Below are 144,179 nucleotides of genomic sequence, written 5' to 3' on the forward strand. Positions count from 1 at the left end.
ACCATTGGTCAGTGGAACGCACCTTGCAGGTCTCCGGGCGAATAAACCCTGTCTGTTCAGTCGTCTGTAGACTGTGTGTCAACTATTCCAGTGGCTGCGGTAAGGTCCCGAGCAAGGCTACCTGCAGTACTCCGTGGCCGTCTGCGGGCACTGATGGTGTTGTACACTGTGGACGTCCCGTACTGTAGCGTCTGGACACGTTTCCAGCCTGCTGGAATCGTTGCCATAATCTTGGGATCACACTTTGTGGCAGAATGACGGGCACGCACTACGACCTGCTGTGTTTGACCAGCCTCCGGTCGCCCTGGTATTCTACCCCTCATAACGCCATCTTTGAGCCATTTTCAACACACAGTCACCATTAGCACGTCTGAAAACGACTGCACACTTACTCGCTGCACCGTACTCTGAGATGCACCAACACACCTCTGCGTATGTGGACTGCTGCCAGCGCCACCGTGCGACGACCGCAGGTCAAATGCACCTCATAGTCATACCCCGAGATGATTTAAACCCGCAAACTGGCCACCAGAGCGTTGTTTCACCATGTATCAGCATTAATTTATGAGTATGAGTGTATATAGAGAACAACAGTGGTCCTATCACACTTCCCTGGAGCACTCCTGAGGATACCCTTGTTTCTGATGATCACTCGCCGTGGAGGACAATATAATGGTTTCAATTAAGAAGTCTTCGAACCAGTCACACATCTGTGAACCTTTTGCGTATGCTCGTACCTTCTTAATAGTCTGCAATGGGGCACTGGGACAAAGGCACGTCGAAAATCTAGAAATATAGACTCAGCCTGATGCCGTTCTTCTATAGTTCGTGGTATATCACGTGAGAAAGGAGCAAGCTGAGTTAACGCACGAGCGATGCTTTCTAAAGCCGTGCTGATTCGTGGTCATGAGCTTTTCGGTCTCTCGGAAATTTATTATATTCGAACTGAGAATATGCTCAAGGATTCTGCAGGAAACAGATGTAATTTTGCGAGTCCGTTCTTTTGCCGTTCTTATTCACAGGAGTGACGCGCGTTTTTCTTTTTCCAGTCGCTTGGGACTTTGCGCTTGGCGACAGATTCGCGATCAATAAAAGAAAAGTAAGGGGTAAATATTGTAGAGTACTCTTTCTCCTTATATACAATTTTCAACAAAACTGTATACACAAAAATGTGCTCTTTTGTTTTCTTCGTTGCTGTCGGATTTACAGAAAACAGAATAGTTGCCTTTATGGCTTTCGGCCCATGATTAGATTACTACTCCGGAATCTGAAGCGTCGATACTTTGTAATCCCATCCTTTGCAGATTAAGAGTATTCGAAATACTGTCATGGAAGCTACTATCCTCACAGATTCAGCGGTTGGTGACCGCGAATGATTCGCAGGAGAGCTTCTGTAAAGTTTGGAAGGTAGGAGACGAGGTACTGGCAGAAGTAAAGCTGTGAGGACGGGGCGTGAGTCGTGCTTGGGTAGCTCAGTTGGTAGAGCACTTGCCCGCGAAAGGCAAAGGTACCGAGTTCCAGTCTCGGTCCGGCACACAGTTTTAATCTGCCAGGAAGTTTCAATATAAAGACATTTCTATCCATTGGCTCTCATAGAAAGCTGGATATTACATGGTGTAAATCATGCTGCTCACACAACTCACAGGATGATTGAAATAAAAGACAGAGGCAATGTTTCTTATTGACAGAAATGTGGAAGACATCACAACATAAACTGGAATAGTTTGCTGCGTTGTGGAGTGTTTCCAAACTTCTGCCCGAAGGTGAAGGCCTCTACATTTAATCTCATCTTTCACAGTGACAGGATACTGATGTGGAGGTGTTCCATTTTCAAGTTGTCAAGGGCACTGATTTCTTATATTGCAGCCATATACGTGATCACTGTTTCGGTGTTGGCCATCGCCAGAAGGTGTTTCTCCCACCAGGACTCTCTCCATTTCAAAGAAGTGGTGTCAGTTAATTATTATGAGGTAAGCAACAGTGTACCAGTGGATGGATGGGAGGGAAAAAGACACTCTCGATGTACTGTAATAAGCACCACAGTTGACAGTGTGATCAACTGCAGCAATGTTACCAGTTTTTCCATAATTTCAACGCCAACCAATGACATGGCAGCATGCTTCTCAGTTTCTGTATCAATGCTAAACCACCCCTCCACTATTTTGTGTGTACCGTCTACTAGATTGCGATGAAGATAGATGACTACGCAGTATGTCCATTCATGGTTTATTCTCGAACATATACACCAAACAGCATCCATACTGATGTAGTTAGGTTATCTGTATTTTTCTAGCACTTTGATCATTGTGCATAACTTAACAATTACGATTTCCCATGTTTCCCTATGTGGATGGAAATCAGAGTATTCTCCCATTTGTAGTATACAGTTGGAGATTGAAAGATCTTCCCGCACAATGTTTGACCAACCCCCCCCCCCCCCAACACTGTTGCCAGTTTGATTTGCAGCTGACCAAAAATAGGAGGGTACTATGCCCATTACAATCTTACTCAAGGCACCCATCCAAGTGCACAAGATCCCTTCAGATGCGCACTTGTTTGAGCGGGTTAGCACTTCTCATTGGTGTATTGTAGATACGAGAGTTTTGTGATGATATAACGGACAGTTAAGAAGAAAAGTCTGGTTTATGCATGATGGAACTCCAGACAGACAGAGTTTGAAACATGTTATGTAAATCAACTGTGCTATCAGCTCTGAAATATTGTTCCATTGTTTGGTGTCCATACAAAGAAGATATCAGAAAGACAGAAATGATTGTGCAACTTAAACACATTCTAAGGGCTACATGGTTCTGCTCTGCTTGATCTTGCGGCTTCAGACTTATTAGTCATGTGAAATGCAACGCTGTTAATATTCCAATGTAAGAAATATACACAACATACATTCTCCCGACAAGTTTCTCTACGACAAACTATGGTGACAATCTACCTTGCACACCAAAGAAAACATCGATTCCTCGTAACACAACCACTACATAGGTTTCCAGAGTGATATGATGCCTACAGTTTAAGAAGTTCAAGCCTGATTACAGTTTGGAAATTATGGTATCTTCACAACAGTCCTATAAAATGATCGTCGGCAGCCGAAAACGCATATGAAGAAACAGTGACATCATATGAGGAAATGAACACCACGATCAGTAGTCAGAGGAGATGTAACAGTCTTATCGTAGTTTACCACCGCCCCTGGTAACATTCTTCTTGCACGTAGAAGTCATAGTCCAATGTTAGGTTTTACTGCTCGGGTGCGTGATAACATTGCCATTTCGCCTTGACATCATAGCTCTGTAATGCCTCCTCTCTCCATTATTAAGGTGTGTATTTAATTGTATTAATTTCGCTCAATACTTATTTCATGGTATTTTTCTCTAAATTTATGTATTCTGAGTCAATTTCCATATTTTACTAGGTTTTCGCCATTTTACAAATTTCATCGTCTTTCTCTCAAACTTTACCTATTTCACATAAATTTTCGTGATTATAACAGGTTTTCCTCGAATTTTATCGATTTTATGTCGTTTTTCATATTGTCTTCACAGTTTTCCGAATGTATATGGTCATATTGCCGACAGACCCATGCGCTGTTTGGTTTTCTAAGAGAATATTAAAGCGTCTTGTACACCAACCTACTAAAAATTCTAAGACTTGCCCTCTCCCTGATCCACATGTATGCATTTTGAATAGGACAATCATGAAAAGCATAATAACAGTCGCTTCGTACCTATATGAAACCAAAGACTCGAAAATGGTTCAAATGGCTCTAAGCACTATGTGACTTAACATTTGACGTCATGAGTCCCCTAGACTTAGAACTACGTAAGTCTAACTAACCTAAGGACATCACACACGTCCATTCCCCAGGCATGATTCGAACCTGCGACCGTAGCAGCCACGTGGTTCCACACTGAAGCGCCTGAACCGCTCGACCACAGCGGCTGGCTCGTAGACTCGATTTATGTCCAAGATGTGACAGAGAAATGGAGTACTTTGCAAACATCTTCGTTCGTCTAGAGAAGAGTGTTGAAATAGGTTTTTCATCGATGAACATGATTTATCACACATGCGTTGGAAGCCCTCCACTGACTGTGGTACAGAGACGTTTACTGTTAACGATTGCAGGTAGATAGCGCTCTAAGTCACACACTGAAAACGCAATTGTATACAAGTCGATCGTAAGTTATACACGACAACTGATGAATATAAGCGAACAACGGAAAAAATGGTTAAATGTGTGCTGAATGACCTGCAGCAACATCTCCCTCTCTCTAAAATGCAACATCAGTCTGCCATTAAATCATACCTCGTTACAACCCCTCTGGAGCGATCACTCCATCTATTTTCTATCATCCTTTAATGCAGATACACGTCAGTTTAGAGGCAGATGGTTTTATTTTGCAGTCAACTTGCATGTGTCACTATTGCCTCAACAGACATACAATAGAATGTTATTAAAAAACCGTACAGTTACTGTTCCGTAAGGAATTTGTTACCTGATATCACATGGTTGTAACTGGTGGAGAGTACATACAAGCAAATTGTGAATACTGATGGTTAGGGTGTAAAACACCTAAACAATCTTGCACAGTGTCAAGCACGAGATCCATTCTGCATTTGTATGAGGGTTGTCCAGAAAGTAAGTGCCGATCGGTTGCGAAATGGAAACCACTGGGAAAATCCGGTGAAGCTTTGCGCAGACGTGTTGGGCAGTGTCTCTAGTATGACCATCGATCGCATCAAGACGCTCTTTTCGGTTGTGAGCGCACTATGAGCGAGTAAAGGTGCCTAGAACAACGATGTCTCCCGCCAAGTAGGAGGGCCCGCTGAGAGGCTTCGCCTTAATGAACGCAGCCCACCTAACACAACTGTCATGCACTTCCTTCCTCATGGCAATTTTCAGCCGCTCTCTGAAGGGGCAGTGAAGACGCTCCTGCAGCCTTTTCGATGGGGAGTGCTCGATCACCCACAATACAACCCTAATTGGCTCGTCCTGAGTACTATCTTTGTTCACATGAAACGCTGGATACAAAGACAACACTTGGGCGCAGGCTACACGCTATAGACCAGCGTAGAGAATTATCGGAAAACGCAGGTGGCTGCCTTCTATGACGATAGTATTGGAAATTTGGAATAAGGCTCCGACAAATGTCTAAGTCGGAGTGGCTGAGCGGTTCTAGGCGCTTCAGTCTGGAACCGTGCGACCGCTACAGTCGCAGGTTCGAATCATGCCTCAGGCCTGCATGTGTGTGACGTCCTTAAGTTAGTTAGGTTTAAGTAGTTCTGAGTTATAGGGGACTAATGACCTCAGATGTTAAGTACCATAGTGCTCAGAGCCATTTGAACCATTTGGACCATCTAAGTCGGAGCGGTGACTATGTAGGGAAGCATCTAGAAAGTGTAACTAACTCCTGCAAATAAAATGTTTCTGATTTTCACTGTGATTTCCATTTAGCGACCAATCGGAACTTACTTTCTGGACAGCCCTCGAATATTGCAGTCACCTCAACTGGTAATACAATGCTTTTTAGCAAAGGACACTTTATAAAAATCTATAAGGCGGTTGCCGGTAACTTTGGAGTCACACCTGGGCTTGTGATCCGACATATATACATTTATTGCTCTACATTCGGTGGTTGTCCACGTAAAACGTCCAGTTCCAACTATCTTATCGCTCTCGACGAAAAATGACTGTTTTCCTAGTTGCCGGTGCTTCCATGTCAACATTTTCTCGTATTCCTCTCGCTGTCGCGTACTCGTTGCCATGTACAAGAATTTTCCTGCACCAAGCAGAAGACAGGCAAGTACTCCCACATTCCGCTCAATTTCCCCACATTTTGGCGTATTTTCCCTCAATTTATGTGTATTATTCGTCATTTTATGTCACTTCTGCCCATACGATCATGACATCACTTGTCACCACTTATTCTAAAATTGCTTGTAAATGTAGTACAATTGTCAACATCTAGCGCAAATGCATTATTTTTCTGGTCAGACGACGTAGTGTAGCACTGTATTCTATAGCATCCAGATAGCTCCTACGACATATTCTACTGTTGCAGCGCACTTGCTCTATTTTCTGTATATCTGTGTGTGCGTGTGTTTGTGAGTCCTTAGCCGAATCACTTTTTAAAGTAGGTGATACGATGATTTTATTACGAACTTACACCGCTGTCGATGTCCACCCGCACTTTCGGCCTGTTAATACACACCCCTCGATCACCGTCTATATTCAGTGTCATGGTAAATATGTGGAAGACCACTTCTTTCGGAAGCGATACCATACCTCGATTTATAAAGCATGTACAGTTTTTAACATGGATATCGTTAGTGATACTTGTGTTTACCTGTAGAACCAAGACTGCTTTTTTTGCAGGGTGACAGTAACATGGTTGCTGCGATCATGTTTTTAACATCTGGTTGCTCACTAGACGATTACGTCTCTCTTTCTAAGATGCACTGGTGCCACTCGCAAGAAAAGCAAATGAGGCATGTCCATCCATTGTGGATTTGCTCTCAGTATTGTTTGGTGCCATCATTATTCAGTTACTGGCGAAGTAGTATACTTAGCAGGGGATGTGTGACAGATACATTGAGATTAGCAGGCTTGTGTTGGGGTGTAAAGTTACTATAGTCGTTGTTCCAACTCGTGCAAAGAAAATGGCTATGTCTGGTCGTAAGAGAGGTATAGATCTGACGTGGGAGATCGAGATTTCAACATGCCTATAGCCATAAGGGGGATGAAGGACTTAGAAAATTATGTCCAGTCACAAGAGGAATATAGATTTGATATTTCCAGAGCCACAGCCGTCAGAAGGAGGTACTTCATTCATTGCCCATTGTCATCAGACTGGAGCTGCAATCGTAATATTTAATTGTATATATATATATATAAAAGAAAGTCGTGATAGCTGCACTCTTTATAACTCAAGAACGGCTGGATCGATTTGGCTGAAAATTGGTGGAGAGGTAGACGGACATAGGGTACTTTTTATCCTGTTCGACCGCTATAAAACGTGGTATAACAAAAACGCATCTGACATGGAATAACAAAACACAAATGACAGCTAAATGTCTATGACGGCTCATCCAGCATTAAAATTACCGTTAAATCTTGAAGCTATTGAAGAACCAACATGTAATATTACAAAAAACTCAGTAATAGCCAAAGTTTTATCAACATCCAAGATGATCATCTGGGACGAATGCACAATGGCGCATAAACGTGCATTAGAGGCACTTAACCGAATATTGAAAGATCTACGCAATGACTCGAGATGTTTTGGAGGAGCAATGATTTCACTATCTGGCGATTTCCGCCAAACACTGCCAATACTTCCAAGTTCAACGGCTGCAGACGAAATAAATGCTTGCCTCAAATCATCGAATCTACGGTGATATGTGAAGAAACTTCAGCTGACAACAAACATAAGAGATGCATTGCTTAATGATACATCTGCTGAAGATTTCTCTGAGCAGGTGCTGACTATCGGTAATGGTCGAGTACATGTCGAAGAATCGAGCGGATTGATTTCATTTCCTCATAATTTCTCTAACTTTGTGCCATCGAAAGACGAACTTATCAAGAAAGATTCCCAAACATCATTACTAACTACAAAAGTAATGAATGGTTGAGCGAGCGAGCAATTTTAGCGGCTAAGAATAAAGATGTAGATGACCTAAACTACATAATTCAGAATGAGATCATTGGTTAAATGCATTCATTCAAATCTATTGGCTGTGTAACAAATGAAGATGAAGCCACCAACTATCGAATTGAATTTTTAAACTCCTTGGATGTGCCTGACTTACCACCGCACAATTTACGCCTAAAAGTTGGCTCCGTAATAATCATGCTTTGAAACATAAACCAACCAATACTGTGCAACGGTACGTGTTTGGTGGTAAGTAAATTGATGAACAATGTTATTTACGCGACGATACTCAAAGGAAAATTCGAAGGTGAGGAAGTTCTCATTCCGAGGGTCCCGATGATCCCAACCGATATGCCGCTTGAGTTTAAACGACTTCAATTTACGATCCGTCTTGCATTCGCCACGACCATTAACAAATCACAAGGCCAATCCTTGAAAGTTTGTGGTTTAAATCTGGAATATCCATGTTTTTTTACAAGTCAATTGTATGTGGCATGTTCACGGGTCGGAAGACTATGTGACGGTACGTCACATAAATATTGATATTTTTATCGATTGTAAACCGCAGTTAAAGTATTTTATGAATATAATTAGTGTAAAAGATATAGCTAACGTTCTTGAAACAACTGATATGCAGCGATAATTAAAGAGTAGCATGTTTATTTAATGTCTATGAAAATAAAAAAGGATCGAAAGAGACGCGATTGTACGGCCGAGGAGGAAGGACGTATTTTATGGGACACACACTGTTTTGTTTCGCTATACGGAAGGCAGCCATTGAGCGGCTACACATATTTTATGTAAGTTATTCGTATTTCTGCTAAAATAAAATTGTTATTATTATCACAAAATGAATTTCTTTGTAATAGTTGTCACCTCAAATGCTCGCAGTGGCTAATTATTTTTAATAAGCATTTTTTCAGTAATTTGCGCTGCGAGAAGCTCATCTTCCGATGCAGCCTCTGGTCGGCCATTACGCGCCGAAGTATTAATTTATTTTTCAAAGTGTTAACAGTAAATGTAAATGCGAGAGATTTCGTTGCAAGAACCTTTCTAAATTGCAATAGATAATTAATTTACGTTAAAGTTCATTTTTTAAATTATACAGATTCCATGAGTTCAGTAAGTTTAATCTTGGCCGCTCCACGGCAACAATCGAAATTCTCTCAAGCCTTGCTTTGCAATCAATAAATAGAAATTAACAAAATTACATTCAATTCAGTTAACGGCAACTATATTTTAGTCATCACGTTCAAAATCTAAAGTTGGTACATGAATAACTGAGGCCCTTCAAGAACCCGTTTCATATTTACATACGCACGTAAGTAAAAGTGATAAAAAAAAGACAATATCCCTGAGAGAAAGAATCATGCTGATAAATTAAAAATATATGAAATATGTATGTAATTTTTTTTGTATATGACGTAACGAATGCCACCGACGTCACAACCATCTGCGTTGTTTGTTCTTGCGCCTGATAATAAAACAAAAAATGTCGTGTATCACAAGGTACTTAATTGAAGAGTGGAAGCTATGCACCAAAAAACATAAAGAATAAAGAATCATTAAAATACTTAACTTTTTTATTTGTATTTCCTAATAGAAAATTGAACTTAGCATCCAAAATCTGATTATTTATTGGCTTTAAGGCGGAACAGAGTTCGCCGGGTCAGCTAGTTACAGTGATAAATATGTGGATGGTTTCCTAGGACGACAACGTTTGGTGTACGGCGTGCGTGGTGGAGGTAGGCTGTGGCCTGAACGAATGGGCATTTCTGGCCGGCCAGCTAATTGGTTCTCGTCCACAGCTGCAGGGGCAAGTCCTGGCGGTAGCGCTCTCTGGATATCTGAATACCGAATCAATACTCAGTATGCACTGGGCTGTCTCCGCGATCACATGTGCTCTCCGTGGAAAACTGAGCAGTATGAATCACAGCAAAGTGTTGGCACTGGACATATTGATAACATCCGAATTCCTACCACACCAATCATCCCCGGATGCCCTGCATGGCTGCTGCAGTGCACTCTGGCATACACGTGTGTCCACAACTGTGGCAGTTTTCTCCAATCTCTAAGCGTTAGCCCTGGTGGTGTACGTGGCGAGGGGCGCGCTGCGTGTGGCCATCTGGGGGTGAGTGGGCTGTATGTACGCGTGTTTTGGCAATCTCGGGCACCTAGACGTGATAAAAATGTTCAAATGCGTGTGAAATTTTATGGGACTTAACTGCTAAGGTCATCAGTCCCTAAGCTTACACACTACCTAACCTAAATTGTCCTAAGGACAAACACACACACCCATGCCCGAGGGAGGACTCGAACCTCCGCCGGGACCAGCCGCACAGCCTAGATGTGACAGCTACTGCGGTCGTGATTTGGATGTTCTCAATACATTGCCGTGCTGTCTTGTTGTTGTTAGTATCCTGACACGCAGAAAACCCTTCCTCATCCTCCTCCCCTCTTCATGCTCATTCTTCGTCCTGGTGTAGTTGAGACAACCAACTTACGGGTAACATAATGCCTTAAAAAACCACCAGTGCAACCTCTCTGCAGATTGTTTAAGCAAACAGCATGTAACTGGATTGACATTTGAAATTTTCGGCTACCTCCAACGTAATGGACTTTCTACTAAGTGACCTAACTGTGCCAGTATCCACCGGTAGGAGGGAAAGGGGGGGGGGGGGGGAAGTCCAATAGGGTTTGGAAACCGGGCTGTTGCAGGAGCGAATCCCGCCAAATACTCCAATCCTAGTATCCACAGAAAGGATATCGATTTAATTAATTAGTCATTCAGTTTGATAAAGTGCGGAAATATTTCCAAGACATCTACAGCTAGACGTTTACCAGATAAACGCTGCTTTGTTTGCCGTTCGATCTCAATATGCCGATGGAATTTGCAGGTCCAACAGTGGTACGCGACAGGATGTGGCCACTTGAGAGAGAGAGAGAGAGAGAGAGAGAGAGAGAGAGAGAGAGAGAGAGAGAGCATATGTTTCGGCAGGAATATCTGAGGTATCAAATATCAAAGGGTTGCCGCCATCTGTAGCTTTTCTTTGGGGATTACTGCGACATCCGGTATGCCAGTCGCGGGGGCGTAATGCAGCCTGGGCGTGTGGGAAATACGCGGAGCAGCCTCCTCGGTGGACAGCGCGTGCTTCGCGATCGAAAGATTTTTAACAGTGTAATTACATGCAGTGAATTATGTTGAAGGTATTCCTTGTGCGATCGTAATAAAAAAGCGCCATAGTTGCTTAAATATCCCATACTGCCTTGTCATGCTCAAAATGTTTAAATGAACAGAACTCCACACACTGCAGTCAATTTGCCCACAAATTCTTAAAATAAATAAACTATATTGTAGTCACTGCCTTGTATGCCACCTTGTCTACCAGAAAATGTTTAACCAATATTCTGTACATTTCAATCGAGTCCGCATCAAATAGCCAACCAGCTAAGTCTTTTTCCCCATCAAATAGCCAATAATCTAAGACTTTTTCCGCCAATTTCCAGGTGGTGGGGGGAAAGTGTTGGGCTGGAGGGGTTACTAGAGGGGAAGAGGTTAATTAATTGATCGATTTTGTCCGCAGCTAGTGGTCGTGCGGTAGCGTTCTCGCTTCCCACGCCCGGGTTCGATTCTCGGCGGGGTCAGGGATTTTCTCTGCCTCGTGTGCTGTCCTTAGGTTATTTAGGTTTAAGTAGTTCTAAGTTCTAGGGGACTGATGACCATAGCTGTTAAGTCCCATAGTGCTCAGAGCCATTTGAACCATTTGAGCCGATTGATCGATTTAATTAATTAGTCGATTAATTTGGTATCAAATGTGTACTTGTGTCAGCGAGGGGAGTTTCCTGAGTGGAGCCACACTAACAAAATGTGCTGATCGCCGCTGTTGCAGCGGAACAGCAACTGAACTAGAACATTACTCTCCCCTGCTTAGGTTGCCGTCTACACAACACTAAACGGCTGCGTTTGGAGAGTTGTAACCGCGAAGCATGGACACTTGACGAACGGCCTCACATTGTGTTGAGCGATGAATCGCGGCTTTGCACAATCCCAGATGACCATTGTCGGTGAGTATGGCGGCGGACTGTGGAGAGGTACCATTCTTCAGTTGTTTTGATGAAACACAGCGGTGTTACTCCCGGCATGAAGGTGTGGAGAGACAGGCTTCAGGTCATGGCTGATAGTGATTGAGGGAACTCTGATGCCACAGTGGTATGTCACGGACATCTTGGGTCCTCTCATGCCATAGTACCATGTTTCAACAGAACAACGCTCGTTCACACATGGCACATGTCTCTATGAACTGCGTGTGTGATACAAAGGTAGGCCCATGGTCAACAAGACCCTCAGATGTGTCCGCAGTTCGTGATCTAGTGGCTAGCATTGCTGCCTTTGGATCACGAGGTCCTGGGTTCGACTCTCGGGCGGGTTGCGAATTTTTCTCTGCCCAGGGACTGGGTGTTTGTGTTGTCCTCCTCCTTCTTATCAGCATCATTCGTGACGATGGCTAGATTGGATTGTATAAAATCTGGACCGTACAAACATTGGGGCTTTGTACGGAAGCTGAGTCGCCAATAGAATACCTGAGGGACAAACTTAGACATCACATCTGCTCCAGTGCGAGCATCCAGGATATCAAGGAGCATTTACAATAGTTGTGTGCCAGCTTGCTTCTGGAGAGGATAGAGCGGCTTTATCACACCATTCCCAACCGAGTCAGCCTATCGATGTCAGAGGGGGTAAAACGTCATACTTATAAATGGGATCAGCTACCAAGTACTTCGTGTATCTGATTTCGTAATCACTGAAATAACATCTCATGTCCTTTCAACCCGTGAAGTTCCAATACGTTTCCTCCACCGCTTTCGGGGGCTTCATTTTAGTCAGCCTGTGAACTTTATTCCTTAAAACCAGTTGATTAGTTGCGAATAAATAGTGTTAATCATTTAATAAAAAAAATTGTTACTCTGAAGCCATTCTCGTCCTCACAAAACTCGTCGAAGATTAGTTTAATTTGTTTGTCGTCCGACCCCGGTAGCTGAGTGGTCAGCGCGACAGAATGTCACGCCTAAAGGCCCGGTTTCCATTCCCGACTAGGTCGGAGATTTTCTCCGCTCAGGGACTGGGTGTTGTGTTGTCCTAATCATTATCATTTCATCCCCATCAACGCGCAAGTCGCCGAAGTGGCGTCAAATCGAAAGACTTGCACCCGGCGAATGGTCTACCCGATGGGAGGCCCTAGTCACAAGACATTTACATTTTTAATTTGTTTGTTAGGCAAGAAGTCGTATGCAGCTTACAACGTCCATAGTGTCAGACTGCAAGGTCTTGCGTGAAGCATTAATTCTTTCTTGTGGTTAATGTTGAATCTGAAAAGGGTAAGACTATTTTTTAGGATCTATTGCTACACTTCGTTTGTCACATTGTTTACGCTTAAGAATTATGTTGTCAGAACCGTAAGAATGTCAGTGAATCTCTGAGTATACACACGACTTGTTATCTTACAATGAAATGAACACCCTTAGCTGCTTACAGGCGTTGACATACGTCAACGGGGACAGATGAAAATGTGTGCCCCGACCGGGACTCGAACCCGGGATATCCTGCTTGCATGGCAGACGCTCTATCCATCTTCTTCTTCTTCTTCTTCTTTTTTTTTTTTTTTTTTATCTCATTTTGTTCGTTTTCGTTCGTTGTATCTACTCGGGGCGGACGTCGCCAGACACCCGTTTCAGTTCGTCGTTGATCTATTTACTCAGTTTTTTTTATTACAGAGGGCGGCTAACCCCCTGACCGAACACGCTGAGTTACCGTGCTGGCTCCATCTGAGCCACCGAGGGCACACAGGATAGCGCGACTGCAGGGATTTATCTCTGGCACGCCTCCAGCGAAACCCACATTCTCAGCGTATTGCCCCGCACTACATTCGTAGTGCCCCCGCCCATTATACTCATTACTCGCGGCGCGTTGCCGATTCCCGTAAGAGTTCGGGCACTGTTTGTGCATTCGCACAGAAGAAGAAGAAGTCTGTCCGAAAGAACAGATACCATCTTAATATAGACTTGTTATCTGCCAGCCCAACATGGTGGATTTAGTATCTTTAGCGTTACTTCAGAAGAAGTCAAGGAACAAATTGTTAATTGTTCCCACCGTGCCATGTTGTCACAAAAAAAACTGATGTTTCCAGCTCTTTCGAAATACACGGATTTTTCTTGATTAGCCTCTTAGCCCCTACAGCGCCTTTAAGGAGAAAATGTAAATTGTGACTCAATTCTTTTTTTTCTATCACCATTGAATACCGATGATCAGTCACAGCCTTGACCGAAACGCTTCCCAACATCTAGCCCCTATGTATTCAATTAACTGGCGTTCGTATTCTAATAGAACCTGATATTTTACTTGGGTAAATACGGAAGTGATTCTCATATCTTTATGTCAGAATGATTTCCACGACAAACTTTCATCATTTTAACATAGCAAAAAACTTCTCCTGACACAAAGATTTCGCTAAATTTTTCACTCTTTCTTCCCATTTTAATTTCTCCTCATTTTCTGCCTGTTATATCACTAGACAGCTTACTTAATCGTGAGATAGTTATTTTCTGGATATCCTCTCAGAGTAAACAACACATCCCGACGTGCCGCAGCTTTCAATAGTACGGCGCCTTTGCGTAGCATCAGTTCGAGACGAGGTGACACGCGAGCAACAGGAATGTATCCGTCCCCTGTCAGCAAAATCTTACGAAAACAAGGCAGTACAGCAAAAAAGTGGAGCCACGATGGCAGTCAGATGGTAAGCCATCATCAAACAACTGAGCTTCTTCAATACAGACGAACCAAGACACAGGCTTCACGTCAACTGCACATTTCCCCAGACGCATACAGGGGTGTATGCTTGATGAATATGGAGATGATCGACACTGCACTTACATTCACGGTAATTTGGTTTTGCAATCCTGTCATCTACACTATTTATAAAAGACTGTCTGAGATGGCTTGTGTTGGAGGAGCACCAATTTTACAAATCTTGTAACTACAAAAAAGCGGCTTACTACCAATTACATATTCCCCTTTGAATTTTCCGTGCCAAATGATCTCTGTATTCGCTCATATGAGTATTGTTCGGCAAGTCGGATGTGTGTGTCAACGTCGTGTCTTGAAACATACATTTTTCATCCGCATATCATAATAAATAATACATTTTACTAGAATTTATGATTTGAAAAGTGATGGCGTGTTACTGTCAGAAAATTAACAGGCCTTTTAAATCATAGGCCTACGTGTCTCATAAACGGGATGAAAACGATTTGAAATTGTCGTATCTGCTAACGTATAATTAAATAAGACGGGTCAGCTTTCGTCTTTGCGCCAGAGCAGTTCGTATCCTCAATCCCAGTACGGTACACACTTATTTTCTTGTCTCCCCAGTAATGAAACGTTAAAGGTCGCTGGTTCTCGAGCTACTAACGTGTTAATCCTTTTCGCTGCCAGCTTCGGCGATCCAGTGATAGGATTACTGTATGCAACTGGCCTCTCGCCGTGTCAGCGACACTCATCCACGAGTTTAACAAACCTATGCCCTGATGACTGAAGTTCTTCTTGGTGTCGTACCGCGCCATAAATAAATATTTTAACTGTAAAACGAACATTTCGACGGTGTTACAACGGCCTTTCTCGGGGGTTAGGCTAGTTTTGGTGGAGGAAAGGTGGCTCTTATTTATTGCAGACGATCGGTGTCAATAAGTCATATTTGTGTTTTATTGGCCCTAGAATAAATAGGCTAGCCATGACGAAAGAGGACAGAGTGGGAAACAAACAATTGATGGGCTAGTCGGGTTGTCACTGATTAGCGACTGTCTGCCAATCAGCGATTGGCTCCATGGAAGCTTTTGAACAAACGGCCGTAACTTCTGCACCATTACGGCCTCGTTGCTGCCTACGGTATGTAGATGAAAAAAAAATGGTTCAAATGGCTCTAAGCACTATGGGACTTAACGTCTGAGGTCATCAGTCCCCTAGACTTAGAGCTGCTTAAACCTAACTAACCTAAGGACATCACACACATCGATGCCCGAGGCAGGAATCGAACCTGCAACCGTAGCAGCAGTGCGGTTCCGGACTGTAGTGCCTAGAACCGCTCGGCCACAGAAGCCGGCTGTAGATGACACATTCGTTATCTGGCCACATGGGGAGGTGGAGTTGGAAAGCTTACTTCAGCATTTAAACAGCCTGACAGGGGTACACAGTTCACTCACGAAACCGAAAACAGCACGTTGCGTTACAATTTTTAGACGTGGAGTTATATGTAACTGCGGATGGTACACTGGGGCACAAATTGTACCGGAAGCCAATCCACACAAATGTACCTGCGCTCCGAGAGCTACCATCAGCCAGCTCCGATGTATTCAGTTCTGCACACGCAAATTTCCCGTGCCTGCCGGATAAGTGACACTAATATTATCAAAGATGAACTGAGGGAGCTGCGCCACACGATTCGCGCCAACGGTTATGACAACAACGTCATTAGAAAGGCGACCGAAACCAACTGAAATAAAACAAGAGAAGAGTGCAAGGAAGAGAAGTTTCTGCTAGTGCACTTACCGTATATGAAGGGCTTCAGTGAACGGTTAGGCAACGTACTCCGCCAACGAGATGTTAAATACACTCCTGGAAATGGAAAAAAGAACACATTGACACCGGTGTGTCAGACCCACCATACTTGCTCCGGACACTGCGAGAGGGCTGTACAAGCAATGATCACACGCACGGCACAGCGGACACACCAGGAAACGCGGTGTTGGCCGTCGAATGGCGCTAGCTGCGCAGCATTTGTGCACCGCCGCCGTCAGTGTCAGCCAGTTTGCCGTGGCATACGGAGCTCCATCGCAGTCTTTAACACTGGTAGCATGCCGCGACAGCGTGGACGTGAACCGTATGTGCAGTTGACGGACTTTGAGCGAGGGCGTATAGTGGGCATGCGGGAGGCCGGGTGGACGTACCGCCGAATTGCTCAACACGTGGCGCGTGAGGTCTCCACAGTACATCGATGTTGTCGCCAGTGGTCGGCGGAAGGTGCACGTGCCCGTCGACCTGGGACCGGACCGCAGCGACGGACGGATGCACGCCAAGACCGTAGGATCCTACGCAGTGCCGTAGGGGACCGCACCGCCACTTCCCAGCAAATTAGGGACACTGTTGCTCCTGAAGTATCGGCGAGGACCTTTCGCAACCGTCTCCATGAAGCTGGGCTACGGTCCCGCACACCGTTAGGCCGTCTTCCGCTCACGCCCCAACATCGTGCAGCCCGCCTCCAGTGGTGTCGCGACAGGCGTGAATGGAGGGACGAATGGAGACGTGTCGTCTTCAGCGATGAGAGTCGCTTCTGCCTTGGTGCCAATTATGGTCGTATGCGTGTTTGGCGCCGTGCAGGTGAGCGCCACAATCAGGACTGCATACGACCGAGGGACACAGGGCCAACACCCGGTATCATGGTGTGGGGAGCGATTCCTACACTGGCCGTGCACCACTGGTGATCGTCGAGGGGACACTGAATAGTGCACGGTACATCCAAACCGTCATCGAACCCATCGTTCTACCATTCCTAGACCGGCAAGGGAACTTGCTGTTCCAACAGGACAATGCACGTCCGCATGTATCCCGTGCCACCCAACGTGCTCTAGAAGGTGTAAGTCAACTACCCTGGCCAGCAAGATCTCCGGATCTGTCCCCCATTGAGCATGTTTGGGACTGGATGAAGCGTCGTCTCACGCGGTCTGCACGTCCAGCACGAACGCTGGTCCAACTGAGGCGCCAGGTGGAAATAGCATGGCAAGCCGTTCCACAGGACTACATCCAGCATCTCTACGATCGTCTCCATGGGAGAATAGCAGCCTGCATTGCTGCGAAAGGTGGATATACACTGTACTAGTGCCGACATTGTGCATGCTCTGTTGCCTGTGTCGATGTGCCTGTGGTTCTGTCAGTGTGATCATGTGATGTATCTGACCCCAGGAATGTGTCAATAAAGTTTCCCCTTCCTGGGACAATGAATTCACGGTGTTCTTATTTCAATTTCCAGGAGTGTAGATTTTCCGCAGCAGCCATTGGATCCACAGCATGATAAGGTTCCACTAAGCATGCAGTCAACAACTAAATTTTATAGGAGTATATTAACACTATGCCGTCCAGCGACAGCACAGTGATGTGCGCGAAATAGCGGTCAACGGCCGGCGACACCACAGTGGTGTCCTGTGCATAGTATCGCGCTGTGGCCGGCGACAGCTCTTTAGCATCTTTTGCATTCTGTTGGTGTTTTGTTTAGGTAACTGTAAGTTACACACGACAAGAAGTTTTTTTTATGTACTTGTGCCCTTTCATCATGGCGGACGAAAGAGGCAATAGGATGATTTACGATGAATCCGTGGACGTCTTGTCTGACGTTCCGAACGACTTGGGAAGAAGACATTGAATATAAAAAAAATGAAAGTGAAATAGAATCGTAGGAAGATAGTGAAATACGTCCAAGGAGAATTCGGCTAACGCTACGGTTGCCAACTGATTCGGCTGAATCAGACGAAGAAGACAGTGCACAGTGGTCAGACTTTGATTTACCGAGAACCAATAATAAATTTGAAGGATCCCCAGGTCCAAACACATTTCCCAAATATACACAAAGCGTCGTGGATATATTAGAATTATATATTGGGAACGATATAATTGAATATGTTAGCAACGAAACTAACAAGTACTACAGTCAAAATTGCAATAGAAGGAAACAGGATTTTAAAAAATGCCAAATTTGTCGATGTTACGGGACCCGAACAAAGAAAATGGTTTGGGCTTGCTATCCTTATGGGAACTGTAAAAAAAGCATGATCGATGATTTTGGTCAACGAATCCGTTGGTAGACACACCGGTATTTCGCAAAACGATGTTTATTTATTGTTCCGTGGGACCAAATTAAGGAGAAGTCTCCATGGTCAAGGAACGAGTCAATACGTGAAATTATAACACGATATTAGAAACAGATAAAATGAAATATAAAAAACATATTCAGGTGACAAGTCGTAAATTTAAATAAAGAAAATCAACACTGTAACACTGGAATTTGCTTAATTTTTTAGCTCTTCCAGAAGCTCCTCGACAGAATAGAAGGAGTGAGCCATGAGGAAACTCTTCAGTTTAGACTTAAAAGAGTTTGGGCTACTGCTAAGATTTTTGAGTTCTTGTGGTAGCTTATTGAAAATGGATGCAGCAGAATGCTGCACTTCTTTCTGCACAAGAGTCAAGGAAGTGCATTCCACATGCAGATTGGATTTCTGCCTAGTATTAACCGAGTGAAAGCTGCTAACTCTTGGTAATAGGCTAATATTGCTAACAACAAACGACATTAAAGAAAATATATACTGTGAGGGCAACGTCAGAATTCCCAGACTATTGAATAGGGGTCGACAAGAGGTTCTCGAACTTACACCACATATAGCTAGAACAGCCCGTTTTTTGAGCCATAAATACCCTTTTTGAATCAGAAGAATTACCCCAAAAAATAATACCATACGACATAAGAGTATGAAAATATGCGAAGTAGACTACTTTTCGTGTTGAAGTGTCACTTATTTCAGATACTGTTCTAATGGTAAATATAGCAGCATTTAGTTTCTGAACAAGATCCTGAACGTGGGCTTTCCACAACACCTTACTATCTATCCGAACGCCTAGGAACTTGAACAGTTCTGTCTCGCTTATAATATGCCCATTCTGTCTGATCAAAGCCGGCCACAGTGGCCGTGCGGTTCTAGGCGCTACAGTTTGGAGCCGGGCGTCCGCTACGGTCGCAGGTTCGAATCCTGCCTCGGGCATGGATGTGTGTGATGTCCTTAGGTTAGTTAGGTTTAATTAGTTCTAAGTTCTAGGCGACTGATGACCTCAAAAGTTAAGTCGCATAGTGCTCAGAGCCATTTGAACCATTTGTCTGATCAAAATATCGGTTCTCGTTGAATTGTGAGTTAGAAACTGTAAAAACTGAGTCTTACTGTGTTTTAGCATCAAATTATTTTCCACAAGCCACGAACTTATTTCATGAACTACATTATTTGATACTGTTTCAATATTACACACAAGATCCTTCACTATCAAGCTGGTGTCATCAGCAAACAGAAATATTTTTGAATCACCTGTAATACTAGAAGGCATATCATTTATATAAATAAGAAACAGCAGTGGCCCCAGCACCGACCCTTGGGGAACGCCCCACTTAACAGTGCCCCATTGGGACTGAACATCACTACCACTCTCAATATTGCAGAGAATTACCTTCTGCTTTCTGTTCTTAAAGTAAGAGGCGAACCAATTATAAGCTACTCCCCTTACTCCATAATGGTCCAACTTCTGCAGTAATATTTTGTGGTCAACACAGTCAAAAGCCTTCGTTAAATCAAAGAAAACACCTAGCGTTCGCAACCTTTTATTTAATCCGTCCAAAACCTCACAGAAAAAAGAGAATATGGCATTTTCAGTTGTTAAACCATTTCTAAAACCAAACTGAACATTTGACAGCAAATTATGTGAATTTAAATGCTCCAGTAACCTTGTATACACAACCTACTCGATAACTTTAGCAAACACCGATGGCATAGAAATAGGTCTGTAATTGTCAACATTATCCCTGTCTCCCTTTTTATAAAGTGGCTTCACTACTGAGTACTTTAATCGGTCAGGAAACCGACCACTCCTAAAGGAAAAGTTACAGATATGGCTAAGTACTGGGCTAACATACACAGAACAATACTTCAGTATTCTGCTAGATACCCCGTCATATACATGAGAGACCTTGGTCTTTAGTGATTTAATTATTAACTCAATCTCCCTCTTGTCAGTATCACGGAGGAGCATTTCAGGTAACAGTCTCGGAACACTTTTTCCGCTATATGATTCCCTGTTGGGACTAGGTTTCTATTGAGTTCACCTGCTGTATTCAGAAAGTGATTTTTAAATACTGTACATATATGCGACTTATCAGTAACACGGACATTCCCACTACGCACTGATTCTATATCCTCGACCTGTCTCTGCAGACCAGCCACTTCCTTTACGACTGACCATATGATTTTAATTTTATCCTGAGACTTAGCTATTCTATCTGCATACCACATACTTTTTGCCTTCCTAATAACTTTTTTAAGCACCTTACAATACTGTTTGTAATGGGCTGCTGCATTTAGATTTTGACTGTTTCTAACGTTTTGATATAATTGCCACTTTGTTCTACAAGATATTCTTATCCCTCTAGTCAGCCACCCAGGCTGCCTGTTTGTGCTAGTACCCTGTTTTGAACGTTCTAACGGAAAGCAACTTTCAAAGAGCACGAGAAAAACATTATATTTATCGTCTACTGTATCAGCGCGATAAACATCTTGCCACTCTTGTTCCTTGATAAGGTTTACAAAGGTCTCTACAGCAACTGGATCAGCTTTCCTAAACAGCTGATGACTATATTTAACACGTGTTGCAACACAAAAATCTTTTAGAGCTAAAATTTGTGCATCATGATCTGAAAGGCCATTCACCTTTTTGCTAACAGAATGCCCTTCTAGTAATGAGGAATGAACAAAAATGTTGTCTATGGTTGTTCTACTGTTCCCTTGCACTCTCGTTGGAAAGAATACGGTTTGCATAAGATTGTATGAATTAAGGAGGTCTACCAGCATCTTCTTCCTTGCACAATCACTTATACAATTAATATTGAAGTTACCACATACAACTAACTTTTTGTATTTCCTATAAAGTGAACCAAGAACCTCCTCTAGCTTTAGCAAAAATGTTGTGAAATCGGAGTCTGGGGATATCTATAGATAACAACAGTTAGAAGTTTAGCTCCGTTAAATTTAACCACAACTGCACAACATTCAAACACCTTTTCAGTGCAGTACTTTGAAACATCAATTGACTCAAATGGGATGCCGTTTTTCACATACATGGCTACTCCCCCACACCGCAAAGAGCTCCTCGAAAAGCTGCCAGCCAACCTGTATCCTGATAAAGGAAGCCTCTGAATTATCTCCTTATTTAAGAAGTGTTCAGATATTCCAATAAATGCAGAGTCAACATCTATAAGTAGTTCACTAACTTTATCTCTAATACCTTGTATATTTTGATGAAATATACTAATTCCCTCATTACTCGGATACCTAAGCTTTGTCAAAAGTGGTTCCTTTGTTAGAGAGATTTCCCATACGCAGGAATACCTATCAGCTGACTTCAATCTAAAAAAGGTGCAGCTCTAACACCCAATACTGCAGGAATTTTCCCATGAGTGATCCCACCAACCCCACCTAAGCTGTCACCTATAAGCTTTGCCAACCTCCCCTTCCCACACCCTTTGAGGTGCAGGCCATGTCTAGTGAAACCCGTCCTGCTGACAGACTCCACCGCAAATTATTCAGACAAATATCATTTTTACGTTTTTTCAACAGCAACAATAAACTGGCTAATGCCGACGGGGTTGTCAAAGTGCAATTAGTAATTTATTATTTTTCCAGAAAGTTTAAGGGAACGCTTAATCCAAGTAAAAACATCTCAAATTGAAGGAATGATGCCGTGGTGTGGACGGTTAAACTTTAAGTTTACAATCCGTCGAAAATTACGAAATACGGCATACTCATTCGGATACTGTGTGATTCGAGTACGGGATACATTTCCTCATTCAAGATATATTCCGGCGCTGGACAGCCGTTAGCAAAACCAGTGATGGAACTATTGACACCTTGTGATGGAAAGTGGCATCACTTCCGCATGGTTGATTATTATAGCAGTGTAGAACTTGCAGAGAAGTTCCTTGAGAAGAAAATTCGAGTTTGTCGAACGATACGGCAAAATAGGGGATTTCAGGAAAATTAAAGCGCGCAAAAGTTAATGTATTTGAAGCTTGTCATCAACGGAAAGGTGACAAGCGGCCGGCGACGAGCCAAGTAATCCAAACTAGTGCTGCTGGCGCCAAGCGAATAAATTTGTACGAGACATGCGGACGGCAAAGTGTTAACTACGTTGTGAGTGCGGAGCTTTCTATATGGGAGAGACCAGTTAGTACACGAGAAGCAGGACACGAACGCTATATGCGATTAGTACAGCATAACAAATCGGCGACAGCTGAACACCACCTACCTTGTTCCAGGAAGCTCGCGTGCTGGCGAAGAAGTCGTGGATGTGCCAACGTAAAATTCGCGAGGCGACTGAAATTATCAAGCAGCCAGACATCGATAGAGAGGACAGCTATTAACTTCGCCGTCCTGGCTGCCGCCTTCCCAGTACAACGGGCCGCGAGCGGCCGCAGGGTAAATGCCTCACAGAGCATGGACGCGACAAACTAAACAAACAGCTATATGGGAACTGTCAGTGCATTTCCGCGCAGTAAGACGACTTGCCCACCAGAAGCCAAGCGCCGATTTGCCGACTGTCGTCAATCACTGACAAGCCAGTTAGCTCACCCATAGCTCCTGTCCTCCCCTCTCCCCTTTCGTCATGACTAGCCTAATCCGAGGGCCGATAAAATTTCACAAATGTCACGTATTGACGCCTATCATCTGAAATAAACAGAGCCACCCTTGCTCCACCAAAACCAATCCAGCCCTGAGGAAAGCCGTTGTAATACGGTCGAAACGTTGGTTTTACAGTTTGTAATTAAAGTATTTATATAATGATGCAACAAGACCCAAAACAATTTTAATCATCATGTGACCGGCTGCAGAAACCTATGTAGTTAAGCCTGTGACCATTCATTCTGCCCTTCATAGTGTGTGGTCAATATCCCCTGTTGGTCCTGTTTGATATGAGGTCCACACACTTGAGCAATATTCTAGAACCAGTCACACGAGTAATTTGTAAGCCATATGCTTTGTAGACTGATTGCAGTTCCGCAGCACTCTACAAATAAACTCTAAGGCCACCTGCTTTACCACAACTGAGCCTATGTGATCATTCCATTTCACATTCCTATAAAGAGTTCTAGGTATTTCTATTAGTTGGCTGATTCCAATAGTGGCTCATTGACATTATAGCCATAGGATACTAATTTTTTTTGTTAAGTGCACAATTCCACATTTTTCAACATTTAATGCAAGCTTCCAATATTTGCACCATTTTCGAATCTTATCAAGATCTGACAGGATATTTATGTGTCTTCTTTTGGACAGTACTTCATTATAAATAACGGCATCATCTGCAAAATGTATGAAGTTACTATTAATATTGTCTACAAGGTCATTAATATACAGCATGAACAGCAAGAGTCCCAACACACTTACCATTAATATACAACATGAACAGCAAGAGTCCCAACACACTTACCTGGGGCACACCTCTAGTTACTTCTACATCTGACGATGATTCTCCATCCATGGTAACATGCTGTCTCCTCCCTACCAAAAACTCCTCAGTCCAGTCACAAATTTCACTTGATACCCCATATGATCCAACTTTTGATAATAAACATAAGTCTGGTACTGAGTCAGATGCTTTTTGGGAATCAGGAAATACTGCATCTACCCGATTGCCTTGATCCAAAGCATTCAGTAAGTGCAAGTTGGGTTTCACATGATCAGCATTTTGGAATCTGTGCTAGTTGGCATGGAGGAGGCAATTCTGCTCAAGATATCTCAGAATGTGTCTAAGATTCTATAACAAATCGATGTAAAAGATATTAAATAGTAGTTTTGTGGATCACTGTTGTGTACATAGTTCCGCGTAGTCAGCACGTACACAACTATCCCACTAGAGCGCGCCCCGCTAAGCACAACAGCGCAGGCGCAGCGCTCGTCCGTCTCCACACTACGAGATGGCGCTGCCTTAGAGACGGACCAAATTCTGCTTCCGCCGATCCGCGTATTAATATGTAACACAGCCAACGAGATCGCTGCTAATGTAGAACCTTTTATCCTTGCAGATCACACTCGCGCTGTGATACATGAACGCATGAGGTATTATAACGAGTGTACAGACCTCCAATTAGTCAGTCTGCATTTGTCTGTACCAGTCTATAGTCAAGTTTCAGTCTGCACCTAATAAGATTATCATATTCCTGTACATAGCCATGAAGATAAATGAATAGACACTTTGTCAAGTACCAGAGATATGTGAGAATAAGATTAACGTACCAAGACCAAAGGAACTTCAGATTGTCAATCGTAAACAGCATCCAGAATCAAGTTACGTAATGTCTACGCTTTTTATTATTTTAATAAATGTGTGTGAAAATTAATCAAGTTCTGTTTAAAGTTGGTCACCGTCAATCTGCTACTCTAAGCGTGCAAGTGGCATTTCTATCGTCTGACCTAACGGCAGAAGATAAACACGCCACGATAAGACCACAAGACATATTGCTGACACTCGCCTACTTTGTGAGAGCGACAAGTCAAATAATCTGATGGTGTGTGTACCGAAGGTCTTACAGTACGCACACCACAATCACATTACCTACCCTTCTTGTAGATTGGTGTGACCCGTGCTTTTTTCCAATAACCGGGCACAGTTTTTTGTTTGAGGGATCTACAATAGATTATAGACAAGAGATGCTAACTTAGTCCCAAATTCAGTATAGAATCTGATAGGGATTCCATTTGGTCGTGGACCTTTGTTGAATTTAAATAATTTCATGTTTTTCAGCACCACTGACACTAACACTTATTTCACTCATCTTTCAGTAGCACAAGGATTAAACTGGGGCAATTCTCTGAAGATTTTCTTTGTAAAGGAATGTTTGAAAATGGAGTTAAGCATTTCAGTTTTTGCTTTGCTATCCTCAATTTCAGTCGCGATTAACTAGAAACTAACTTCCGTGCCACTAACTGCGTTTACAAAAACTAACATAGAATCAGAGCACCACACAGTGACTTTAATTCCTGTACTAAATGGATGCAAATAGTTCGTGTCCTAGTTTCAGCTTGTTCAAAAAATGTGTACATTGGATACACTGTATTAAGATATCTTCATGGGACTTAGACAAATGCAAGAGTAATTTCTCTGGAGGAAATAACAATGAAGCTACAAAATGATCTGAGAAGCTAAAATGATATTTAGCCTTGCTTCTTTTTCCTACTCAGTATTGTCCAATTTCCTTCTCTTCAACAAGCAGTCAGTACTTCCGTTACTGCTGGTAACAATTTCTTCTCAGATCTTGATTTTCAGCCCTCTAAATGATACAAAGGAGTGGAACAATTTGGGGCAGAATATTAAAAAGGTAACTTTGATTAGTGGCGTAACTTTATGGAAGAATTCCAACCATTAATTAAAACTCCAATTGGAAACAAACTTTTTATGATCAAGCTCCATGTAAATTGTAGTTTCACCCTTTACAGAGTCACCTTAAAGTATCCGGTTCTTCTACTTAATGTATCGTTTTTCTGGTGGTCATAAATGTGTTTACAGATCAAGACTGAAAATTCCACCCAATAGAGCAAGATCAAAGCAAACAAATCCACAACACTTGATCATTGTGTGTTGTTAGTTGATACTGGCTTGTTTATTACAAAACTGACTTGATGAGCATAACAATGCATGTTTTATGTACAGGGATAAAAAAATCTGATATCCCACCAGAGGAACCAGCCATAATGGATGCTTAAACCTAAGTCTGTTTTTGGGGAAATTAAAAATTGGAAAGTCCATGATGGAATACCAACAATATGGAAAAAATAGACTGCTGCTATTCACTACACAGAGGATACTTTGAGTCACAGTCTGTTTTAGGGAGTTTTATTTACTTTATGCTTCTTTCAATCCGTAAACACAAGCAATGTTAGTGTGTCGTGTTTTGAAAGAGACAGAAAACTCAAGAACCCTTGCTATTTGGTTTGTCTCTTATTATGAAACAGAAGACAATGGCCATCTGAAAACATTTTTAAAATGTCACTGGTTTCATTTCCTATAATATTGTTTTGGTATTTCTTCCTGGCATGCCTCAAACTTAATGTGTAAAAATTCACTTTCGATTGTTTTTGTTGTTCCTTTGAAAAAAGTTGCTTTTTCTAAATAAAATTTTAGTACAACATCCAATTGGGTACTAAAAGTAATTAGTCTCCTGAAAACATGTATGTCTGAAGACAGTCCAGTTTCATCATAACCCCTTAAGGTCAGTTCAAAAGAAATGTGGAAACAATATAGTTTATTAAAATATTTAACACTTATCTACAATGCCTAACTTTTTCATTATAACTAGCAATTTTCTTTCCAGTTACGCTATCTAGTTGTGCAGATACACGGGCATTTCCAGAAAGTGACAGCCTTAAACAGTTCTGTATGTGTAAAACTGAAGATTTATATTTCTTTAAACGTCTGTGACACTTACTCTGCTCCCTGCAGGTTCCCCATCAAACAGCAGACACGGGAAACAGAATAACGCCTTTCTTAACTTCTTAGCCACATAATGAATCACTATTTTTATAAATATCCCTTTTAAATGTTCCAAAATTTTTGAGAAAGTAATGTATTCAAGAGTAGCTTCACATATCTGTAAAAATGAAGTACTAACAAAATGTCAGTTTGGTTTCCAGAAAGGTTTTTCAACAGAAAATGCCATATATGCTTTCACCAATCAAATTTTGAATGATCTGAATAACCGAACACCACCCATTGGGATTTTTTGTGATCTCTCAAAGGCTTTCGATTGTGTAAATCATGAAATTCTGCTAGACAAGCTCAAGTATTGTGGCATGAGTGGGACAGTGCACAAATGGTTTAATTCGTACCTAACTGGAAGAGTGCAGAAAGTTGAAATAAGTAGTTCTCATAATATGCAAAGATCAGCACATTCCTCAAACTGGGGAACTATCAAGAATGGGGTTCCACAAGGGTCAGTCTTGGGTCCTTTGTTGTTCTTATTATATATTAATGCCTTGCCATTCTATATTCATGAAGAGGCAAAGTTAGTTCTCTTCGCTGATGACACAAGTATAGTAATCACACCTGAGAAACAAGAATTAACTGATGAAATTGTCAATACTGTCTTTCAGAAAATTACTAAGTGGTTCCTTGTAAACGGACTCTCACTGAATTTTGATAAGACACAGTACATAGAGTTCTGTACAGTGAATGGTATGACGCCATTAATAAATATAGACCTTAATCAGAAGCATATAGCTAAGGTAGAATATTCCCAATTTTTAGGTATGTCCATTGATGAGAGATTAAATTGGAAGAAACACATTGATGATCTGCTGAAACGTTTGAGTTCAGCTACTTATGCAATAAGGGTCATTGCAAATTTTGGTGATAAACATCTTAGTAAATTAGCTTACTACTCCTATTTTCACTCATTGCTTTCATATGGCATCATATTTTGGGGTAATTCATCACTGAGGAATAAAGTATTTATTGCACAAAAGCGTGTAATCAGAATAATAGCTGGAGTCCACCCAAGATCATCCTGCAGACATTTATTTAAGGATCTAGGGATATTCACAGTAGCTTCTCAGTATATATACTCTCTTATGAAATTTGTTATTAACAACCAAACCCAATTCAAAAGTAATAGCAGTGTGCATAACTACAATACTAGGAGAAAGGATGATCTTCACTATTCAAGATTAAATCTAACTCTGGCACTAAAGTCTTTGGTCACTTACCAAATAGTATCAAAAGTCTGACAGATAACCAACAAGTATTTAAGAAGAAATTAAAAGAATTTCTGAATGACATCTCCTTCTACTCCATAGAGGAATTTTTAGATATAAATTAAGAAAGAAAAAAAAATATTAAAAAAAATAAAATAAATAAAATAAAAACACAAAAAAATAAAAAAGTTGTTATATTAAGTTAAGTATGTTGTTAAATTAACTTAATCATGTCATGTACTGGAAAATTTGACTCGTTCCACATCATTACGAAATATCGTATTCATGATCCATGGAACTAGAATTAATCTAATCTAATCTAATCTCTTTAACTGTCTCTTTCTAGTGTTAATATTTTGCACAGTTTTAAAATTTCGTAATGGTCTTCCAAGTGTCATTATAGTGAGTCTCTCTGGATCAGAAAGGCAGGAAAACTAATTTTAAATCATTCACACTATTCATTTCCACTCACACTCTACAATACTGACAGAGTACTCAAATCCAGAATCTTTGATATAACAAATGCTAAAAAAATTATTTGAAACCAAAACAACCACACCAAAGTTTATAGCACGTGCAGAAAGTATACATAACACCCACACTATACTGACATTTCACTTAGTCTAGTCACTTTGCACCATGTGACAATTTTGGCACTAAGCTCGATTTACCTTTGACAAAAATATAAAATTAAGTTATACTGATGAGAAAACATTTCCTCCGAAACTCAATGTTCATAACAAATTTGTTTCTGAACCAAAATATGTATGACTGCTGATGAAATGCCACTGTTGATAATGTTAAGGGTGGACAGTAAGGTGTAACCTAGCAGCATGGAGAGTAGGTGTCATTATGCAAAGTGAGAAAGCAGGAATGAAATAATCTCTGAAGATATTTCCTGTTACAGGGGTTGCAGGCATGATGCTGCAACACCTGCTGACAGACACAAGTGAGGTTTTCACCTGCTGCTACCTACAGCTGCTCGCTCGTCCCTGCTGAAACTACACTGTGGGGGGCAGTCCACTAGGGAGTTGCAATAGGAAAGTAACACCCACATTTCATTCGAAGCCAGCAGTGTTTATCAGTCCATTGGGCATTAATGTGTCAAACGCCCAGAGACAATTAATTTTAACATATTTTACAGGATATGCCATGTACTTTAATGTAAAAGATTAGAAAAAGGTAGAAATGGGTGTAAAATTACTTGGAGTTGTGCAACATTGCAACAGTATCGCGTACCGCCCCTTGGAACTGCTAAAAGAAGCTTCAATGGCTTAAAGGACACAAGGGAAATTGTATTCTGGGAAACACGCATAATCTGCAATAGCCAGGCACATTCTGGGGCTAGAGAAACATGAATTTGATTCTACAATATTGTTTTATTAAAGTCCAATCATTACTATGTTAGAATGGACCACAATGCTACAGAAATTAAAAAAAAAAAAACAAAAAACCAAAACACACATCTACACACAAAATTAACAGATAAGAAGGCAGCCTGAAACTGGACAAGTCACAGGACTTAGGGCGAATACAGACTACTCAGACGTGACATGGAAACACGTGGGCTCACATCATAATGCGCGTGATATAAAAATCCAACACAGGGTTTTCTGCGCTTATGTTTATATTGAGCTGACGTGACGTGGGAGTGCGCTGGATGATGCAATCTGACACTACACACCTTATGACACGTGGGAAGAATATCTACAGTTATAGATTTTTGTCAGTCGTGGGAAGGCGTCAGAAGTGTGAAGTGGTTTCTCCTCTACTGTTTGCAGTTATTATTTGAAGATGGAGGAGATGTTGATTGAATACGTTCGGTCAAATCCGGTGCTGTATGACCCTACAAACTGGGAATACCATAACCAAAATTCAAGGAAAGAGGCTTGGGATGAAATAGGAGAAAAACTCGGATTTACAGGTTAGTGAAAACAGTTACTTTTTCCATATTTTTTATTAGTTTTTCTTTTTTACAATTTATAATAGTTCAATAGGCATTATATTTGATATTGATAGGAAAAAAGTATCAATCCATAACAAGTAAAACCAGATATGAATATAAAAGATATCTATTACATAAACTGGATTATATGAATTGTAATTAAAATAACACCCAATTGAACTTAAAATGGTCGGTTATAACGAATGCGCGTATTAAGTAAATAATACTGGACACGTCGTGGAGCAACTCTACTCTTTCTAATGGAGTGCCATTGCCAAGGACAACTTGCTGAACCATAATCAGAAACGAAGTACTTTTTGAGCTTATCTCTGGTGATGGCCACTTCTCTCACGAAATTTCTACGAATGGGCTCAAGGTTGGCTACACCATGAATGTGTTCACTTTCCATTCTGATTTGTCCCTCGAAAAGGGAAATATTTGTTGATGTATTCCGAAGCATGTTGTGTAGACAGGTGGAAGCTAAAACTATTAGATCGGCAATTTCTGGTTTAGTTTCAATAGGCTTTAGAAATATTCTCCAGCGCCCAGCTAGAATTCTGAACGCATTTTCTACAGTCCGTCGAGCTCTTGAATGACGGCAGTTGTATACCTTCTCTTCGTCACTTGTAATGGCTGCTTTGCTGTATGGATGCATCAAATAGGCTTTAAGAGGGAAGGCTTCATCTGCAATAATTACATAAGGAATCTCCATTGCTGGTAGGAGCTCTTTGTCTTTTGGAACGGCGTATTTGTTGCTTTCAAATCTCTTCCCCATCTCAGATCGCTCAAAAGTTCCTCCATCGCTATTTTTGCCATAAGCTCCAACGTCAACAAGCGTGAATTTGTAATTTGCAGCTACCAAAGCCAATAAAACAATGGCATATATTCCTTTGTAGTTATAGTACAATGAACCAGCACCAGCTGGACATCGGATTTGAACGTGCTTGCTGTCCAAAGCTCCTATGCAGTGTAGATAATTCCACTTCTCATCATAATCCTTGGCTATCTGTTCCCATTCATCTTTGTTTGGTTCTGGCATGTAAATCGGTCGTAGAGTTTTCCAAATTACCTCACAACACTCTAACTATTTCTCCAATAGTTGAAAATCCAATCCGAAAAGAAAAACCCAATGTTCTGTAAGAATTGCCAGTCACCAAGTACCTGTGAACAGTGAAAAAAAGCCCACTTATTGAATTATTAATCTACATGCTGGCCTTTGGCAACTAAGCGACCTTTGTCTTTTGAGTGCCAAAGGAGAATAAATGAATAATTAATAGATAACTACGGTGCATTTAAAATTACTTGCAACTTTTGACAGTTCGGTACGGAGCGAGTGGAGGGGAGTGTTGTTGCCAACGCGTGCCAGCAGGCAGCAATATCTCCACGTCTAAAAGGAGCTGGCCGCCAGGTAAACATTCTTTAGCGGTAGAAACAATGATGAACAGAGAAGATTCTTTGGCGGCCTGGCAACAGGAATGCCTTACAGGCCGACACCAGTGGCGGCTCGGGGGGAAAGCCTGGCTCGCCATTGGTGTTGCCTTGGTAACGGAGTCATGTCACCTCCGGCAAGCCGAACGTCAAAATTCGCAACTAATTTTAAATGCACTATAAAGACTAGCCTAGAATTGTAAACTAATTTCTCTGTTCTAGGTAATGAATGTAAAGACAACTGGAATAAACTGCGGAATGCGAACATCCAGGCTAAACACCGTAGGACCACAAAATCAGGTCGGGCAGCAAAGAGTTTGAGCAAATGGAAATTTGAAGATAAAATGGCTTTTTTGAATCCAACTCTCGTAACAAGAAAAACATGAGGAAATGTGGAAGACAGCCCCAATAATGAAGATAATGATGGGAACACGAGAAGAAACTGGCTTATGTCCGATTGATGAAACAGACTCACAAGTGGCCTCATCAGAAAGTTCCCAATCCAATCCACCAAGAAACGATCTACTGAAAAGTGCAGTCCCTACAATGGTGGAGGCCATCGACAATCCCACTGCTAATGTATCAGATTCTCCAACAACTTTTACTCAACCTTCAGCGAAGCCCGTAAGGCCTTATGTTGGAAAAAAACATTTGACATCATCCATACAAGAAATGGTTAAAATAATGGAAGACAACCAACGCTTGCACTCCCAAGTACTTCTTCAAAGTGCACACGCTGCATCAAGTGACAACGTAGACGATGAATGCAAACTCTTTTTCCTCAGCATGGCGAAAAATGTGAAAAAATTGCGTCCTGATGAGCAAATTAGAGCGAACAACATTGTTTTGGGGGCAGCGTTGCAAGCAGCACGTGGGAGCTCATTTCAGGTGAACCCTCGTTACCACAATACTCTTAATACAAATCCATCATTATTCTATCAATCCACCTCAACACCATCTCCTCAACGATCTGGACACAGCTTGGACTGCTCAACGGACTCAACGTTGTCCTACACTTGGCAAGAGAAACAGCAAGAAAACTTTTGTAATTTGTAATTACCTTTCTGATGTATAATAAAATGCACTTTGTGAAAAGAAAATCAATAAAAATTCCAAAATGTCTCTGTGATAATTTTTTCCCTCCCAGATATTTAACACAATAAAGTATTAGCACTTACCTCAAGCAAACTGCAAGTCGTATCTCTGCCGGAATGCTTTCCCCGAGTTGAGTGGTGTGTTTTTCTATCATCGGACCAACCAAGCTCAGGAGATGGTAGAATTCAGTTTCTGTCACTCTGTAATACCACTTAAACCGCTCTTCGGAACAGCAAATGGATGCAATACACAGAGCAGCCATTTCTTCTTCTTCATCTTCTTCCAGCATGTCAAAAACACACAGTACATTCATGGTTGCAGGTTCAAAACAAACTGTCGGAAAATACAATGCAGACGAAGTAGTTGTTTCATGCTGCTATACGTCAGGCCAATGTGAACACAGCTTCATGTCTGACGTGGTCCCACGCTGTCTGACGTGACGTGGGAACACATCACGTCAGAGTAGTCTGAGTTCACCTTTAGTGCTAAATAAAGCAAACAACACAAATTCTTCTGCATTACAAGCTCCGTAACACACTGGCATGACTCTGTGATCTTTGGCAGAAGTTGGGTGACATCACGAAAAGAGGTGGAAATAACTTTTTGAAACACCTATGCAGTGGAGCAGGTAAGTGTCCCAGTTATCAATGCCCAGCCGTTTACCCTGATGGAGCCTCATTTGTGAATGACTGGCAAAAATGTATTTCTTGTAATCGAATAGAGCCTTGAATATAACAGTGTCTTGAAAATATCATCATAGCCTAGTGATTCAGTTCTTTAGCTGTTCAGATGATGATTGTGGATTCAGGTATTATGGGGTGCCATCAATTTTTTTCATTGTAATGGCTGAGATACATATTTTCTTTTAATTAATTGTTCGGAATATATGTTTTTCCTCATTTCTAGTGCTTTGCCACACCATTTTATTAATTTCTTATTTACTCTAATCTTTTCTTCTGTTTATTCTTTTTTCATATGGAATCTTTGCCCTTGCGATTTTAATCTTTTTACTTATATCATAATATTTATATGTTTAAAAATACTAATTCGTCAACTAAAAAATAAAATATGAAATAATATTTCTATATTGGCTTTGAATTGGTAACAAATATATGTTTTCTAATACACTGTACATTTTTTTGGCTAGTAATCATCACACATATACATAAAACATAAATACTTCCCGCACCATAGTCAGAATATAAACATTATCTTACCTCAACGACATTTTTGCATTATAAATTCAAAGAAAAGCACACTTCATTAACTTTAGAAAATACTGTATTTTCATTACATAATGTTGATCTACACCAGGCACACCGTACCATATTACTAACTGCTTGTGCGTGGTCCGATGCACACAAAGCAAAAACCAGCAACAGTGAGTCACCTTTTCCCTTCCAAACTGTATCACATTTCTCTGAGGATCACTCTATGTATGAAGAGGTGTGTCTGACTCGCCCAGGTCAACTGACCTCAAATGTAGGAAATTAATGAGAAAGATGCATGCACCTGGAGTCACCTCTGACCTATCTCCCTGAATTCTGAGAATTGGATGAGCAACCATAAGTCACACCATAACACTGATGAACACAAGAGCTGTCTGAGTAGAACTCTGGAAATAGTGTGGTGTTGCAACAGACATTTACAAAACTGTGTTACATGACTGGTTGAGATAGGCGTGCGATGCTGCTGCAGTCAGGCCACTGCAAATGTCAGTGATCTTGTTGTTGTTGTTGTGGTCTTCAGTCCTGAGACTGGTTTGATGCAGCTGATCCCTTCATCTAGTCAAGTTGTGCCACAAACTCCTTTTCTCCCCAGTTCTATTCAATACCTCCTTATTAGTTATGTGATCTGCCCATCTAATCTTCAGTATTCTTCTGTAGCACCACATTTTGAAAGCTTCTATTCTCTTCTTGTCTAAACTATTTATCGTCCATGTTTCACGTCCATACATGGCTACACTCCATACAAATACTTTCAGAAACGACTTCCTGGAACTTAAATCAATACTCGATGTTAACAAATTTCTCTTCTTCAGAAACAATTTCCTTGCCATTGCCAGCCTACATTTTATATCCTCTCTACTTCGACCATAATCAGTTATTTAGCTCCCCAAATAGCAATACTATTTTACTACTTTAAGTGTGTCATTTCCTAATCTAATTCCCTCAGCACCGCCCGACTTAATTCGACTACATTCCATTATCCTCGTTTTGCTTTTGTTGATGTTCATCTTATATCTTCCTTTCAAGACACTGTCCATTCCGTTCAACTGCTCTTCCAAGTCCTTTGCTGTCTCTGACAGAATTACAATGTCATCGGCGAACCTCAAAGTTTTTATTTCTTCTCCATGGATTTTAATACCTACTCCGAATTTTTCTTTTGTTTCCTTTACTGCTTGCTCAATATACAGATTGAATAACATCAGGGAGAGGCTACAACCCTGTCTCACTCCCTTCCCAACCACTGCTTCCCTTTCATGTCCCTCGACTCTTACAACTGCCATCTGCTTTCTGTACAAATTGTAAATAGCCCTTCGCTCCCTTTGTTTTACCCCTGCCACATTCAGAATTTGAAAGAGAGTATTCCAGTCAACATTGTCAAAAGCTTTCTCTAAGTATACAAATGCTAGAAATGTAGGTTTGCCTTTCCTGAATCTTTCTTCTAAGGTAAGTCGTAGGGTCAGTATTGCCTCACGTGTTCCAATATTACTACTGAATCCAAACTGATCCTCCCCGAGGTTGGCTTCTACCAGTTTTTCCATTCGTCTGTAAAGAATTTGCGTTAGTATTTTGCAGCTGTGACTTATTAAACTGATAGTTCGGTAATTTTCACATCTGTCAACACCTGCTTTCTTTGGGATTGGAATTACTATATTCTTCTTGAAGTCCGAGAGAATTTCACCTGTCTTATACATCTTGTTCACCAGATGGTAGAGTTTTGTCAGGGCTGGCTCTCCCAAGGCTATCAGTAGTTCTAATGGAATGTTGTCTACTCCCGGGGCCTTGTTTCGAATTAGGTCTTTCAGTGCTCTGTCAAACTCTTCACGCAGTATCATATCTCCCATTTCATCTTCATCTACATCCTCTTCCATTTCCATAATATTGTCCTCAAGTACGTTGCCCTTGTATAGACTCTCTATATACTCCTTCCACCTTTCTGCTTTCCCTTCTTTGCTTAGAACTGGATTTCCATCTGATCTCTTGATATTCATACAAGAGGTTCTCTTTTCTCCAAAGGTCTCTTTAATTTTCCTGTAGGCAGTATCTACCTTACCCCCAGTGAGAAAAGTCTCTACATCCTTACATTTGTCCTCTAGCCATCCCTGCTTAGCCGTTTTGCACTTCCTGTCGATCTCATTTTTGAGACGTTTGTATTCCTTTTTGCCTGCTTCATTTACTGCATTTTTATATTTTCTCCTTTCATCAATTAAGTTCAATATGTCTTCTGTTACCCAAGGATTTCTAGTAGCCCTCGTCTTTTTACCTACTTTATCCTCTGCTACATTCACTATTCCATCTCTCAAAGCTACCCATTCTTCTTCTGCTGTATTTCTTTCCCTCATTCCTGTCAATTGTTGCCTTATGCTCTCCCTGAAACTCTGTACATCATCTGGTTCTTTCAGTTCATCCAGGTCCCATCTCCTTAAATTCACACCTTTTTGCAGTTTCTTCAGTTTTAATCTACAGTTCATAACCAATAGATTGTGGTCAGAGTCCACATCTGCCCCTGGAAATGTTTTACAATTTAAAACCTGGTTCCTGAATCTCTGTCTTACCATTATATAATCTATCTGAAACCTGTCAGTATTTCTGTGCTTCTTCCATGTATACAACCCTCTTTTATTATTCTTGAACCAAGTGTTAGCTATGATTAAGTTGTTCTCTGTGCAAAATTCTACCAGGCGGCTTCCTCTTTCATTTCTTCCCCCAATCCATATTCACCTACTACGTTTCCTTCTCTCCCTTTTCCCACTACTGAATTCCAGTCACCCATGACTATTAAATTTTTGTCTCCCTTCACTACCTGAATAATTTCTTTTATCTCATCATACATTTGTACTACTGTAGTAGGCGTAGGCTTCATATCTATCTTGGCCACAATAATGCATTCACTATGCTGTTTGTAGTAGCTTACCCGCACTCCTATTTTTTTATTCATTATTAAACCTACTCCTGCATTACCCCTATTTGATTTTGTATTTACAACCCCGTATTCACCTGACCAAAAGTCTTGTTCCTCCTGCCACCGAACTTCACTAATTCCCACTATATCTAACTTTAACCTATCCATTTCCCTTTTTAAATTTTCTAACCTACCTGTCCGATTAAGGGATCTGACATTCCATTCTCTGATCCATAGAACGCCAGTTTTCTTTCTCCTGATAACGACGTCCTCCTGGGTAGCCCCGCCCGAAGATCCGAATGGGGGACTATTTTACCTCCGGAATATTTTACCCAAGAGGACGCCATCATCATTTAATCATACAGTAAAGCTGTATGCCCTAGGGAAAAATTACGGCTGTAGTTTCCCCTTGTTTTCAGCCGTTCGCAGCACCACAGCAGCAAGGCCGTTTTGGTTAGCATTACAAGGCCAGATCAGTCAATCATCTAGACTGTTGCCCCTGCAACTACTGAAAAGGCTGCTGCCCCTCTTCAGGAACCACACGTTTGTCTGGCCTCTCAACAGATACCCCTCCGTTGTGGTTGCACCTACTATCTGTATCATTGAGGTACGCAAGCCTCCCCACCAACGGCAAGGCCCATGGTTCATAGGGGGAGTGATCTTCTTACGTCAGCTATATTATACCTCTCTCAGTATGTTGTGTGATTTATATGAATCTTTTGTCCATACAAATCAGGTTTATGCCCTTTGTACCAAAACCATTATGATTTGTGACACATGCTGACAAAATTGTGAAAGGAGGATAACAGTTTAATATTCTTGATTTGTCAGAAAAGGCCTTTTCCTTTACATTTGACTCATAACAGATGGGTCTTTCTCAACTTAAGCCTGAGAAACCTGTTTCCCCTCCATTTTTTTCAAGCTCTCCTTAACTAACCCTTGTTTCCTCCCTGGTCGCAGCAACTGTCTAAGTTAACATAGCATGTTAGTGGAGTTGATGTGACTATCAATACTTTCTTCCCCTGATGATTTATGGAAGAAGAAGCCAAGTTAGGAATCATGGTGTAATGTGGCACAACCTGTGAGGTTCATGTAGTTTCTGATGAAGACTACTGTCTTAGGAAAATGATTAATAACATCCAATTTTCTTTTCATTACTCCTTTGAGTTTGGATGCTGTGGTAAAAGCAATAACAGTTAATGATTTCCAATGAAAATCTTAAAAAATTTGGCAAGTTTTTTAAATAATGCCTGTGTTCCCATTTATTTCTCTACAAAAAGTAACAAAATTGCTGACTGAACAGTCTTCTTGCTCTGATCATTTCCATTAAGTGTTATTAGGTAAGTTCACAACAATACTTTCAATAACAAGGGAAATGCCAACAATGATGAAAATACTATAAAAATGGTAAAAATATTACAAACATGAAAGTTCCTTGTCGAAAGCTGCATAACACATATAAAATAATTATGGAAGACCTGTGTATAATTGACTACTACAAGAAAATTCCACAAACTTTTTCTTCAGAACTCTCTGCTGGTAACCTTTTCCCACAGAGTCCTGTTATGATCAAGTGCACTTGCAAGCACCCATCAGTTTCTGTTCCTTACTTGAATACAAGTGCATGACCTAGAAAGAAACAAAGCACACTGAAAATTGTAACTACAGGAACAATTTATTCCTTTAAATATCCAAGAAAGAACGCAACAAGTTGTATACACCTTACTTATTATTACTGCCACATATAATTAATTACTACTACTATTACTAATACTACTATTTGATATCGTAATAAAGCACTGGAAAGTCAGCCTATGACAGATACCGCCTGAGCAGTTAAGCAGAGAGCAGGAGGTGTGCCGTCACATTCTGAGGACTATTAGGTATTCATTAGATTTTTCATTACTACTACTATTACTATTACCAATACTACTATCTTATATAGTAATAAAGCACTGGAAAGTCAGCCTACTACTACTATTACTATTACCAATACTATTATCTTACATAGTAATAAAGCACTGGAAAGTCAGCCTATGACAGATATTGCCTGAGCAGTTAAGCAGCGAGCAAGAGGTGTGCCGTCACATTCTGAGGACTATTAGGTATGCGTTAGACTTTTCAGAAGGATTGTTTTCAGTTATGATGGCTGATCACACAGTCCTTATGACGAATAGACAAGTGAACTTATCAATCTTATCCTGTCATTTTCTGTACAAACCTTGAAAATCAATGTTATCAAGTTGCTTGTTTACTGGATTCATAATTCTTGGTACAATGTCAGCATATGCACTGAAATGACAATACACTGACTCATTAATCAAATAATGTTTCAAAATTAATATATAATCCAAGGGCTCATGATTAAAAAACAATTTGCTTTTCAATATCTGAGGGGGGAAAAGAATGTTACCAGTGCATTTCACAAGAGAATTGTACCTACACACGCTCTTGTGTATAATGTGTTTGTAACAGTGAGTCATTACAAATTGATAATAGGTATGTAGTACACAACAAAGTGTAATTTTTCTGCCCTGTTTATTTGGATATGAGACAACATTTAGTTAAGTGGCTGTTCTTGAGTAACAAACAGAGTAAATAAAGAATACATTCACGTCCTGAAAATGAATCTTCGGTGCCCACAGTTCAGTAGCACTGTTTTGTTGCTCAGTGACCAGAGAGAATCGGCCTATGACAGATATTGCCTGAGCAGTTAAGCAGCTAGCAGGAGGTGTGCCATCACATTCAAAAACAAATGTGATGGTGGAAGTGCATAGGCTTCCATGGTCAGGTTCAATTTGAATAAAACACTTCTGGGCATTAGGCCACATCATTCTGAAATACTAGACACAACTATGAAACTGATGTTTCGACCACCTTTGCAGTGGTCTTCTATAGGGCAACTAAACTTACTTTAGTCATCCTTAACAGTATTACTACAAAACAGTACGGATATCACTTTCACAATTACTTTTATTTCAAAATTAAATGCCCCAAGAGTTTTAGTCAAAATGTGGGTGTGTAATAATCAACAAGTTTGTCGTATTCAATCCAGTGCTTTTCTACACCTACGTCTATACCCTGCAAACCACCACAAAGTGCTTGGCAGAGGATACGTTCCATTGTGCCAGTTATTAGGGTTTCTTCTTGTTCCGTTCACATTTGGAGTAAGGGAAGAATGATTGACTGAATGCCTCTGTGTGTGCTGTAATTTTTCTACTCTTGTCCCCACAATCCCCATGTGAGACCTGTGCAGGGGGTTGTGTCATCATCTAAAGCCAGTTCTTGAAACTTTGTTAGTAAACTTTCTTGGGATAGTTAACATATATCTTGAAGAATCTGCCAGTTCAATTCTTTCAACATCGCAATGACACTCTCCCACAGGTCAAATGAACCTGTGACCATTTATGCTGCACTTCTCTTTATATGTTCAATATCCCCCAGGTCTCACACACTTGAGAAATATTCTAGACCCAGTCGCACAAGTGACTTGACCCAGTCGCATGAGTGACTTGTAAGCAATCTCCTTTGTAGACTGATTGCACTTTCCCAGTATTCTACCATGTGTACCGCCCGCTTTACACACCACTGAGCCTATGTGATCATTTCATTTCATATTCCTACAAAGTTTCACACTCAGGTATTTGCACAAGTTCAGCAATTCCTACAGTGACTCGTGGATATTATACTGACAGGCTTAGGATACTATGTTTTTTTTTTTTTTTTTTTTTTTGTGTGTGTGAAATCCACAATTTTACATTTCTGAAGACTTAAAGCAAGTTGCCAGTCTTTGCACCACTTTGAAATCTTATCATGATCTGACTGAAGATTTATGCAGGTTCTTTCAGACAGTACTGTATTACAGGTACGCGCATCATCTGTAAAACATCTGAGGTTACTGTTAATACTCTCTACAAGGTCATTAATATACAACATGAACAGCAAGGGTCCCAATACACTTCCTGAGGCACACTCGAAGTTACTTCCACATCTGATGATGACCCTCCATCCAAGATAATGTGCTGTGCTCTCTCTACCAAAAGATCCTCATTCCAGTCACAAATATAGATTGATACCCCATACAATCACAAGATAAGTGTTGGTGTGGTACTGCATAAAATACTTTTCATAAATAAAGAAATACTGCATCTACCTTTCTGCCTTGATCCAAAGCTTTCAGTATGTCATGTGAGAAAAGTCTGAGTTAGGTTTTGCATGATTGATATTTTGGAATTCGTACTGGTTGGGATGGAGAGGACATTCTGTTCGAGACATCTTACTATTTTTTGAGCTCAGAATATGTTCTAAGGTTCTACAACAAATCAATGTCAAGGATAATTGGCAGTAGTTTTGTGGATCACTTCTACTACCCTTGTAAACGGTTGTGACCTGTGCTTTCTTCCTAATACTGGCAGGTTTTTTTTGGTTCGAGGGATCCATGATAGATTATAGTTAATAGAGAGGCTAACTCAGCAACAAATTCAGTATGAAATCTGACAGGGATTACATTGCACCCTGGAGCTTCATTCAGTTTTAATGATTTCAGTTGTTTCTCAGCAACACTGACACTAATAATTATTTAATTCATCTTTTCAGTGATACAAGGATTAAATTGGGACAATTCTTCTGGGTTTTTCTTTTTAAGGGAATGTTTGGAAAGAGGGTTAAGCATTTCAGCATTTGCTTTGCTACCTCCAATTTCAGTTTCTGTCTCATTTGCTAGGAGCTGGACACTACCTTTGGTGCCACTAACAGAATTTCTTTGGGTTTTGTGGAAGATCATTTGATGGTAGTCACTGAAGGCTTCATGCTTTGCTCTCTAGACAACCAAACGCGTTTCATTCAGAATCTCTCTATCTATACCTCTATCCTTTATTTTACACCTGTTATGCAGTAATCTCTATTTATTTAGAGGTTTCTTTACAGTCAATGTATACCATGGGGAGTCCCTCTTATTATGAATTGTTCTACTGGATACGTATCTATCCAATGCATGGTCAAGTACCCTTTTAAACTTGAGCCATAGTTCCTCTACATGTTCCTGCCCTGCTCTGAAAGTCTCAAGTTCCTCACTGATATATGACACTACTGATTTTTTTGTCTAGTTTACTGGGCATGTACATCTTTCTACTCGTTTAGTTTTCCTTTGTACTTTGCTAATCATTGTTGCCACAACCGCATTTTATTTTCTATCCGTCATAGCAATATGATAAAGAACATTTAATCTTTGGTTCGGGATGTCCGCTGTTTCTACAGCAATTTTGTGGATCTTTCTCCACATTGAAGTCCTTTTTATTAGCTCACTTTCCTTCCGTCAAATTGGCTTGACATATAGTCGCTTTTTAAGTTCTTTTTCTTCTTGATCATCTAAGGTTATGGCTTGGGCACTTATGGCCTTAGTTGTTTCTGCACCCTCAAACAAATAAAACAAACTGCATCATAGTCACTGATACCAGTTTTGGTGTGGACATCATCATGAAGTTCAGGCCCACTTGTTGCCATTACCTCGAATACACTTCCATCATGAGTGAGGTTCCAAACTATCTGTTCTAAGTAGTTTTCAGAGAAAGCATTCAGTAATGTTTCACTGGATGTCTTATCATGCCCACCATAAACAAAACTCTAATTTTCCCCAATTGATTGTTGGATGATTAAAATGTCCACCAATTATTACAATATGATTGAGGAACTTACATACCAGTGAACTGAGGTTTTCTCTTAAAGCTTACAGTTACCTCAAACAATTTCATGTGCAGCTTCGATTTCTATCTTGCTGGATTGCGACAAATACAAAACTCCGGCACTTTGCTACGAACGCTTTAGCAGTTAACCATTAGGATTTTAACTCACTCTCCTTTGAGAGGAATTTCTTTTAATCTTACACTGATACTTCTAGATCTGCTACAGCTATCATTACCTGGATTCAATGGAGAGTCACCTAATCCAAAAAATTCTTGTGTGCACCCCACAAAGTCAGCTACAGTGGCCTTTGATGTGTAGCGTGCACCTGGCCCATTTAGGGGGACCCTTCAGTTCTTACCCCTACGCTGAAGTCCAGAAAGTCGCAGCCTAGCTCATTACAGAACCTTCTAAGTCTCTGGTTCAGCCCTTCCACTCAACTCAGAACCAAAGAGCAACAATCAGTTCTGGCGACAATGCTACAAGCTGTAAGCTTCATTGAAACTCCTTGTGCAATGCTGGGATTCTCAACCTTCTCTGCCAGTTGCTGGAATGACCGAAGAGTGACTTCAGAGGCCAGACGAAAGGCATCATTTGTTCAAACATGTGCCACAATCTGCAGTTGTTAGCTTTGTCTAGTTTAGTTTTTTAGTTATAATTAAATTCTATTTTGTACCTTCACATTCTCATGGTGTATTAACTGGTTCATACAACTGCAGGACAAAGTTTGGTTATGACTGATTTCCCAAATTTTATGGGTCAGTTCTATTTTCTTTCAACTACGTCTAGTGTAGTGAAGGGTGAAAGTTCGACAGTTGAAGCTAAACACAGGAAGAACAGCATGATACATAGACAAGCACCAAACTGTTTGTAAAAGGAGAAAAATGATTACTCAGTGAAGGGAATTTTAAATCTTTAAAACATTTGTAAGAAAAAGGACACAAAAATACAATGAACTCTGTGATAACACTGCACGACAAAGATGAAGACACCAGAGAAAAAGCGCTTGTAGAATAAGTAAATTGCAACATTGGACAATTTCCAGAAAGATAATATTTGTAATTTTATAGATTACTATCACTGTCAAATAGATGTAGGTAGATCAAGGTTCAGCATCCTGAAGGCAATGAAGACTTTAAGAGACAAAGCATGAACTTATGTATGACATGAATGAGGAAGCCATGTACTTTCCAAAAGAACCATCCCAGCATTTGTCTTAATAGATCTAAGGAAACCTAAATAAAGATGGCCCTAATGGTTCTGAAGTCCGTTTCTCTGGAATGCCAATCCGATGCCTTGACCACTGCTACACCTTGCCAAGTAACCAATATTGGAAAAATGAACATCTGATACTGTTTTGTGTATTCTGAAAGATGGCTTCCTCTTTCCTTATGGCCTCTGTATGATCTTGTGGAGCACATTCATAGATTGAGTTTTCTTCTTCTCCCTCAAAACTTCTTCACACTTTTCTTGTCTTCTCTCACACACTTCTGAGATCTTCAGTATCCTCTTCTCTTGTCTGCTCCACTGGCAACACTCTGTGCTTTACTGTCGTTGACATCTGGCATATTGGCGGTATGCACTTCCGTCTCCCATTTTGCTTCCCATTCACCTTGATCCTCATATCTGAGCAATCCGTCCCAAATTTAACAACCCACTAGCACTAGGTTCGCATCCTTCCTATTGTCACTCCAGCCCCCCCCCCCCCCCTTTCTTGCTCTTGCTCATATGCATCCTGATCACATGTCCCACGTATCTCACCCTTTTCAGTCTTGTTTCTCCTGATATTTTTCCTAGCGGTATGGTATAGTTCTTTGACAGGTCTTTGCATCTGTTGTCAGGCCTCTTTATTTTCCTCAATATTTTTCTCTCTTCTTTCTCTAATTGATCCATGTCCGGTCTTCCTCATGTTACCATCTCATCTGCATACGATACAGCTTTACTACCATTCCTTACAATGTGTGGTCTTTGTTCTGTATGTATTTATTTTACTGTTTGTGTGTGGAGGGGGTGTGGGAGGGAGGCATACAGAAAGCTCGCTCTATCTCCATTATCCTCTCTATTACCACCTCACTGTTCCTGGGAACTCAAATGGGGCTCCCTGGAGGACAGACAATGTTCTTTTCGCAAAACACTATTGAGAAAATTTAGAGAACTGGCATTTGCAGCTGGCTTCAGAATGATTGCATTGCCACCAACATACATTTCACATAAGGACTGCTAAGACAAGAGAAGACATATCAGTAATTGTACATATAGTCACTCGTTTTCCCTCCATTCCATTTACAAGCGGAACAGGGAAGGAAACTGACCAGCAGTTGTACACGATAACCTCCGCCATGCATCATACTGTGGCTTGTGACATATGTATGTAGATGTATATGTTATATATTCTCATAGGTACATAAATTTGGCCACCTTCTCTATGTTACTTTCAGGACTTATCCAATTGCCAGTGGTACTGTGTTTTTATTTTGCTGCATGCAATCCTTGGCTTTCTAACTTAAGTTACACAGTTGTTGTTTCCCATCTTCTTCCAACTCATTTACTATCGCTATGTCACAAAAAAAGGGCTGGCAGTGCACTTGGGTTCTAGTGTCCTTTTTGTCTCCCATATGCGTCTTTGGTATTTCTCTTTGGTTGTTTATTGCTCTTCGCTGTTTGATTATTTTTTTCCACTGTTATGGTGATCTTGAAAACAGTAAATTTTCTTAGTGACCAGTACTGAAAGACTAAGCTTCAGTATGAGGTTATTCATGTGTGAAAAATATTTCCCGAAAAGACAGAAGTTGTTTTTTATGCACCAAGATAAGAATTAGTAGTGGCTACATTAATCTTGGCTCAAGGTCACTCACTCACCACAGACACATCTCGAAAGGAAAATGGCAGTTTGTAAAGTAATGCAGGTATATGACACTTTTGTACAAAATTTTTTTGTTCAAAAAACAGAGGTGATTATTACTAACAGATGAACAGCATAACTTGCCCAAAGTGCATTCATCATCTAATAGAAATTCCATTAATTTCCAACCCTGTGGCAAACACTGGTGTTGAAGAACCAAACAGTTTTTCTTTTATTATATAGGCAGCATTTGTTGTTAACCTATTACAGACTTTTGTACTTTAATATTAGAATGGTTTGTGGCAGCAACATGAAGTCTCTACAAAACTGATTTGATATTTTGTGTCATGATAATTCCGAATTTATGTGAAACTTAATTGATATGCAGTGAACATGTAAGAGTTGGCGAGAAATGTGTAAAATACCTGTGTATGATAAGACGGTGGGGATTGAAAAGTGTGTGTGTGTGTGTGTGTGTGTGTGTGTGTGTGTGTGTGTGTGTGTGTGTGTGTGTGTTCGTGCGTGCGTGCATGCGTAAGGGGACAATACTTGAGAAAAGATGTGGGTGACATAAACATTTCACCAAGTTAATGCTGACAGATTTACCTTTTGTAGTTTCACCGATCCTCTGGCCCAACAAGGTCACCTATGACAATCTTCAGCTGGGGCATCAGAGTACGCAACACCTGTAACCCGCCTACACCAATTCCTTCACAGAAGGAGAGTTTGAGCATCCTCAGATTGTGGAGGTGTTTCGGGAACAGTCCCAGTGGCAAGACGGACACAATGCTGGAAGTCAAGTCCAGCGTCTCTAACTTTTTAAGTCCTAATAAGTGGCGCAATCCAGGACGTAATCTGTGGAGAAAAAGTTTAGTTCAAATAACTGATACACAGCAAAAATTTCTACAGTTTAATTAAACGTACTAGACAGTTGACATCTGATGCATGGAACTACAGTGTTAATACAAAGATTTTCAGCTGCTCCCTTGGTTAAAGCTCTATCAAAAAAGGTGTGGGCTAGTCGAATGCACTACTGTTATGTGTCTATGTACATCTCACTACTCACATACTAGCAGTGCAATGACACTCTGTTGTAGCGTACTGGTAATGGCAGGCAGATGACATGTGATGGTGTGAACCCTTACTAAAGAATCACAGTTCCAAGTTAGATCTACCCAATTTACTATGTAGCATTTAACTGAGGCCCCTTCAATAAATACCCAAATCCACAACTCTCATGGATATACCCCTCTTTGTTGATGTCGATTCATCCAGAGTTAATTGATTGATGTCGGTTCATCCAGAGTTATAATTGATGGCTTCACTTAATCTTTGAGTTGATATTGTGGTCTGAATAACAGCAAATATTTACAGAATGTTTGAAAATGTACTTGGAGAGATAAAAAAATCTACTCACCAAGAGGAGGCAGGAGAACACACACTCATAAAAGGTATAACTGTTTGCAAGCTTTCAGGTCTAGTGGCTTCTTCTTCTGGCAGACGAGTTGAAAGTGAAGGAAGAGGAGTGAAGGGAAATGGCTGGTGAGGTTTAGGAAAAGGGGCAGAGTTTGGAAAAGTCACCCAGAACCCCGGGTCAGGGTAGACTTACTGGACAGGATGAGAAGGAAAGAAGGTTTGTTTATTTATACCTTACAGTATAAATACACATATCTATTACTCTGATATAACTGTATCAGTGTTGCAATCATACACTTCCCCAAAATGAAAACAGATTGTAATATGATGTGGCACACAACACATATAAACTTTGATTGTTGTGGTAGGACCAAACACTGCCCATCAGCGCATACCTTCAGGTGAGGCAGCATATTTTGTAATGGCAGTTTGTGACACTGTTGCAGCTGTATACCATACTTGGAACATTCTTTTAATTCTAGAATGAAATTTTCACTCTACAGTGGAGTGTGCGCTGATACGAAACTTTCTGGCAGATTAAAACGGTGTGCCAGACCGAGACTCGAGCTCGGGACCTTTGCCTTTCTGGGTGGCCCAGCACACTATTAAATAGGTGGTCATAATTTTTTGGCTTATTTGTGCATATGCAAAGTAAATAGATGTTTTCAAAATTCACACCCAATTTTCAAGAAATTTTGTTTTTTTATCTTGTTGGTACACATATTCCTGATCAAAGAATTTGCATTAAATTTTCTTGAAAGGTCCCACAGCTGCTGTCTATCTGATCATCAGCTCCGGATGCTAACTCCGCATCAAGCCCTGGCTCTCCCTGCAGCTCCCTGCATCAGATCTCTGTACAGCACTCTTCTACCAATCTTCTGCCTACCAATCTATCTCTCAGTGTGTTTTGCTGATGAGTTTTGTACACTTATCTCTGCTGGATATTGCCATGACATAATGTGCACTGTTCTTCAAAGGCTGAGTGGAGGGGTAGAGACGTCTCTTTTAATAGGGTCACAAACTGTGTCCTAAGCCCTATATCAGCTTCTCATGGTGTAGTGCTATACTCACCACAAGGCCCTCTCTCCCTCTCATCACACACACACTCTCTCTCTCTAAACAGAAGTGCTGTTCGCCTATTAATTTTAGCCCTAATCCTTATCAAGGACCCTGTTGTCAGAGGTACAGTGCCCTCTTTGTGCCTTTATAGCTTATAGCTTTTAATTCATTATCAAATTCGGCTGCCCATCACAGCCTGGCGCCAGCCAGCCAGCCCACTTCCAGGTCTGTCGCTCCTCTCGCCGTGCCTAAATACATTACCGTTGCCTCTTCTAAAATTATAGTTCCCCTTTTTGTTATTAACAATGCCTTAACAGTTCCTCATTTTGTTATTAACAATGCAATTCACACCTGGCTCTACTCATGGATATAACAAGTTGATGAAACATGGGTATATGTGTATGACATCGAAACCAAGGCCCAATCATCCCAGTGGAAACTATCCAAAGAGCCAAGACCCAAAAAAATTTGACAAGTTCGATCACATGTGGTTCTCCTCACTGTTTTCTTTGATTACAATGGGATCACAACCACTTGTGGAAATTGCGTCATGATAATACCCCCTCTCACACCTCAGTGCTTGTATGTGATTTTTTGGCAAAAAACAGAACTGTTATGTTGCCTCAGCCACTGTGTTCACCAGACAGGAGCCCCTTTGACTTTATTCTATTCTCTTTGCTGAAGAGAACCATGAAAGGACACAATTTTTCCACCATTGATGAGCTAAAAACAGAATCACTGAAGGAGCTGAACACTATAATGAAAAGTGCTTCCAAGATTGGAAACAGTGCTGGCATAAGTGTGTTATATTTGAAGGGGATTACTTTGGAGTGAACAAAGTTGATGCTGATCAATAAATAAATACTCTTTAAGAGAAACAAAACATTTCGTTATCTTTTATCACCTCTCATATTCGGTATCAAAGGAAAATTCAATTCAGAAAACTAATCAATTATGACAAAGAATTACCTGCGAGTAGCTACCTTCACAAGGTGAAATGCTTAGTACTCCTGACAGACACAATTACACACACACACACACACACACACACACACACACACACACACCTGGACATGTCCTGGCACTGGAGCTGGAGATTGCGCAGCCCTGGGCAGCACCTGGCGATGGCCGTGATGGCGCCTCCACCCAGCGAGCAGCAGTTGGACAGGTCCAGTGTCTCCAGCCCACTGCCCAGCAACTGGAGCCCTGCATCTGAGATCTGCCTACAGCCCCCAAGCAGAAGCTCGCACAGTTCCAAGCAAGACCGACAGATTGCCAACAGTGCGTCGTCGTCTACGGCCAGGCCACTGCTGCGCAAGTCCAGCTTCTTCTGAAAACCAATAACACATTTGCTTACTTCTCACCATCTTCTCAAATTAACCTGTTCACTGTTTTCTCCTAGCACTAGTCTGATATGTGCCAAGTGTACAGGACACCAAGTTGTCTGTGAGCAGAATGGAGTAGGTCCTCATGTCAGTGGTGACAGAGATATACAGGGTGTGTCCAGAAACTAATGTGTTGCAATTTTTTATGATGTGACTACATGTCGCACAGTGCCCGGATCGTTTCGGGGGGACCATTAGCTTCCCAGCAGTAGGTCACTCAATTGCCTTCATGCTCTTGGAGGGTTAGGATGGCTTCTTTTGCAAACCTCTATGTAGCAGTTGCGTAAAACTAACTATACAGAGATCTGTAGGCAATGCTATGCGATAAAGGAAACTTTTGGAATGTTCAAGGAAGCCTTTGGGGATGACTGCCTTTCCAGATCACAGTCAAACAGGTGGCACATGATGTTTAGAGATGTGCGGAACACAAGTCTACATTGTGAATGGACGACCGTGTGACTTGTGTGTGCCAGTTACTGAATTTGGACCATCGAATGAGTGTTTGCTTGATTTCAGAAATACTGGACTTGCCAAAAACTGTTCTCCATGAGACAGTATTGGTAAACTCAGCCATGTGGAAGATTTGCGCAAAACTTGTGCCCAGACTTTTGACCAATGATCAAAATCAACACCGAGTGGAAGTGTGTGAAGAATTCTAGCAACTCTGTGAAGATGATTGCAATTTTCTTGACAACATGATCACTTGGGGATGAGTCATTGCAATAGAAAAGCCTCACATGAACAAGTACAGGGTGAAGTCCATGCGCATTGTTATAATTTTCTTTTTTTAATGCGAAGGGGATAGTACACTATGAGTTGGTACCCCCTGGGCAGATCTTCAATGCTGAATTTTACAAGGCAGTGCTCCTGAGACTGAATCACAGAGTTGCCCATATCCACAAGGAGTTCTACATCATGGAAACTGCACCATGACAACATGCTGGCTCACACCACTTTCTTGTTATGCCCTACCTGACATGTGTCGGTGTGACAAAAGTGCCACAGCTGCCCTACAGTCCCGACCTGATGCCGGAAGACATTTTTTTTTGTTTCTGTGGCTGAAAAGGGACCTCGAAGGAAAACATCTTTAGTCATGGACAATGTGCAAGCTACTTTGACGGCTTCCCTGAAGAGGATCTGATTGAGGTGTTCCAGAAAGTTTATGATGCAGAGAAATAATGCTGGCAAAAATGTAATGCTGCAGAAGGGTCATGCTTAAACAATTTTAAGTTGTCGAACCTATACGAGCAATACTTTCTGGACAATCCCCGTAAAGTCAATCACAGTGAGTCTGTTTATTTTAATGATGTGGTTTGCATTGTGACCCTCCAGAAAGCAAGTTTTAACCATTCAAGTCAGTAGCTTACATTCTCAAACCCAAGTGGCAGTTTACATGGCTGGCTGGTGCAGGAATTCAGTATTTTAGTTCAATGGTTCCAGCTCAGGAGTTATTTGTTAAAACCTGCCAATGCTCTTGCCATGTTCAATACCCCAGTTCTTGCCTGATCACCTAATTAAGCAATGTTGGGCCTGGTTAGTACTTGGATGGGTGCCTGTCTGGGAGCACCAGATGCTGTTACCGTATTTACTTGAATCTAAGCCGCACTTTTTTTTCCGGTTTTGAAATCCAAAAATCCGCCTGCGGCTTAGTACCAAGTGCAAAGTAAGCAGAAGTTCTGAAAAATGTTGGTAGGTGCCGCCACAACTAACTTCTGCCGTCGAATATATGTAGCGCTACACAGGCATGCTTTGCAGGCATAAAGATAAATACTGGCGCCAAAACCTCTGAGTCAGTAAATAAATTAAAAAAAGGTGGAAGACGAGCTTTTTTTTTCTCCGCCCCGAGCTTCAACCACTGCATTTTCATACTTTATCCAATGAAGTAAATACAAATTCTGTATTGTTCATCTTTGAATGTAGCAGCATTTTAATGTACTACGAAAATCCGAATGGCAAGACTGTTTCGGATGTTTGTCAATATGGCCAACTCTATGTTCTGAATTTTTTCCTACCTGTGAGAAGAGATGGTTGTTAATAGGAACTTTTATGAATTGTGATTCACATACAGTATTCTCTTCACCATAAGAATAATACGAATATAAACATTTTGCCATGTATTCTTTCGTGTTTGCTGCTATCTCATTTAAATCCTGTCTGCCTAATAAACTACGAAACTAGTGTGAGACAACAGCAAACGCGGAAGAATATACATATCATGTCATGTTTATATTCGTATTATTCTTATGCCTAATAGTGATACAGTCAGAAATGAAGCATGGCAATTGACTAGATTTTAAAATCGAAGATGACTCTAATTTCCGTGCAGAATGTAATGTACAAAAGAGGCGTCTGCAAAGATTTTCAAAGGGCGAAAAATTTTAGCTTAACTCTCGTTCAGAACATCTTCTACCATACGTAGTATATTATTTGGTTCTTGTTGATCATTATCAAAGAAAGCAGCAGTGTAAGTAACAACAAATAGCAGTCTCTTGCCATTGTTTTGCTAAGGAGACAATTTCTCTCTCCTCTCTCTTTTTTATTTTTATTTTTTTTATATATTTTTTTTAATCGTAAGCAGCGGTAGCGTGCACAAAAGCAAGCCATGCCGCGAGCGACGACAGGTTGTAAACACACATTATCAGAATGTAACAAACAATACATGACACAGTACAATAACGCATTTTCAGCTTAGAGTGACGTAAACACCTATAACAAAGAGAACAGTACTGTCAGATCAAAGAAAAATAAGCAATCGATTCAAACCAGATGAAGCATGCGAAAAAGGAAGGGTACCCATATAAATACAGACGGAGCGAGTGACGCATAGCAATGGCTACCTGGTGAAGCTTAACTGCTAAGCTTACGACTCGAACCAAACTACTGTAGCTGTATCGTCATTCATTCGACCTAAATTGTGTCTCATATTACAATGGACCAACTTTGTTTCGATTTGGAGGTGCGGCCTAAAACTTTACTCTCCCTTGAATTTCGAGTCTCAAATTTCAGGTGCGGCTTAGATTCGGGAAAATTTTTTTCCCTTGATTTCGAGTCTCATTTTTCAGGTGCGGCTTAGATTCGAGTGTGGCTTAGATTCGAGTAAATACGGTAGCTCAGGGACATGCACGTCATTGAAATGGCATGCAACTTAAACACTTGCATGAGGCCTTTAAGCCATATGACATTATTATTATTATTATTATTATTACCATTATTACTATTATTATTATTATTATTATTATTATCATTACCAGTCAGAAGTTAATCAAAATCTTCAGGAACTGTTAACAACAGAGCTTTAACATGTTTAAAATGTACATGACAGGTGTGATGAACTTTGAAGCACTCTTAGAAACAAAGCCTTACACATACTTCTCTTTCCATGAGTTTCTGGCAGTTCTGTTCATTGAAACATCTTGCAATTCGCAGTGCATCTATCTATATCATTTCAATGGTACAGCAAATGATAAAATACATTGTACTGTGAAATACTTAGTAGCCTTCCCAATATTTTAACCTACAGCTTACACAATTTTTTTCTTTTCCTGGAGGACAGTTTCTAGTTCCTAATTTCTTTTGACTCACTCTTTTTCCAATAAAGATTTATGTGATACATCAGCAAACACATATCTCTACACTAAACTGATGAAGCAATGTTGCCTGTTGTCTACAGGCAACAGAGCAATATGGGTTCCTGTAACAGACCACAGATGGCAAAGATGTGCTTGGGTTACTGTCGATGCAATTGCCCACAGCACCCAAGTACATATTCAGATTATCAGACTAAAAGTTTTAATCTGAACACCAGTCTAATGCACAATAGATGCGGGTAGCATAGGTTACGGATATTTGAAAGAAACTGACAATTTACAGTCATGTCAAAATAAACCTGTCTGCTCTTGAGTAGAATCAAATAACAAGAGAGGCACATGTCAGAGCTATAAACCACAAGAGAGAGATAGCACATGGATCTCAGTGCAGGAAGATACAGGAGGAAGTTGTGTGTCTCCTGAGTGGTTATTGAAAGAATGCTGGACTATGCTGTGAGTCAGTAAGGACTCTGTGCTGTTCTCCATCTTTGGTCCATCAATATGGCTCTTATGTAGCCAGCACATGCTAGGACAACAGCATACACAACACAAAATCTTAAAGAGAAACATAAACAAACAACTCATTCAGTGCTACATCAATGATAATAGTAACATACGGAGAGGATATAATAACTCTGGTAGAAACTTCAAAAATGTTAGATGTCCATACACATAAGAATTTTAAACTGGAAAAAACACATTTTATAATTCCCAAACAACTTAGTTTAGCCATATTTATGTTTTTGAATTATTACAAATCTTTGGGAGAGACAAATCAGTAAGTTAACCTATTTTGTGTATTTTCACTCAATAATGCAATATGGAGTAATTTTTTGGAGTAACTCATATTTAATATACAACATCTTCACTGCTCAGAAAAGTGTTGTAAGGATAATAGATGGCACTCATTCACAATCATCTTGTTGACATCTGTTTAAGGAGTTAGGTATTCTGACTACTGCATCACAGTCTATTTACTCCCTCATGAAGTTTGTTGTAAATAATCCACTACAGTTCAAAATGAATAATGATATACATAATCACAAAACCAGAAAAAATACTGACATTCATTAATCTACATGAAGACTGATTTGGCCCGAAAAGCAATGCACAATGCTGCAACCAAAATTTTTGATAACATATCAAATCATACAAACACAAAATTGCGTTTGTTACAGTGTACTGATAAGTTTTAGCTTTTAGAAAATCATGAACACAACCTTCCACTGAAGATGCCTTGCAGATAATAAAGGTGAAATGCATATGGCATGAAAATTGTGTTTCATTCAGTTGTAGTCAGACAGTCCAAAAACAATATATGGTGATATTACATGCAACTGAGGAAGACAGGACTACAAAAGTTGAACAAAATTGCCTGGCGCAATCACAAGTAAGACCTAATTTCATTATGCTGTAAATGGACTATTATTCAATATATCTGATCTTCCTTCAAAATAATCTGATATTACGACCTCCCCCTCCCCCCACCACTGGGTAGGTGTGCAAGCACCATGGCTGACTAGGATTTTTCCGCTGCGTAGTATAAATGGGCTGTTGTTATGACATCAGCGCAAGCCGAAGATATTGAGAGGACGAGCTCCACGATGACACATAGATGCTGTTCTTGTTTGGCAGTAAATTATTGTTACTTGGTTTTTTAGGTTGATTAGGAAGCTTATCACAATTGCAGTAAGTCTTCTGCATTAACTCAGTTGAGCAAAGTGTAATATAAAATGGAATAACATATTAATCAAACAATGGAAAATCCAAAATGGAATGTAACACTATTATGAAAAGTAAAGTTGCTTCTCACCACGTAGCGGAGATGTTGAGTCGCAGATAGGCACAACAAAAAGACTGTCACAAATAAAGCTTTTGGCCATTAAGGCCTTCGTGAATAATAGACAACACACGCCACACACACAAATACACACACACACATGCAAACGCAACTCACATACATGACTGCAGTGTCAGGCAAATGAAAACAAACATAATATATTAATGGAATAATATATTAATATATATTAATTACCAGCCAAAATACTGGACTGCATTTTTAGGTCATAATGATGAAACAAAAATTATAACTATTTTTTTCTGAGTTAATTGCCTTTTTTCAAACTGAGCCAGCTATCTGAGAGGAAAATCTCAAGAACTGGAATCATTATACTGGCAGACATAAAAGTTTTAATTTGAAAACATACTGAAAACGTTTCTCCTTGACAACTCCATCCATTTCGTAGCAGAATTTCTATTTTTTGTAGGCTGTAAAATGTGGTGGGCAGGAATTACTAACTCAAATCTGTATTAAAAAGGAATGCACCTTGTTAAATGGTCAGTATGTAGCCATATTTACAAATTAATTTTTAATGTGAATGATGACTCATTCCATATCATTACAATTAGTCATATGAACGATCCATGGAACAACAACTGATCCATGAAATATGAAACTAATTACATCTTGTTTTGTGAAATTTATGTTCTGTTTGCCTCTCATTTATAACTAACATAAAAACAGACCCTGAGTTTATGATTAATAACTAGTGTATGATCAAAAGACAGAGGGTATTCAGAGTATGCTATATGAACTTTCGCAAAGATCCAAAATATATAATTTTCTGGAAATAAAAGTGATTATGACATACTCTGGTTGCATTCATCCAGTGGGGACACTTTTACTGTTTATTTTTATTGATTCAAATTCCACATGAAAGTGCGCTGTTTATGATTAATAAATGTAAGTTTGGTAGGCCAGCTTTTCAAGACAGATAATATAATAAATCCATCACCATATAAATTAACTTCCTCTTGAACAAAGACATCACGACTTTTACAACTGATTACAAATTCAAAAATCTTGCGACAGAAAATGGTCAAGGAGGAACCAAAAGGATGTTTTACATCAGGAATGACACACAGGAGAATAATTCAGTATCTGTCATACGCATAAATTTAAAATGATCTCTTAATAAAACGTCGTTTTGTGTCAAATCATTTATTACACATAATATAGTACTTCCATTTCTTAAATTTCTGTTGCCTGTGTGACTTAACACTCACCAGTCTACAGATTGCTGCGCCACTGAACACCTGTGCCAGTATACCAGGTGGCAGCCCATATGCATACGGTGCCGCCAACTCCTGTAGGTTTACGAGGTCACGTAATGAGAACAGTGCACTGGCAATCCTGTCGATAGGCACGTCATACCATCCCAAGGTCAGGCGTTTCAAACTTGCACCACACAGAGTTGCCACCATTGGCAACACACATCTACAAAAGGAATACAAGATATTTGCTGCAACAAATTATTTTTATTTCTTTTTATTATTATTATTGTGATTGCCTCAGAAGTATGTCTAATAGACTGGATCAAAATTGAGCGTACAAGTAAATATGCTATTCCCACCTCCTCTTCCCATTACTAAAATACATGTTCATCTTTCATTTATGACTTGCGGCTGTATAGTCATGTGAAGGGATGGCAGCTGCCTCCCACTATAGTGAAAAATTATGTTTGTAAAATGAACTTCCATCCTACCCAAAGACACACAGATGTTATCATTTCAAGGAAGCCAGAACATAGAAATTGACACTGAATGGTAGCAAGTGTGCCCAGAGCCAACTGTCAAGAAATCTTTGAACTATTGTACTATTTGCTGCTAATCTCTTCACGGCGGAAAATACCACACAGTTCTGTCTCCTAAAAACCTTCCAACAGCACTACCGGAAAATACCACACAGTTCTGTCTCCTAAAAACCTTCCAACAGCACTACAAGTTCAATTTGCGGCATTCTTCTGGTGTTACCAGCAAGTATAAAAAACTGCTAAAATATGAACATTGAAAGCATTGACGAGTATCTGTCTGACAGCAAAATTCCATGTGGAAGACTCAATACTCTCCCAGTTAAGTACATTGTAGGTAGTAAGCACCTATTATAAAGTGGTAGCATTAGTATGTTTGCAGTTTAATAAACAATTTAGAGTTTTATAACAACAGTGTAGGAAATTCATAGACGGATAATACCTAAAATAAAGAAAAAGCAACCACGCATCTATAGCTGATTGACATGTGGCGCCCAGAAACACATAACAGAGAGAGAATTTTACTAGTTTTCAAGCTCTAGCTCTCTCTCACACCAGTCAGCTGTAGCTTAGAATTTTATTTAGCAATAAATACATCTCCATTTCCTCCACCCCTGCTCTTTTCCCAAAACTAATACAAGCCTCTCTCCCCCATCTATGTTACCAAACAACTATTGTGGAAGTTGGGCCTCAATACCAGTTACCATTTTCCAATGACTTTTAAAGGATTTTCTTTTTTCTTCTCTTTTTTTCAATATTTTGCTTGATTATTGACTGAATTTAAATGCTGTCATAATCAATTCATTAGGAGGTGTAATCTTATATTAAATGTTTAACACAATAAGACAAGTATTACAGTTAGAAATTGTGTGTCTGGCTGGAGGCGGTGTAATTGATGGCCAGCTAATACCCAGACTTTATTCATCCAGTATTTGAGAATGAGAGCACTTAGGGACTTCCTATAAACTTTACACATTGTTTCAAACCTTTACAAAACTTTTTCTCACTGCCCCCCGCAAAAAGATGAAGGTAAAAAAAGTTTATTGCCTACATCACTTTCACTATTCTTGCAATAATACGTCAGCATTAGGAGTGACTTGGTATTTATTACTTCTGTACTATTGACTCTATTTGCAACACAGTTTACAGACAGTATCCACATATACGACTGAATCTACTCACAAAATTGTATCATTCTAAGACACATAGTTCAGGAGATATGAGGCCACAAACACTGATATGCATGAAAAACTAGCTTTCACTTTGTGTGTCCTGGCTTCCCAGAGGAGTTTTACAAGAAAATGCAAAACCTAGTACCACGGGTGTAGATATCTTTAATCAGTGTGGCTTGTCTTCAACTATCTTAAGACTTATACCACTCATGATTAACTAAAGCAATCACACACCAATTGTTGCACACTAATGTACAGCGAGCGTTGTTTTCACCTGTGTTACTTTTTGAAAGACGTTCTGGTATCTTATAATCTTTTACTGGATAATGCTGGTACAGAAATCATTTTGTAATATTCCTTGTCTTCTTCCCGCAAACAATGTCTGCAGCTAATGACCACATAGTGTGGTCAACACTGAGATGCACACAATTCTGCTATGTGACATAATTACATTGATGTTCATGGGGAAAACATTTTACTGGTGGACCTGAAGCTACTCCCTTCACTACTATACTTGTGAAATTGTTTCAAAATGGACTTAGCTCTGTTTCGGTTCAAAGATGAGGTTCATTCATCAGCACCTACATCTGAACCACACTGCTAACAAAAAGACACCTAATCTGGTCAGTGGACTAGAAATTATACATCGATAATAGGCATCATTTAACAGACCAACTAGTTCTTACCAACTTTCTCCAATCTCAAAATATAAGTCTAAGAAGAATGGTTATACATACAAGAATCAATAAGCCACAAAAAGCAATCATGTAAGTTTATTTCAATTCTAACAAATGTGGACAAGTCTGTTTCTTCAACCAAAGCATTATCTAGTTCGCTTTTCTCCCCAGCATACAGAGGCTAAAACACAATTAAGTCTCAGTTGAATCCCTTTAAACACTAGCTGCTTATGAAACACTATAGTAATTTCATACAAAGCCCTGTAGCTGAATTTAACGGTGCAGATTCTATGCAATGTAACTTTCATCTTTACAAGATCCCAACTAGTGAAAAACTATAGCATTTGCTTATGTTTGGGAGGTTGCTAACCTGGCCACTTCAGTCTGCCAAATTTACCAAAACTGAAGTCCAAAACAAATACAGAGGATTGTACAGCATTCAGACTTTCAGGTTTATGAACGATCAATGGGTTCCATCCACCCTTTCCTCTTGATGGTACCTCTAATTACAGTTGTCTTCATTCCAATATTCAGAAAAGTTTTAACTGATTTTGCAAAAAACTCTCTGACAATTTAGATCATCCCAAAAACTCTCACAAAGTTTGTCAGTCAGGACTGTGAACGTTCTAAAGTCAACTCTGTTCAGTTTTAAAAATCCAACTATTCACAAAATGACAGTTAGTGCAGGGGAGACAATTACTAATGAAGGGCTACAAAACTTATATTGCACAAATAGTAACCCACTAAACATATGCCACAGCTTACACAACTAAAGTAACATCCCTGCAACAGTATTCATGCACACCATATTTAACTTGTGTTTAACCATACCCCAAATTAAAACACAAATCTGATAATGTACTTGTGTAAAAGCTCATTTCCTAGAGACCTGGAACTGATGTTAGAGTTTTTACTGAATAAGCAAATAAGCATCTTTATCACATATCACTTCCAGGAACTGAAATATCTTCAGTGCATGTTACCTGTTGGGAAATCATCAAAACTTTCATCAAAGCTTGTTGCTCTGTTCACAGCACTAGGTAAAACAACACAAATACATCTTTCACATAAATGTCCACAAAGTTTTTCCTGGTGATTTTGCACATTTTGTTAACTTATGTGCTCACCTCCTATCTGACGTCATCCATCGGAGCTCCAGTGCTTCTATCTGTCCAGCCTTAACAGCAAGAAAGTTGTCCAGTTCATCACCAGCACAGAACTGGAGAGGAATCTCCAGACATCGAAGTTTGGGGCAGCCATCAGCTAGCTGTTGCAGCCGGAAAGGCTGATACGTCAATGTCCGATACTCAAATCGCAGTGACTTCAGGTTTTCCATCTTGCTAATGAGCTGTAACAGGTGTGACACTTTTATGAATATGATTAGTGTTCAAGAGTAACAAAAAATAAACTTTCCTTATATTTAAGTTACACAAAAATATATGCAATGAAATTGTGGTTTTTAAAGAAAATACTCCAATGAAATCTCAAAAAAATAAGCTATCACTGTACTGGTTCCCCGTTTTATCAAATATTTTTTTCTTCATGTTTCATACTCATAGGTAATCTCTGACTTTAGTGAGTAATTTATCTGTTTTTGACTGATGCATTTAGTGTGTGTCATCATCTGTAGGGAACCATTCAAACTTTTTGTTAGTATGAAACTTTGAACCAACTTCAAATTTTGTGTATAAAATTGTAAATAATAGTGTGTAATTTATTTCTATGTCTGTCAAGCCAGATATTACAAACGGTAACTAGTACAGGTATAGGAGAAAAGACATTAAGCTTGCATTTTAATACTGATACTCAGCTCCTCTTCATAGATTTTAAAAGGTATATGACAGCATACACTGACCAAACATATTAAATGTATTATGAGAATTACATTTGCCCTGTAGGATTATGTGACTAAAGAGGATCTGTTGGGACAACCATTCTGCAAAGTTACAACTGGCAGAAGGGAATCTGTTGGAGTTCTTGGGCGAAATCTGGTCCAGGACAAGAATACATGTAATGTAAACCTAGTACTAGAAGGAACTGACAGAAAATTCCAAGTGTCAACCAAGAGGAATAAAAGTATGCGGAGTAGAACTACCCCACTATGTCTATGCAAATCCCATCGTCCTAGTAAGTAAAAACACACACCACCTCATTGACATGACCAGTACATACAGAAACATGGTGCTACAGGCAGGGCTCCAAATAAATGAGGAGAAAAGAGGAGTGTGGTGTCTTCAGTAAAACTGGCAATGGAAAGAAACATCTAGTAGTCAGTGACTGGTCACTGAAACGAACAGACAGCTTTAAATACCTGGGAAATATTTTCAATGAACATAACAGCTATGGAAAGTAAGTTAAGGAAAAAACTGTCAACAGATAATATAGTACCTCATATACTTTAAGAAACAAATCACTAGGAGGAAGTGAGACTATTCCAATACTCTAGTCAACCAGTAATCCTCTATGTATACACATCATAAACTTCCCAGAATGCAATGGACAGATATTGACAGGTTTTGAACAGTAGAAACTAATAACAAAATTGGGCTCTACGGCAGATCCTTAGAAACAAAAGGGAACCTAAAAAAAAAAAAATAGATTAGTACTCACATTCCAGAGATGTGGATTTTTCTGCATATAATATATCAGAAATATCTGTGACTAAATTTGCAAAGCAGATGACATTCGTCAAAAATTGAGCCACACCTAGGGCACTATCATTTGCAAGCATAAGTTCCTTTGAAGTGAAACCCTGAAGTTTAAGGGAGGACTTCGCCTTATCAGCACCAGTTCCTAAGTGGTTAAGGGGCCTCCAAACACAATACTCCTTGTTGTGGCTGGCCAGAAGATGCCTCACAATTCCATTGAAAAAGTGTTGCCTTGTCTGGATGGAGTTTCAAAAGTTCTGCTGTTTTAAGGAAACTTTTTATTGATTTTATCCAAGACTAGTGATGTGGACGGGGCAAAAGCCCAAAATCTGAGTATTTATTAAAAAAAGTATTGTTTAAAGTTTTTGCTGCTAGAATGTACAATTTACCAATTAAATTAAGGGATGTGATGATACTACCAACATGAAAAGTTAGTAAATGTTTAGACTGACTTAAGGCTAAGAATATTATAATTTGCATTTTTTATTTTTATTTATTTTTTTAAACTAGTATTCGAACTTGCTGTACTGAGAAAGGGCGCTTGTTGTTGACAGCTGCTTATAATTTATAATGTCCTTTTTCGTTTAGGGAGTTCTACTCTTCACTCTCTCTCTCCCTCCCTCTCTCTCTCTCTCTCTCACTCTCTCTCTCTCTCTCTCTCTCTCTCTCTCTCTCTCTCTCTCTCTCTCTCACACACACACACACACACACACCTTGTTGAACAGCTGTGTTGCGATAAGCCGGTATACAAAAACATTGTCCTTAGATCTCTATGTTGAATCTCTGATTATTACTGATGAATGATTATTAATAACAAAATTATTACTAAATGCATTAAACAACTGGCAAGAGTTTTTAATGATAAATGTATTCTTAAATGTTCTAACTGTTTTCAGTGAATAAAAGAAGAAGAAGAAGAAGAAGAAGAAGAAGCTTTACTGTTAGCTATAGTGCAATTTGAGACAATTATACTTTTCTATTCTGCTCCTTTCTTTATCAACTTTCATATGGCTGCACTGCTGCGAAGATAAAATGAGAACATGAACATAAAAAAGATTTAATAACAAAGATTCAATACCCAAAATGAGGGAATTGTTCATTTCTGATAGCAGTCAATTCCTAGAGGAATAGCAATTCTTGGAATAGTGGAATCAGAGTCTGAAAATGACACATCCCTAATTAAATTCATTATGGATAAATATTTTTTACTCTAATTCCATTTATATTCAGGTGAAGCTAAGGAGTCAGAATTTCATGATTCTTCAACTTGTGAAGTTCAAGAAACTGATTGAGAACAATTCTTTAATTTTTAATTTTTATTTTTTTTATTTTTTCATCACTATAAGTAAAAATACTACCAACAGGCTACCCGCTTAATGTAAGCTATACTTTATTTGAAAAATTACTTTTCAACTCGAATGTTGTTTCCTCTTCTTCTTCTTCTTTTATGTACTACCCCAAGAATTGACTTCATGAAATATGCAAAAAGTCATGTTTACAGGCCTGTTTATGTCCTCTAATAACTCTTCCCTAACTCTCAAGAAGCTTTGATAACCCCTAAAGAAGCAGCGTTGCAAAACACCTTTTCCGATACAGGATATCGGATTAATTTTTTTTTTTTTTTTTCATAAGTACCACTTACAAATTATCTTTAAATTGCATAAATTATCAGGTATTTATGAATTTGGGACATTTGCCCAGACTTCTATAGTGGGCACTTGCCCCAACTTATTAATGCCCAGTCATTTTACACCACTATCCTAGGCTGAGGTAGTTAATGGCCAAACCAAAGTTCTATGGCTTCAGTCATTCATGACTGGCAGCAACTTCTCAACAAATATTTGAAGAAGAGATACCAGAAGACAATAAATCTTCCCAACAGGTCTAGGTTTTAAGTACCCTGTAATAGCCTGCAAACTTTGTTTATTGCAGGGTGCACAGTTTTGGCATGAGGTGATTTACACCAAACAGTGGAGGCATACTCCACTGCAGAGTAGCAAAGGGCCAAGACACTGGTCGTAAGAACTTGTTTCTTAGTTCCCGTGTCAGTGGCTCTGAACGTTCTCAACATGTTATTCCAAGTGCTGGTTTCCTGTATGACACTGGAGAAATGTTTTCTGACAGTGGGGCACAGTCCAGTATAGCTCCTTCTAGGTACTTTGAAGTTGGTCAAAAGTGGTGCTATTTCAAGACACACCGAATCTTCTTGATGCCTCCCTGTTCGAGATGGAAAGCACAGAGTAACAGTATGTACCTATTTTAATAAAAGGTGGTTTAATTGATGATGATACAAGGTAGACTGGCACTAGAAACATTCAGAGTAGTAGTGGACAGCAGCAGCTGTGTGTGTGTGTGTGTGTGTGTGTGTGTGTGTGTGTGTGTGTGTGTGTGTACGGGCACATGCCTGTCAGCAACTAAACGCCTCTACTGTTAGCTGAGTTGCGACCTTTGTTCCTAAATTCATTACTTTATGACAATTAACATCTTTACAAAGTAGTTCACAATACTTACAGGTCATTAAGCTAAAATATTCCGGAGGTAAAATAGTCCCCCATTCGGATCTCCGGGCGGGGACTACTCAAGAGGATGTCGTTATCAGGAGAAAGAAAACTGGCGTTCTACGGATCGGAGCGTGGAATGTCAGATCCCTTAATCGGGCAGGTAGGTTAGAAAATTTAAAAAGGGAAATGGATAGGTTGAAGTTAGATATAGTGGGAATTAGTGAAGTTCGGTGGCAGGAGGAACAAGACTTCTGGTCAGGTGACTACAGGGTTATAAACACAAAATCAAATAGGGGTAATGCAGGAGTAGGTTTAATAATGAATAGGAAAATAGGAATGCGGGTAAGCTACTACAAACAGCATAGTGAACGCATTATTGTGGCCAAGATAGATACGAAGCCCACACCTACTACAGTAGTACAAGTTTATATGCCAACTAGCTCTGCAGATGACGAAGAAATTGAAGAAATGTATGATGAAATAAAAGAAATTATTCAGATTGTGAAGGGAGACGAAAATTTAATAGTCATGGGTGACTGGAATTCGAGTGTAGGAAAAGGGAGAGAAGGAAACATAGTAGGTGAATATGGATTGGGGGACAGAAATGAAAGAGGAAGCCGCCTGGTAGAATTTTGCACAGAGCACAACATAATCATAACTAACACTTGGTTTAAGAATCATGAAAGAAGGTTGTATACCTGGAAGAACCCTGGAGATACTAAAAGGTATCAGATAGATTATATAATGGTAAGACAGAGATTTAGGAACCAGGTTTTAAATTGTAAGACATTTCCAGGGGCAGATGTGGACTCTGACCACAATCTATTGGTTATGACCTGTAGATTAAAACTGAAGAAACAGCAAAAAGGCGGGAATTTAAGGAGATGGGACCTGGATAAACTAAAAGAACCAGAGGTTGTACAGAGATTCAGGGAGAGCATAAGGGAGCAATTGACAGGAATAGGGGAAATAAATACAGTAGAAGAAGAATGGGTAGCTTTGAGGGATGAAGTAGTGAAGGCAGCAGAGGATCAAGTAGGTAAAAAGACGAGGGCTAGTAGAAATCCTTGGGTAACAGAAGAAATATTGAATCTAATTGATGAAAGGAGAAAATATAAAAATGCAGTAAGTGAAACAGGCAAAAAGGAATACAAACGTCTCAAAAATGAGATCGACAGGAAGTGCAAAATGGCTAAGCAGGGATGGCTAGAGGACAAATGTAAGGATGTAGAGGCCTATCTCACTAGGGGTAAGATAGATACCGCCTACAGGAATATTAAAGAGACCTTTGGAGATAAGAGAACAACTTGTATGAATATCAAGAGCTCAGATGGAAACCCAGTTCTAAGCAAAGAAGGGAAAGCAGAAAGGTGGAAGGAGTATATAGAGGGTCTATACAAGGGCGATGTACTTGAGGACAATATTATGGAAATGGAAGAGGATGTAGATGAAGATGAAGATGAAATGGGAGATACGATACTGCGTGAAGAGTTTGACAGAGCACTGAAAGACCTGAGCCGAAACAAGGCCCCCGGAGTAGACAATATTCCATTGGAACTACTGACGGCCGTGGGAGAGCCAGTCCTGACAAAACTCTACCATCTGGTGAGCAAGATGTATGAAACAGGCGAAATACCCTCAGACTTCAAGAAGAATATAATAATTCCAATCCCAAAGAAAGCAGGTGTTGACAGATGTGAAAATTACCGAACTATCAGCTTAATAAGTCACAGCTGCAAAATACTAACACGAATTCTTTACAGACGAATGGAAAAACTAGTAGAAGCCAACCTCGGGGAAGATCAGTTTGGATTCCGTAGAAACACTGGAACACGTGAGGCAATACTGACCTTACGACTTATCTTAGAAGAAAGATTAAGGAAAGGCAAACCTACGTTTCTAGCATTCGTAGACTTAGAGAAAGCTTTTGACAATGTTGACTGGAATACTCTCTTTCAAATTCTAAAGGTGGCAGGGGTAAAATACAGGGAGCGAAAGGCTATTTACAATTTGTACAGAAACCAGATGGCAGTTATAAGAGTCGAGGGACATGAAAGGGAAGCAGTGGTTGGGAAGGGAGTGAGACAGGGTTGTAGCCTCTCCCCGACGTTATTCAATCTGTATATTGAGCAAGCAGTAAAGGAAACAAAAGAAAAATTCGGAGTAGGTATTAAAATTCATGGAGAAGAAATAAAAACTTTGAGGTTCGCCGATGACATTGTAATTCTGTCAGAGACAGCAAAGGACTTGGAAGAGCAGTTGAATGGAATGGACAGTGTCTTGAAAGGCGGATATAAGATGAACATCAACAAAAGCAAAACGAGGATAATGGAATGTAGTCTAATGAAGTCGGGTGATGCTGAGGGAATTAGATTAGGAAATGAGGCACGTAAAGTAGTAAACGAGTTTTGCTATTTGGGGAGCAAAATAACTGATGATGGTCGAAGTAGAGAGGATATAAAATGTAGGCTGTCAATGGCAAGGAAAGCGTTTCTGAAGAAGAGAAATTTGTTAACATCCAGTATTGATTTAAGTGTCAGGAAGTCATTTCTGAAAGTATTCGTATGGAGTGTAGCCATGTATGGAAGTGAAACATGGACGATAAATAGTTTGGACAAGAAGAGAATAGAAGCTTTCGAAATGTGGTGCTACAGAAGAATGCTGAAGATTAGATGGGTAGATCACATAACTAATGAGGAAGTATTGAAAAGGATTGGGGAGAAGAGAAGTTTGTGGCACAACTTGACCAGAAGAAGGGATCGGTTGGTAGAACATGTTCTGAGGCATCAAGGGATCACCAATTTAGTATTGGAGGGCAGCGTGGAGGGTAAAAATCGTAGAGGGAGACCAAGAGATGAATACACTAAGCAGATTCAGAAGGATGTAGGTTGCAGTAGGTACTGGGAGATGAAAAAGCTTGCACAGGATAGAGTAGCATGGAGAGCTGCATCAAACCAGTATCAGGACTGAAGACCACAACAACAACAACAAGCTAAAATTAAAGACTGCTGTAATAATTTTGCTCTTAATTAACTTTTTGCTGCAGCCTTTAACATCTTTACAAAGTAGTTCACAATACTTACAGGTCATTAAGCTAAAATTAAAGACAGGCTGTAATAATTTTGCACTTAATTAACTTTTTGCTGCAGCCCCAGAGAACTCAATATTAAATAATTCAGTTTAACTAAAAATATTCTATACTGATTATTATTTTTTGGTACTATTTGAGGTACATCTCCATGGTACTTAAAAGTTTCTTTGCTTGTCTTCCATACTTGTTTTGCTTCTTTTCTTTATGGTGCATCATCAATGGCAATTTTGGGCCCTGCAGAGGTGCAAAGAAAGGATTGTACGAGATTGCCATTGATGATACTTTGTAAATAAAAGAAGAGAAATTAATATGGAAGACAAGCAAAGAGACTTTTACTTGATCTCCAGATACTAAGAAGATTATCATGATTTATGACAAATACAAGATTTAGTATTTCTGCCTATAGAAAAGTTTTACAACAATATCTATTAAATTTGAAGTCCAAAATCATAAAACAAGCTCCATAAAATGTAAACAAACCAATATACAGATTATTCATACCTACATCTGTCGTTTCAGAAGATGACTGCATGAAAACTTTAAGACACACAGAAAGCTGACATTCAACACTGGATAGAGCATCTCTACTCACTTTACAGGTGCTCAATACAGACACTATTTGTGAGGCAGCAATCATCAATATAATATTTAAGTCCTGCCATCTAAAACAAAGTGTGGCCGAGCACTGTCTCAACTGTCACACTGTAATTGTGGCATTAACCATTGCTGCAGCATGTCCACGTACACCGGTCACAGTTTTCTTCACAAAGAAAAATGATCGATATAATTTTGAAGAGGACATGGTATAGAAGACATTAACTTAAGATGAATCTGAAATATGTTCCACATTCTTCAGAATGAAGCTCACTGTTCCAAGCAGTCTGTCCATGTAATAACTGCAGCCAGCCCCATTTTCCACACATTATGTTTGCGTAGAATCCACCAGACAGCCGACTGCGGTATCTGCACATATAGTCGATTTCTTTATGCTCTTGATGAACGATTCTCACACACGTACCATCTTTTTTTGCTGACGGTCCCAGCAGGACTCTTTTCTTCATCACATGAGCAGCCAGCCTCGTGGAATATGCTCGGACCATTTCATTTCTTTGAGCATTTATCTGATATCCGGTATGAAATCATCGCTGTACTACCACAACTGACTCACATTTAGTGAATCAGAGGACACAAAATGCAAGCATTGCTCCATTATATGCTGTGTACTGACATGCCTGCTTCCTAGTGGTGTACTCTGCAACTATGCTGCAGCATGTATTATGAATGAAAACCAGGAGAGATGTTCTATCCACTGATATGTGTAATTTTTCTGTACATTTTGTAGTTTTGAAGCATTCATCTTCTCCAAACCTGGAGGTACTAATGAATAACCTATATAATATTTCCTCAGCTACTGGGGAACATGCTGTTATATCATTATGCAACCATATGAACAGGATTAATCTAAAGTAATTTAATGCTGTACAATATGGACTGAGACTGCCACAAGGAAATCAAAAATTACTACATGACACACAGCTATAACAAAGGAAATGTATGTTTTACTTTACGCTCGTACAACTGTTTCATTGATAGTCTCTATTTGACACACAGTGTGAGGATTTCTTAGATTGTTCTATCCTGATCAAGTATCCTGCCTTGTCTACTGAGATTAATTCTGCCATCTTGTTAATTGTTCTTTCCACTGTCTTCATGTTTCAGATATCTTCCCAAACTGAAAGAGGCAAGTCCTCAAAGTACTAAACCAGAATAAACAAACAGGCATTAGCAGTGTGTGCATGTGAACATCTTCCTGTCCCAAAGAACAAAAGACCAGAATGTCAATGATGACAATTATACTTTTCTGTTCTTGTGCACTACTCATTACGTCATCTTTAAAAGTAAGTCATCCTTTCAATCCTTGTTTCCGGTTCATCCACAACTATGCACTATTGTAATTAAAATCCTAGAATAAATTATTTTCAATTACAAGTCTAAATAGTCGGAGCATTATTGGAACATGCTAAGCTTTAGATAACAGCTTCATTTACTGAAATAGCTTGTCTGTTACAGAATTTTGAATTTATTTTACTTATTTTTGAATCACTGAATTTATACTAATTTTTGAATCATTGAATTTGTGAAATTTGGACCTATTAAGTAATTTACAGATGCACCATACAGCAACATGTTTCATCAACAATACTGCAAGGTTTTGCATAAGGCTGAGGAGATAATTTCACTTTTTGTATGTTAGATTAATTTTTTGTGAGTGAATTTAGTCTGACACAGCAGTTCTGTTGCTTTTTCTTTTGAGCTATTGCCTCTATTCTTTCCAAATGGGTCAGTGATTCCATAAGAATGATAATTACAGAAGTCTGTGGTCTCTCTAATATTAACCATGTCATTTAATTTTTTTTGTCAAGTACAGTTTTTAATGATGCATCAGTGAATCAGTTCCAACACTGTCTTTAACTATTTTTCAGAGAGCATGGCCTTAAAATTTACAGCATGACAAGCTAATAGCAAATTTTCTAATTTGTTACATCATCAGACATTTCACTGCAGAATCTAGAATCTACAGAGTATTATTTTTGTAATAAAGACTAGCTTTCTTGGATGTATTATTTTCCTGCTTTGCTTATGAGAATATAAAATCATACACGGTATCAAAAGAAAGCCAACAATTAACTTTTAGTTTGTGTAAACAAAAACTTTCCAGCAGAGTACATTCAAAGCTCGAAGATACTTTGTCTGATAGTTATTAATAAGGGCTCACACAGCTGCAAAATAATATTTAAAGACAGGGTGATCAGTTACTCAACAGTTGCACATCTATTTGCCAGCACATCTCCCCAGCTTTCGTTCAGCCCTATCATCTATGGCAGTCGCCTTGGTGCTGATTTTGGATAGCACCATTTTGCCAAGCATTGTGGCATGTCAAAAGTTTACAAATTCAGCCATTTCAGAAATGCTTCCACCATTGGCCCAAAATCCAATGATCATACCCGTTTGGACGTTAGATAGATCACTTCATTTCCGCATCAGCCAATGACTGCACCATTTTCTGCGTCTACCCAACATATACCCTCCACTTCTAGTGCTGTCCCCTGCTGTGTGTGAGCAGTTATTGTATGTTGTTGCTGAACATAGTTGGTTGTCACATCAATGTGAGTGGTCCATGTACATTACCCCTAGCAAGGAAACAGGGAAGTATCATGAAACTGAGCACAAGGTCTGTCACAAAAGTGACTAGTCCTGTACAATCTTCCTGTTTATAATATTTTTCACTTTCCATTCTCAGTGTAAATTTATCCCTCTTTTTACCTGCTTTCTTCTTTGTCTCTAGCTTCTTGAATAATTTAAGGAACGTACTATTTTGTACTCTCACAATTATTTTGATTTCTGAATGGTGCACTTATTTTTAGACCCAGTTGTAATGCTCACATCACCTGTCACTACACAGGAAAGATATAATACTGGTAAGAGCTAGAGCTAAGTGAAGAAATACTTATAGGAACCCAAAAAAGCAGGCAAAGTGTGAAATTGTAAAGTTAGACACATATCTTGCTACAAAATAATTTCATGTTATGTCCATGCAAAACACTGGCCATCAACACTCCAACTGCAGCATCCATGAATTGGTGGTTACATTCCTGAGTTTGCACTACTTCCCATGCCACAGGTGCTGATTAGTTCTGATGTAACCATCAACTTTTCTCAACTTCTTTTTCCCCCTAGCCTTAGACAGATAAGGGGAGAGTTAGCAGTATTATGTAGACACTTTAATGTGACAACTAGCTGCGAGTGTAAACAGGGCACAGGGCACTTTGCATGCCATGGAAGTTCTCTACACTCAAAGGGTTAATTCTCAACATATAGTCCTGTCACACAGTCAACTAAGGTCGATTCATTCTGGATGTCAGTGGAATTGAAGGTAGTGCCATAATCAAATGGAGGTGTCGTCACACTAGACAGTATATCAATATGCCACATCAATTAGCCCAATATCGAATGACTTACTGACTTTTTTTTCTTCTTCTTTTGGTCCACACTACAACCTCTCAAAATATGGGAAGAAAAGGACTTGCAGCAGTAGAGACTTATTTCACAGTATTTAAGATGAAGAAATGCTTATAGCTGTTAAGGTATGCATTTCCAAGTTTACAACATTATTTTGCCTCAAATTATTATTTCTGTCACATCTCTGAATACTACCCAATGCTGGAGGTCAACCTGTATACACATAGAAACACATCAAAAATATTTAGATGGGAATATGTAGAAGGTTTTTATGTTATTCATTACGTTTTTGTCTTCTTTCTAAGTGCTGAATAATGTCAGAAACAACAGTACAGTTAAAACTTTTATCTATTACTATGTGGAACTTTGTGAATGTGATGAATAAAAGTTTTCAGAAATAAATGCACACAGCTGTCTTTTGCGATGGTACAACACAACTTCTATTTTACCTTGACCAGTTTCAAATCATTTAGCAACTTCTTGTAAGACGGTACCAGTTCTTAGCATTGTTTGTGGGATTGTTCTGTATAGTTATTTGCAGCCATAGGAACAGTCCTAGGCACAGATCACTTTGGAAAACAGTGTTGTGCCACAGCTTTGAGAGGAAGCAATGAACTCTTCTTGCATCAAACAGAATGACATCACAGAGAGGGGAGCAGCTGTTGGCCTGATGACAAGGCGCCGTTTGCTAAGAGAGCATATTCAGGACCAAAAACCACGCATTCAGTAAGCTAACACCACAAACTATGCTAACCAGTATAACTCAGCCAGTTCCGATTCCAGGATGGGGGCGTTGCTGTTGGAGATATACTCAGCAACTCTCATGTATACCCTCCCTCTCCCCCACCCAAAAAATCAGACCATCATTCTCAGATGTTCTTTGTACTTAGCAGTAACCATGTACATACTGTGTGATGCAATCTACACTGGTCAATAACTACGAGACAGACAGCATTTGCAGTAGTACAAGATGGAGTAGCCATCTGCCACCCACAGACTTTGCCACCTATAGGTGCAGGCTTCTGCCACCATGCTGTTGCCAGAAACTGTGGCTTCCCACACACACTGCCTGCCGTTTGGATGAAATGCTAACGCAGGCATGTTGTTTGCCCATGGCCACCTACATCACCAGGCCTCCATCCTGATTTGTGGAAAATGGCATTCCATCCTGATTTGCCAGCAGCTAAACTCCTGCCACAGTACGGGTCACGTCATGACCCCTACAACACTTTGTTTAGTTATGTTCATTACATCCAGATAATAACTCCCATATGCTTTACAGGAAGTAACCAAACCATGTTTCCCAAAATGATCTGTGCACCACAATTAATCTCAAAGATGCAAATACCTTTACCCAACGACCCCCACAACACTACAGGCGATCACAATCTGATGAAGAGGTGCCTGGTAACCTGAGGCCACTCTTGGTAAAATAGAAACTTTACTGTGAAGAGGTGACTGGTTGCAGTTACTTCCCAAAACTGTAGTTTTCTTGTTCAATACAATTGACGTTTTCATTGTTAAATTTTTTTTTAATGAAAATGGTTCCATCAATTTATGTCCTTATTTATGTATAGTGTACACTCTCTCTTTCTTTAGGTATTGTAAAGTGTAAACCAGTTTTCACTTTCACATATTAGACTTCTTTTGTAAAACAACACACACAGGAAAAATATCAAAAGTCCACAAACACCTTCTCAAAGTGTCACAATGCAAAGCAAACAAAATAAAGACTAAGAAGACAAAAAAGAGCAAAATTCAGTACTGCAGTACGAACGAACTCACTGACAATAGGTTAAATTACAATGACAGAGGACAATGCCACCCCCTCCCTTCATCAACTGATGTGTAAATGTCACACCTTCCTTCTGGGGAATCCGTGATGTCACCGTCTCGTTCTGGCCCCATTCTGTCGACAGACTGTGTAAATGTTGCTGTAAGAAATGCATTCTGTTCCACGACATCGAGTGTGAATCGACCTTAAAACTGGTATTATTGCATGCACACAAGAAGAATAATATGCTTCTGTCAGCTGCAAACAGAGCAACCTCACTCCAGCAGGTGGGCCATACCTCCAGATGCTCCACCGTTGTTCGCTGGCCAGGCACTACAAGCCTCTCTATGTTGGGGCAGTTCTCGACCAGGCAGCTGAGCTCAGAGGGCAACAGCTTGTGTCTCCTGAGGGCGGAACACAATAACGACAATGGCTCAAACTACTGCTGCACAATCTGTGTGCAACAACACAATTGGTGGTGTACAATAACATCATAATTTCAATTTCCATAAAAAGAAAACCTTGAAATATGGGCTAACACTGTCCTGGACACCAACATATTAAAATTATTTATGAGGAAGAATTGCTGGTCAGTAATTACTTTCAGGAGGTGAAATATCAGTACTGCCAATAGGCAGATGTAAAAATAACGAATCAGAACAAAAGTTCCTTCTAAAAGAGCAATATGTTGGGGATGTTTAAAAGGGGGTAGGTAACTCAGCCCCATTGAGAGGGGGGACAATATGAAATGGGCGGAAGGGAGTGGGGTGTTGTCAGAAGGAGTAGGTAAAAGTACGTTGGTAAGCACTATGCCAGCTTCAGTCAAAAGAGAGAGAGAGAGAGAGAGAGAGAGAGTGAGAGAGTGAGAGAGAGAGAGAGAGAGAGAGAGAGAGAGAGAGAGAGAGAGGTAGGGAGGGACAGAGGGAGGGTGGGGTGAATGGAGGGGGCCAAAGACAAAAACATAAAGGCAAAAAGAAAGTATAGAAAGTGATGAGACATAATAAATGTAACAAAAAAATGATTATTACAATCTTCTGTCATTATCAACAATGTTAAGAAATTACTCAACGTAAAACATGACCTGTTCAGTTGCCGACAGGCACAGTGGAAAGAATGTTAAAGATTATAGCTCTTGGCCAAAGCTGTTTTGGGAGGGATTGGAATGATCTTTGTACAATGTCCCTCATTTCAGGGCATTATGATAGATAATCAGACCACTGATGAAAGACGTGGTTCAGTTGTTGCACTTCGGTGTGGTATTAGGTGACAAAGGAGGGAAGTCTTTTGTAGTTGGCTATCTTGGGGAAAATGGCACAGGAAATCTGTTTGCGAACTAGGTCTGTGGGATAGAGTCTGTCTATGAAGGCTTTGGTGAGATTTTCCGTACACTGGGAAAGGGAGTTCTTGTCACTGCATATATGCTGTCCCCCGGGTGATCAGGCTGTATGGGAGGCATTTTTTCATGTGGAAGGGATGGCAGCTGTCAAAATGAAGCTGCTGTTGATGAATTTACTGCAGACAGAGGAGTGGATAGAGCCATCAGAGAGTAAGAGATGCACAAAGGTGCAAAGCTGGGTTGAGGATGACCAGGGTGTCTTGGCCCTGAGTCGATATCATCAATGAACCTGGACTAGATCAGGAGTTAGGGGTTTTAAGAGGCTAGGAAGGTTTCCTCTAGATGGTCCATAGACAAATTGGCAAAGGAAAGTGCCATGGGGGTGCCCATGCTTGTGTCACGAACCTCTCTGTACACCTTCCCTTCATAGAAGAAGTAGTTATGTATTAAGTTAAAGTTAGTTAGTTGTATGAAGAATTAGGCAGTGGGTTCAGAGTATGGCTGTTGATAAAATATTGATATATCGTTATTTTTTACAAAAAAAAACATCGATATATATCGGCAATATTTTTTCACCAATATACCAATATCAAAATGGCAATATCAGGTGTCGATATTTTTATTTTATATTATATTTGCTTGCAATTTTCGGTAAATATTGAACTTGTAGTAGAATATAATTTTGCTTTCCCTGTGTGAAAGCGTCTTACCGCTTTTTGAGCTTTCATCATGTCCATTCTTTATCTCTGACTGTGTGAAGCAAGTACAGATGTCACAAAGAAGAAGTCCGATTGCACTGGCAGGTGGCCATGTGAAAGGAAAACCCGATATCCAATGTGAAGAAAGCTTACTTGTTTAGCAGTCTTTTGTTGTGCTGGCCTGCAACTTAACATCTCCGCTATATGGAGAATAGCAATCTGTCCTTTTCATAATATTGTATTATTGAAAACTGGATTTTCCACTGTTCGATTTTGCCCAAAGTGGTATGTACAATGATTGCAATTTAACAAGGGTTGTTGGAAGCTATTGCAAATGAGCTCGAAATCACGCTTGATGGAACATACAAAAATTTTCATGGCCCATTTTACAGAACCTTAACAACCTGTTGTGTATCCTGAAAAGCTAGCAAAGATTATCACCCATAATTAAGGCACACAGCATACAAAAATGAATTCAAATTATGATAACTTTATAGTGAGTTTAACATACGAAGAAAATTTTCCCTTACCCACTGTTTTCTTTTTCTTTTGAGTGAAGGAATTTGTCATTGTAATTTATTGTACCATGATTATTTTATGCTACATTTCTCAGACAGGATACAATTTCTCACTATTCTTGTCTCTGAGTGCTCTCCAAGTCATGAAACAATGTAATTTCTGGTTAACTGAAGAGAATGAAGGCAGCAAAGTGAGCAAAGAGCAATGTTGAGGAGAATAATGTTGAGACAGTGGCTAAATGAAATGGAACTCATAACTTTAACCTTCGAAATGATCTAATGACAACATTCTGCTGGTGGCCAACTTCTTAACAGCTGACGGTGAGGACGCACCCCAAAAAGCCATTTCTAAATTAAATATAACTGTACAGAACAGTAACTTAACAATCTTGACCACAAAGTCAAAGCCCAAGACCAGGTCCCAAGAAAAAAATGCAATAACCGACCAGAAAATAGAGAGAGTCAACGAATTCTCCTTCGCAAATGAAAAAGATATACTGGAAAAAAATGGAAGATTCAATCATATTAATGGAAGGAAACATATGCAGAATGCTGAGAAAAAAGGTGAGAAAAAAAGCCTTAATGAAGTTCTACAAAACAATGGCAATGCTAACTACACTTGATGGTAGTGAAACTTGGAGAATAACAGCTGGAAACGAAGAAGAATATGAGCTACAGAAATGGAGAGCAACTGACTACAGACTACCTGCAATAACAATTGGGACTTGAAGGTATAAATGAACAGATCAAGGAGTACAGAAACGAATGTAGAGTTCATATCACAAGAAGAAAGGCCAAAATCACATAGAGCAAGTACATAAATACACATACCTTGGCACTACAATAAATGACCAGTGGGATCTTTCTGATGAGGTGAGAATTTGAATTGGAAAAGCCAGGGCTGTCTTCAATAAGACGAGTAACCTTTTCAAGAATCATGGCTTAGTAATGACGACGAAGGTCGAACTTCTACGCTGCTACGTATTTTCCACCCTCTTCTATGGTGTCGAAACATGGACTCTGACAGAATCGTTGGGTAAGTGGCTGGAGGCTTTTGAGATGTGGCTGTACAGGAGAATGTTAAGAATACCGTGGACAGTGCATGTCACAAATGTCGAGGTTCTATGAAGAATGAAGAAAGAGAAAAAAGTACTGGCCACTGTGAAAGCAAGAAAGATCCAGTACCTGCAGAACAACAATAGATAGCATCTCCTCCAGACCATCCTGCAACGAAAAATACCAGGGAAGAGAAGCATTGGCTTAACAATATCAGAGCATGGACCTCTAAAACATCTATAGAGCTATTTAGAACTGCAAGTGACAGGAAAAGCACTGCCAAGATGGTTGCTAACATCCGGAATGGATAGGAACCAGATGAAGAAGAAGAATAAGAGCAATAGGGAAAGTTCAAAGGGTAGACCAAGAAAGAGGTGGAGAGATCAAACACAAACTAACCACAGGCTACAGAGGCACTGAAAACAATGAAAGAAGCAGAAGAAAGGGGAAGCAGAAAGAATATTTGCAAAGCACACCCATAGCTGGCAAAGAAACAAATTATTTGGTGATATGTTGTTGTTGTGGTCTTCAGTTCTGAGACTGGTTTGATGCAGCTCTCCATGCTACTGTAACCTGTGCAAGCTTCTTCATCTCCCAGTACTCACTGCAACCTACATCCTTCTGAATCTGCTATGTGTATTCATCTCTTGGTCTCCCTCTACGATTTTTACCCTCCACACTGCCCTCCAATTGGAGGGCCCTCCATTGATGTTAAATTGGTGATCCCTTGATGCCTCAGAACATGTCCTACCAACCAATCCCTTCTTCTAGTCAAGTTATGCCACAAACTCCTCTTCTCCCCAATTCTATTCAGTACCTCCTCATTAGTTATGTGATCTACCCATCTAATCTGCAGCATTCTTCTGTACCACCACATTTCGAAAGCTTCTATTCACTTCTTGTCCAAACTACTTATCGTCCATGTTTCACTTCCATACATTGCTACACTCCATACAAATACTTTCAGAAACGACTTCCTGACACTTTAATCTATATTCGATGTTAACAAATTTCTAGGGACCGATGACCATAGCAGTCTGGTCCCTTTAATCCCACAAACCAACCAACAAATTTCTCTTCTTCAGAAACGCTTTTTTTTTGCCATTGCCAGTCTACATTTTATATCCTCTCTGCTTCGACCATCATCAATTATTTTGCTCTCCAAATAACAAAACTCCTTTATTACTTTAAGTGTCTCATTTCTTAATCTAATTCCCTCAGTATCACCCGACTTAATTCGACTACATTCCATTATCCTCATTTTGCTTTTGTTCATGTTAATCTTATATCCTTCTTTCAAGACACTGTCCATTCCGTTCAGCTGCTCTTCCAAGTTCTTTGCTGTCTCTGACAGAATTACAATGTCATCGGCGAACCTCAAATTTTTTATTTCTTCTCCAGGGATTTTAATACCTACTCCGAATTTTTCTTTTGTTTCCTTTACTGCTTGCTCAATATACAGATTGAATAACATCGGGGAGAGGCTACAACCGTATCTCACTCCCTTCCCAACCACTGCTTCCCTTTCATGTCCCTCGACTCTTATCACTGCCATCTGGTTTCTGTACAAATTGTAAATAGCCTCTCGCTTCCTGTATTTTACCCCTGTCACCTTCTGAATTTGAAAGAGAGTATTCCAGTCAACATTGTCAAAAGCCTTCTCTAAGTCTACAAATGCTAGAAACATAGGTTGCCTTTCCTTAATCTTTCATCTAAGATAAGTCGTAGGGTCAGTATTGCCTCACGTGTTCCAATATTTCTACGGAATCCAAACTGATCTTCCCTGAGGTCGGCTTCTGCCAGTTTTTCCATTCGACTGTAAAGATTTCGCGTTAGTATTTTGCAGCTGTGACTTATTAAGCTGGTAGTTTGGTAATTTTCAGATCTGTCAACACCTGCTTTCTTTTGGATTGGAATTATTATATTCTACTTGAAGTCTGCGGCTACTTCGCATGTCTCATACATCTTGCTCGCCAGATGGTAGAGCTTTGTCAGGACTGGCTCTCCCAAGGCTGTCAGTAGTTCTAATGGAATGCTGTCTACTCCTGGGGCCTTGTTTCAACTCAGGTCTTTCAGTGCTCTGTCGAACTCTTCACGCAGTATCATATCTCCCATTTCATCTTCATCTACATCCTCTTCCATTTCCATAGTATTGTCCTCAAATACATTGCCCTTGTATAGACCCCCTATATACTCCTTCCACCTTTCTGTGTTCCCAGTTTAATGTGGAATCCAAACCACCTATTGTTCCTGGCAAATCTTCACATTACTAAGAGATGAAGGCTAGGTTAAAAGCAGACTGAGAGATTCCACTATCCAACCACAATCCAATCCCATGATCTTTCAGTTACCATGCAAGTTCTTTACCATTAGAAGTGACTACTCCTTCCTTAACAATTACCCATCATTAACAGATATGAATTGGTAACATAAAAAAACCAAAAAGGAAAAATTTCCAGAATTGTTTACATCTAACAGTTTTTTCTCACTCTACTTGTAGGAGAATTTAATGTTTAAAACATATTCATTAGTTCAGACATTTATCGGTATCTGATGAGAAGTGTTTCAGAGAAATCACAATAACCTAAGACAATATATATCATGAGTTAAACTATTATATTCTCACTTAAAAGCTAAAAATGTTACTAGGTGTGTATCATAGTCTTGTTGTTGGCATCATTATGTCAATAACAACAACAGCAATAATAATAATAATAATAACAACAATAATAATTCTTTGTGGCTTCAGCAGCCAGGTGCACGTCTAGCAATTGTTCACCACTTTGGTGACATGCATGCCTCTAATCTAAACCAGTAATTTTACTGAGGAAAAAGTTTAATGTGGAATCCAAACCACCTATCGTTCCTGGCGAATCTTCAAATTACTAAGAGATGAAGGCTAGGTTAAAAGCAGACTGAGATATTCCACTATCCAACCACAATCCAATCCCACGATCTTTCAGTTACCATGCAAGTTCTTTACCATTGGAAGTGACTACTCCTTCCTGAACAATTATCCATCATTAACAGATATGAATTTTTAAAACAACTGATGAAATCTATTATCAGGAAGGTGGTCTTTTATTACTCAAGTACTATATTCACAGCTTAAAATACAGGTAAATTTCACACTCTTTTCTTTTACATTAGTTGACTTATATTTGTCTTAGGAATGTCTTTGACCACTGATTCTACAGAGAAAAGGCTCCCCAAAATCACAATACAGATAGTAGTTTGCTGACAGTAAGGTATCAAAGTTGAGTGAGTGTGGGAAGATACAAGATGACTTAGACAAAATTTCCAGTCGGTGTGATGAATGGCAGCTAACCATAAATGTGGAAAAATGTGTAGTAGGAAGATCAAACCTGAAGTGTTCTGATACAATATTACTGGTGTCCTGCTTGACATAGTCAGTCATTTAAATATCTGCGCTTAATGTTGCAAAATGATATGAGGTGGAACAAGCATGGGAGAACTGTGATAGGGAAGGCGAATGGTCGATTTGTAACGTTCAGATACAGTACTACTAGTATCCTGCTTGACACAGTCAATTTGTTTAAGTATCTGGGCATAAAGTTGCAAAGTGATATGAGGCGGAACAGGCATGTGAGAACTGTGGTAGGGAAGGCGAATACTCAACATCATTTTGTTGGGAACATTTTGGCAAAGTGTAACTCACCCATAAAGGAGGCAGCATATGCAACCCATTTTTGAGTACTGTTCGAGTGTTTAGGATCCGCACCATGTCATATTTAAGAAAGACATCGACACAATACAGAGGCGGGCTCCTAGATTTATTACAGGTAGGTTCAAACAACAAGTGTTACGAAGATGCTCCTGGAACTCAAATGCAAATTCCTGAAGGGATGGTGCTGTTCTTCTCAAGAAACACTTGAGAAAATTTAGAGAACAGTCGTCTGAAGCTGACAGCCAAATGATTCGACTGCCACCAACATACATTGTGCCTAAGGACCACGAAGATATAGTTTATCCCTCATTCTATTTGCAAGTGGAACAGAAAAGGAAATGACGAGTAGTGGTACGGGGTACCGTGGTGGCTTGTGAAGTATCTATGTAGATTATGTAGATATAGATGTAGATGTAGGTGAGAGGGGGCAGCTAAAAACAGACAGGTCAGAAAATGAAATGTGTAGAAAACTAAAACGGAGTGAACAAAGTAGTAATTACTGTGAACAAATGCTGAGACAGATGCAGAGCATGCTCTACAACATGATAGTCATGTAATCAGTGCTTGTTTCGCTGCACACACCATCTTGATTCTCCCCTTGGACTCCAGTTTCTCATAACTCCACAGGTGGGAACTACAGCTACAACATATCCTTGGTTCTTGTCACTCACCTCACCTTAATTTACAAAAATTTTTTCTGTCTCAGCATTTCTTCACAGTAGCTATTCCTTTTTTCAATCTGTGTTAGTTTTCTACTTCTTTCATTTTCTCAGCCTCCTCCCTCCTCTATTAAATACAATACATTTGGATTTTCACTCTTTATTAGCTTGTGCACAGAGTTTCAGCAGTAACCTCTGTCTTGCATACTACCTTGTCTTCCATCTTTAAGCTCTTAGGTTTTCAAATTCTTTCTGGTGCAGTCCCCTACAATCAGTTTTCCTTCTCATGCCATCCAGTACGTGTCCCCTGACCCGGGTTTCTGACTGAGTTTTCCAAGCTCTATCTCTTTTCCTAGACCTCTCCAGTGCCTTTCCCTTTACCCCTCTATCTTCCCCTTCAACCCTTCTGCTGGAAGAAGGACCCACTGGCTAGAAAAGCTTGCATTAAATTAAACCATTTTTTTAAATGTGTACTCTCCTCTTTCCACTTAGTGAGTAGATTTTTTTGTCCATCCAATACCAAACAATGGAATATCCAAATGGAATGTAACAATGTTATGAAAAGGAAAATTGCTACTCACCATATAGTGGAAATGCTGAGTTGCAGATAGGCACAACAAAAATACTGTCACAAATTAGCTTCCGGCCAGTATGGCCTTCATCAAAAATAGACGACCAACACACACACACACACACACAACTGCAGTCTCTGGCAACTACTGGCCAAAAGCTAATTTGTGACAGTCGTTTTGTTGTGCCTATCTGCGACTCAATTACATTATTCTGTTATTAGTTCAAAGGAATAACAAGTTGAATTTGCCAACTGTTCTGCACTGTTTTAACAGTACCATGGGTATTGATCAGTCTAATATATAATGCCTCCCAAAAAGAAGGACACCCAGAAGACATGGTCAGATGTCAATGTAGCTTTGTACACGTACACACCATCAGCAGACATGTAAATGATTACAGAGTTGCAATACTCTATGACAAGTAGAACAGCCACCAGAGAGTATTACCATATTTTATGTTTACAGTTGCCACCAGGACTGGCAGAGTATAAAAAGGGATGTAAAGTGCATCAGATGTTGAGTGATTATTGTGAAGGATACAGAGATGCAGAGTACTCATGTGACACACTGTTATCAACACCTGACAGTTTGAGAGAAGCCTCATTGTGGATCTCCATTTGCCTGACTGGTAGAATCACAACATCCAGTTTTTTGGGGTATTTGGATGTGACAGTGACCTGATGTCAGGCTGCATGGGAATGTGACTCAGCGTCAGGGTTCTGGTCGACAAGAACTGAATACCACGAACTGTTCCTGCTGCCTGAGAATGAGCAGTTGACTTCCTGCGGTGAAGTGTTGCCCTGCACGGCTGGTTGGAGACTAGCAGCAGCAGGACTTGGGTATTAATATGCAGTGGTGCCATGACAGGGGAGCATGGACTACTGATGAATGACATCGCATGGTGTTCAGTGATAAATCGTGACACTGCACTACCCCCAATGACCACTATAGGTGAGTATGGCAGCAACATGTCGCGAGGTCCCATTCTACCAATGGTTTGGAGAAACACAGTGGTGTTACTCTTGATGCCATGGTGTGGGGAGCAATTGGATATGACTGGTCACAGCTGATACTGATTTGAGGGAACTCTGTCAGCACAACAGTATGTCATGCATATCCTACACCCTCATGTGTTGTCTCTTAAGTGACACTGTGGTGCCATTTTTCCTCCACCCATGGCATGTGTCTCGATGAAATGACTGCATGATGTTGAGGTACTCACGTGGCCAAAAAGATCCTCAGATCTGTCCCTGATGTATGTGGGACCAGTTCAGACATGAATTCTGTCCCCGCGCCTGTTTCAAGGATATGAAAGGCCATTTACAACAGTTGTGGGCCGGTTTGCCTCAAAACAGGATAAAATCACGTTATGACACCCTTTCCAACTGAATCAGTTCATGCATCCAGGCAATATCATACTGATAAGTGGGCCCCTACTGTCATGTACTTTATAAATTTGACTCAATTGTCTAATCACTGCAACAATATCATATAACTTTCCATCCTACAAAGTTTCATTTCGTTACCTGGTCTCTTCCGGGTGTTTCACTTTTTTTGTCAGGCAGTGTAGATTTCACTTAATGGTTTGCTCACTTATTTTTGCATCCTTCAGTTCACTTTGTAATTTTTGCAATGTGGGGTATCAGTTTGTTTATTTGTATTTTACAGAGACAAACTTTATACAATTTACGAATCCATGTGGTTCTGTCATGTCAAAGTCATCTTCGGGGTACTCTGTATATTTCTGCCATATTTTAGACTATCTGCAATTAAAAGAATTCTTTTAAATCAAGTGTTTAATTGGGAATGTCTGTAGTAGTTATATTAACACTGAAAATGTAATTTTGTAAAGAAATTGCATTAAAAATAACAATATTGGTTTTATATGTCTGAAATCTTTTGTTTATCACACCATCTCTTGTGAACACACGACTTTGCAAGGGCACTGACATAGCTTTTGTGGGAGTCAGTTGCAAGAATAGTTCACAATTGCACTAAGTTGTGGTTGAAGAAAATGTACCAACAAGAATAGAAATAGATGCTATATCTGTTGATAACAAAGTCTGAAAGTGTGCTCACTGTTTACATTTGAAATATTTATTCAGCATGATGTATGTGAATCTTACAAAGAACCTGAGATACCTGTAACTGTTTAACAACTGCCTGCAATTGCCAGCACACTACTGACCTACCAGTATGGTTTATGTTGATGCTGTGTACACTTCTATCTTGTTTACAGCATGGTACTGTATAGTCATATTTACTCGAATCTAAGCCGCACTTTTTTTCCGGTTTTTGTAATCCAAAAAACCGCCTGCGGCTTAGAATCGAGTGCAAAGTAAGCGGAAGTTCTGAAAAATGTTGGTAGGTGCCGCCACAAATGACTTCTGCTGTCGAATATATGTAGCGCTGCATAGGCATGCTTTGCAGGCACAAAGATAAATACTAGCGCCAAAATCTCCGCGTCAGTAAATAAATTTAAAAAAAAAAAGGGTGGAAGACAAGCCTTCTTCTCCGCCCCGAGTTTCGACCACTGCATTTTATACATTATCCAACGAAGTAAATACAAATTCTGTATTGTTCATCTTCGAATGTAGCAGCATTTCAATGTAGTACGAAAATCCGACTGGCAAGACTGTTTGGGATGTTTGTCAATATGGCCAACACTACGTTCTGAATTTATTCCTACCTGTGAGAAGAGATGGTTGCTAATAGGAACTATTATGAATTGTGAATCACATACAGTATTCTCTTCACCATAAGAATAATACGAATATAAACATTTTGCCGTGTATTCTTTCGTGTTTGCTGCTATCTCATTTAAATCCTATCTGCCGAATAAACTACGAAACTAGGGTGAGACAACAGCAACATATCATGTCATGTTTATATTCGTATTATTCTTATGCCTAATAGTGATACAGGCAGAAATGAAGCACGACAATTGACTAGATTTTTAAATCTAAGATGACTCTAATTTCTGTGCAGAATGTAATGTACTAAAGAGGCGTCTGCAAAGATTTTCAAACGGAGAAAAATTTTCGCTAAACTCTCGTTCAGAACGTCTTCTATTAAAAGCAATATATTATTTGGTTCTTGTTGATCATTATCAAAGAAAGCAGCAGTGTAAGTAACAACATATAGCAGTCTCTTGCCATTGTTTTGCTAATGAAACAATTCCTCTCTTTTTTAATTGCAAGCGGCGGTAGCGCGCACGAAAACAAGCCATGCCGCGAGCAGGGACAGGCCGTAAACACTCATTATCAGAATGCGACAAACAATTCATGACACAGTACAGTAATGCATTTTCAGCTTAGAGTGACGTAAACACCTATAACAAACAGAACGGCACTTACCAGATCAAAGCAAAATAAGCAATTAATTCAAACCAGACGAAGCACGTGAAAAAGGAAAGGTACCCGTATATATACGGACGGAGCGCGTGACGCATAGCAATGGCCACCTAGTACAGCTTAACTGCTAAGCTTACGACTCGAGCCTACTGTAGCTGTATCGTCATTCATTTGACCTAAATTGTGTCTAATATTACAATGGATCAACTTTGTTTCGATTTGGAGGTGCGGCCTAAAACTTTTCTCTCCCCTTGAATTTCGAGTCTCAAATTTCAGGTGCGGCTTAGATTCGGGAAAATTTTTTTTTCTTGATTTCGAGTCTAATTTTTCAGGTGCGGCTTAGATTCGAGTGCGGCATGGATTCGAGTAAATACGGTAACAACTGCCTGCAATTGCCAGCACACTACTGACCTACCAGTATGGTTTATGTTGATGCTGTGTACACTTCTATCTTGTTTACAGCATGGTACTGTATAGTCAACTTAATCACAGACAACCACTTTTAGCATGCTATCCGCTTTTATCTTGACGATGGGACTTGGTTCTAAGCAATTACTTTGCTCTGCCACGACAGTTTATAAATCAGCCAGTGCGAAAGATTTTATTCATCATGCCAGCAATGAAGTAAATCAGATAAATGAAAATTTTGTTGCACTGCTAGTTATCAGTTTTCTTCACAATGTGCAAAATATGCATTATACTAGAATTAAATGTACATGGAATAGATAAGTCTTTACCGTTAGGTGAGAATGAGTATGTTACAATTATTGGAAATGAGAGTCTGATCAGTAAAGTACTTTCCAATTTCTTTCTGATATATATGTCCATGTTTCCCAATCCTTATTTCTTTTTCTTAAATGATGGCAACTCTAAAACATAAACAAAAACACTAAGTAACCAGTCATTGAATTTAAAGTGTTTTTGAGGCTTTTCTCCATCATCAAATGATATTTCCGGTGTTTATCAAGCATACTTTGCTCCTGAGAAACTAATGGTGTTGAAATATCTACAGTGTTTCAAATTGATCATTTTGAGTGCAGAAAGTTTTTGGGGGATTAGTAAGAAGAAATTCTGCAATAAAAGACACTTATTTAAAATATTCTAGATATTTCATGATGGTCAATTTACCGAGCAATGCACCTGAGCTAAACAATGGAACTGACATCTGAATATGGACCAAAGCCCCCAGAATGCACTGTAAATAAACACACACACACACACACACACACACACACACACACACACACACAGTTTAGTGACTTGTTACTTTTTGTTTTTATTTATAATTATTCTGCACTCCTATGTCGCTAGCCACCCTGGAGTACTTTACAGCAAACATACCGACCTACCAAACTTTCAATAGTTGACAGCTGGACTTACCAGTGTATCTCGAGCTCGGTGAGACTGTGGCACGTGCGGAACACGTGCTGCAGCATGCCAGACGGTAGCATGCGCTGCAGCCTGAGCACTCGCAGCTGTGGCATGCTCATCACCAGCGACAGGGCCTCTTCGTCAGTCTGGTTTTCACCGACGACGTAGTCACTGTTGCGCCAGAGTGTGTCATCATTACACACGGCCTGCCATCGCCTGTTCACGCGGCTCGGCCCTGCGGCCAGCTCCTCTCGGGACAGGTACGAGAAGATGTGTAGGAGGATTTCATCCGGGAAATCACCGATGTAAATGGAACCCATAGCCTATTTGGAAAGCACACATGTTAATTATGTAGGAATATAAATTTGAATGCAATTTCAAGACTTGAACAAGTCAAACTCAAATACAAGTAGTTAACACACAAGACAGAAAATTAAGACAATTCATCGGAGACATTACGTTAATACCTTGTAGCACCGTGTCCAGCCTTGATACCGAACTTAATCTGGCAAGGAAGAGAGTCGACAGGCTCCTTCAGTTATGCCATATCCAGTTTGTAATGTAACAGACCAAGATGTCTTATTGACGAATGACTAACACTGACTATGTCACTTACAAGCATAACCAATATCACTACTACTTAACTATGTTTGCCACATAAACACAGCAAAATTACTAGTATTTTCATAATCCCAAATAGAAGTAAAAGTACAACTCTGTATAACATTTTTGAAAAACAACCATTAGTAACATGTTTGGTAAATTAATTAGGTTTAGTTGATGTGAAGACTTCTGACTGGTAAAAACATATGTTTCACAAAACAGAATCTAAAAGGATGTGTATTACTCGACTATGACTAGAAAATCTGTGTTTAAGTTTTATTAATTACGCCATGATGCATTTCATTTCAATAGATCTATAATCAATTTTTTGTAATTATAGTTTAGTTAAAATGTAACTGTCAATAATACACACACTGGTTTTGATTGATAAGAATATACTTACAATTCAGTGGCTGTGCCTGTGAAACCAGTGCAAAATTTGTTCATGTGAGTGCACAAGATCATGTCAGTAGACGTGCATCAAAGTTTTGTGGAAATTCAACCAAGGTAGTTTAAAAATCATTACATTAAATATGTGATTAGATTTATTGCATACATGCTATTATTTCGAGTACCAACCATGCCAAATAACACACCTCATGACTATGTTACTGCAGTGAGCAGATATAATAAGCAGTTATCTTCAACAACAGAACATTCAAGTTCTCAAACAAAACTGTGACTTTTCCTGCCAAGAGTTACTGAAATTATACCAAACTTTGTAATTACATTGATATATGCACAATTTAAGTGCATATTTAATCTGAATTACAGCCTGGAGGTATGTTACAGGCTGAAGCCACTCCTCGATAATTAGATCCTACAGAGCTACCAAATTACAGGGATGCTGATTGGTGCATTTCACCTACTGCTGAAAACGGCCACAGACATTTTCCACGTAATTAAGATTGGGATACTAAACATGTCACATGAGGTGCAATAGGGAGCCTCTGTGTTCATCAAAACCAGAAACATTGTGTGTGCAGACCAGTGAACATGGTTTTTGTTGTCTTGAAAGATGCAAGTCTCCACAGCACACTCATGATGAATATGTACAGGGAGACACAAGTAAACTTGAACTAATTCAATGGGTCATAATTTCCCTCTGAAAGCTTGTAGAAATGAGAGAGTTGTTTTAATGATTTCAGTAGCTCTGGGAGAGTCAAAGTACTACCCATTGTCGGCAAGTTGATTGTTGTTCCAGAGCATGAGGTCCTTTGTCTGGTATAATGCCATGCTTGCTTGGATTGTATCAGTTAGTTGGTAGCCTCAGCCATCACCGCTTGTGAAGTCTCTGAGTGTGTAGTTCTTACTGCATGACAATAATGGGCAAATTAGTGATTTGTTTGCAGTCTTGAGCTGTTAGAAACATGCAATACACACTTCAAGAGCGGGTTTTTATAGTGAAAACATAATGGAGGGCAGACTCATTGGTTTCAATGAAATGCGCATTTCAAAGAGAATTCAATATGTGCGATTTTCTGAAGAGAATTCAATGTTTGCAATTCTCCAAGAAAAGCAACAATTTTATTAATTGTTAAGGAAGCTGGAGATAACTGGTGTACTAAACAGTGACACTGGTAAACATAGACCATCACTGAGTGCAGAGGTTATTGATAACGTTCGAAGATGCTTGGAAAACTCTGCTGGTGATTAAGCCAGGAGACAGGCATTTCAATTGCATATTGTGTATGTCACAAAGCTGCAAAGAAATCGGCATTGCTACCATACAGAGTGTAATGATGCAAGCATTGCAAGAGACAGATCATGAGAAAAGAATGCGTTACTGTCAATAGTGTCCTGATTTGAATGTCAAGACATTAACTTAGTTTACAGATTATGCATGATTCCATCTGTCAGGTTACATCGACACACAAAACAGCAGATACTGAGCTGGTGTAAACCCATTTATCATCCACAAACCACCACTGCATGATGAAAAGGTTGGAGTGGAGTGTGCAGTGTCAGCTTCTAGGCTCGTTGACCCTAATGTGTCACATGTCTAACGTTTTCATGCAATTTGTAACCAGTTTCTTTGGTGACCAAAATAATCTCAAAAAAATCTGTCCTCCCTCACATCACACGACCTAACCCACCACGATTTTTTCTTGTGGGGGTATCTTAAAAGCTGAGTGTATGAGATTAGACCATGGACTACCACAGAACTCCATAAGGCCATTACACATGAAATAAGCAACACTGGTGAGGATTCACTTCACAGAATGTCGTGGAATATGATGAAATGAGTACTGTTGGGCATTGATGCTGGCAGGGGCCACTTCCAACATTAGCTGTGAGGACTTCATCTCGCAAAACTGCAAATGTGCCCTATTATTGGTTACAAAATTATGACTCATTAGACTAGTTCAGGTTTATATGGATCACGCTGTAGAAGAAAGGGCAACACTTGCCTGTCAAGAATTTTGAAATAAATATCCCAGTTCATGTTCACTGTAATCTGAATGAGTGGGCACAAATCGTGGTGTGAAAGACACCCCAAAAACATAGAACCACTTCCAACCTGAACTACACCTGTCACACACTGAGGGTTAAACATCTCATTTGGCAGTCAGTGCACTAAATGCCTTAATTGAAAGAGAGATGAAAATATAACTCTTTGGATCACACTACATGCCTTCTGTCAGCTACTGTTCACTTTCTGTGTCATTCAGCCCTCAAAGACGTGCACTTTCATGTGCCACTGTGAGCAATGGCCATTAGAGGTGTACCTAATCCCTAATGTCTACTGCATGCAGTTCTATTCACGATGTTCACTTGCAAACTGGTTGGGTTGGCCTTGCATTCACTGACTCACTGGATTACACTAAACAAATTCTGTGTGAAAGAAGATGTGCAGCTTCATGTGCTGCTGTGAGCAATGGGCATTAGAGGGGCACCTCATTCCTAATGTCTACTGCAAGCAGCTCTCTTTGAAATGTTCATTTGGAAACTGGTTGAGATGGACCTAGTCACTGATGGCCTTTAGTTCCTTTTGGACTTGAAACTGATCCTCACTGATGATGTGTGACATTGGTCTCTGTTCTCCATCTGTTAGGTTCTTTTTACAACCACTGTTCTTACATTCAATTACGTAGCAACAAGCAGTACACCTTTCATGTAGACTCACTGGGTAGGCTGCATTAATACACCAACAAATTGACCAACTTCATACGCGGTGCAGTCAAGGATACATCCAAATTCAACAGCTTCATTCTTTTGCATCTCTACACAGACCCATCTTACTGCACTGATTTCACACAACTGACTGGCGTATATGCATCACTCCACAGGTATGACACATCAATGGTCCAGGGTCATGAGAGTGCCTGGTACTAGTTCTACATCATCTCATTGTAACAAAGTGACCAACAGCAGGTGAACAATATTTTGACCACTATGTGTATATTTACAATCTTGGAAGTTATGAAGAAAAGGAGAACTAGTTGTAGCATATAACACAGGCAAATAATAAAATGAGTTAAACACACTCACTTTCACAATCAAGTTTGCCATACAAGTTACATCTAAATCTGTACTCACAAGCCTTTATATTGTGTGCACCAGAGGTACATTTTCTCCATTTGTATTCTGTATGCAGATCCTACATGGGAAAAGAGATTGTTGGTATCACTCTATATGAGCCTAAATTTCTCTACATTTAGCACTGGAGTCATTACACAAATTTTTTGTTAAAGAAAATATGTTTCACAAGTTATTGTTGAACGTCAGTTCTCTGAATTTAGTGAATAATGCTCTCTATGAAGCTCAACATTTTTCTTGGAAAGTCTTCCACTGCTGTTTGTAAAAAATTTCTGCGACACTCTTGTGCTGGCTAAACAAATCTCAGACAAATCACGAAGCTCGTTTTTCAATATTTTCTTTACCTTCCAATAATCCAAGACTAACAAACTCTACTGAAGAATTGACCAAACAAGTATCACTTTTCTTTCAATAAATATGAATCTGGTATCTGCATTCCCCATGGCTAAATTTATGTGGTTTCCTGTAGCGTTACAAATACAGTAGAATCATGACGATCCAACTTCTGATCAACCAACTCCTCGGATTATCCAACCATGCATCTGATCATCCGTCTGTGCTTTGCGCCGAACTGTGTGACAGCATTATCTATTGATTTTACTAACCACGTACAACTGTATTCCTAGGCAAGCACCAAGCTACCCCTCTGAGACTGAGCTCCAACGAAGTTGCATGAAAGCTATGTTTTTACCCCCCCCCCCCCCCCCTCCCCCGCTTGCCCATAACCAATGGACCTGGATGTTACTGGGTGGTTAGAACAATGTTACATGAGAAAATACATCAGCACTTTTTTAGAGGCAACAGAAGAAAGTTGTGATCTTTTTGAAGCAATGAGAAGCATTGACACAAAATATGCAATTTGCTACATGCAAAACTTGGGAAGAACGTAGAAAAACCATTCCAAAAAATAATGGAAGAAAGTTTTTCCTAGCCTAAATCAAAAGCAAAATAATGCTAGACACTGCAGATTGAGTTGCTGGTTTAAAAACTCTTCATAATGATATCCATCCTGCTAACAAAGAGGAACACACACACACACACACACACACACACACACACTCGCTTTTTCAAATAGATTTACAGTGTCCAATATTTTCTGTTTTTCTTGTTGTTTATTAGAAATGTAGTAATTTTGACTTAATTGTGATTTACTGAATTGTTGCCGCCATTGTGGCCAAGTGGTTCTAGGCGCTTAAGTCCAGACTGCAACTGCTGTGTTCGGATGCAGGCTGAGTTGGCATCCCTTCGCTCCCAGCTTCAGGCAGTGTTGGCTTCGGTCACACAGCTTGAAGCTGTTGCCAATGGGCATCACTGTGGGGGTCCGGATGGGGGTTTGTCGGGGACGGCCAGCTCGTCCCACGCATCCCCTGATCGGACTACGACTGTGGTTGCCCGGGATACTGCCGCATTGAGGCTGATCCCTCACCTGTGGTAGAGTGGGAGGTCGTTTCAAGGTGTGGCAGGGGGCGAAAGACATTCCGGAGGGCTGAACGGAAAGCCTCTCCAGTTTGTCTGATGAACCGGTTTCAGGCTCTGTCTCAGGCTGATACTGATCTTCGGCCTGACATGGCTGCTTGTCCTGTTCCAGAGGTTGCCCCTCAGTCTGCAAGATCCGGGCAGTCGCAGAGGGTGGGCTTACTGGTAGTTGGGAGCTCCAACGTCAGGCGCGTAATGGAGCCCCTTAGGGAAATGGCAGCAAGAGAGGGGAAGAAAACCAATGTGCACTCCGTGTGCATACCGGGGGGAGTCATTCCAGATGTGGAAAGGGTCCTTCCGGATGCCATGAAGGGTGCAGGGTGCACCCATCTGCATGTGGTCGCTCATGTCGGCACCAATGATGTGTGTCGCTATGGATCGGAGGAAATCCTCTCTGGCTTCCGGCGGCTATCTGATTTGGTGAAGACTGCCAGTCTCGCTAGCGGGATGAAAGCAGAGCTCACCATCTGCAGCATCGTCGACAGGACTGACTGCGGACCTTTGGTACAGAGCCGAGTGGAGGGTCTGAATCAGAGGCTGAGACGGTTCTGCGACCGTGTGGGCTGCAGATTCCTCGACTTGCGCCATAGGGTGGTGGGGTTTCGGGTTCCGCTGGATAGGTCAGGAGTCCACTACACGCAACAAGCGGCTACACGGGTAGCAGGGGTTGTGTGGCACGGGCTGTGCGGTTTTTTTAGGTTAGATGGCCTTGGGCAAGTACAGAAAGGGCAACAGCCTCAACGGGTGCGGGGCAAAGTCAGGACATGCGGGGACCAAGCAGCAATCGGTATTGTAATTGTCAACTGTCGAAGCTGCGTTGGTAAAGTACCGGAACTTCAAGCGCTGATAGAAAGCACCGAAGCTGAAATCGTTATAGGTACAGAAAGCTGGCTTAAGCCAGAGATAAATTCTGCCGAAATTTTTACAAAGGTACAGACGGTGTTTAGAAAGGATAGATTGCATGCAACCGGTGGTGGAGTGTTCATCGCTGTTAGTAGTAGTTTATCCTGTAGTGAAGTAGAAGTGGATAGTTCCTGTGAATTATTATGGGTGGAGGTTACACTAAACAACCGAACTAGGTTAATAATTGGCTCCTTTTACCGACCTCCCGACTCAGCAGCATTAGTGGCAGAACAACTGAGAGAAAATTTGGAATACATTTCACATAAATTTTCTCAGCATGTTATAGTCTTAGGTGGAGATTTCAATTTACCAGATATAGACTGGGACACTCAGATGTTTAGGATGGGTGGTAGGGACAGAGTATCGAGTGACATTATACTGAGAGCACTATCCGAAAATTACCTCGAGCAATTAAACAGAGAACCGACTCGTGGAGATAACATATTGGACCTACTGATAAACAAAAACAGACCCGAACTTTTCGACTCTGTATGTACAGAACAGGGAATCAGTGATCATAAGGCCGTTGCAGCATCCCTGAATATGGAAGTTAATAGGAATATAAAAAAAGGGAGGAAGGTTTATCTGTTTAGCAAGAGTAATAGAAGGCAGATTTCAGACTACCTAACAGATCAAAACGAAAATTTCTGTTCCGACACTGACAATGTTGAGTGTTTATGGAAAAAGTTCAAGGCAATCGTAAAATGCGTTTTAGACAGGTACGTGCCGAGTAAAACTGTGAGGGATGGGAAAAACCCACCGTGGTACAACAACAAAGTTAGGAAACTACTGCGAAAGCAAAGAGAGCTCCACTCCAAGTTTAAACGCAGCCAAAACCTCTCAGACAAACAGAAGCTAAACGATGTTAAAGTTAGCGTAAGGAGGGCTATGCGTGAGGCGTTCATTGAATTCGAAAGTAAAATTCTATGTACCGACTTGACAGAAAATCCTAGGAAGTTCTGGTCTTACGTTAAATCAGTAAGTGGCTCGAAACAGCATATCCAGACACTACGGGATGATGATGGCATTGAAACAGAGGATGACACGCGTAAAGCTGAAATACTAAACACCTTTTTCCAAAACTGTTTCACAGAGGAAGACCGCACTGCAGTTCCTTCTCTAAATCCTCGCACAAACGAAAAAATGGCTGACATCGAAATAAGTGTCCAAGGAATAGAAAAGCAACTGGAATCACTCAATAGAGGAAAGTCCACTTGACCTGACGGGATACCAATTCGATTCTACACAGAGTACGCGAAAGAACTTGCCCCCCTTCTAACAGCCGTGTACCGCAAGTCTCTAGAGGAACGGAGGGTTCCAAATGATTGGAAAAGAGCACAGATAGTCCCAGTCTTCAAGAAGGGTCGTCGAGCAGATGCGCAAAACTATAGACCTATATCTCTTACGTCAATCTCTTGTAGAATTTTAGAACATGTTTTTTGCTCGCGTATCATGTCATTTCTGGAAACCCAGAATCTACTATGTAGGAATCAACATGGATTCCGGAAACAGCGATCGTGTGAGACCCAACTCGCCTTATTTGTTCATGAGACCCAGAAAATATTAGATACAGGCTCCCAGGTAGATGCTATTTTTCTTGACTTCCGGAAGGCGTTCGATACAGTTCCGCACTGTCGCCTGATAAACAAAGTAAGAGCCTACGGAATATCAGACCAGCTGTGTGGCTGGATTGAAGAGTTTTTAGCAAACAGAACACAGCATGTTGTTATCAATGGAGAGACGTCTACAGACGTTAAAGTAACCTCTGGCGTGCCACAGGGGAGTGTTATGGGACCATTGCTTTTCACAATATATATAAATGACGTAGTAGATAGTGTCGGAAGTTCCATGCGGCTTTTCGTGGATGATGCTGTAGTATACAGAGAAGTTGCAGCATTAGAAAATTGTAGCGAAATGCAGGAAGATCTGCAGCGGATAGGCACTTGGTGCAGGGAGTGGCAACTAACCCTTAACATAGACAAATGTAATGTATTGCGAATACATAGAAAGAAGGATCCTTTATTGTATGATTATATGATAGCGGAACAAACACTGGTAGCAGTTACTTCTGTAAAATATCTGGGAGTATGCGTACGGAACGATTTGAAGTGGAATGATCATATAAAATTAATTGTTGGTAAGGCGGGTACCAGGTTGAGATTCATTGGGAGAGTGCTTAGAAAATGTAGTCCATCAACAAAGGAGGTGGCTTACAAAACACTCGTTCGACCTATACTTGAGTATTGCTCATCAGTGTGGGATCCGTACCAGGTCGGGTTGACGGAGGAGATAGAGAAGATCCAAAGAAGAGCGGCGCATTTCGTCACCGGGTTATTTGGTAACCGTGATAGCGTTACGGAGATGTTTAATAAACTCAAGTGGCAGACTCTGCAAGAGAGGCGCTCTGCATCGCGGTGTAGCTTGCTCGCCAGGTTTCGAGAGGGTGCGTTTCTGGATGAGGTATCGAATATACTGCTTCCCCCTACTTATACTTCCCGAGGAGATCACGAATGTAAAATTAGAGAGATTAGAGCGCGCACGGAGGCTTTCAGACATTCGTTCTTCCTGCGAACCATACGCGACTGGAACAGGAAAGGGAGGTAATGACAGTGGCACGTAAAGTGCCCTCCGCCACACACCGTTGGGTGGCTTGCGGAGTATCAATGTAGATGTAGATGTAGATGAACCGCGCTGCTGCTACGGCCGCAGGTTCGAATCCGGCCTTGGGCATGGATGTGTGTGACGTCCTTAGGTTAGTCAGGTTTAAGTTGTTCTAAGTCTAGAGGACTGATGACCTCAGATGTTAAGTCCCTTAGTGCTCAGAGCCATTTTAACCATTTTTACTAAATTGTTCTGAGCTCTGTAAATGACTTGTCTCATTCTCCTCTGATAATCCGACCTTTTTACCGCTCTGACCACCACCTGGTCCCAAAAGTGATGGTCAATTGAAGTCCTACTGTACTGGTGGTAGCACTTCTGTTATTCCCTTCTGAGCGACATCAGGTTGGCATCTGTATTTTTATACTTCAGAGTATTTACATCCCTGTATTGCCAAGGTATTCACACAATTATTTTTATTTTTATGTTTAATGTGGAGTTTTTAAGATCCCGGTAATGTGGTCTTGTCTTTCTCAATTGGCACAAGAACTTATAGCGAGGGGAGCCACAAGTGTCAAGAGCCTTGTTGCTCTTTATTGTAAAAAATAGAGACGAAAAGGAAATGTGAAAGCCTTGTAAATAGATAGCCAGTATCATGAAATGAGTCAATTCTCACTTGTCTGTCAAATGGAAATGGTTTGTGAATGTATAGTATCATAGTGTATTAATCTTGTCAAGGGTGTTACCTGTAGCAAGATAAATGGTGAGCATTAAGAAAGTTATTTTTCAGCTGAGAAGAATTTTATTTATTCTGCAAGAGAATTGGAAGCAAATAAGGAAGAAATATGTAGAGTTTAATATCCAATGAAATGATGTCATTTAGAGACAAGAGCACTGGCTTCTTTTACAAAGAAATCATTCCATCATTTGCCTGCAAATCTCCATGCACATTAATAGCCGCCCACCATAAAATAGTGGCTATTATTTTGCTGTTTTCTAATTATATGGCTCTTGACTACACAAATTTGCTTCACTGTCTTCTGTATTTCATATCTTCCACTTTTTATATCTTTTAATATCCAAAATGTATTAGCCTTGTATTTTAAAAATTTGTGATATCTGTAATACACATATCTACAAAAGGTTATGTGTGTAAAACACCGGTCAGTCACTTTTCAGTAATTGTCAAGAAAAATAACATGTTAATCAGTCAGGGCCCAGTTGTAAACAAGCAAATTTCTATGTTCAGAATTTCATCATGTAATTTTCAGTCATCATTCTGTAATAACAATATTAAGTCAATCACTGCCATTGTGAAACTTCTCCTAATTGTTGCAGCTTACCAATTTGTGTTACAATATTGATGTTCATGCATAACAAAAAGAGCATTCCATCGTCTGGCCACAAGAGGCCTACTGGGACCATCCGACCGCCGTGTCATCCTCAGTGGAGGATGTAGATAGGAGGGGCGTGGGGTCAGCACACTGCTCTCCCGATCGTTATGACGGTATTCTTGACTGAAGCTACTATTCGGTCGAGTAGCTCCTCAATTGGCATCACGAGGCTGAGTGCATCGCGAAAAATGGCAACAGCGCATGGTGGCCTGGATGGTCACCCATCCAAGTGCCAACCACGCCCGACAGCGCTTAACTTCGGTGACCTCACGGGAACCGGTACAAAGTCAATAATCAAAACTGAATTTAGTGTAAATAAATGTGAAGAGAATAAAATGTAACTTCTACAGTGTTGTGCCCAATAATTCTTCAATATGTTGAATACAATAGCTCTTCACTACTTTGAATAATCACAGGACAATTAAAGAAAGAAATTTCTTAAGTCAAACTGATGAAATAATAGGCAAAAAAATTCTTTTGCCATAATACAAAATCAGTTGTCACCTATTCAAACAATGATGTAAGTACAATTTCCGAAAACATTTGTAGCCAGTTAACAAAGAGTCTGAACAAAACTTCCTGCAGCTAACAAAAGGTACTAAGGAAGTGTTAAAATCATGATTTTAAAGTGTTTATTCAGGAGAAAGCTTACTTTCACCCATATGTGTGCAAGTCTCTCAAAGTACTTGGAACAGGAATGATTTTTTGTGCATTGGATATGGTCTATTATAAAATAAATCATCTGCAGACAGGCAAAAAAGAAGAAGACTGTTCCACACTGAACTTTCCGCCAAATCATTCTTTAGAAAAGAAAGGAAAACACACACACACTAGCAGGTACAGCTCTTGCACGCATGACTGCTATCTCCAGCCAGCCTGCAACTGTTACACTGAACGGAAGCAACAATCGAGAGTGGGGCAGGGAAAAGGGGGGGGGGGGATAACAGGGCAAGGGTAGGGGAGAATACCACTGTCTGGTGGAGTGTGCAGGAACTAGAAGACAGCAGAACACAGCTGACAGGTGCTGCGTGGGAAACTATGGGGGGGTGGGAGTGGAAAAGGAAAGGAGCAGAGAGGGGGAAAAGATTGGTGGGAGGGTGTAGAAGTCATTTTCCTGTGTAGGTTATTCTTTTATTTTGAAATAAATACTTTATTTCACAATCAGCAAGCAGCTAATATTCTCCCTTGAGTTTTATCAAGCTGCACTACACCAAAAATTGTTGTGCTTATAGCACGAGATGATCCACAGACCAGTCAGCATGTGGTTGCATCCCTAATAATAGTTCACCATAACCATAGTAGGTATGTGCTCACAAAGTGAGATGGCGCAGTGGTTAGCACAATGGACTGACATTCAGGATGATGATGGTTCAAATCCACGTTCGGCCATCGTCACTTAGTTTTCTGTGATTTCCCTAAATCGCTTCAGGCAAATGCAGGGATGGTTCCTTTGAAAGGGCATGGGACTGATGACCTCACTGTTTGGTCTCCTCCACCCGAATCAACCAACCAATCAAAAGGTGGTGAATTTTGAACTGACAATTGCATGCCTTTTGAAATATATTATTCCTAATTATTACTTGTAAAACTTGATTTCTGAGCATACAGAGACAAAAGAATAGAAAACATTGGAATGCTTCAAAGTGAAGTTAAAATTACCTACTACTGAATGACGCATTAAACAAGATCTTTGGAATTTTTGCACAGCATTTTCATATGCAGATTTAAGAAGAAAATCCAGTGAGGAAAGTCATCCTTCCAGGACTATAGTAAAGAATGTGAATGACCAGAGTAAGGTATAGCCATGCACATCTGAGCACATGTTCTGCTAGTAGAAACACAGCAATGCCTGCACACACATAGAGGCAAACATGCCAGATGAAACAGTGTTATAAGATGGTTACATATGCAACAGCATGGTTGGCACGCACCCATGATCAAGTGTTCTGTGCAAGTGCTTACAAATCCCTCACATCTCCACATGGGTTAAGCATGCTTGTACAAGCATTAAATTGTACCTGGAGAGACGAACATGCCAGATGCAACAGTGCTATAACATATGTAACTAAGTGTTTTGTGCAAGTGTGTACAAATTCCTCACACCTCCACATAACTTAAGCATGCTTGTACAAGCATTAGTTTGTACCTGAAATACGTCAAGCTCAGAAGATGATGCACTGAGTTTAGCAGCCATTATCCTTGCATTGCAAGAGAAACAAAAGAGGAAATGTGATTACTCAGAAATTAATTCACTGACTGCAAATTCCTGGACATCTGTTGTATTCTGTGTAGATCTGCTACACAATAGTGAGATTTGAAAATTTGTACTGGACTGGAACTTGAACCCAGATTTTCCACTTACTGCGAGTCTTAACCACTTCCGCTATCCGTACACGCTCCCCAGACTGTCCAAAACTTCCACATGTCACGCTGCCTACATCCTTCTATTGTAGTCCACTAAATTCGGCACCTAATGCTCGCAAAATTACTTGGATGCACACAACAAGCAGACAGTGGTAAGGAGGAATCAAGATCACTGGTGTTAGCGTCGTATGCCCATCTACACCAACATTTGTCTCAATTCCTTGTTGTCTCACTCTCCCTGTTGCAGAAATCCAAGTAATGTTGCGAGTATTAGGTGACAAATTTATTGGGATATGATATAAGGATGTAGTCAGTGTGACATCCAGAATTTTGGTTGAGTCCACGGAGCAGGCTGGGACAACTGAAGCTGTTAAGGCAGCTGCTCATGATATGCGGGGAATTTGGGTTTGAGTCTTGGTTCAGGACAAATGTTTATACATCACTATTGGGTAGTAAATATGTAACTAACACAGCTGATGTCTAGAAATTTTCAGTCAGTGAATAACTTTTGAAATATTTTGTGCACCTGTAGACCATCAACAGAGTCCATTCTTTCAGACATGCATGTAAATGTGATTATCGTCATATTGATTTACTCATTTTGTTGAAGATATATCCACATGACGGGCACAATTATATCAGGATGACTGAAGAAACACATCTGAACCTTCTGTCACTCATTACATCTTTGAGAAACAATCATGGGTTTCCAGTGACAGGAAGGAATTATGAAGACTTTTCATACACATCTGCATGTTCATACATGGCACTAAGCGTCATAGTTCCCTGTACCATCACGTTTTGTGCAAAGTGCTGAAAAGTTAGTGAAAAGTAAGTGGAGGATTTCTTTTACATTAACTTTGTATTAAATCTTTTACTTTTAAAACAATTACATACACAATGAAAGTTAGAACTAGCTGCAATTTGTTAACAAATGATGTCACTAAAATGCAATGTATATGATGGAAGTGAGTCCTGCAAATCACTGCTACTGATAATTCCAATGGTTTGACAACAACTTGCAAAAACCACACTGGTGGCAGGAATATTTACTGAAGTTGTAGCAGCACTGACATCACATATTGTGTGTATGACAGTTTTACTTCTCCCATTTCCATTATGAACAATGTTTACAATCTGATATGTACCTCATCTTCAACGCTACATCTTTCCAAATATGACAAGTCCTCCTACAACATTTTTGGATTTCTTGAGGTGACCTGTTATAGCCCCTAGTAACAAATCAATAAGACTGCAGGTTTGTTTATATGTAGGACATCTGTCTGGTGATTTATTCACAGTTTGCTGGATAGACTATCCTGCACAAGGCTTATGCGTGATCTATACATGCCTAGAATGTGTACCTCCAACTCTTCTATAGGGCCAAAGATAGTGTTCACGTGTGTGAGGTGTAGCTGCTTGTGTGAATGTGTTTGTTTTCCTTTCTTTTCTGATGAAAGCTTCGCCCACAAGCTTAGTGTGTAACAGTCCACTGTGTCCGTCTGCAACTTAACATGTTAACTTTATGGTGCTCAGCAATCCATCCTCTCCATAATGGCTAGTTTTCTTTTACAAGGTGTATATTTTACACTTCTCATGCTTCATTTTGCAGATTTAACAATAGTATACTGTAATAATTATATACTTGCTACTGTAACTGCCAAATTAAAATTTTACATTAGTTTTATTCATTTTCTACGTTCTAGAAAAAGAATGCAACTAGTCCACAATAGTGAAAGACGTGGAAACGAGGAGAGAATTTTCCACACACTATAGGGTACATTAATGGGAAACCAGCAGATGCAAATGATAAAGTTATTCTGGACCAAATTTCGTCACATATGGCAAAGCATCAGATGGAGGTGTTCTTCAGACACAGAGTTCAGGTTACTTGTTACAATGAATTAGGCTTGATTCCAGTGTCTGTCAGTGTAACATTTGATTAACAATGACATCATCTGTAGGACATACTACAGCAACTAGCGTCAACACAAACATTAAAGGTGAACGCTCATGTAGTGCTGGTTCCGCAATAGGATATGTAACATTCCTAAATGCCCGCTATATATTGGTAGCTGGTTATCAGGATATGATTACTTTGTGATTTTCTAATAACTCTTTATAGTCTTTTTATTTGTGCTAGGCCTTGTAAATGTCCCATTATTGGCACTGATATTACAAACAACAAAAAGGGTATTACCGGTATATCTATTTGCGCATTGTGGAGAGAGTGTTCAGCTGTTTTATCCCTTCACTCCATACACATTATCCTTAAAACTATCGCCTACGCACATGCCGCAGCACACAACACAATACTGAAATGGATCCTTTAACAATAACTATCATACAATTATTGGTTTACAACACTCAACAAACTACGCAGTTATAATTACCTCTCGTCTTTCAACGTACTATGCGAAGAATAATAGTCATACGACTATTGGATGACAAAAGTAATTATTTACTATCGACGGTAACTACTCGAATAATACTCAAACGCTGAGAATAAGCAATAAAATCATAACATCCCTGAACAGTGAACACTTTTTTGTTGCGCGCTTCTGAAATTTCTTCGTATCGATAGTAGTAATTATCGATTTGTTTCAAGTCGATTAATTAGAGGCGTGAGATCGCATTAGACGGAGGTGAAAACATTTATTTACAATTTAGATGTGTATCAGATTAGCGAACATTTATTTCCAAAATCTTGAAAGCAATCTGATAATCAGTTCATAACATCATTAAGACTGTTCGTACATAATAGACACAACTTATGAAAGTTCGTAAGTATGTGTGACTACTCCGAACACGTACAGCATGTGATCGATAGGTTTAGTTCACTGCTGTACGGTGGGCGTTTTGAATTCATAATTTGTATTCTGTTGCTAGTTTATATCTTTACTACACTCCGTTGGTACGTCAGACATCTCCGGAACTATCCATTTTTACAGAAATTTATATTTCTAAGGCTGTCGGCAGCGATTTGACAACTCATTTACAATTTCTATCGTACTAACAAGTCTATTAGTCATGGGGGAGCAGGGGCAAAAAGAAGGCTTAGTAATCATTAAAGTTTAAATCATATTTGACCTATGCTCATCTAAAGTTCACTGAAAAATTTGAGTCTAGTTTTACCGTAAAACAAATAAGGACAAAAACGAACAGAAGCAATGGTAATAAGTGGATAACTCCTGGGATTAAAGTATCATGTGTTAGGAAGTGACAGCTCTTACTAAGTCAGAGAACAAACGGTAGTCAAGATTTGAAGCATATGCAAGAATCATGTACTATGCTCAACGAATAAAACCCTTCAAGAATAAGACAAAAACTTTCAGGAATATTACAAAAAATAAAACAGACAACAAAGTGACACAAATGAAACTGAGTCCACAGAATGCAGGTCTGTCAGAAATGGCGACAACTTCAAATCATTGGACACCAAATGCAATGCTTACTTCCTCACAGTGACAGCAAACATTGTACCCACTAATAAACAACAAAATATTGATACATTAGATTTACTTGTGCAGACAGTCATGCACCTCCAAGGGACATTAGTTTCAAAAATACAACACTTAAAAATATAAAATTTGTCAGGTCACTGAAAGGTAGTAGTTTTGCTGGCTATTATGGTGCTTCCAGTAGAATATGAAAATCTTACGCTGACCTAATATGATTATCCTTCAGCTATCTTTGTGATGAATAACTTATTCAGTGCATATTTCATGATATACTTCAATATGCTGTAGTATCACCCATCTACAAAACTGGAGATAAGAAATCTGCCTTTAATCACAGGCCTATATCACTCCTTCCAGTCTTTTCCAAAATGTTTGAGAAGGTGGTGTATGGCACAATACGGACTCATTCCAAAGAGCAGAATTTGTTAACTGCCCCTCAGTTAGGTTTTCATAAACCTGACATTGAACCCTGCCTTGAGTAGTTTCGACCACAATCCTAACTTGATCAACCACTACCTCAGGATAATCCCTTACAAGGCTTCCAAGAATTCCTCACATTCAGCATTGCTTCACAACCTTTCCTCAGGTCCCTACAACATGACCCTAACCTTCCTCTGCAGAAACACAGGCTCTGCGTTTCCGAAAAGCTGACGACTCCATCATTATCCTCCCAGAATACAAAGGACCAACCACTGTGGTACTTGACTGAAAGGAATATGTGAAGGTCTACGCCACCTATCTGACACTTCTATGTACAGCATCTGCCATCAAGATCCCATCCCTCTGATTCAAACTGACCTGCACACCTCCTTAAAACCTCAGGGCATTCACAACAATTAACACCTCAATCTATAGAACTTACCTCACCCAAACCATGTACTCCCATCTTTTACCTTCTTCCCAAGATCCACAAACCCAATCATATTGGCCATCCAACAGTTGCTAGCTTCAAAGCACCCACCAAACATATATATGCCCTAGTTTATCAGCAACTGCAACCCATAGTACAGACTTCTATCTATCGCTTACGCCTTGGTCCCGCACTGTGCGCGGGGTTGGCGTGGTTAAACCGGATTTGGCATGTTAATGTGAAGGGGTGGCCCTGCCTGCCGCCACCCCATACCCTCCCGGGACGGAATCAGAGTACCCCATCTGTCTGCATCTAGTGTAAAGCATGGAAAAGTACGGATGTGTGTCAAATGTCCGAGTCGTGTAACTGAGGCGGGACATGGGTTGGTTGGTTGGTTGTTTGGGAGAAGAGACCAAACAGCAAGCTTATCGGTCTCATAGGATTAGGGAAGGATGGGGAACGAAGTCGGCCGTGCCCTTTCAAAGGAACCATCCCGGCATTTGCCTGGAGCGATTTAGGGAAATCACGGAAAACCTAAATCGGGATGGCCGGACACGGGATTGAACCGTTGTCCTTCCAAATGCGAGTGGGACATGGGGACCAGCCCGGTATTCACCTACAGGGATGTGGAAAACCGCCTAAAACCCACATCCAGGCTGGCCGGCACACTGGCCCTCGTCGTTAATCCGGTCAGCGGATTCAGTCCGGGGCCGGCGCGCCTACCCGAGTCCAGGAAGCAGTGCATTAGCGCTCTCGGCTAACCTGGCGGGTTCCATAGTCCAGACTTCTCTCCTATGTCAAAGACACAAACCATTTCCTAGATCATTTGAAATCCTTGCCCGTCCTACTCCCACCACACATCTCGCTTGTCACCATTGATGCCATCTCCCTCTACACCTACATCCCCCACGTACATGGTCTGCCTGCTCTGAACATTTCCTCAGTCAGCGTTCACCTGATTCCAAACCTATGACACCCTTCCTGCTCACCTTAACCAGCTTTACACATACCAACAACTACTTCAACTTTGAGGGGCAGACATACAAACAGATAAGGGGTACAGCCACGGGAACCAGGATGGCAGTGGAGGCTTTTCTACGATAAAGTCTTCAGGCCCTAGTTTGGTTTAGATACATTGATGTCCTGTTTGCTATATGGACTCTCAGTGAGGCTGACCTGTGAAAATTCCTGGAATCTCTGAATACCTCCCTCCAATGAAATTTCACATTGTCCTATTCCAAATTCCGTGTCACCTTCTTTGACATTGATCTCGTCCTCAATGAAGGCCAACTGCTCACTTCTGTTCGCATTAAACCTACGAACAGATAACAGTGCTTACATTTTAACAGTTGTCATCCTTTTCATGTCAAATGTTCCCTCTCATACAGCCTTGGCATTTGAGCCAACACATTTGTTTAGATGCAGACTCTTTGCAGCAATACACCACCATTCTCACCTCAGCCGTCACTGGTCTTAATTACCCCACCAGCATAGTTCATAGAGAGCCATCGTCAGATGTCAAAGTAACTTCAGGTGTGCCCCATGGAAGTCTTTTGGGGCCCTTGCTATTCATGTTGTATTTAATGACCTTGTGAACAATATTAATAGTGACCTAAGACATTTTGCAGATGATGCAGTTGTCTATGGTGAAGTACTGTCTGAAAGAAGCTGCAGTTGGGCAATTTTCTTTAAATGTTAAAAAAAGTGCATCATAAAATGAGAAAAATGTAGTATCCTGTGACTATTGCAAATACCTGGGCGTAACACCCTGTAGAGATATGAAATGATCTCGGAGGCTGTCAATGGTAGACTTAGGTTTATTGGTAGAATACAGAGGAAGTGAAACCAGTCTACAAAGGAGGTTGCTTACAAATCACTCATGTTGCTGTTTCTAAAATATTGCTGAAATGTGTGGAACCCAAACCAAATAGGACTAACAGGGGATCCTGAACACAAACAGATAAGGGCAGTGTGAGTGGTCGCAGGTTTGTTTGATCCTTGGGAGAGTATAACAAGAGATACTGACTAAAATAATCTGATATACTCTTGAAGATAGATGTAAACTATGCCATAAAAGTTTAGTAACAAATTTTCAAGAACCAGCTTTGAATGACGACTCTGCGAATATACTACACCCAATACATATCGCTCACACTGCAATCATGAGGGCAACATTAGAATGATTTCAGCAGGCACAGAGGAATTCGAGGAACAATTCTTCATGCGCTCCATACATGAATGGAATGGGAAGAAACCCTAATAACAGGTACAATGGGACATAACTTCCATGTACTTCATGGTGTTTGCAGAGTATGGATGTGTATGATCACAGACATCACGAGTGTATTGCAGTTCAAAGAAACAGGGGGTTGCTGTCAAATTTAGAGGGTGGTAAGATATTTTGCACTTAGGAGAGAAATGCACCAACATGTTAAATGAGTAGAGAGAAGTGTCCAAGATATTTCTGGGCACACTTTAGCAATTCAAGGAGGAGCCACCAATTTATTCTACATAGCAGTGTTAAATTTAAATGTGTCCTGCTGGTAATTATATACAGGTGTACACACTGCAACATAAATGTTGTGGTGGCTTTTAGGTGTTGCAAGGACTTGACGTACTGCTCAAAGATTTCACAGTAGAAAGTAGCATCATTGGGTGGCAGTGATATGTATATTACAAGATAGTACTATCTTTTGTAAGTGAAGGTGGCTGTCTTCAGTTAACAACTGAGATTTATGAGAGAATTCTGCACCAACATGAGATATTTATGATTGAGTTTTGTAACTAACCCCCCCAAGAACCATGGACCTTGCCGTTGGTGGGAAGGCTTGCATGCCTCAGTGATACAGATAGCTGTACCATAAGTGCAACCACAACGGAGCGGTATCTTTTGAGAGGCCAGACAAAGGTGTGATTCCTGAAGAGGGCAGCAGCCTTTTCAATAGTTGCAGGGGCAACAATCTGGATGAGTGACTGATCTGGCCTTGTAACACTAACCAAAATGACCTTGCTGTGCTGGTACTGCGAATGGCTGAAAGCAAGGGGAACTACAGCCGTAATTTTTCCCAAGGGCATGCAGCTTTACTGTATGGTTAAATGATGATGGCGTCCTCTTGGGTAAAATAGTCCCCCATTCGATCCTCCGGGCAGGGACTACTCAAGACGACATCGTTATCAGGAGAAAGAAAACTGGCATTCTACGGATCACAGCATGGAATGTCAGATCCCTTAATCGGGCAGGTAGGTTAGAAAATTTGAAAAGGGAAATGGATAGGTTGAAGTTAGATATAGTGGGAATTAGTGAAGTTCGGTGGCAGGAGGAACAAGACTTTTGGTCAGGTGAATACAGGGTTATAAATACAAAATCAAATAGGGGTAGTGCAGGAGTAGGTTTAATAATGAATAAAAAAAATAGGAGTGCAGGTAAGCTGCTACAAACAGCATAGTGAAAGCACTATTGTGGCCAAGATAGACACGAAGCCGTCACCTACTACAGTAGTACAAGTTTATATGCCAACTAGCTCTGCAGATGACGAAGAAATTGAACAAATGTATGATGAAATAAAAGAAATTATTCAGATAGTGAAGGGAGACGAAAATTTAATTGTCATGGGTGACTGGAATTCGAGTGTAGGAAAAGGGAGAGAAGGAAACATAGTAGGTGAATATGGATTGGAGGCGAAGAAATGAAAGAGGAAGCCGCCTGGTAGAATTTTGCACAGAGCACAACTTAATCATAGCTAACACTTGGTTCAAGAATCATAAAAGAAGGTTATATACATGGAAGAAGCCTGGAGATACTGACAGGTTTCAGGTACATTATATAATGGTAAGACAGAGATTTAGGAACCAGGTTTTAAATTGTAAGACAAATCCAGGGGCAAATGTGGACTCTGACCACAATCTATTGGTTATGAACTGTAGATTAAAACTGAAGAAACCGCAAAAAGGTGGGAATTTAAGGAGATGGGACCTGGATAAACTGAAAGAACCAGAGGTTGTACAGAGTTTCAGGGAGAGCATAAGGGGACAATTGACAGCATTGGGGGAAAGAAATACTGTAGAAGGAGAATGGGTAGCTTTAAGAGATGAAATAGTGAAGGTAGCAGAGGAGAAAGTAGGTAAAAAGATGAGGGCTAGTAGAAATCCTTGGGTAACAGAAGAAATATTGAACTTAATTGATGAAAGGAGAAAATATAGAAATGCTGTAAATGAAGCAGGCAAAAAGGAATACAAACGTCTCAAAAAAAGAGATCGACAGGAAGTGCAAAATGGCTAAGCAGGGATGGCAGAGGACAAATGTAAGTATGTAGAGGTTTGAAACTTCCTGGCTGATTAAAACCGTGTGCTGGACCGAGACTCGAACTTGGGACCTTTACCTTTCGCGGCAAGTGCTCTACCAACTGAGCTACCTAAGCACGACTCACACCCTGTCCTCACAGCTTTACTTCTGCCAGTACCTCGCCTCCTACTTTCCGAACTTTACAGAAGCTCTCCTACAAACCAGGCAGAACTAGCACTCCTGAAAGAAAGGATATTGCGGAGACATGGCTTAGCCACAGCCTGGGGGATGTTTCCAGAATGAGATTTTCCCTCTGCAGCAGAGTGTGCGCTGATATGAGTGAAAAATCTCATTCTGGAAACATCCCCCAGGCTGTGGCTAAGCCATGTCTCCGCAATATCCCTTCTTTCAGGAGTGCTAGTTCTGCAGGGATCACAGGAGAGCGTCTGTAAAGTTTGGAAGGTAGGAGGTGAGGTACCGGCAGAAGTAAAGCTGTGAGGACGGGGCGTGAGTCGTGCTTGGGTAGCTCAGTTGGTAGAGCACTTGCCCGCGAAAGGCAAAGGTCCCGAGTTTGAGTCTCGGTCCGCCACACAATTTTAATCTGCAAGGAAGTTTCATATCAGCGCACACTCCGCTGCAGAGTGAAAATCTCATTCTGGATGTAGAGGATTATCTCACCAGGGGCAAGATAGATACTGCCTACAGGAAATTTAAAGAGACCTTTGCCGAAAAGAGGACCACTTGTATGAATATCAAGAGCTCAGATAGAAACCCAGTTATTAGCAAAGAAGGCAGAGCAGAAAGTTGGAAGGAGTATATAGAGGGTCTATACAATGGCAATGTAGTTGAGGACAATATTATGGAAGTTGAAGAGGATGTAGATCAAGATGAAATGGGAGATATGATACTGCGTGAAGAGTTTGACAGAGCACTAAAAGACCTGAGTCAAAACAAGGCCTCGGGAGTAGACAACATTCCATTAGAATTACTGACAGCCTTGGGAGAGCCAGTCCTGACAAAACTCTACCATCTGGTGAGCACGATATATGAGACAGGCGAAATACCCCCCGACTTCAAGAAGACTATAACAACTCCAATCCCAAAGAAAGCAAGTGTTGACAGATGTGAAAATTACTGAACTATCAGTTTAATAAGTCACGGCTGCAAAATAGTAACGCAAATTCTTTACACAAGAGTGGAAAAACTAGTAGAAAGGCAAACCTACATTTCTAGCATTTGTAGACTTAGAGAAAGCTTTTGACAATGTTGACTGGAATACTCTCTTTCAAATTCTGAAGGTGGTAGGGGTAAAATACAGGGAGCGAAAGGCTATTTACAATTTGTGCAGAAACCAGATGGCAGTTATAAGAGTCGAGGGACATGGAAGGGAAGCAGTGGTTGGGAAGGGAGTGAGACAGGGTTGCAGCCACTCCCCGATGTTATTCAATCTGTATATTGAGCAAGCAGTAAAGCAAACAAAAGAAAAATTTGGAGTAGATGTTAAAATTCATGGAGAAGAAATAAAAACTTTGAGGTTTGTTGATGACATTGTAATTCTGTCAGAGACACCAGAGGACTTGGAAGAGCAGTTGAACGGAATGGATAGTGTCTTGAAAGGAGAATATAAGATGAACATCAACAAAGGGAAAACGAGGATAATGGAATGTAGTCGAATTAAATCGGGCGATGCTGAGGGAATTAGATTAGGAAATGAGACACTTAAAGTAGTAAAGGAGTTTTGCTATTTGGGGAGCAAAATAACTGATGATGGTCAAAGTAGAGAGGATATAAAATGTAGACTGGCAATGGCAAGGAAAGCGTTTCTGAAGAAGAGAAATTTGTTAACATCGAGTACAGATTTAAATGTCAGGAAGTCATTTCTCAAAGTATTTGTACGGAGTGTAGCCATGTATGGAAGTGAAACATGGACAATAAATAGTATGGACAAGAAGAGAATAGAAGCTTTTGAAATTTGGTGCTACAGAAGAATGCTGAAGATTAGACGGGTAGATCACATAACTAATGAGGAGGTATTGCATAGAATTGGGGAGAAGAGGAGTTCGTGGCACAACTTGACTAGAAGAAGGGAGGCATCAAGGGATCACCAATTTACTAATGGAGGGCAGCGTGTAGGGTAAAAATCGTAGAGGGAGACCAAGAGATGAATACACTAAGCAGATTCAGAAGGATGCACGTTGCAGTAGGTACTGGGAGATGAAGAAGCTTGCACAGGATAGAATAGCATGGAGAGCTGCATCAAACCAGTCTCAGTACTGAAGACAACAACAACAACAACAACAACAACAACGACAACAAACAATGGATGTTTGCAGCTGGCTTTTTGCTTTTGATGGCACTTAAGCTTTAAAGGTACATTATACTATAGGAAATATAAATATTTACATGTGTACAATTACAATTTATTGAATTTTTTCTCATTTTATAGCACTTGATAATGGGATAACGTACTCCTGAAACATGTTGCGAGTAAATAAATCACATATTTGCTAACTGGTGCCAAGCATTCTCAGTACTGCATACAAGCTATGCTGCTACATTTAACGAAGTTAGAAAAGTGTTCGAAGATCATTCAAGACAGAGGAAAATGAAACAGGAAAATAATACTAAAACCGGAAAGAGAAACCTATTTTCAAAAGAACTGAACTTGCCTGGAACAGTGCAAGCTAAAACGAATGATCCTTCAGTTTACTCACACCATGAGGATATTAACGGTAAAAATGAGGCCAAAGAATAAATCATTAGGCCAGCTACTCAAGACAACTATGGTATGTAGGACTCCCTGGCAATAACAAAGTTCACTGTACGGGTCGACAGAAGCGTCCGATCCAATGCGTCGGCTTTGACCCGTGACGTAAGGGTGTTGTCGTGTGTGACGCCATGATGGCGCGGAGTTTCGTTTGAGTGTGGCTGTCTCCAATTCCGTTTTATCTTATTTTATTTACTTTTCTGATATGTTCGTACTATCTTGTGAGATTTTTTTTTTAAATTTAAAAACACTTATTACTTATTTTAATTATCTGTTTCCTCGAATTTCTGTTTTAGTTTATTACATTTCTCTCTCTAATCTGTTCGTTCTATCCCGTGAGATTTTTTTTTAAAAAAAAGACAAAAAACACTAATCAGCTACTGAAGCATCTTTATCTTCTATGGGTTGCAGGGGTTACGACCCCTGGGAGGGTGGGTGGGTATTCATGCATGGCTGTCTTCACTTACACGTTGTAGCTACGCAAGGCGTCTAAATTTGTTTATATTTAGTTTGCCTCTCACCCAAAACACCCCATTTCCCGCGCTTGTCCTGTTAGTGTCATTAGGCTTATTGTGGAAAGTGTGTGTGTGTGTTTGTTTTTGTTTCCGCCATATTTGTGACGTCATGGGTCAAAGCAGACGGGTGGGATCGGACACTTCCGTATTTCCCACTGTACCAATAAGCACAGATGCCTTTAATCCGATATCAATCTAGAAAGTTAATGTTCACTAAATACTCTAAAATAAATTGACATCACTTTCGAAGAATTCCTTTTTCCCATCATTTAATTGTAGCTTGTATTCTGAAGCAGTTGAATAACAAGTTTTGTCAACACTAACATTTTTTCCATGCTCATTGCAATGTATGCCAGTAGATGTTGCAGTCTGCCCCATACTGGGGTGAACTGCAACAGTTCAAAAGTATAATGCAAGATTTAAAGTTTCAAAACTTATGTGGCTGTCGATTACAATTACTGTGTACTGACTAAAGATTAAGAGACGGCCTGAAGGCCTTAATCTTGCCAGGTGAAATCGAGCATTAATCCTTAAAGGCACCCCAAGTTACTTGCTTCAATGTTTCTCAACCACTGTATTTATTGTACCTTGAGCACAAGTATCCTTAAAATTGTCAACAGATTAGTCTGAAGGAAATCAACCTTTAAGTGCAAAAGTGTGGCTGTTTCAAATTTTAGGGTGGACACACTGATAACAATAGGAACATAACTGACCTCAAACACTTACGCACAACACCTTCTGTTCATGGCTAGCTTTCCATACACAACACTCACCTGGATTTTCTGCACTCAGCATCTTGAGGCAAAATCTGGAATTGCTCTTCATTTAGAAATTATATATTCCATGAACCCAAGTAGAGAGGATATGTTGTTAACTAAACATGACCAACATCACTTATTATTAAAGCTGTCAATGGTTCAAAGATGTGTAACATGCAGTAACAAAAATTCTTTGATGAAACAAAGTTTGACAGTTAGCAAAGTGTTCCTAAACCTTAACCAAATCTCTGTTAATTACAGTATTATAGGGCTACATTTGACGGGAAAAAAAAAAAAAAAAAAAAAAAAAAAAAAAAAAAAAAAAAAAAAAAAATTATAATAATATTTGAAGTACATCGTGTATGGAAGGCCGTTCAGCAGAAGTTGCGGGTCGACAGAAGCGTCCGATCCAACGCGTCGGCTTTGACCTGTGACGTAAGGGTGTTGTCGTGTGTGACATCATGACGGCGCAGAGTTTGGTTTGAGTGTGGCTGTCTCCAGTTCTGTTTTATCTTATTTTATTTACTTTTCTGACCTGTTCGTTCTATCTCGTGAGATTTTTTTAAAATTTAAAAACACTTATTACTTATTTTAATTGTCTGTTTCCTCAAAATTCTGTTTTAGTTTATTATATTTATCTTTCTGATCTGTTCGTTCTATCCTGTGAGATTTTTTTTTTTTTTTTAAAGACAAAAAACACTAATCAGCTACTGAAGCATCTATATCTTCTATGGGTTGCAGGGGTTACGACCCCTGGGGAGGTGGGTGGGTATTCATGCATGGCTGTCTTCACTTACACGTTGTAGCTATGCAAAGCGTCTAAATTTGTTTATATTTAGTTTGCCCCCCACCCAAAACACCCCATTTCCCGCACTTGTCCCGTTAGTGTCATTAGGCTTCTTGTGGAAAGTGTGTGTGTTTGTTTTTGTTTCTGCCATATTTGTGACGTCATGGGTCAAAGCAGACGGGTGGGATCGGACGCTTCCGTAGTTCCGAAGTTGCATACTGGACACCCCTCCGCTCCCCCACCTTGTGTATTTCAATATGGCACCAACATAACCATTGGACTTCACTACCAGTCAATTTGTTTCAACAACCAGATTTTCTGCTCTCATATTTGTTGGCATCCTCAACACACATTTAAATTATCAGCTTCCAACCTAACCTAGATCTCGAGATGTGCAACAGATAATTCTGTCATCACAGTGAAGATTCCAGAGAGGGAGAAGGTCAAAAACTTAACTTTAGTCAGTTCTTCTGTACTTCTGCTAGTAAATTTTTAACCCTTCTGGTACTATGAAGTGTAAAAATGGTCAACATGTAACTGTGCATTAAAATAATACGTGCCAATAGTAAGCTATAAAATCAGTAACTATGGCAGGGAAGTTACGATAAAACGTCTCTACCTTGGCAAGAGACTTTTTCTGAACACCAACATGTTTCCATTCTTTTTTGTGTGCCTGTCAACAACTCAGAAGCTCTATTATTAAGTCTTTTTGTCTGTCAATCACAGCTTTTTTATTATTTCAAACTGGCTGGTTTTGGGCAATGCTGCCCATTTTCAGATCATTTTCTGTAGTTACAGAGTAACTACCATTGGCAGAACAATAAATCTCACTGCCATAATTGTCTGAAACTTATTAGTTTGAAATGAGAACCACTGATTCACAGACATAAAATGATACTATGTTATATAAATCAGGTTAAAGACAAGTATGTCCAGTTCTGACGAAGTCAGTGCTGACAGAAATTATGAATGACTGATTGAACATGGAACTAACTAAACTACATATACATATAAATGCTAGAGGACACACTAATGTTAGAGCATTTAAGCCAAATCTAGGAACAACTGATCAATATTAACAAGACACCACTCATTAGTCTTATTCTGGTTAGAAAAAACAATGGCATGGTTCAGTGCACCCTTTACAGCATATCAAATTCTAATTCCACATTAAGTCCTGTCATGTTTAGTGTAATACTCCTGAAGGTCTTGTTGAAAAGCTTACTTCTCAAGTTCACTGCCTCTACCACACTAAAAACTAGCATACAACAACCAACTGTGTTCAGCGTTTCCGATTTCCGTCTTTTCATATTACAGCAATCGAAACAATGCATTATTTTTTCAGGAGTAAGTAATACAGTGTGTTAATACTCTCAATTTTATATCTGTTATGTACCACTCTTTATTAGATATTTGAGTACAAATTCTTAGTCAAAATGCACTTAAACACAACATTTCTTATAGTGTCAACTATGTCCAACTGTCAAAATCCTAAGCAATTTTAACACATTCTTAACATTTAAATCAAAATGCTTACACCACCATTTTGTATTTCATATCATAATACTGTCTAACATCGTCACAGAGGTGTCTGCTGAAATTCTAACTGCATTATTTTAACAAAATTCTGTCAAAAGGAAACGAACAACTGCACTCCTTGTAACTTCAATATATTTCAATTAGAGCACGATATAATTTTAGCATGAAACTACTACATGGGGTCCTTTAATACGTTCGCAATTTCTCACTAGCACTTTATGTTTAATTAACAAACATTACACAAATTCACTACAAAAACATGAACAAAATAAACCAGTGTTCCACTGTTTGCTTTCCTTTTTCACCTCACTCGACTGTGTTATCAGCAGGCGTACTGTGGCTGTTGCGTTGGAAGCAAATAAAATCTTCTCTTTGTCATTATTCTCTCTCGGGAGTATTTATCCTCTGGTGAAAATCGGGCTGCAAAGAATTCGTGTATCAGTAAATAGCACCAATTGTTTGTTTGATTCGTATCCTCAATTACAATCAGTAGTAGATGACAAATATAGAGAATACTGAAAATAACATCTACTGCTAAAATCTGTGCAGTCTTCTAATATAAGTCAACCCTAGTTACCGTATTGTTTCAGTACGTTAGTCCGAGACGAAATGTACTTACCAGGATGAGCTGATGCCGTGGGTCTGCCCTTCGGATCGAATTTCTTCAGAGTATACACTCTGTCACCATTTCCGTCAAGATAATACATTAAATACATCGTGAATGCTTCCAAAAGTCGCTATAGTGCGATTAAAGTAGCAGCTCTCGTTCCGTCCACTTGTAAACAACAAACGACGACGCACGTGTTATCCTGTATGCCAGCGATAATCTTTGTTGTATGATTACATGAAGGTAGCATCCGAGATGCAAAACACAAGATAGCGTCAGAGTATACGTTAGGACGTGACCACTCTCTAGAGTCTAGAGCAAGAGTTGAAGCAACATCTTATTGACTTGTTCAGTTTGTGGAGCTCTTTCTCTTCAATAAATCATCCAGTTTTTCTTTTTAATTTTTGTCATTTGTTTGTCTGCACATGAACACCACATCTACTGATCTGAACAGGCGTCTAAAGCTAGCGAAATGAGGGATGCTCAACTACCGAACCTACCGATAGATGACTCTACCAGCTGATTACTGTCGTCTGTATTGCCCGCCATATTCGAATTTGACAAGAAGTTTCTCTCGGCCTGTACGGTGTATAAGGAATTGCGGATTATCGAAATGGTGATTTCTTGTTCCGCTTTCAATTGTACGAAGCGATGGAGTAAGGAGAGTGACTTACCATTTCACAGGTAATACGACTACCGATACAATACGATAAAAATACAGACTTAGTGCGTTTGCTAATTCGATGTTTTTGAACAGGTTTCCTCTAAAGCACCCAGAGCTACTAAAGACGTGGATTACTTCCGTGAAGCGGAAAGTTTTTAATCCTACGTCTTGCGGTTTTCTTTGCGGAAACCGTTTCCGACAAGATGATTACGTAGTGAGCCCTGGAACGTGGAAGAAACGTTTCAAACCCGAAGCAGTGCCATAAGTTTCCGACACATTTGATGCACCAAATAAACAGCCACGACATGTTGTTAGGATTTTGAGTGACAACGATGATTCTACATTTGAGGTAGCTAATTACTTTCCTTGCTGTGTGTGCGCTTTTTACTTTTGTGAATTTATTTCGTACGCTACATAGGTCTAAGCAATGTTGTAATACAGGTCCATATTTTTGTTTTTAGCGTTCTGTCATGGAATCCGTGCTCGATTTGCCGACTGCAGACGCTACTGATTGCGTGGAGAATGTTGTCAATGAGAATTCTTCCGTGGAAAGCATGTCCCACTTATCCAATGCAGAAGCTGCGAATTGTGTCGAAAACGTTAGTATAAGGATGTTTTCACACCCCCAACGTTTTCTTATATTATTTTTTTTTATCAAGCCTTGAGTTATTTCAATCGTATATAACGAAATTATTTCCTTATTTAGAGTGCAGTTGGTTCTTCAGTAACTGATTGTGGTATACAGTCGAAAGTAGAAATGGCAGACAAGGCGACCGAAACTTGCATTTTTTTTTCTCAGACATTGTGCACGAAATAAAACGTAAACTGAAGTGTGTCCGTGAAGAACTTCGAAGAAGAAAGTGTTTTCCGTGGATGACATCATAAGTTCATTGAAGGAGAAGGGGCATCTTCCTGAGAAGTTACATAACTTCTTCAATCATCAGAAAGGAACACAAGTGGAATTAGTGTGCAATTTAGTGAACAACTCTGTCTCATCAAAGGGTAATAGATACACAACAAATGTGAAAATGTTTGCGATGACTGTGTACTTTTATTCACCAGCAGCATATGAATACCTGAAAAAATTTATGCCTCTGCCCCATACATCATTGGTTTCAAAATGGGTGGCAAGTGTAGACTGTGAACCTGGCTTCTTAAAAGATGTTTTCAAGTACATTGTAAGGGACCAGTTCAGCGATTCATGTCTAATTGTAGACAGTATGGCAATTAGGAAGCAAGTAGTTTGGTACCAAGGAACTAAGCAGTACACAGGTTTTTTAGACTTTGGTGGGGAAGTGCCTCAGTAAAAGAAGTAATAGAGCCATCTGAGGTTCTGGTTTTCATGCTTGTCTCTATTAAAGGCAAATTTAAATGCCTGATTGCATATTTCTTTATCAACGGTGTACAGGCAAATAATCAGGCCACACTGATAAAATCTGCTTTAGAGAGGCTGCATAGTTCTGGCATTAGGGTTTGGTGTGTTACATGTGATGGCTGTAAGGTAAATATAAGCACTTTACATTCACTTGACTGTACTTTAAATTTTTCCAAGAGTGAATTTAAAAGCTACTTTCCTCATCCTGTGGAAAAATACAATGTTTAGTGTATCTTGGACATGTGTCATATGATTAAGTTTGCCAGAAATGCTCTAGCAGAAGTATCTGCTATCGAGTCTCCAACTGGCATTATTAGATGGCATTTCATTGAGCAATTGAACAAGGTACAACAAGAAGAAGGTATGACATTTGCCAACAAACTCTCAGGACAACATATAAGTAGTGTAAATAGAAAAATGAATGTTTCATTAGCTGCACAGACTTTGAGTTCTAGCGTGGCAGTTAGTATAGAGTTTTTGAGAAGGGTTGGTGATCCGAATTTTAAAGGAAGTGAAGCAACAGTAGAATTTTTGTATTATATTGATAGGATTTTTGATATTCTGAACTCCAGAAATCCATTAGGTAAAGGGTATAAGAGCCCCCTGAGACTTGACAACAAATCTTATTGGCTTGGTATTTTCAGACACTGAAAATTATATCAAAAGCTTAAAAATCATTGGTGTTCCATTGCTGCTCCATGCAAGAAATGTTAAATCTGCATTAGAATGTATTTATCTCTATGCTTTTCCCAATATGGCCAATAAAAATGGATTTGTAAATTTTGTTAACTGGGGAAAACTGTTTAAAACAAGTGACTGCGATTACTCTGTTGTAGAATACTCAGAAACTGTTTCAGATGTTTGTGATTGCTGGGGATATGCGTCAGAAATATATACAGGCCAAGATTTTGCATTGTGTTAAAATTAAATTTGTAGATTACCCATTTCCTGCTCCTGCTCATGATTACCATTATGAAATTGGGATTGAGGATTTACATCAGACTCAACTTGTTTGTAAGATCGCATCCCTGTACTCCTGCACATGCTTAAAAACATATGGGAAAAAAAGCCCGCTGAGAAAATTTTAAACAACAAATCAAGTATAAGGGAGAAGTTAAATAAACTCATATTGTTTAACCATGTATAGTGCTCAAATTGGGAAAGATTATGTATTGGAACATTTCATGCAGATGGGTGTGACATTTTGACAGGTTTTTTAAAACTATTTTGTCCATAGATTTGTTGTTGTATAATGATGATCTTCAAATGATGAATCACATTGAAGTAAAATTAACTCTTTACATCCTGTGTAGATATTGTAACAAAATTATAATTATTTATTATATAAGCTTATTTTAAGATGTTAGGTGTTACAAAATATGCACTTGCATTAAAAACAGGTGATTTGTGTGAAATTAATGAAAAAAAGTTCTGAGACTTATTTGACAGATAGCTTTCAGTGTAAGAAAATATTTCCCTCAATAACTATGTTAACTTGAATTTTTCACTTTAAGAAAACAGTTTAATCACAGAATGGGTGTGATCTAATGGAGTATGCAGTGGCCCTATGCTTCAAACAGTAATGTTTGTGGATACTCTGAAACATAAGAGCAATAAAATTGTTACTCTCTTAATTCTTATTTTAATACTTTTTAGAATGAACACAATGTTCCAATTGATCCTAAGCATTCTTATTACTTTAGAACCATTCTAGAATAACAGGACCTGATTCAGGCAAAACCTAATTTTCTTAATTTTGTCTTTATTTTGTTAGGTCTTTCTATTATATTTTCCTGTGTTGGGGGAAGGGGGAGGGGAAGAGAATGCAAATAATCATTTAGAATTATCTTTCTAGCACTACAAAGTACTGAATACAGTGATTACAGTTACACTTGGAAATCTAGGAACTTTCAAAAAATGGTTCAAATGGCTCTGAGCACTATGGGACTTAACATCTATGGTCATTAGTCCCCTAGAACTTACAACTACTTAAGCCTAACTAACCTAAGGACATCACATAACACCCAGTCATCACGAGGCAGAGAAAATCCCTGACCCCGCTGGGAACCAAACCCGGGCACGGAAAGCGAGAACGCTACCACACAACCACAAGTTGCGGATTAGGAAATTTCAGTATTCATGTTACATGCCTAATTTTCATCAACATTTACCTTAATTATACAGTTACACTTTCTGCTGATTTGAACTGTGTACTACATGTTAAAAAGATTTTGTTTGGTCATAGTAATAAAAGCTTTTTTTTTTTTTTATTTTTAAAAGGTCATGTCCCATATGGAACTGAAATTATCAAGTTACAATGACAAAGGAAGGAATTAACATTAAGGAATCTTACTTCACAGAAATTATGTAACAATGGTTACACTTTTCGCAAGTTAACTTTAACATAAACCATTTAGTTTTCCATTAAGAGTGAAAGCAGTTGCATGAGTCACGTAAAGAACAAAGTTTCCCAAGGGGAACTAAAGTATTTTACATTTGAGTTATTGCAGACCCAAAGTATTGTGATCTTCATATTTCTATTTAAAAAAGTTTGTAACTCAAATTCGCAGACATTTTGGAATCTGTACATACATGCGTGTAACAACGTACTTTTCATGTGTCATGTGGAACCTTTAATTTTCTGGTTTAAATATAATTTATTTCATGAATTACCTTTAATACCGACAATGTCTGAATGCAATATTTGCCATTTAGAAGAAGAAATATTAGTGTACAGAATAACAAACGTCATGAAAAATGCGGGAGATTGTAATGTACCGAACTTGGAATGGCTCTTTATCAATAGCAGGTAAAAAGAAGGCTTCTATTAAATGTTCAACGAAACCAGTCAGTACCTCTTAATTCACCATAGAGGTGATACAGTAATAAAAGAATTTACTTTTTTCAGAATTTCTGCTACGTATTAAAAGTGTGAAGACCTTTTCAATAAGTATTTGCTTTACCAATAACCTGTAGTACAAGCACATGTATAAGCAGGTAATTAAGGGAGTCAAGACTTATGTTAAAATTAAAGATACTGACTGGCATTACTTGCTCACAAAACATTGTAGTTGCTGTACAGTTTATGCTGTAAGTGGTGTACCCAATGTGATTCCTGGAGGACATAATATTCTGTTATCCTATGGGAATGCACTACTACCACACCTGTTGAAAGTGAGTTTTGCTGTGGAATAGTTGTATCAGACGTCTGTACCAGAAAACAAATCTCCACTGTGATACCCTCATGTTCTTGGTATGCTATTAGCTATTATTACAGGAATACTCTTCACATGGAGGAGAGGCAGCGTGGGAGGGAGGGAGGGAGAGATGGGAGAAAATCATGTTCTTCGGAGGAGCAAGCTTTACAGCAGCATATGCTGTTAAAAGCATAGTGAGATTTTCTTTTTCATCATTTCCAACATTGTACACAACTTTCTTGCACTTTTATTTTATCACATTTTTCCCTTGAGAATGGAGAAGAGAGAGGAAGAAGAGAAAAAAGAAAAAGTAAGCGAGCTTTCATAAGAACTGAAAACTCTCCTTGTGTCATTTGTTATTTTCAAAATGTTACTCTCTTTCCAAATGCTGTTCTATTTTTTCAAACCAATTCTGAATGTGTCAGGTTATTACATATTATTTACTGTACATTGTCCAGCAATACTTCTGTTGTTACTGGATAGTTTGTAATTTGGCACTACCTTTGTACCACTAGTATTGGCTAGTGTACTTTTGCAGATAAGCAAATCGACTGGACTAGAATGTCCTGTCAGTATAGGACAAATTCAGACAATATGGAACTTTTTACACTAAATTTGCAGTATAATGTCACCCTTGTCTAACACAGATTGTAGCAGCCATTGGGGTGCCTGCATGGCCAGCTTCTACAGCTTTCGCTTTCAGGTTTGTTTTTTGCTTGGGCCATATCATGACAACCAGTCATTCCAGTGATTGACACCATGTCAAAGACTGGAACCAAGATTCACAGAAATAAAATTCCATGGTTGTAATTCATAGTGTAATTAATTTTGCTCACTGACATGTTTTGAATTCAATTTTAAAATAAAACCATGGTACCAGTCATTATTTGGGTGTAGACTGGAAAATTACAGTTTTAAGACACCCCAACCTGAAAATTAACATCTGTGATCAATGTTATTTTCAACAAGTTCCTTCACTTCCTACATCATCATGGATCAGTCCAATATAATATTATTACTACACTTAACTTCCAAATGATACAAGTTATGCATTTAACGTTGGCCTTTGTGTTTGTCTCATTTAAATGTATTTCTTGTCTCGTATCAAAGACTGAAGCACTGTCAAAAACTGGTGCTTCTACCTTATCACTCAGTTAAAATACACTGTGTCATATACAGGCCTTAATAAAATCACGGCATTTAAATTTCTGATCAAAGAGAGAGCCAAATTCGTAAGTGAATGTTGCAATTACAGTGTCAGCATATATGGAGATCGGTAATGCATCACTTCAGATAAAGAAAAATAACAGTTTTTCCGTTTATAACTAAGTAATACTTTAATAGTTCAGTTGTAATTTCTGTTGTCACTAAAGATACGCCTAAGCAAACGATGTCAACTTTTTTTCAAGACACGTCTTCACTGTTTTCCCACACTTGATTTTCCGAATTATACCTGTAGTTAAAAGCTTTGGCAACCAAGGTAATTTGTTGAGCTCCATTGAATCTTAAATAGTATTTTAAAACGGGCAAATAAGTAAAGCACTCATAAAATTAATAGTAAACAATTTATAGGTCAGTTTGTCAAACTTCCAAAACACACTCGAATTTAGGAATTTCATAGCAGAACTGTCACTGTTTTTTCTCTCTAGATTAGAAACACTTCATTATGTTGATGTGTAGATGTCTAGAACATCCAATATAAAAGACTTATCAGGGCGCAGAACGAAAAACATTTTCATCCGTGTTTTGACACTTCGTTTTTCGCCAAATTCAGATATGGCGGACACTCAATGATAAGATCTTTGGCCGGCACGCGCTAGAGCCATCTGTCGGTAGGTCCGGTAGTTGAGCATCCCTCATTTCGCTAGCTTTAGACGCCTGTCTGATCTGATTTCCGTTCCGCTCAAATAATTCCTCTGGGACTCTGGGTTAACTTAGACTGCGCGTTGTACGTCAACATTTTCTTCCCCGGTTAGGAATTTCCGGAATAGCGATCCCGGCCAGTTAAGTTGGTAACAACTTTGGAAAACACTGCGTATTTTCGCTTACGTCATTTCATAATTAGTTACTTACTTAAGTTACTTTAATCGTTGATTCGTTGACTGCAGAAGTAGCGGGCCCAACGTGAGCGATAAGCGTTCCAGGTCGCAAAATTATTCGTTTGAGGATATTTTGAGGCTGGTTGATACTGTACAAGAGTTCAAGAGTGTAGCAGAAAACACGAAAACTTCTGCGGTCTCATTCAATGAAAAGTTGAAAACGTTGGTGCAAGACAGTGAACTAAGTTTGCTGGATACTTGCATGTATAATAGTATAACGACTTGTCGTAAAATTAGTTAAATGATAAGGTGTGTGTTGTTTGACAAGTAAGAAAACTTTCTAGATAAGATGCCAACATTTGCAATAAACAACAATAATCTTTTTTTATAATCCTGGGGTAGAAATGTATCTATGGACAATATCGAAACTGGAAGCTATCATCATAACTCACCATAAATGTTTGAGGAACAGTAGCTGTTTCATACACAATTTTGACTTTTGCAAACATCTTGTGCTGTCATATTTAATCTGGGAGGGAAGGGGAAGTAACTGGAGGTATGACGCCTTCACTGTGTTCATTTTCTACAGTCATTTTGGCTTAAAACTGTTAGTTTCAGTTTCAGAATAAAAATATCTGTTCTAAAATGTAGAATTAGAGTTCAGGGCGCTGCTTCAAAAGTAGCATGACAAGAACAAGAGAAAGGAGGAAGAACTGTATTAGTTAAAAAAACGTTAAGTTCAAAATTAGGATCAGAAAATACAGATAAAACAAATGATTTCAGAATAAAAGAATATTATTCCATATAAGTGCATTTATTTTATTTTCCCTTAATTACATGAGAGAGCTGAAATAATTAACAAAATTGTCTCTTGTATATGTTCTCCAGTGTCACACAGACCCTTCTCAATAATCCTGCTATCTGTCCCCTTGTCAGAACCAATGAAGTATCCAATGAACAGAAAAAAATCACACAAAGTATTTGAGTGTCAATAGTAACTGCTTCACTGGTAAAACAGTGTCATTTATGAAAGAAGTAAAAGAACCACATGAGACAATTTGTTTCACAATTCTAAAGAAATTTAAAAACATAACTTGCTAGTCACTCCATCCACTTTTATGATTATGTAGATTCAACAGCTAAAGATTCCTGTCAGCTGAATGAGAAGTACCTATGTTCTTATGACACACAGATAACAATTACTTTATGATAAATATGGATGTTGTTATGTGGATAGTACTAATAAGTGAGAAAAACAACAACCAAACAGCTTTCTGTTACTTTTACTATATTAAACCTATCTTGAGTGAACACAAATAATTTATATGTTTACAGGAATAATTCTAGGTGCTGTATAACTTTTTTGCTCTGAAGCATTCACCAAAAGATGGAAAGTTGTTATTCGAATGGGAGATACGAGTGGAGAATATTTTCTGCTACGGATGTGGCTGAGTGAACTCTAGACATTAATATACTTTCAAACTTTTTGTTACATTACTCAGTCATAACAAGCCATTAGTTTCAGAAAAATGGTACTTCATAGAAGTGCAATATAAGATATTCCAGTTTAAGTTACCTTCAGCCAGCTACAATCTAAAATAAAGGACACTGGCACAAGATTCCTCTTTTCCTCTTGTAAGATGGATATATATAGCTATTATTTTATGGTAAATATGGACTTATGTGGATAATACTGATAATTGATTGCAATTTGCATGAAAATGCTATTAGATAACGTGGCCATCGGATGCACTTTTAATAGTTACACTATGTCCTGATCAAACTTTTATTTTTCATCAGCCTTACGCGTTTCGACTTTCCGTCATTTTCAAAGACTACAAAAATACAGAATAAAACTGGTGTCTGACGATATAAAAATTTGATACATTTCACCATTGTTAAGAGACAGATCCTTGAGCCTCAGTAGAAGGTGATGCACTACAGTTCGCCACTACACAATATCCTTTTCGCCATAAATGGCATAGCATTCTGTATTTTACCTCCAAGACTATGCACCTTTGTATGGCTTCCTCCTTGTTGTGTTTTGCGCACAAGATGAGTAAAACTGTAACTATTTACTGCATATTTAATATCATATGCTCGGATTGGTCATAGGCCGATACAGTATTCATAAGTGGGTGCTCAGCGCCTCATGTTGCATCGCACAAGTTGAAAACTGTTGACAAAAGGGCTACCATAGCTGCTTAATATCACGTTATTTTATTTAGGTTGTCATTTTATTAACATTTGTAGGTGCGGTATTACATACAGTAACACAGGATTTTTTAACATGTTATTTATTTATTTATTTAACCTGATCAGATTAGGGCCATCAGGCCCTCTCTTACATCGGACCAGTGTTCCACACATGCAGCATTTCACACATCAGGGTAACATCATGAACATAGTTTAAATGAGAAAATTAGCTTACTCTAGTGACAATATGAATAAAGACTAGTGACTAAGACCTAATAAAGTAAATGCGGAAGTATTTTTACAACAGTTGCTATACATACAGATTATGATAAAAGCAATAATAATAACAGTAAAACAAAAAATCAAATAATAATGATAAACATGACTAAGACCTAATAAAGTAAAGCCCGCATCTCGTGGTCGTGCGGTAGCGTTCTCGCTTCCCACGCCCGGGTTCCCGGGTTCGATTCCCGGCGGGGTCAGGGATTTTCTCTGCCTCGTGATGGCTGGGTGTTGTGTGCTGTCCTTAGGTTAGTTAGGTTTAAGTAGTTCTAAGTTCTAGGGGACTGATGACCATAGATGTTAAGTCCCATAGTGCTCAGAGCCATTTGAACCATTTTAATAAAGTAAATGCTGGCAGTATTTTTACATCAGGTGCTATACATACAGATTATGGTGAAAGCAATAATAATAACAGTAAAAAAATCAAATAATAATTACAAACATGATAAAGATTCGCAATAGTAATGGAGGTTTGTGCAGATGTATATTAATATTTTGGTGTGTAAAGTAGATGTTTACTAGTATAGCGAGTTTTGGGTAAGGGAGGTTTAAGGAGGGGGAGAGAGGGAAGTAATGAGGTGAAGTGCACTCATGTACAGAGGAAGGCATTACTGTTGCTTAAGTAGATACGTCATTAACTGTTTTTTGAAGCCGGTCATGTTTTTAAGTTCTCTAACATAACGAGGGAGGTTATTCCAGAGTCGGGTTCCCGCTACTGTAAAGGACTTGGAGAAGGTGACTGAGCGATGCAGTGGAACGGAGAGGATTTTATTATGATGGGAACGTGTGTTTCTGTCATGTTGTTCCGACATGAGTGTTAGGGACGAGGAGAGATATGAGGGACAGTGTACATTTATAAGGCAGTAGATGAGACAGAGTGTATGGAAATCTCTGCGTTTGTCTGCACGCAGCCAGGACAATTTTGCATATGCTGGTGAAATGTGATCAAAAAGTCGACGTCACAGATATATCGGACGCAGGCATTCGTGACCAGTTCTAGACGTCGGGAATTTTCCTGAGAGAGGCCTTGTAGGATAATATCGCTGTAGTCAATGATTGGGAGTATAAGCGTTTGTACTAATTTCTTTTTCAGATCGAAAGGGAAGAGTTTTTTATATTTTTGTAGGACATGAAGGGATGCTGATGCTTTTTTGCACACTGCAGTTACGTGCTCTGTCCAATTTAGATTTTCATCTATTATTACTCCAAAACTCTTTGCTGAGGGCGAGAAGTTAATAATTGTTCCATTTAGGATAAGAGGTGGTACGGATAAAGATTGATATTGTGTACCACTTGACCCCTCCTCACTTCCCTTAGTTGTCACATGGCGATCTGCAATGACAATGTTTGTTATTAACATCTACACTATGTGATCAACAGTATCGTATTACATACCGCCATAGTACACGCTACTATTCCAAGCAGCAGACGGTTGCAGCTTAAGTCAGTGAAGTGGGGATGTTGAGCCAGTAATTTGCATGTCGTGTAATACCTCAACCGACGTATATGTATACTGCCTGGCAAAAACAGTGAAAAGCCTGGAAGGGAAAGTTGAAACGAAATTAAACTACACGGATTGAGAGAAAATGTGACGTTCTTGTAGTGATTACAAAATCGAGTGAACTCTACAAAGAACATGACAGTAATGTGGCCACTTGAAAGCACAATGTTGCACCCTCTCTGGCCTGGATGCATGCATTGATTCGTTTGGGAGGGGTGTCACAATGGTGTTGTATCTTCTACAGAGGTGGCCCAAAACTTTTGTAATATGTTCTTGATCTACTGAATTGTATTGTATGTTAACTGGGGGCCTAGAAACGATGGAGAGGCTCTGTCCCTGCGGCAGCTGCAGTGGTCCATAGCCCCACGATGACTACAGCAGTCCACTTCACCCCTCCGCCGCCCCACGCCGAACCACCACTCTTTCAGGGTTACTGTGCGGTTTGGCCCCCCCCGGTGTAAACCCCCCCCCCCCCCCCCCGGAACGTCTTACACCAGACAGGTGTAACCCTTATGTTTGTGTGGTAGAGTAATGGTGATGTACGTCTACATGGAGAACTTGTTTGTGCAGCAATCGCTGACATTAGATGAGGCAGAAAAAGGGGAACCAGCCCGTATTCACTGAGGCAGATAGAAAACTGCCTAAAAGCCATCCACAGACTGGCCGGCTCACCGGACCTCAACACAAGTCTGCCAGGCGGATTCGTGCCGGGGGACTAGGCGCTCCTTCCCGCCTGGAAAGCCATGCGATCGATCGCACAGCTAAGCAGATATCCTGGATACTGGCATAGAGCTAATGTTCCAACTGGTCCCACCCATGTTCTATTACGGAGGGATGTGGGGCCCTTGGTACTCAAAGGATTACCCCAACATCACGTAGACAGTTGATAGAGACACGTGCCATATGTGGACGAATATTGTACTGTCGAAAAAGGGTACTACAATACTATTGCATGAGAGGTAACACTTGAGGATGCACCATGTCTGTTATGTACCATTGTGCCATCAGAGTTCCCTCAGTCACTACCATCGATTACCTGAAGTCATATTCTATGGCTCCCCACAACATGACCACAGGAGCAACACCACTTTGCCTCTATAAAACACTGGAAGAAAGCGACCTCTCACTAGGTTGCTGCCATACTTGCCGACAGTGGTCATCCACGGTAGTGCAGATCCCCCACTCATTGCTGAATGCAATGTAACGCCATTCACCAGCAGTCCATACTACCTGGCCATTGCACCACTCCAAAGGCAGACATTTCTGTTGCGTTATTAACAACAGCCAACACATGGGACCACAATTCCGTGATTTGGCTGCAGTTAGTCTTCACCAAATGATGCAGGATGACACAAAATGTTGGAGGGAGTCTATTGTTCTTGGATGGCAGGCATAGATATGAATGAGTTACGATGTGGCTAGTGTACAGTACAGGCTTGCCCTCATATTTCCATGCAATCAAACATCAGGCAACTATCACACCTGAATGTCGCAGAAATCTGAATACTGCACCATTCGATCAGCCAGGCATATGGACATCCACAATGAACCCCCTTTGTAAAATCTGTCAAGCGCTGATAATGCTGTCGTTCATGAGTATGCAATATCTCTGCGTGCTTAGTGATCAGTCAACATTGGAAACTGTTTATGGCTCTTGTATACCCGACCAGGACTGGTAGCAATACTGTATTTGAATATAGCTAATGTACTGTGGTGGGCGTTCCTCCTGTCACAGAATATTGCAACTGTAATAGTTTACATATCCACCAATACTAGGTATATGAATGAAGTTACATTGACACCTGACCGTGTCTTCATCTACATCTACATCTACATCCATACTCCGCAAGCCACCTGACGGTGTGTGGCGGAGGGTACCTTGAGTACCTCTATCGGTTCTCCCTTCTATTCCAGTCTCGTATTGTTCGTGGAAAGAGGGATTGTCGGTATGACTCTGTGTGGGCTCTAATCTCTCTAATTTTATCCTCATGGTCTCTTCGCGAGATATACATAGGAGGGAGCAATATACTGCTTGACTTCTCGGTGAAGGTATGTTCTCGAAACTTCAACAAAAGCCCGTACCCAGCTACTGAGCGTCTCTCCTGCAGAGTCTTCCACTGGAGTTTATCTGTCAACTCCGTAACGCTTTCGCGATTACTAAATGATCCTGTAACGAAGCGTGCTGCTCTCCGTTGGATCTTCTCTATCTCTTCTATCAACCCTATCTGGTACGGGTCCCACACTGCTGAGCAGTATTCAAGCAGTGTCTTATGAGTGTTTCACTTTCTTTGCCGGCCAGTGTGGCCGAGCGGTTCTAGGCGCTTCAGTCTGGAACCGCGCGACCGCTACGGTCGCAGGTTCGAATCCTGCCTCAGGCATGGATGTGTGTGATGTCCTTAGGTTAGTTAGGTTTAAGTAGTTCTAAGGTCTAGGGGACTGATGACTTCAGATGTTAAGTCCCATAGTGCTCAGAGCTATTTGAACCATTTTTTCGCTTTCTTTGTCTGGCAGTGTACACCATGTAATCAAAAGTATCCAGACACTCCAAAAAACACATTTTTTTCATATTAAGTGCATTGTACTGCCACCTGCAGCCAGGTACTCCATAGCAGTGACCTCAACAGTAAAAAAATAAATAAATAAATAAAAATAAAAATAAAAAAATTAAATGGCTTTGAGCATTATGGGACTTAACTTCTGAGGTCATCAGTCCCCTAGAACTTAGAACTACTTAAACCTAACTAACTTAAGGACATCACACAAATCCATGCTAGAGGCAGGATTCGAACCTGCGACCGTAGCGGTAGCGTGGTTCCAGACTGTAGCTCCTAGAACCGGTCGGTCACCCAGGCCGGTCCTCATTAGGCATCGTGGGAGAGCAAAATGGGGCGCTCCACAGAACTGACGGACTTCGAACGTGGTCGGTGACTGGGTGAGATTTCCACACTCCTTAACATCCCTAGGTCCACTGTTTCCGAGGTGATAGTGAAGTGGGAACGTGAAAGGACACATACAGTATGAAAGCTTACAAGCCGACCTCGTCTGTTGACTGACAGAGACCGCTGACAGTTGAAAAGGGTCGTAATGTGTAATAGACAGACATCTATCCAGACCATCACACAGGAATTCCAAACTGCATCAGGATACACTGCAAGTACTATGACAGTTAGGCGGGAGGTGTGAAAACTTGAATTTCACTGTCGAGCGGCTGCTCATAAGCCACATATCACGCCAGTAAATGCCGAACGACGCCTCGCTTGGTGTAAGGAGTGTAAACATTGGACGATTGAACACTGGAAAAACGTTGTGTGGAGTGACGAGTCACGGTACACAATGTGGCTCTCCGATGGCAGGGCCTGGGTATGGCGAATGCCCGGTGAACGTCATCTGCCAGCGTGTGTAGTGCCAACAGTAGAGTTCAGAGGCGGTAGTGTTATGGTGTGATCGAGTTTTTTACGGAGGGGGCTTGCACCCCTTGTTGTTTTGCATGGTACTATCACAGCACAGGCCAACATTGATGTTTTAAACACCTTATTGCGTCCCACTGTTGAAGAGCAATCTGGGAACGACGACTGCACCTTTCGACATGATAAAGCACCTGTTCATAACACACGGCCTGTGGCTGAATGGTTACACGACAGTAATATCCCTGTACTGGACTGGCCTGCACAGAGTCCTGACCTGAATCCTGTAGAACACCTCTGGGATGTTTTGAAATGCCGACTTCGTACCAGGCCTCACCGACCGATGTTGATACCTTTCCTCAGTGCAGCACTCCGTGAAGAATGGGCTGCCATTCCCCAAGAAACCTTTCAGCACCTGATTGAACGGATGGCTGCTAGAGGGGAAACTGTTATCAAGGCTAAGGGGGGGGGGGGGGGGGAGGCAACACCATATTGAATTCCAGCTTGATCAGTGGAGGACGCCACGAACTTGCAAGTCATTTTCAGCCAAGTGTCCATATAATTTTGATCATATACTGTATATAGTAGTACTGTATTTTTGTCAATAAATGTTTACTGAAGAAAAGTGTTGTGCAAAACCAATAATTACCTAAGGCATAATTGACATGCAGTGACTAAAGCATAGACATTCACACTATCCTTGGTTGATAATTAAAAACCCATACATGTGTATCTCGTTTACAGTGCAATTGATATATGAGTCATATTGTGCGTTGTCGAATAGCACGACTATTTTCCCTGGGTCCAGCAATCTTGTTCTTGGACGTGTGGCACTAGCACCACGAGAGGGCAGTCGTTGTGGCAGATGAAACCACTGTAAGTGACACTGCCATGGAGCTTGGAGACTGGACAGAGTCATACTGGAGAGACACTGAGGAAAGCAGTTATGTGGGAAGCCTGTTCCAAGATCCTAACTGAGTCGGTATGCACATCAACACCAGAGGGTTATGGTCAGCAAGAACGATGCTGGCGTGTGGGCAACAACCTTTTGAAGCCGGTGTTGTTTTCACTGGTTGCACACACGGCATTGCAGGAAAGTGAGGAATGGCTTCAACATATTGTAAGGAGCACAGCTACAGAGCTTTTGAGTTTTAGTCGGTATAGTGGTGCTCTTGTGCAAGAGTCAAAGTGCTATATGTGAAGGCGCATTAAGTGAAGTCTGTTGTATCTCATCTCATCCAAAGTTGTGAGAATACAGTTATGGATTGTCGCAGCTATTGCATTTGGGGCCATGCTAAGTACACATTGTGTATAGCACACAGGGTGTGCTAAAGTAAATATTGTGTCTCAAAGCAAACCAGGTTATATCATTACATGCAGTGCATGTGATTGTGCAAAAATTAAATGTAACTTAAAAGCTTGTTACAGCTGTGGATCTATTCCTTACTCTGTCATTTTAATACTGATTCATGGACAAGGAGATCAAAGTATGTTAATGGTACACCAATGGATATGAAAAATCGACGTCAATAAGGGCAATGCCAATAACGTGATGTGCATGAATATTTCGTGTTTGGGTGTTCTCATATATTAAATGCAGAGCAACAGACTGAATGATACCACAGATTCAAATCATATAATCACCCGTGCGTGACTATTGCACAAAATACGAAATCACTGTGCTGCTTCAACCTCCATACTCTCCAGACCTGGCCCCCTGTGGATTTATTTTTAATTTCCAAAGCTGAAAAACCCGCTGAAAGGACGAAAATTTACAATGACAGACGAAATAAAAGAAAATTCACAAACGGGAAAACTCACAAACTGCGCTTCGTACAGTCCAGCAAGAGGCGTTCCAAGACTGCTCCTGGAAGTGGAAACGGCCTTGGGAGTGGTGTATCAGTCATGGAGGAGAGTGTTTGGATGGAGACCATCCACAATGAGTAAAAGGTAAGCGTAGAAAAATTATGTGGACAAAGTTCCGGAATTGTTTGAACAGACCTCGTACACCGAAAAGTCGCGACGCTAGAAAATTGTATGGAAATGCAGAAAGAACTGCAGAGTATTGAAGAATGGTGCAGGGAGTTGTAACTGGCCCTCCACGTAAACAGATATGACGTACTACAAACACACCGAGAGAAAGACCCTCTATTGCATGATTACACAATCGCAGAACAATCACTGAAAGGAATTGCTTCAACAAAAAACCCCAAGCATGTGCACCGACCAATCTAAATTGGAATGACCACATAAAATTAAAAGTGTGTTTGCCAGCAGCCTGACTGAGATTCACTGAGAGAATCCTCAGGAAAGGTAGTACATGAAGAAAGAAATAGCTTACAAAACACTCATTCGACCAACACTTGAAGATTTCTCGTCAGTGTGGGATCAATATCAGATAGGACTGATAGAGGAAACAGATAAGATCCAAAGAAGGGCGGAGTGTTTCGTTACAGCTTCGTTTAGTACGTAAGGAAGCGGCGCAGAGATGATCAACGAACTCCAGTAGCAGCTGCTGCAAGAGAGGCGTTCTGCATCACGGTGTGTTTTACGATTTAAAGTTTTGAGAGCGTACGTTCTTAGAAGACTCAACAAATAATATCTCCTAAGTATATCTCGCGAAAAGACCGTGAATATAAAATTAGATTCGAGCTAATATGGTGGCTTACTGGCAATTGTGCTTCCCGTGAACTATACTCATGCTCAACACAAAACTGGCGCTAATAGCATAGACATATAGGGAACACACACGACACAGATCTGTAAGTCCACGGTATTGGTGATAAGTTGATGAGAAAACCGCCCTGAAACACATGTGCTACAAAACGCCACTGTTTCCAGAGCAAGTACCCCAACGTCAATACGGGATATGATCACCATGCACACGTACACAGGCCGCACAACGGGTTGGCATACTCTGGATCAGGTGGTCGTGCTGCTGCTGGAGTATAGCCTCCCATTCTTGCACCAGTGCGTGTCAGAGATCCTGAAGTGTCCTAGGGGTTTGAAGACGTGCAGCGATACGTCGACCAAGAGCATCCTAGACGTGCTCGATGGGGTTTAGGTCTGGAGAATAGGCAGGCCACTCCATTCGCCTGATATCTTCTGTTTCAAGATACTCCTCCACGATGGCAGCTCGGTGGGGACGTGCGTTATCATCCATCAGCAGGAAGGTGGGACCCACTGCACCCCTGAAAAGGCAGACATACTGGTGCAAAATGACGTCCCGGAACACCTGACCTGTTACAGTTCCTCTGTCAAAGACATGCAGGGATGTACGTGCACCAATCATAATCTCACCACACACCATCAAACCACGGCCCCCATATAGGTCCCTCTCAAGGACATTAAGGGGTTAATATCTGGTTCCTGGTTCACGCCAGATGAAAACCCGGCGTGAATCACTGTTCAGACTATACCCGGACTCGTCCGTGAACATAACCTGGGACCACTGTTCCAATGACCATGTACTGTTTTCTTGACACCAGGCTTTATGGGCTCTCCTATGACCAGGGGTCAGTGGAATGCAACTTGCAGGTCTCTGGGCGAATAAACGGTGTCTGTTCAGTCGTCTTTAGACTCTGTGTCTGGAGACAACTGTTCCAGTGGCTGCAGTAAGGTCCCGAGCAATGCTACCTACAGCATTCCGTGGCCGTCTGGAGGCACTGATGGTGGTGAGATATCGGTCTTCTTGTGGTGTTGTACACTGTAGACGTCCCGTACTGTAGCGCCTAGACACGTTTCCTGTCTACTGGAATCGTCGCCACAATCTTGAGATCACACTTTGTGGCACATGGAGGGCCCATGCTACGCCCTTCTGTGTTTGACCAGCCTCCAGTCGCCCTAGTATTCTACCTCTCATAACGTCATCAATACGTGTTCTTTGAGCCATTTTCAACACACAGTCACCATTAGCACGTGTGAAAACGTCTGCACACTTATTCGCTGCACCATACTCTGCGTATCTAGACTGCTGCCAGCGCCACCGTGCGACGACCGCATGTCAAATGCACCGCATGATCATACCCCAAGCTGATTTAAGCTCGCAAACAACCCACCAGAGGGTTGTTTCACCACGTATCAGCATTATCCTTAATTTATGAGCATGAGTGTATTTGCGACTGGAACAAGAAAGAATGGAAAGTGACAGTGGGGCACAGATTACCCTCCGCCACGCTCCGCAAGGTGGATTGTGGTGTATAGATGTAGATGTAGATGAAAACTGCAGACTCCGTGCGACGGAATAAAGGCTAATAACGGGAACGTTTTGCTTCCAGGCGTGTCTCGGGGCGTCATTGTCCCGCTCGTTCCACTGTTGACACAGAGTGGAGATTTGCAGTGTTATCGTGTTGGCAGTGCTTGAACCGCGATGACGCTTGAGATATTCAGTATGTTGTTCAAGATAAGTTCTATACTGGGCAAGCAATTTCCCCTCTTATCTCTGTGTTGTGCACAACGAGAATGACGGCGCACACGGGGACACAATAGACACACGTGCTCTGCCGTCCCTCTTAGCCAGTAGTCTCCAATCTGTGGCCCAGGAAGTGGGCACCTAAGACACGATCTGTAACAGATGTAACGTTATGATAAACTGATTCTATTTTTTGCGCATCGGGTTTGTGCGGCCCAGAAATATCCGTCCTCTAAAGGTTGGATACCCCTGCTCTAAGTCATTCGCACTGCAGTGGCTTACTACAGCTATAACTTCACATTTACGCCGCCAGAAACGATATAGTGCAAAGCGGGGCCACTCCACGACAGTATAAAAAATTTTACGTCCTGTTTCGTTTGCGTACTGAGCGAGGGAAAAAGAAGAACCCAATGGGGCATAGGAGACGAAACTTCACAGCTTGGGAGGGTACATGCCCATATTTCAGTGATTACAAAGTCGAGGCAAACTGATGAAGAACATGGCAGTATGAGTCAGCTTATGAGTATGACGTTGCATTCCCTCTGGGTTTAATTGATACCCTTACTCGGTCGGCAAGGGTTGCAAAGGCGTTGTATCCACTCCTGAGCCACGCTGGCCGACAACTGTTGTAACTCGTCCTTGATGTATGAGGGTACTGGCAAAGTGGGAGTTTGACGTCAGAGATGACACCACACCTTTTCCATTGGGGAGAGAGCTGAGGATCCTGGTGGACACTAGTTCCTCAATATCACGCAGACCGTTCACATGGACAAATGCCATGTGTGGATGAGCGTTGTCCTGTTGAAAAATAGCACAAAACGTAACATGTGAGGACGCAGGATGTTTGTGATGTACTGCTGCGCCATAAGCCTACCTCGAATCACCACCGGCTGTGACCTAAAGTCACACTCGACGACTTTTCATGTCATAACACCAAGAGTAACACCGTTCAATCTCTCTGAAACATTTGAAAAATGCGACCTCTTTCTAAGTCGACACAATTATTCGCTGAATATGGTCATGTGCATAACCCCAATTGATCACTGAACACTCACCAGCAATCCATGCTTCCCAGTCACGACAGTAGTCTAATGCAATCGTTTGTGTTGTGCTGTTAATTGCAGCCTCTGCATCGCATGGTAATTTCATTGTCCGACTGCTGCACCTCTCTCGCCATTGGTATGAGACAACACAGAGTGTTGCAGGGAGTCTGCAGACTGAACCGTAATTCCCTAGTCCGACTGCTGCTATTGTCTGGTCAATGATGTGGGATGGCACAGAATGTTGCAGGCAGTCTGCAGACTGAACTGTAATTAGTCCGACTGCAGTAACTCTCTGACCAACGGTGTGGAATGGAACACAATGTTGCAGGTAGTCTGTGGATTGGTCCGTAACTCCCTAGTCCAACTGCTCCTACTCTCTGACCAATAGTGGGGGATGGCACAGAATGTTATAGGGAGGTTGCAGATTGGACGGTAATTTCCGAGTCCGACAGTTGCTACTGTCTGGCCAATGGGGTGAGATGGCACAGAATGTTACACGGAGTCTGCGGATTGGACCATAATTCCGTAGTCCAACTGCTGCTACTCTGACCAATGGTGTGGGTTGGCAGAGAATGTTATAGAGAGTTTGCGAATTGGACCGTAATTCCCTAGTCCGACTGCTGCTACTCTCTGACCAATGCTGTGGAATAAGACACAATGTCGCAGGTTGTCTGTGGATTGGACTGTAACTCCACAGTCCAACTGCTGACCAATGGTGTGGGATGACAGAGAATGTTATAGAGAGTCTACGGATTGGACTGTAAGTCCCTAGTCTGACTGCTGCTACGCTCTGACCAATGGTGTGAGATAGCACAGAATGTTACAGGGAGTCTGCAGATTGGACCGTAACTCCCTAGTTGGACTGCCGCTACTCTCTGCCCAATAGTGTGGGATGGTACAGAATGTTATAGGGAATCTGCAGATTGGACCATAATTCCCTAATCCGACTGCTGCTACTCTCTGACCAATGGAGTGAGATGCCACAGAATGTTGCAGGGAGTCTGCAGATTGGACCATAATTTCTTAGTCTGATTGCTGTTACTCTTTGACAAACGGTGTGAGATGGCACAGAATGTTACAGGGAATCGGCAGATTGGACAGTAATTCCCTAGTGCGACTGCTGCTACTCTCTGACCAATGGTGTGGGATGGCACAGAATGATGTGGGGAGTCCATCAGTTGTTTTCGAAAGACAGGTGTAGATGTAAAGCAACTAGGATGTGCTTGGTGCACATTACAGCTCCTTTAAACTTTTGGTAAGCAAACACTTTTGGAAAAGACTGTTAGCAAATGATTTGAGTAATTTCGGCGTGGTTGTGCGGAATCAAATCCTTCAGCGGTAGACTTCGTAAAGATTGATTGAAACCAGTTGTCAGTCCAGAAAACTGACAGTGTGAGGAACATGACTGAAGAGGCTTGAAAAGTGACTTTACTGTGAGATGGAATGGGCTTTTGGAAGACTATGAAACATTATGTTTTGCACGAAAATTTAGCAGCGAGAAAGAGCTCTTCTCTGTGGATTCCATATAAACTGACCGACGCTCAAAACGCAGGCTCGTGTCAATGAGTGCAATAAAATACACAAAAACTTCGGCCAAAGAAATCTGAAAACCGTATAATAAGTTCGTAACTTCTAAACATTCTGCGTGGTGTCTGTTTGTTCTATATCGTGTCTCCCTACCACTTCCGCGCTACGACGCTCTGAGCGTGTTTTTTAGGGAACTGACTAGTTTGAACCTGGGACCTGTTGCTGGTAAGGAGACGCCAGACCACACATGACATGTAGAATTCAGAAGAGTTCAGTGAAACTAGCGATGATACAACCAAATACTTAATGATTTCAGCGTCAGCTCCACTACACTCCCTGTAAAGAAATCTTAATACTAACTAAATTTAGTGGAAGGGGTTCAAGGCTTTCCTATTTTTAGTTAGCTGGTAAAATAACGTCGAAAAAGCAGTTAAGTTCACCATTGGAAATTTTATTCTACTCACAAAACATCGTTTATAAATTGCACTATTGATAAAAGGAAATGTTTTAATACAGGACGGTAAAAACCAGCTGCGTTCAACAAAAATGTGAACGAATATTCCCTGAATGGGTTTCCAAGTTCTACAATGAATCGAAGGATGACCTATGCCATATCACATCTATTATCTAGGTTTAAATTAAGTTTCACAAAAGAGAAAACTATCAAAATGGTCTACAGTGACCCTCAATTATCTTTAATTACTTATCTAACTTGTCGTAAATTACAGTGGCTGATGTGGCTTCTCAATAACTATATAACAGAAAAATCATCGCGTTTCAGATTTTTACTTTAAGTGGCAAATGTGAACACCATGAGCTTTGATTGACGACCGACACTAGTATTACGTAAAAAGGGGATGCAACAGATGAGACTTCTGCAGTTCTGAGTGAAGCTTTATGCGCTGTTATGCGGCATCGCGTGCGTTCATTACCTTGTCGGTGTTCGTCAGTGGACGGCTGACAGCACAGCTCCGCTCACCTCGCCGTCTCCGAAGCAACTCCCCTCTAACTTCTCCTTACTACAATTTACCGAAGTTGGTTAAAAAAAAACTATCTGGCTGTGTTTTCATCCGACCAATCAGGGTCTCAATGTTAACCTTAAGCTCCGCCTACAGAAATTCTGTCTATCCAATGAGAAACGTTATACTTTTCGTGGTGGGGCAATGTTTTTAAAGTTTGCAACGTATCAGAGAAGCGAAAAAGTCTCACGCTAAAACTTGCAGCTGTGGTCCTTTTAGCGTTATCGTAAGATCTATACTGTTCTTCTGGAGGGCTCTATCTTTTAACATGGGTTGGGGGGTGGTACTAACGTAACAGAGACGCGAAAAAGTCTCACGCTAAAACTTGCGGGTGGTGTAGCCCTTTTTGTGTTATCGTAAGATCTATACTGTTCTTCTGGAGGGCTCTAGCTTTTAACATGGGCTGGGGGGTGGTCCTAACGTAACAGAGACACGGAAAAGTCTCAGGCTAAAACTTAAGGGTGGTGTAGTCATAGCAGTTAGCTGGCGACGTGGGTGTCCGTCCCTTATCGTAGGGCCTTCTCGCTTAACACGGTTCTGCCCTCGGCTTCTGTTCTCGTTTCTCCCCTCGGAACTGCGTCTGTCTCACGGTGGGAAGGTATAACATGCATTTAGGCATTCTTGTGTTAGTCTGTGGTATTCCATTTGCTCACTTGTTACTCGTATTACTTTGGTTAATTTAATGTCACGATTTATTCGGAGCTATGTGAGATACTACTGGATTTGTTTATCATGTCAGGGTTTTCATGGAAGGTGTTGGATTTGCCTGACACCTTACATATCACCACCCTTCGAACTTAATTTTTGCACTGAAGTTAGGCAATGATTGAATCGTTGTCTAAGTTCAGTAAAAAATTATTCCTTTATCTAAATTTTGTTGCCTACTGTTCAGCCACGTTATTCTGGTTCTATGCTAGTTTGTATTACTAATTTATATTTTTATATTCTTCCACATTATAATTAAAAATGACAAGAGAAGAATATTTTTATGCTATTATTAATTTTTAATTATTTTCTTTCTTTATTTAAGTGTGAAGCTTGTTTTTGAAAAAGTTTGTTATCGAAAGTGAGGAGTCTTTCACATCGATTTTCTTAGAAATATATTTTTTTTATAAATGTAGTAATTAAGTAAAATCTATTCCTAACACATTTTCTAAATATCATGTACAAGTAAAAATGTTTTTTGTTTCTAGACACTCATTTCAACATTGTTACACTAACAAATAAGAATTATTTCCAAGAATTGCTTTGACAAAGAAATATACATACACAAGTATTGAGATATTATCCTAACAAATGGTACAAATGTTAAAAAAAGGGAAAACATTGAACAAGATAATTTTTTATTCTTTGTTTTTATAAGGAGAAAATAAGTAAAATATAGTTATTCTTTTATTTTTATGAGGAGAAAATAAGTGGCATATAGTTTTAGCGTTTATTATGCCTTACTTTTGTTCTTTATATACTGTCCATTTCAGAACTAATGACCTATTTTTATCGATAGTATATTTTTTATTTAAGTCCATAGTCAATGACTGTTATTTTGTAGTTTATTAGTTGTCTGGTGTGCTTAACTTATTTAGTTTTTCACACGTTTCTTTTGCGCAATTCCTACATCACATAATTTGATTTCACACATTCACACAATCCTATGAATGTTTAACCATGAGGTTGGCGAATGTTTTTGCACGAAGGTGATGGACTTGAGCGAGATGGATGTGGGCAAGTATTTGATGTACAGCTTCGTTCGTCGTTCCTTGTTGGCTTTGCAAGTGTGTGTTGCTGTTGTGGAGATCCCATAATGGAATGGAGCTGTGACTGCAGAATCTCATGGTTTACTGGCTTTGTATGCGAGCAAGTCATCGTTATGTGTCGCTGAAAGCGGTCGTTTTTCGTTGTAATACTTTGCAGACGACTAGTTTACAATAGGACAGGGATTTGGGAAGGTATGTCGTCTATTCTTCACCCATCTTCTTTCTTGGTCTCAATCTTGTGAATCTTCAACTTCTGTTCTTCCTGCTTTTTCTCTGCTTCTTACTTGATTCTTGGTTCTTCTCTGGGCAGGATATGGAAATATTTATTGATAACTAGTCGCTTTGAAGTTCTCCTCCTAGTAACGGTTTGATAAATTGTTTGGGCATGTCATTTTTACTTTGTGGACGTTTTCTTCAGTTTCGTGCATCAGCGTGCTGTTTAATAGCGGTAGTGTAACTTTTACACATATTTCTTGTCAGTGGTGGCTTGCCCAAGCGGTCTTCTCGTCGGGCCGTTTTTTGCTCCCTCCGCTGAGTGGGGGCGCTTGGAGACCTTTCCGGCGTTTGGCGTTCGGCGTTCGGCGTTCAGCGTCCCGTCGCGTCACTGCAGGGTTCCGCTACTGTGCAGGTCCGTGTTCGTTCCAGCAGGGTTCCGCCTAGTGGGCAAATTTATTGCCCACTTCAGTTACAAGAGCCTTCTGTTGGTCTTGCTGTCCTTTTCCTTCTCTCAATGCTTCTGCCTTGTAGGAATCATGTCTTGCTAATTACGTCCTTTTCTTTCTTGATACTTCTCGCATTGCAAATTGTGGGTCGTTGCATCTGGTCTTTGCTGGAGTTTTTACAATGGTTCTTACAAAAAGTTTTACTTATAGTCATCTAACATATGTCTAGTACCTACATTATTTTTGCGCCCTTTTAAAAGCTTTACAAATTTCCGCGCCCTTTCCATGTTACAATTCTAAGATATTTTGAGTCTTTACTTCTACAAGAAATCCTCAAATTCGTTTTTTTATTATTTTTTTTGTGTGTAGTGTCGTGGTGTATAGCATTTTAGTATTTCATGCTGTTAGACTATCTACGCTTTATCCCTTCACCTTAATCTATTAAGGTGAAGGTACTATTGGCGTTATTATTGACACTACTTTCTTTTTCCCACCTTCCTCTCTCTTCATTCTTCTTTCTCCTGACGATCTTATCTGCAACATAATCTTGAAATATTGTGCTGATTATTTACCAGTAATAAAATTAATATTCAAACTTTTTGATATGGCTCACATGGTGAAGTCCTAAGGTTTTGCCTGTTTTTGGGTTCATTAGTTCCACAGCATTGTCATGAGCAATTCGGCTAATTATGATAGGTCCTTTGTATGCAGCGTAAAACTTATGTATTTTGTGTTTCTGTTTGCTGGAGAGATAGTGTGTTTTTACAAATACTTTCTGGCCTACTGAGAATGTTCTTTTAATTGCTGTTCTATCTCCTCTTTCTTTTCTTTTAATGGCTGCCTTTCTGATGTTGGAGAGTGCTGTTGCTATTACTTGTTTGTGCTGTCGACGTGGTACAATAGGAAATCTAACATTTTCTCTGGTTATGTTTGGGGGTTCAATATTGTTAAGTACAGTAACTGGAGGTAGTAGTGTAGTGCTATGTGGCATTTCATTTATTACTTCTTGAAAATCTTTAAGGTCTATATCCCAAGTGTTGTGTCTTTTGTTTGCATATAATCGGCATAAAGTGCCTATGTCCTTCATAGATCGTTCTGCTGGATTTACGCTAGGTTTGTACTTAGATATGTAGATGGGTTTTATTTTGTGTTGTTTTAACGTGTTCTGCCATTGCACTGATTTGTATTGTGGGCCATTATCCGAAATTATTCGTTCCACTCGACCTACTTGTCTGAGGAAATCTTGTCTAAATGCTTTACTTATAGTAAGACCTGTTGCCCGTTTTAATTGTGTCAAGGTAACATATTTAGAAGTAAGTTCCAAAACGACAAATATGAAAATATATCCATTTTTTGTGCGTGGGAGGGGCCCCATCAAATCTGTTGCAGCTATTTGTTTTAACCTTTTAGGGATTATTGGAAACATAGGTGGTTTGGTTTGGAAAGTGACGTGTTTAGCCCTCATACATTTTTTGCATTTGACTAATACTGTTTTAATTCGTCTTTCCATATTAGGAAAATGGCTTGTTTGTTTTATTTTTAAAAAGCATTTCTTTGGTCCAAAGTGGCCATTACTTAAATGTGTATACCATATGTACCTATTAATTAGTTCATCTGGGATATAAATTAACCATTCATTGGTTGCAACATTTCGTCTAAAAAATAAAACATTGTTTTTTACGAGATAGTGCTGTCGAATGTCTGGAAAATCCTTACTTCTCCACTTGTGTTTGATTCCTAGTATTTCTGGATCCTTGTCCTGTTCTTTGCCTATGTTTTTTAATGCCGTCGTAATGTAGTTTTCGAAAGGTACTTGTTTCATATAGTACATTGTAAACTGGTCTTCTGCTGCTTCCAAACCTATGTTATTGGATGCACCCTGTGGACATCGTGATAAAGCATCTGCTAATACATTCGCTGGTCCTGGTATGTGTGTAATAGTGAATTCAAATTTTTGTAGTATTAACATCCATCTGGCTAACCTCACATGAGTTAGTTTGGCGGATAACAGAAATTCTAATGCTTTGTGGTCAGTGTATACTTTTGTTTTTCTTCCGAATAGGAAGTATAGAAAACGTTGGAAGCCCCATACAATGGCCAATGCTTCCAGCTCCGTGACTGAATAGTTTTTCTCGCCTTTTGTGAGTACCCGACTGGCAAATGCAATTGTTCTATATGATCTTAGCCCTGCCTGTTCGTATTCTTGGAATAAAACAACTCCTAAACCTGTTTTCGCGCTATCAGTGGCCATACAAAAATTTTGCGTTAGATCAGGATGTGCCAAAATCGGTGCTGTTGTTAGTGCGTTTATCACTTTTAAAAATTTTTCATTGGCTTGTTGATCCTATACCCATGGCGTGTTTTTTCCAGTCAATGCACATAGGCGTGGTGTTGCGAGAGAGTCGATCCAAATAAATTTTTTATAGAATCCGGTGAGACCTAGAAATCCTCTGAGAGTTTTCTTATTATATGGAGTACTGATTTCTTTGATTGCCGTTAGTTTTTCTAGGTCGGGCATTACCTCTTTCTCTGAAATTATGTGTCCTAGAAATTTGACCTCTCGCCTTCCAAATTTGTATTTTGTTGTATTTACTGTGACCCCATGCTCTTTCATGATCTGTAAAAACTGCTTTAATCTGTCGTTGTGATGTTCCCAAGAGGGTTCTACTATAATCACATCTTCAACATAACAAGTAATTTTTTGTAAAATTTCAGGACTGAGTATAGTATAAAATCCCCTAATAGACGCTGCTGATGATATGTTTAAACCAAATGGCAATCGTTTAAACTAGTAACATCTACTAAATACGATAAATGCTGTAAATTTTCTACATTCTGGGGCCAATTCTATTTGCCAGAAACTACTCCTTAAATCAATTGATGAAAATATCTTAGCACCGTGGAAGTTTTGTATCAATTCCTCTAATTTTTCTGGGCGATTTGTCTCAGTGATTATGATTGTGTTGATCTGTTTGGAATCAAGATATAATCTGATACTCCCATCTCGTTTTTGTACAATATGGAGCGGGCTGTTACATGTGGAGGTAGCTGGTTCAATAATATCGTCATCTAACATTTTAGATATCTCCTGGAATACTTTATTCCCGTAGCTTAATGGGATTGTACAGGGTGGCACTCTAAATGGTTTGTGCTGTTTTACTTCAAACTTGTACTGAAAGTGTTTAATACTTCCAGTCTTGGGTAAAAATACCTCTGCTTTATCTCGTAAAATACCCTCTAATTCACTTTTAATGTGTTCCGAAATACCTTGAACTTCTTGCAATTTTTCGTCGATTTCTTTATGGACTTCTAACATGAGTTGAGGCGATTCCCCCTTTTGTGCATACCATTCTAATTCTTCATCCTCTTTATCTCGCATCATTCTTAATTGTTTGTCTATAACTGGTATTTCTTCTAGTTTTAGTTTTTGCTCAAAAAGAAGTGTGACATTCCCGAATGTTACTCTACCTTTCCCCATATCTATTATCGCTCGTCTCTCATTTAAAAAATCTGCACCTATAATCAAATCTACAGTTAGTTTAGGTATAATCATGAAGTGAAGTTGGTTTCGATCTTTTGACCTTGGCACGAAAGAGTTAACCTTGTTTGTCTCGTAACTTCCGCAGCATTGTTTCTAATAGGACCTCTTACTTTAATCTTACGTGTTTTCAGAATTGGCAATTCCTCATTGGCATTACACTGCATGAATAAATTTTCTGAGATCGCAGTCAGTTCACTTCCGCTATCAATTACAATATTGACTGGGATATGCTTTACCATGGCCTTCACAATTGGTTGAATTTGAAAGGGTTGGTTCCGTTCTTCTTCTTCTTGCATCAACGAATCCTCCACTGAATCATACATGAGTCTTTTTCGGGATTTCCCTTGTGAATTCGAACTTTCTGTAGGATAAGCTTCGACTGCTACTTCTCTCTCTTTTATTTCCTCTTCTCTATTTCTTCCTTCATTTACGCTTTCTTCAACATCCTCTACTTTTTCCTCATCCTCGTCTATCTTCTCCTTCTTCGTCGCTACTTCCACATAATCGCATCTAAATGCTCTAATTATCGCTTCATAACTTCCTACATTATATACGTTGGGTTGTGTGCCCACTCGTAACTTATTTTCAACTTCTGTCGACTGCGCATTATCCTCATTGAATTCGCTTTCCCTGGTTTCCATCTCAAATAGCTCTGCAATACTCATTACTTCGTCCTTTCCTCCTACATTCGTTGTGCATGCCTCTGGTAATTCATCTTCCTCGTCAGTATTCTCCCAATTAATTTCGTCCCAACACGATATTGTTATTTTATTGTCTTCGTTTTCCTCTGGTCCCTGCGGATTTGTTTCTTCCTTCTTCTCTTCTCGTAATAAGATTTTTACTTCTCTGTTCAAGGTGCTGCAATTGTCCTGGGTCGGTGCGTCATTCTCTTTGGCATGGCCGCTTAGTTGTCAATTCGAACGTTTATCGGGGTTTGGTGGTCTTACCTCCACCTCTTCTATGTGTATTCTCTTTTCTTGTTCAGCTTGTTGATAGCGGTTTCTTTTTTGATAATTTGTCGGTCTATTGGTTCTCCAGTACCCGTTCCGGTTGTCGTTATTCCCTCTGTAATAGTTGTTGCCGTTGCTGGGTGAATTATAGTTATTGCCATATTATCTTCTAAATCCATAATCGGTTCTTTGTTGAAATCTATTGTCGTTTCTTGGTGCGAAGTTATCACGTGGTTCGTAATTATTGTTTCTTCGTACTGTGTCTTGTGGATTCCACTGCTTTTTGCTTTAGTTTTCATGTGCGCTTCGTCTCTTTCTTGCGTCATCATCCGAAAATATGAACTCTAGTTCCATTAGAATACCTTTAAATGCTTCGACGTCATTGTCTCCGCGACCTACTAATGATTGCTGGTATTTCAATGGTAGCTTCATCGCGCATAATTTAATCAACTCTCCGTCACTGTATGGTACATCTAAGCATTGATTTTTGTTTGCCATTACTTCGAAAAATTTCACGGGACTCTTCTCTTCTGAATTTTCAAAATATGGGTTCTGTAATAATTCGTACTTCACTCTGTTCTGTGCTTCGCTGGACCAATATCGTGAGAGAAACGTCT

At 40.2% G+C, this 144,179-nt stretch overlaps 2 protein-coding genes and 1 long non-coding RNA gene across 4 annotated transcripts; all 3 read right to left on the reverse strand.

The window, feature by feature from the left end:
* Positions 1 to 30,286: 30,286 nt before the first annotated feature.
* Positions 30,287 to 33,737, reverse strand: LOC126428072 (uncharacterized). The gene is made up of 2 exons (XM_050089956.1): positions 32,817 to 33,737; positions 30,287 to 31,371 (listed from the first exon to the last, which is right to left on the reverse strand). The coding sequence occupies exon 2, from the start codon at positions 31,247 to 31,249 to the stop codon at positions 30,392 to 30,394; it is 858 nt and encodes a 285-aa protein (XP_049945913.1). The 5' UTR covers positions 31,250 to 31,371; positions 32,817 to 33,737; the 3' UTR covers positions 30,287 to 30,391.
* A 4,365-nt stretch (positions 33,738 to 38,102) lies between these two features.
* Positions 38,103 to 100,992, reverse strand: LOC126428070 (F-box/LRR-repeat protein 20-like). 2 transcript variants are annotated; one of them, XR_007576767.1, is made up of 9 exons: positions 100,825 to 100,992; positions 85,563 to 85,876; positions 72,601 to 72,706; positions 59,396 to 59,616; positions 55,896 to 56,106; positions 48,925 to 49,187; positions 45,989 to 46,237; positions 39,083 to 39,153; positions 38,103 to 38,490 (listed from the first exon to the last, which is right to left on the reverse strand). XR_007576767.1 is itself a non-coding variant. In XM_050089954.1 (8 exons), exons 2-7 carry the CDS (start codon positions 85,871 to 85,873, stop codon positions 46,000 to 46,002), a joined length of 1,350 nt encoding a protein of 449 aa, XP_049945911.1. In that variant the 5' UTR covers positions 85,874 to 85,876; positions 100,825 to 100,992; the 3' UTR covers positions 38,103 to 38,490; positions 45,989 to 45,999. The 2 variants fall into 2 exon arrangements, 1 of the variants encoding a protein (XP_049945911.1); XM_050089954.1 differs by lacking the exon at positions 39,083 to 39,153.
* A 12,512-nt stretch (positions 100,993 to 113,504) lies between these two features.
* LOC126428073 (uncharacterized) lies at positions 113,505 to 114,149 on the reverse strand. Its single transcript, XR_007576768.1, has 2 exons — positions 114,010 to 114,149; positions 113,505 to 113,810 (listed from the first exon to the last, which is right to left on the reverse strand). It is a non-coding gene; the product is annotated as an uncharacterized LOC126428073 (long non-coding RNA).
* Between the last annotated feature and the right edge of the window lie 30,030 nt (positions 114,150 to 144,179).

This window comes from Schistocerca serialis, chromosome 12 (genome assembly GCF_023864345.2).
Source record: "Schistocerca serialis cubense isolate TAMUIC-IGC-003099 chromosome 12, iqSchSeri2.2, whole genome shotgun sequence".
NCBI lineage: Eukaryota > Metazoa > Arthropoda > Insecta > Orthoptera > Acrididae > Schistocerca > Schistocerca serialis.

What these genes read in the sequence shown, in the direction of transcription:
- LOC126428072 (XM_050089956.1), bottom strand. Translation starts at nt 31,249, where the DNA reads ATGCCAGAACCAAACAAAGATGAATGGGAACAGATAGCCAAGGATTAT.
- LOC126428070 (XM_050089954.1), bottom strand. Translation starts at nt 85,873, where the DNA reads ATGGGTTCCATTTACATCGGTGATTTCCCGGATGAAATCCTCCTACAC. An exon ending in CAACGGTGGAGCATCTGGAG is followed by an intron (nt 59,617 to 72,600) that starts GTATGGCCCACC and finishes CACCTGTTACAG; the next exon opens with CTCATTAGCAAGATGGAAAA. An exon ending in CAGTGCCAGGACATGTCCAG is followed by an intron (nt 46,238 to 48,924) that starts GTGTGTGTGTGT and finishes TTTTCTCCACAG; the next exon opens with ATTACGTCCTGGATTGCGCC.